Source organism: Puma concolor, chromosome B2, assembly GCF_028749965.1.
Source record: "Puma concolor isolate L17-30 chromosome B2, mPumCon1.1.hap2, whole genome shotgun sequence".
In the NCBI taxonomy this organism is placed as follows: Eukaryota; Metazoa; Chordata; class Mammalia; order Carnivora; family Felidae; genus Puma; species Puma concolor.
In genome coordinates this window covers 53,202,489-53,346,667 of record NC_141671.1, presented here as the reverse complement: position 1 = coordinate 53,346,667, position 144,179 = coordinate 53,202,489, and the positions used below count along the sequence as shown (strand labels likewise).

General features: G+C 37.7%; 1 protein-coding gene, 1 non-coding gene and 1 pseudogene across 2 annotated transcripts; 2 read left to right on the top strand and 1 right to left on the bottom strand.

Moving 5' to 3' along the window:
• Positions 1-46,611: 46,611 nt before the first annotated feature.
• Positions 46,612-46,840, top strand: LOC112862887 (dolichyl-diphosphooligosaccharide--protein glycosyltransferase subunit TMEM258 pseudogene; annotated as a pseudogene).
• A 1,094-nt stretch (positions 46,841-47,934) lies between these two features.
• SACK1B (scaffolding CK1 anchoring protein B) lies at positions 47,935-139,214 on the bottom strand. The gene is made up of 5 exons (XM_086707089.1): positions 139,152-139,214; positions 119,353-119,874; positions 62,455-62,619; positions 61,550-61,674; positions 47,935-54,419 (listed from the first exon to the last, which is right to left on the bottom strand). The coding sequence occupies exons 2-5, from the start codon at positions 119,794-119,796 to the stop codon at positions 52,118-52,120; spliced, it is 3,036 nt and encodes a 1,011-aa protein (XP_086563215.1). The 5' UTR covers positions 119,797-119,874; positions 139,152-139,214; the 3' UTR covers positions 47,935-52,117.
• Positions 65,289-65,403, top strand: LOC112863011 (small nucleolar RNA SNORA51). The gene has a single exon (XR_003223852.1). It is a non-coding gene; the product is annotated as a small nucleolar RNA SNORA51 (small nucleolar RNA).
• Positions 139,215-144,179: the final 4,965 nt, after the last annotated feature.

Sequence of the window (144,179 nt, the reverse complement as noted above, 5' to 3'; positions counted from 1 at the left end):
GGAAGAAATGGACAAATTTCTAGAAACTCAAAAATTACCAAAACTGAAACAGGAAGAAATAGAAAATTTGAACACCCATAGCCAGCAAATAAGTTGAATTTGTAATAAAAAATCTCCCAAAAACAGGAGTCATGGGCCAGATGGCTTGCCAGGGGGAATTTAAAGGTTAATATCTATTCTTCTCAAATTGTTTGGAAAAACAAAACAAAAAACAAAACAAAACACAACAACAACAACAACAAAAGAGAAATAGAAGTAAAACTTACAAACTCAATATCTATAAAGCCAGCATTAGATTCCAAAACCAGACAAAGACCTCACTAAAAAGGAGAATTACAGGCCATTATCCCTGATGAATCTAGATGCAAAAATTCTCAATAAAATACTAATTCAACAGTCCCATAAAATAATTATTCACTGTGATCAAGCGGGATTTTTTTCCTGGCTGCAGGGATGGTTCAATATCTGTAAATCAATCAACATGATATAACACATTAATAAAAGAAAGGATAATAACTATATGATTTTGTCAAGAGATTCAGAAAAAGCATTTGATAAAATACAGCATCCATTCTTGATAAAAAACCCTCAACACAGTAGGGATAGATGGAACATACATCATAAAGGCCATATATTAAAGACCCACAGCTAATATCATCCTCAATGGGGAAAAATTGAGAGTCTTTCCTCTACAGTCAGGAACAAGACAAAGATATCTACTCTCACCATTAGCATTTAACATTGCACTAGAAGCCTTAGCCTCAGCCATCAGACAACAAAAAGAAATTAAAGGCATCTAAATTGTCAATGACGAAGTCAAACTTTTGCTCTTTGCAGATGACACAATACTCTATGTAGAAAACCCAAAAGACTACCAAGAAAAATTGCTAGAATACATGAATTCAACAAAGTTAAAGTATATAAAATCAACGTGTAGCAACTTGTTGCATTTCTATACACCAATAATGAAGCAGCAGAAAACAAAATCAAGGAATCAATCCCATTGGCAAAAACAATAAGATACCAAGGAATAACCCAATTAAAGGGGTAAAAGATCTGTACTCTGAATACTACAGAACTTATGAAAGATACTGAAGAGGACAAAAAGAGATGGAAAAGTATTCCATGTTTATGGATTGGAAGAACACTGTTAAAATGTCTATACTACCCAAAGCAATCTACACATTTAATGCAATCCCCATCAAATTACCACCAGCATTTTTCACAGAACTATAACAAACAATCCTAAAATTTGTATGGAACCACCAAAGACAATACTGAATATCCAAAGCAATACTGGAAAAGAAAAACGAAACTGGAGGAATCTTAATTCTGGATTTCTAGCTATATTAGAAAGCTGTAGTCATCCTGACAGTATGGTACTGGCACAAAGGCAGACACATAGATCAATGAAACAGAATAGAAAACCCAGAAATGAACCCCCAACTATATGGCCAACTAATCACTGACAAAGCAGGAAAGACTATCCAATGGAAGAAAGACAGTCTCTTCAACAGACAGTCTCCCAACAAGTGTTGGGAAAATTGGATGATTACATGCAGAAGAATGAAATTGAACTGCTTTCTTATACCATACACAAAAGTAAATTAAAAATGGATGAAAGACCTAAATGTGAGACAGGAAACCATCAAAATCATACAGAAGAAAACAGGCAGCAACCTCTTTGACCTTGCTGGAACAAATTCTTACTAGACACATCACTGAAGACAACAGAAACAAAAGCAAATGTAAGTTACTGGGATCTCATAAAGATAAAAACCTTTTTCACGGTGAAGGAAACAATCAATAAAACTAAAAGGCAGCCTACAGAATAGAATATATTTGCAAATATCATATCCAATAGAGGATTAGTATCCATAATCTATAAAAACTTCTCAAACTCAACACCCAAAAAAACAAATAACCCAGTTAAGAAATGGACAGAAGACATGAATAGACATTTTTCCAAAGGAAATATCCAGATGAGTAATAGACACATGAAAACATGCTCAACATCACTCATCATTAGGCAGATACAAATCAAAACCATGATGAGATATTACCTCATACCTGTTGGAATGGCTAAAATTAATAACACAAGAAACAACAGTTATTAGAAAGAATGCAGAGAGTGGGGAACCCTCTTAGACCATTGGTGGAAATGCAAACTGGTGCAGCCACCCTGCCAAACAGTATGGAGGTCCTCAAGATACTAAAAATAGAACTATCCTAGAATCCAGTAATTGCACTATTAGGTATTTACTCAAAGGATACAAAAATACAGAGTCAAAGGGGGTACATGCACTCCAATGCTTATAGCAGCATGATCAACAATAGTCAAACTATGGAGAGAGCCCAAATGTCCAATGACTGGTGAATGGATAAAGAAGGTGTGGTATATAGTGGAATATTAGTCATCAAAAAGAATGGAATCTTGTCATTTGCAATGATGTGGATGGAGGTAGAATATATTATTTTTTTAATATTTATTTATTTATCTAGATAGACACAGCAAGAGCATGAGTGGGGGAGGGGCAGAGAGAGGGAGAGAGATAATCCTAAACAGGCTCCACACTGTCAGTGAGAAGCAACACAGAGCTCAATCCCACAAACTGTGAGATCATGACCTGAGCCAAAGTCAAGAGTTGGACACTTAACCGACTAAGCCACCCAGGCGCCCCCTAGAATGTATTAATGTATTTCACTACGTGAAAAAGTCAATCATAGACGAATATCATATGATTTCACTCATATGTGGAATTAAGGAAACAAAACAGATGAACATATGGGAAGGAGGAAAAGGGAGGAGAGAGGGAAAGAAACCAAAAGAGACTCTTAGTGATACAGAGAAAACTGTTAGTTGACAGCGGGAGGTGGGTAGGAGACGGGTTAGATGGGTGATGGCAACTAAGGAGAGTACTTGTTGTGATGAGCACTAGGTGTTGTATGTAAGTGATGAATCACTGAATTCTACTTCTGAAACCAATATCACACTGTATGTTAACTAAAATTTAAATAGAAAAATTAAGATGAAAAAAATTAATACACTAATTATTGGACAGTTTTAAGTTTACAGAAAATTAAGCAGAAGTTATCAGGCATCCCCACTCCTCTCCTTTCCTAATTTTCCCTATTATCAAGGTTTTCCATTAGTGTGGTCTATTTGTTACAAATGGTGAGCCAATACTGACATGTGGTTATTAGCTAAAATTGATAATTTACCTTAAGGTATGCTTTTTCTGCGTAGACTTATGGGTTTTAACAAATGTATAATGACATGTATCCATCATTAGAGTATCACACAGAATAGTTTTACTGCCCTAAAGTACCCCAGTGTTGTAGTTTTTGCTGTTACCTCCTGCCCCCAGCACCCCTATAGAATCCCTACAGGGAGCTACAGATCTTTTCACTGTTTCTGTAGTTTTTGCCTTTCCCATAATGTTGTATTTTGGGAATCATATATTATGTAGCCTTTTCATATTGGCTTCTTTCATGTAGCCATATAAATTTAAAGTTCTCCCATGTCTTTTTCCCCCTCATGTCTTAATAGCCCATTTATTTCTATTGTTAAATAATCTCCATTAAATAGATATACCACAGTTTGATCATCCATTCATCCATTAAAGGACATCTTGATTTCTTCCAAGTTTTGGCAAGTATGAATAAAGTTTCCATAAATATTCCTAATTCCATAAATTATTACTGTATTTTTTTTTTAATTCTACAGTTCAGCAGACACACATATAGGAAGCCCAAGACTTATTTCCATGAATAAATAAGCCCTAGAAGCTGGCTAAAAAGAACTCTTGGTGGTAACCCATTTTAAAATACTTTATTTCTCTCTATTAGAGTGAAGAAAAAGCATTATACAAGCATTCTGTAACTTGAAATTCCAGATAAGTGTATATTTAATATATAATTATAAAATCTTGCTTAAAGATTGAAAATAGTCAAAACAATTCAAATAATAATAAACACAGTCAATTTTACTTAATTTAGAAAACTACTCAAAACACAATTTACTATATAAATTATATTTATAAAATATATTAAAAACTATACATAAAATATATTAAAAATATAAACATATATAAAAAGTATAAAATATATATAAATATATATATTAAAAAATAAAAAAAATAAAACTATGAAACAATGATAGCTTACAGAGGAAGGAAGATGAGGCAAATTATGAGATCACTAACAATTTTTATAAATATCACAGCAACATTTATATGGTGTTTACTATGTATAGGTTCTGTTTTAAATGTTTTTATATACGTTAATAAATTTACTCCTTACAATTATGCAATGTGTTGATACCATTTTAAACTTGATTTCACCAATAAACTCTTCAGTCACCATGAAGAGGCAAGATGCATCTTCCCCAAATTTTGGTTTAGATGTCGAGAGAGCTGACACCACACATACATAGAGATTATGAAAATGTTTGTAACACATGATAACATTTTTTAGGAAGAAGAAGGTAGACTCCCAAGTAGATACAAGAATGGCTTGAGAGAGAAGAGAAAAGAAACTGACTAGACGTTTGCGATGGTTAGACAGTAGGAGTGAGGTGCAGGTTCCTGAACATGGTTTGAGCCTCCCATGGTTTGAGCACAAAAGGAGGAATCCTTCAGGCTTTACTATGAGATTTCCTAGCCACAGGGAAGAAGGGGAATAGGGCATGGTAGGGCCTGGCAACTAACAGCAGTCAACAGAAATGGAGTCTGATTTATTACAAACAGAAAGGTTTTTAAGTGTTCAGTGTAGATAGCTTACCCTGGTCATAGAGCTTATCTATGGGAATAAACTGCAGATCTGGGACTAAAACCTAGGCCGTTCCTTCCAGCACCCATGCTCTTAACCAAGATACTAATTTTCTGATTGTAAAAGCATTGCTTGCTTACTGTATAAAATACGGAGTGTATAAATACATTGAGAATCTAAAATATAAATTATTCATACGACTCATGGAAAACCAGTTATATTTAGTTTATTTTAGTACTACCCTTTAACATTTATCCTATTTTAACACTCTATAAGCTGCTTTGAATCTTTCTAAGTTACATATTGAACATTTTTCAAAGAATTAAATATGCTCCCAAATGGTAGACAGAATTGTAAGATGCCCTCCATCATCTCTAGCCCTTAGTGTTGTGTCCTATGCTGTCTTCCACCATGGAGTATGGACAGAGTTTCATCAATAAAATATGCAAAGGAACTGGGATGCCACTCTCATAATTATGTTACTTTATGTAACAAGGTAGGAGTATTGTACAGATATAATTACAATGTTTTGTGGCACCTGGGTGACTAAGTTGGTTGAGCGTCTGACTCTTGATTTCATCTTACTCAGGATCTCACAGTTACTGAGATTGAGCATGGCTCAGGTTCTGTGCTGACAGCATGGAGGTTACTTGGGATTCTCTCTCTCTCTCTCTCTCTCTCTCTCTCTCTCTCTCTCTCTCTCTCTATCTTTGCCCTTCCCTCCCACCCTTCGCGCATGCACAAGTGTGTACACACACACACACACACACACACATTCTCTCTCTCTCTTAAAATAAATGAATAAACTTAAAAATAAAAAAAAGATCTTTTGAGTTCATCAAAAGGGATATTATCCTAGGTGGCCATGATGTGATCAGGTGAGTCCTTTTTTAATTTTTTTTTTTTTACATTTATTTATGTTTGAGAGAGAGAGAGACAGAGCGTGAACGGGGGAGGGGCAGAGAGAAAGAGACAGAATCCAAAGCAGGCTCCAGGCTCTGAGTGAGCTGTCAGCACACAGCCCAATGCAGGGCTCGAACTCACGAACCGCAAAATCATGACTGAAGCTGAAGTCATATGCCCAACCGACCGAGCCACCCAGGCGCCCCCAGGTGAGTCCTTTTTTTTAAAAAAGGCCTTGGCCTTTCCTGAAGAAAGACATTCTTCTGTATTGTTTGATTTCATAAGTGCAAACTCACATCCTTCCCATATATCTACCTACCCACCTACCCAAACACCCAAAGGGTCAATCCTCACTATTTGTTGATTCTATTTTTGTGAATTTCCTACCCACTAAAATGTGTATGTAACCCCAAAATCAATACTCCCCCAATTTGTGGTCATTTACACACATGTGCAGTGTGCTGAAAACTGTGAGGAGCCCAACAAACACATTCCCAGGTGAGGTCAAACATTCTGCCTCCTTATTTTAGCTCTCACACTGTAAACAAGTATTCTTTTCAAAGACTATGTGTTATGTTTTTGCATTTTTGTGCTTATTGGAGTGATTTTGGTTTAAAATCGCTTCCAGCCATTAGGCTGAAGTGCCGTCTAGAGTTCCTAAGTGCAAAAAGCCTGTGATGTGCCTTATGGAGAAAATGCCTGTGTTAGATAAGTTTTGTTCAGGCATAAGTTATAGTGCAGTTGGCCATGAGTGCATGTTAATGCAGTGAGATAGTACACTGAAAAAAAGGAAGAATGTTCTATACATGAACATTCTTTAGTCCAGAATGTGCTAAAGTAACATCTACAGTGCATGATGAAACTATGGAAAAGATGGGAAAGTGTTTAAATTTGGGGTTCATGAGACGATTATGGATTAAGAAAAATAAAAGAGGCATAGTGGTCAGCATGTGTGAGGCTGAAAGCCAAAGAAATTTGTCGTCAGATTATCTGGAGTCAGGAAAATGTAAAACCTTCCTCAGTACTGGCTGGCTCACACATTTCCAAAGGTGGTAACTACATGGAACATGTTAAACTGGCAAGCTAGGCAATTAAAAAAGTACTTGATAAGTGTTTAATAGGAAAAAGGTTATTATGGAAGAACAGATTCCCATAATAAGTCTTATGGGAATCTTTATTCCCATATTATTATTCCCATAATAAGACTAGTCATAAGACTAGCCTATTTCACAAGAACATTGATAAACTAGCCTACATAATGCAAATGGCACTTTAGCTGACAAAAATGTGACTAATGTCTTGCAAGAACCTTACCCAGTATTTCCCTTGGAGCAATAGCTCAGGAGTTGCTGACGCAGCATTTACATGACTTTATAGGACATCATTACGATGAATAGCCAGAATCAACTATGTATGTATAAAATGTGTGTATATATTATATATATACACATTATAATTATATATGTTGTTATATAACACACTCACTACAAACCAGTTTGTTTACTGCTAGCAAGTAAAAATACACTATAAAGACACTGGATCAAAGGCAGAATGTTAACCACTCTTAATACAACTTGCCAAAGTTGTTCTTCAGAAAGGAAAGATATAAAGACTTTCCCAAACAAACCAAAGCTGAGGAAGTGTGTCACCATTACATCTGCCTTTCAAGAAATGATAAAGAAAGTTCTTTAAATGGAAATGAAAGGAAATTAACAAGGTAAAAACATTGTAATGGTGGTGCCTAAATCATTTCAACTCTAGCATAAAAATTGAATATACATATATAATATATGTATATAATTTATATATAATGTATAAATATACATTATATATAATATATATAAATATATATATAATAACCATAATTGGTTTTTGATTCCTCATGTAAGGAGATCAGAAGTAACCACTCCATCCTGACAACAAATAAAGCAGAGTGAAAAATCAACAGTACCTCTTGGATCCTTAAGAGAAGGGAGGACACAGGGCAAATCAATGCCCCCAAATTAGAGAGACCAGGAAACACAGGGAGTCATGGCTGGCCAGAGCAGGGATTCAGGAGCAGAAAAAAGCCCTGGGAACCAGAGCTGGAGTAGGAAAACCTGAGCTATAATTGAATTGCTGGAGGCTCAGTGTGGATAATTATGAGTTAAAACCTCAAGGGGGTCCCAGGCATCAGAGAACCCCTACAATACTGTGAGATTTACCTCTAATAGCGTAGAGAAATTCCCAGAGCATGTATCAAGAAAAGTCCCTTCAGGTTTCTAGTGTGGAAGGAGAAAAGGAATCACTTTGAAATATTCCAAAGTGGGGCGCCTAGGTGGCGCAGTCCGTTAAGCGTCCGACTTCAGCCAGGTCACGATCTCACGGTCCGTGAGTTCGAGCCCCGCGTCGGGCTCTGGGCTGATGGCTCGGAGCCTGGAGCCTGTTTCTGATTCTGTGTCTCCCTCTCTCTCTGCCCCTCCCCCGTTCATGCTCTGTCTCTCTCTGTCCCAAAAATAAATAAAAAACGTTGAAAGAAAAATTAAAAAAAAAAAAAGAAATATTCCAAAGTAATCAGGAACTTCTTAACAAGACCTACTTTCAGGAGAAACTAGTTAACAAGAGCCTAAGCATCTGGGGTATTATCAAGGCATAACTGACCTGGGTAAGAGAAACACCCAATTCCAACACACCCTAGCCAACCTCTCCCCCAACTCAGATTAATATGCTCAGAACTCTAATGGATAAAGCAGATAGCATGTAACAAAAGATGGGCAATGTAAACAGGGAGATAGAATTCCTAAGAATCAAAAAGAAGTGGTGGAAAAATCACTGTAACAGAAGTGAAGAGTGCCTTAAATGGGCTTATTAGTAGACTGAACAGGGCTAAGAAATAAACCTCTGAGCTAGAAGTTATATGAATAGACTCCAAAAAAACTGAAAAGCAAAGAAAACCAAGACAGAAAATAAAATACAAGAGAATATCCCAGCACTGTGGGTCAACTACAATAGTGTAAAGTAAGAAAAATAGGAACACAAAAGAAGAAAAAGAAACAAAAGAAATATTTGAAACAATAAATACTGAGAATTTGCCAAATTAATGCCAGAAACCAAACCAAAGATCTGGGCAGCAAAGAGAATACTAAGCAGGGTAGATGCCAATAAAACCACACCTAGGCATATCATTTTTAAATTAGAGAAAATCAAAGATTACCAAGAAAAAAAATCCTCAAAGATGCCAGAAGGGAAAAAAATAGCTTATCTACAGAGAAATAAAGATAAGAATTACATCCAATATCTCCTCAGAAACCATGCAAGCAAGAAGAGAGTGGAGTCAAATATTTAAAGTGTTGAGAGATAAAAACAAAATAAAACAACACCCCAACCTAGAATTCTGTAACCTTATAGAATTATCATCCAGAATGAAAGGATACATAAATATTTTCTCAAACAAAATGTGAGGGAATTTGTTGCCAGTAGAATTGCCATGCAGGAAAAATTAAAAGAAGTTTCTAATTCAGAAGGAAAATGATAAATATGAGAAATTAGATGATTTTTTACAAAACTAAACAAAGTCCCACCATATGACCCAACAATCATGATTCTTGGTATTTACTCAAACTTGTTGAAAACCTATGTCCATGCAAAAATCTGTAGGTGAATGTTTACAGCAACTTTATTTAAAATTGCCAAAACTTGGCAGCAACCAAGATATCCTTCAGATAATCTGCAATACACCCAGACAATAGGATATTATTCAATACTAAAAATAAATAAGTTAATGAGCCATGAAAAGACATGAAGAAAATTTAAAGGCACATTTGTAAGTCAAAGAAGCCAATTTGATAAGGAGTCCAAGTGTACAACATCCTGGCAAAGGTAAAACTATGGAAGCAGTTTTTAAAAATCAGTGGTTAGGGGCGCCTGGGTGGCGCAGTCGGTTAAGCGTCCGGCTTCAGCCAGGTCACGATCTCGCGGTCCGTGAGTTCGAGCCCCGCGTCAGGCTCTGGGCTGATGGCTCGGAGCCTGGAGCCTGTTTCCGATTCTGTGTCTCCCTCTCTCTCTACCCCTCCCCCATTCATGCTCTGTCTCTCTCTGTCCCAAAAATAAATAAACGTTGAAAAAAAAAAAATTTAAAAATCAGTGGTTGCTAGTGATATGCTGAAGAGAGAAGGATGAATAGGCAGAGCGCAGAGAGTCTTTAGGTCAAAAACAAAAGTTATGAATGACCTTTTAATGATGAATGTATGTTATTATACATTGGCCTAAACCCTATATCTAAAAGGATATAGAACACCAAGAATGAACCCTACCATTTAAAAAATGAACCCTAAAGTAAACTATGTAATGATGATGTGTAAATGTAGGTGCATTGTTGGTGCCAAATGTACCATTCTAGTGAGTAATGTTGGTAATTGGAGAGGGTATGTATCTGTGGGTCGTGGAGTATATGGGAAAAATCTGCACCATCTCCTCAATTTTGTAATAAACCTAAAGCTAATGTAAATAATTAAGTGTTTTAAAAAATAGAATAACAAAAGCAAAAATGAACTATTGGGACCTCATCAAAAGTCTTCTGCACAGTGAAGTAAACAATCAGCAAAACTAAAAGGCAACCAACGGAATGGGAGAAGGTATTTGCAAATGACATATCAGATAAAGGGTTAGTATCCAAGACCTACAAAGAATTTACCAAACTCAACACCCAAAAAACAAATAATCCAGTGAAGAAATGGGCAAAAGACATGAATAGACACTTCTCCAAGGAAGACATCCAGATGGCCAACCGACACATGAAAAATGCTCAACATCATTCATCATCAGGGAAATATAAATCAAAACCTCAATGAGATACCACCTCACACCTGTCAGAATGGCTAACATGAACAACTCAGGCAACAACAGATGTTGGCAAGGATGCAGAGAAAGACAATCTCCTTTGCACTGCTGGTGGGAATGCAAACTGATGCAGCTGCTCTGGAAAACAGTATGGAGGTTCCTCAAAAAAATTAAAAATAGAACTACCCTATGACCCAGCAATTGCACTACTAGGTATTTAACCAAGGGACACAGGTATGCTGTTTCAAAGGGACACATGCACCCCAATGTTTACAGCAGCACTATCCACAATAGCCAAAGTATGGAAAGAGCCCAAATGTCCATCGATGGATGGATGGATGGATAAAGAAAATGTGGTATATATATACAATGGAGTATTACTCAGCAATCAAAAAGAAGGAAATCTTGATATTTGCAACTATGTAGATGGAACTGGAGGGTATTATGCTAAAGGAAATTAGTCAGAGAAAGACAAATATCATATGACTTCATTCATATGAGGACTTTAAGATACAAAACAGATGAACATAAGGGAAGGGAAGCAAAAATAATATAAAAACAGGGAGGGACAAAACATAAGAAACTCTTAAATATGGAGAACAAACAGAGGGTTGAGGGTTACTGGAGGGGTTGTGGGTGGAGGGATGGGCTAACCTGGTAAGGGGCAGTAAGGAATCCACTCCTGAAATCATTGTTGCACTATATGCTAACTAATTTGGATGTAAATTTAAAAAATAAGTAAAAATCCCTCCCCTCCCAAGAAAACAATTTTAACCAGGGGGGAAAAACATAAATCTGCTCTACATAAAAAAAAAAAAAAAAAAAAATACCTGAATAAAATTAAACAAAGAAATAGAAGGGAGACCTTTGAAATAAAGATGACAAAAAGAATCATACTAATCTATAAGAAAAGGGCTAAGGCTGGGGCGCCTGGGTGGCGCAGTCGGTGAAGCGTCCGACTTCAGCCAGGTCACGATCTCGTGGTCCGTGAGTTCGAGCCCCGCGTCAGGCTCTTGGCTGATGGCTCGGAGCCTGGAGCCTGTCTCCGATTCTGTGTCTCCCTCTCTCTCTGCTCCTCCCCCGTTCATGCTCGGTCTCTCTCTGTCCCAAAAATAAATAAACGTTGAAAAAAAAAAAAAAGAAAAGAAAAGAAAAGGGCTAAGGTATAAATAGAAAAAAAAAAAAAAACCTGAGAACTTAAATGATCAAAATAAACATGAAGAAACATAAAAACACAACTTCAATAGTAAATAAAACATGAATTTAAAAACAAACTATTTTACATTTGCTAAATTCATAGAAAAGTGAATTTAAATGAGAATGGTTAATGCTAGCAAGTATGTTGTGAAATAAACATTATCTTTAATGTTTTTTAATTTTTATTTATTTTTTTGAAGTGTTTTTTTTTTTTTTATTTTTGAGAGAGAGAGAGGAGAGCGCAAGCAAGTGACAGAGTATGAGCAGGGGAAGGGCAGATAGAGAGGGAGATAGAGAACCAACGCAGGCTTCCGGCTCTGAGCTGTCAGCTTAGAGCCCAAAGCAGGGCTCGAACCCACAGACTGCAAGATCATGACCTGAGGTGAAGTCTGACGCTTAACCAACTGAGCCGCCCAGGTGCCCCTAATGTTTTCTTTTATTTTGAGAGAGAGAGAGAGAGAGAGAGAGCGCGCGCGTGAGCGAGCATGGGCAGGGAGTGACAGAGAAAAGGAAAGAGAGGGTCCCGAGTAGGCTCTGCACTGCCAGCACAGAGCCCTATGAGGGCTCAAACCCACGAACTCTGAGATCATGACCTGAGCTGAAACCAAGAGTCAGACACTTAACCGGCCGAGCCCTCCAGGTGCCCCTAAAATAAACACTTTTATATCCTGTACTGATTATTGAAATTGAACTATTTGCCAATACATTTCAAACTTTTACTCATTCGACCTGAATTTGGGACTAGATCTTTAAAATATATATATATACATACATATATATATGTATTTAGGGGTGCCTGGGTGGCTCAGTCGGTTAAGTGTCCGACTTCGGCTCAGGTCATGATCTCGCGGTCCGTGGGTTCGAGCCCCACATCAGGCTCTGTGCTGACAGCTCACAGCCTGGAGCCTGTTTCGGATTCTGTGTCTCCCTCTTTATCTGACCCTCCCCTGTTCATGCTCTCTGTCTCAAAAATAAATAAATGTTAAAAAAAAATTTTTAAGTAAAATATATTTAAATGGGGATGTTTTATACAAAATTTATAACGGAAGGAAAAATAAATGTCTAATACTAGGAGGATATTTAAGTGCATTATAGTTCAAACATATTATAGATTATTACGTAAGCATTAAAATTGATGTTTATGATAACTTATTTTATGGGGACAAGCTTATAAGAAGTTTTAAAAACGCAGCCTAATTATGTATATAGTTTGCTTTTGACTTAAAAGAAATGATAAGCTATGTGAATAAACCAGAAACTAAGGGGAAATTCATGAAAATGTCAAAAAAGCTTTCATATAGTTGATGAATTTATTTTTTGAGTATTTTCACTGTATTTTCTACAGCTTCTGTAGCACAAGATAATAGTCTAATGAATAGGAAGAGAAACTATTTTAAAAAATTAATCACCTAAAAATACCTTCTTTCTCAGCATCCTTCCTTTTAATTTCTTCCTTTTGTATGAGTGTGCTATGGTTGTTGTAACAAGGTGCCCATCACGGATGGCTTAAAATAACAGCAATGTATTGTATCACAGTTCTGGAGGCTAGACGTCCAAATCAAGGTGTCAGCAAGTTCATGCACCCTCCCAAACCCGCAGGGGAGAATTCTCTCCTGCTCTCTTTGTAGCAGTTGATGGGCTCTGGTCAGTCTTTGGTGTTCCTCAGCTGATGATAATACTATGCCAACCTTCTCATCCATCATCACATGCTGTTTCTGCTTGCTCTCATGTCATCTTCCTCCTGTGCATGTCTGCCTCTGTGCTTAAATTTCTCCTTTTTATGAGGACACCGGTCATATTGGATTAGGGCTCACTGTAATTACTTCGTTTTAACTTGATCAGGTCCATAAAGACTCTGCTTCTAAACAAGGTCACATTCTGCGGTATTTCAACGTGTTTTTTGCGGGGAAGGCGAGGGAGACCATTTCAACTCATAAATTTCTGCTTGCAAAGTTATGATGCCCTACCAACTTCTATCTTCAAAGAGATTATCTCTTAATGCTGAACATCTCTCTCAACTCTTGTCAACATGTCCTGAGTCTATGCCATGGCTTAGAGGCTTCTCAGTTGATTATTTCCTTATCGGAAAGGGTGTGGTTAAGGGCAGGGGTAATGCTCATTAATGGCTCTTGGGGTCAGGCACTAGGGATGGACTGGAAGATATTTTTCACCACCTCTCCAATCCTATCACATAAGAAGAGTGACAAAGTGCTTCACCTAATTCAGGAGAAGCAGAATGAAGCAGCTGTCAGGACCCTGGTTCGCTGGAGACAACTAAGGAGGACAAGATTGAGGATCATTGAGAAGGGGCAGAAATGTCATGTTGGATAATATGTTGAGCTACCCTTGAACTGCTTAATAAGGTGCTATTTTGCTTAGAGATATCTCTCTTGGAAACAGGTAACAGTTTCAAAGGAGAAAATAATAGCATGAACCTAGGACCGGTTTCCTTGCTTTCTCTTTAAGTCTGCACTCAAAATATAAGAAGGGGAAATACATAAGAAGTGCGGTAATTTAGGTAGTCTTGGTAATTCACAGTAAAAAACATTCAAAAAAGAATTAAGTATTCAGGAGATACTAGGCATTACTTACTCACTGAATGGGTTACAGATTTAATCCCCAGAGTAAATCTTTAATTTTGAAGACAGTAAATGACAAATGTGGGAACAATGAACTATTAATATTTTTTCATCCTCCCCCTCTGCCAACCCCTATTCCTTTGGCAGACCATATAACGAATAGCTTTCTGGGACAAATTATGAACAAACTATAAATGGGAGGGTTTTGTTTTGTTTTATTTTAAAGGTACTTTGGATTCAGGGTCAGTACATACTATTTAGATCTATATACCAAATTACATGGCAATTTATTCTAGTTCATTCCTACATTTAAAATGTATTTGCTGCGTGGTGTTGCATCTACACACCGACTTGTAGGAATTACTTCCAGAGGCAACTCTCTGGCAGAATCAGTCCTAAACTATTACCTCAGCAGGGCTTTGTGGCATCATACTGGGAGAAATGCCATTTCTGGTCGGGACAGTGATTTCTCTGGCCCTGTCCATGCAGGCTCACTATAGCAGAATGAGTGGCTTTGACCTAGTGATGATTATTTGAGGCCGAGCCTAAATTACAGATTTGTGTCCATCCTGTATCTGTAAAAACAGGATCATCCGAATAGAACACCTGCATTTGAAATCTTCTATGTACACATTTAACTACTATTGTTATATTCAAGCCAGGATTGTATTAGAATGTCATTTTTTGTTGTTGTTATTCTGAGTCAAATGAAGATTTATAACAAAAAAATTTAGGTCCAAGTACAATTCAGGCAAAACTGTCATTTCAAGTAGATGGTCTCTGAAATTCCCAAGCAGGCAATCATTAAAGCTATAAGGCAAACATCAGGGCTGCATGATTCTCAAAAGATTTTTTTTTTACTTTCTTTTCCATATATGCTTTAGTCTTTATGATACTGAATTCAGGGAAATGCTGTAAGCTTCCAAACACAGGATTCTCATGCATGACTTCCTCATTATGCCTAAATTGTTTCTTAGCAAAGCAGCTAGGTCTATAGGCCCAACTTCCTCTCAAACTATTTTTCTGGTGTATATTCCTATCTTGAATTTGTTCAGTACTTGGCCCTTACTGGGATAAATCAGAATGCAGAATTTCAGGGCACCCGGGTGGCTCAGTTGGTTAGGTGTCTGACTCTTGACTTTGGCTCAGGTCACGATCTCACACTTGGGGAGTTCGAGCCCTTTGTTGGGCTCTGTGCTGACAGCGTGGAGCTTACTTGGGATTCTCTCAACCCCCCTCTTTTTCTCCCCCACCCCTGCTTGTTCATTCTTTTTCTCGCTCTTGCTCTCTCTCTCTCAAAATAAATAGACAAACTTAAAAAATTAGAATGCAGAATTTCATTTTATTTTTATATAAGAGAACTACTTTAAAGTCACTGGCAGTTACTTTCTTATACAGATACCAAATCCTAAACTTTAAAAATGTTGCCACAATGCACTCCCCAGTTATCACCTCAAAATAAAGCAAGTAAATCATAATGCATGTCTCGTCTTTGTAAACATCTTTGGCTTAGGAGTGGGTGTGGGGTGATGGTAGATTATTAATGCAGTGTCTTCCATACTGTACATCTTTGCATCCAGACATTTGCTTAGGGATAAAGGAGAAATCAGAGAGGATTAGGAGGAGAACATACACTCCTTCTCCCTGAAGTCTGGATCTCAGAAACAAGTTGGATGGACTGGAGGTTGCTCCCACGAAAGGAGACCTAAAGGAAGTTATTTTAAGATGGGGGATCTGACCCATACCATTAAGGGGGCCTAGCTCTGCACTGCATGCCGGATACTGGGGTCCCTCCTTCCAAACCAGTTACACAGCATGATCGGATGGGTCTTAGCAGAACAGGCTACCGAAAGAAATAAAAGCATTGCTGTATATGAACTGAGCCTAGGCCTGAAGCCAGAAGTGTTTCTTATTCAAATGACAAAAGCTTCAACATGAAAATGAGTATCATTTGTTTTCTACCTGGGTGCATAAATGAAGCACATTAACTGTACTAGAAACAACACTTTTTGCATATTTGTAGATGGCATCCACATAGTAGTATAATTCTTCAAATGGGTTATTATCTCCCTGAGAATAAGCACCATATCTTCTGTATGTTTTTGTGTTTTATGATAGTATCATTAACTGTAATAATTTATGTGTACAGTAACACATGATTCTTTTTATTAAATAATACTTTTGTGTGACTTTATGGTTCATGATGTGCTTTCGTACATACACACACATACAACTGTCTAACTACTGCAGAGAGAGGCAGTTGTGCCAGAATGCTTCTGGACTTGGGAAAATAGCAGATCTTTCCATAAAGTTGCAACTAATAATCCCAAGAACAAAAATTTAAACTCGGGCTTATAGAATCTGGAAGCGTCACTTTTCCAACAACTGCCATCAGCAGCAATTGGTGGCCCTCAAGCCAAATATGAGCCACAGATTGATTTTTTCCTTTTTTGACTCACCACCAGGAGAGATACCCTCTCCTCAGTTGTCCAGGTAGAGCAACAACTGTATCCCTCAATGACAGAGATTCCTTATCTTTCACCTCAAGACTGAAGGCCTTATACTTTACCATCAACTGTGCAACCTGGAAAGCTTCTGTACAAACTTAGGGACACTGCTTAAACCGGAAGTGTCTAAGGGTTAAAAGGAAGCAAAGTAAGCAGAAAGGGAACCTGAGGACTGATGAGAAAATCATTTGTTATGAGAGATCCTCATAAAGATCTCTATGAACTTTGCTGCTTATAGAATACAAAGGAATGCCAAACTGAATTTTGCTTTTAAGCAAATAAAAAGCCACTTAAGATCCCTTTCAGATCACAGGTAGCATATATAACCAGGAAAAGAATTATGTAAGTCTACGGTTTTACTCTCGCAGTATCTGTTTTTAAAAATACACTGTTTGCTTGGCTTATTATATCTTTAGAAAACAGACAGTAACTTGCTCTCCAGTGATACAAATCAAGGGAGTTATGATAGAAAAATCACCAAAGATCCACAAAATCTGCCAGGCGAAGGTAATGGAAGCAGTTAGGATGAATTCACACTTGAGAAAGAAATCCCCTGGCCCCACAGGTCACACCTGGCAACAGCTGCAAGGTCCAAATACTTCTTGGTGTTTCTGTCCCCAATTATTGTACTGCAGGAGTGCCATGAGCCTCTGGTTCAGAAATAACTGAATAGATAACGAGTCCCAAGTCAAGCTAAAGCTGAAAGCAATGCTACGATAGAATCATATTGCTTAGCACCACCTTTAATAGGAACTTAAAAGGGAAGTCTACCCCTTTTGCCCAACCTCTGATTTTCCAGACATTTCTCCTTCATTGAGCTCTTAAAACAATTAGATAAAGCTCAGGCTCAGAGAATGGAATCACCCTTAATTTTGGCAGATCTTAAAAGAGAATTAATATTCTGGTTCATACTGAGGGCCTTTTAAGCACTGAATTGACTTACATTACATCACCTTTATTAGAAGTATGTTTCTCTGTCCTTGCCCATCTTCTCTGATTCCTATGGCATTTTTGAAGACCAGAAAAGAAGGCTCCTTAAAGAGTTCTTTGGATAAAAATGTTCTTCACGTGGAAAATAGATGGAGATTTAAGATTTTTTCCTCTTCTGATGTATTGGTGGTAGTTAAGAAGAGCTCTAAGGCTCTATCAGGCTCCCCAAGAGTTTTCAGATCAATCTGTGGGAGGGCCAGGTATTAGCCATAATCACTGATAATCTTTTGGTCAGTGTGGGCCACGTGTTTAACTCAGGTGGCTCTGGTTCAGGCTTGCTAGAATCAGTACAAAGCAAAGCCCAAGAGCTTTACCAGCTCTAATATAAGGCCGGCAGCTGATTCTGGCTTAGCCGGGGCTTAAGAATACAATTGCAGTATGCATAGGGCAAGGGGGACTGCTCTCCAGGGGCCTGATTGGCAACTACAGCCTAGCAAGTCAAACCCCAATGCAGAAAATTATGTAAGTCTACGCACATGACGTCACTGGGCATCTAGTTGATCTGTGTTGTTGTTGTTGTTGTTTTTATGTAGGAGACAGGCCATGGTGTTTGGGCAGCATTAAGGGTCAGTTAGGCTGAGCCTAACAGGCAAACAGGTTGTGAAGTAGAAATTGAGATTAAAAGGGAGTCACAGAAACTGGGAAAGCCTGGCACGGTAGAGTAGGACACGTCTGCAGTTTCATGAGCTCAGCACACCAAATCAGGTTACACTAAAGACCCCGTCCCCAAGACCAGTTCAGCACAGTTCCCCTTATCTCCCGCTAGTCCCATGCCTCCCGCTAGCCAGGTTCAGGGTTGGGTATCCTACCTTGGGTTCCAGAGGTCAGTCTGAATGCTCTGAGTGCAGCATGTTGGCAACATGGAGAGAATATATGCTTTTCTGAGCTGAACATAGAATGCAACCCTCACAGACCTAACCTTGGCATGACTGTTTTGACAGGATCTTCACTCTTACCTATGGGAGCAGAATACGCTTACCTAGTTCATGTTGCTCAGTACAACATCTCCTACTCGTGCCTGTATATAACTACCCTCACCAAAATCACTTTGATTTCTTATTTGTTCATAAGTATGGTTTCAAAGAGAGCAGCTGACAGTCAACAGATCCAATATGAGAAATTGCCAAGTGTCATGGAACACATTTTATGTGAAAGAGCTTTTAGCATATTTGTTGAAATAACTTTCATGTATCTATTTCTTAGAAGATTGTGTCTACTTTGTAATTCGTTTCCAGCACTGTTGGAACAACGCGAATAAACTAAGTGATGGCAATGTGGATGTTACTCTACATGGGAAAAGTAGATATACTTTATTATCAAATAAAATACGAGAGAAGGGAGTGAACCAGGAAGGTGACAGAGAAGGTTCCTGAGCTCCCCTTCTCCCATGGACACACTGAATGTAGAGCTACACACAGAACAATTCCCTCTGAAAGAAATCTGGAAATCAGCCAAACAATTCCTACACATGAGACAAATGAGAAAATACCCATATTGAAATGGGTAGGAAAGGCTGAGCATTCTCCTACCCTAACTGCTCCCCGCCCCGCCCTCCAACACCGCACAGTTGACAGGGGACCTCCAACTCCCAGATTCTCCCTGAAGAGCAAAGAGTTTGGATTCCATGTCTAATGCCCCGACTTTCAGGACTCACACTGGAGGGGAGGGCTCCCCAAACACTTAGCTTTGAAAGCCAGTGAGTCTTGTGTCCATGAGGCCCATAAGACTACATTAATAAAGAAGCAATTTTTTTTTTTAATTTATTTTTGAGAGAGAGCACAAGCAGGGAAGGGGCAGAGAGAAGGAGACAGAAGATCCGAAGCAGGCTCTGTGCTGACAGTAGCAATCCTGAAACAGGGCTCGATCTCACGAGCCTTGAGATCATGACCTGAGCTGGAGTCATACGCTCAACTTACTGAGCCACCCAGGTGCCCCAGTAAAGAAGTCATTCTTAATCGGTACACAAGCATTTGCAACAGCTCCCTCTTTGGGGGTCAGAACTCAGGGAACAGGCCAATTCATCAACCTGCCAGTTCTCTCTGGAAAGAGTTTTATCTACATATTTTAAATAAACAGCTTCTGAACTCAGGCTTCTTATTTAGCAGGCATATGGGGCTGGCTGTGATCCCCCGCTCAGAGACCTGAGAAGCCAGTAGATACCTCTCCCACTTTCTCTCCTTCCACCAAGCTCCCAAGTCACCAACATCTCCCTGGAAGGAACTTGTACACATAAACTTGACTCCAGCTTTTTTGGCCTGAAGGACAGGTCCCCAGATCACCTGGCTGTCAGCCAGCAGGGCTTTATTCTTAAATCCCACGACTATAGCACACAAAGGAGTACTTGCCAGGTACACAGAAAGCTCTCCACAGCCAACCTCCTGTGGCTCATCGCACAGGGAGCAAGTTAAAACGCCCACCTTCCAGTCTTTCCCTGAAAGGGGTTTATCTGCAGTCTTTAAAATCTGCTGCCTGAGGGCCACGTTTCTAATTTCGCAGCCATCAAGGTGCTGGCCACCAGCCTCCCCAGGAACTAAAGAAAAGACACCTCTCCTGCCTTCTCCCTCCAGCCTGCTCTAATAATAAAACTAAGTCACCAGTATCTCCCTGGAAGAAACTTGTCCACACATCTGGCACCCCATCTTTTGTGGCTGCCACCTGAAAGATGGGACTCCAGACTTCCTGCCCACACATCCACCCTTTCACCCCATACACCAGGGCCCAGAACAGAGGAACAGTCAAAAACACCCAGCTCCTGCTTTGTCCGTGGAAGGGGCTTACCACATGCTTTCTTTCCCAGGTGCTGCCTGACAATCCAATTTCTAATCTGCAATCAATATATAAGTATCAGTTGTGTTTCTATACAGCAACAACAAACTGTCCAAGAAAGGAGGAAAATTCATTTACAGTGGCATCAGAAATAATTAAATACTTTGGAATAATTTTGTTTGTTTGTTTTTTACTTTTTAAAATTTCATTATTTTTTTGGAATAAATTTGACCAAGAAAGTTAAAGATCCGTACACTGAAATCTATAGGGCATTTATGAAAAAAATTAAAGACACAAATCAATGGAAAGATATTTTGTGTTCAAGTACTGAAGGAATTAATATTGCTAAAATGTCCATACCACCCAAGCAATCTACAGATTTAATGCAATTCCTACCAAAATTCTAACGGCATTTTTCACAAAAATAGAAAAAAAAAACCCTAATATTGGTACAAAACAACTGAAGACCCAAAATAGCCAAAGCAATATTGAGAAAGGAAAAAAAAAGGCTAAAGGCATTACACTTCCTGATTTCAGACTGTACTATAAAGCTATACTAATCAATCTAGTATGGTACTGACATAAAAGCAGAAATGTAGATAAAGGAGACAGAATGAAGAGCCCACAGATAAATCCACACAACATAAGGTGAACTTGACAAGGGTGTCAAGAACACACAATGAGAGAAGAAAAGTCTCTTAAGAAATGGTGTTGGCAAGACTGGATATCCACAGACAAAAGGGTCAAACTGGATCCCTCTATTATACCACTAACAAAAATTAACTCAAAACAGATTGAAGACTTCAAGGTGAGACCTGAAGCCTTAAGCTGCTAGAAGAAAACATAGGGATAAGCTCCTTGATATTGGTCTAAGGAATTAGTTTTGGGATTTTATACCAAAAGCAAAGGCAACAAAAAGAAAAGTAAATAGGCGGGGCTACATCAAACTAAAAAGCTTCTGCACAGCAAAGGAAGCAATTGACAAAATGAAAAGTCAGACAGAATGGAAGAAAAATATGTGCAAACCCCCACATCCCAGATGAAGTATTAATATCCAAAATATACAAAGAACTCATATCATTCAATATCAAAAACATAAATAAGTCAATAAAAAGGGGCAAAGGATCCTAAGAGATAGGCTTCCAAAGAAAGCAATCAAATGGCCAATGCATATACGAAAAGGTGCCCAAGATCACTAATCATCAGGAAAATGCAAATCAAAACCACACTGAAATATCAACTCACATCTGTTAGGATAACTATTACAAAGAAGGTAAGAGAAAATGCTAGTGAGGATATGGAGAAAAGGGAACACCTATACACTCTTGGTGGGAATGTAAAGTGGTATAGCTATTATGGAAAACAGTATGAAGGGTTCTCAAAAAATTGTAAGTAGGACTACTATATGATCTAGCAATACCACTTCAAGGTATATCAAAAGAAATTAAATCGATATCTTGAAGAGGTATCTGTATTCCCATGTTCTTAGCAGCCTTATTCATAATAGCCAAAGGTATGGAAACAATCTAATTGTCCTACAGATGAATGGATAAGGAAAATGTGCCCTATGTATATGTATATGTATATGTATATGTGTATACATATACATATATATATTCCTTTTTTAATGCTGAATAACAGTTCATCATACATATACATGTACATGTATATGTACATATATATGTATGAATGATTTATGTACATATACATATATATGTATGAATGATGAACTGTTATACCAGGCACAGATCTAACTATTCAAGGTAAAAGTTGTAGTCTATTGGTTTGTCCTCAGCCCCAAGCCACCATCATGGGATAAATGTGTACCTCTTTGGGAAACCACCATCATGGGATAGAGGGTGGTACCCAAGCTGGGCAGCATACCATTCCCAGCACCTCTGCACATCCCCCATAGATGCTTTATTAGCTTATTGATAAAGCTGTATCTGATTACAATATTTTACATATTTATAGAGACGTAGGAGGTGGCAAATAACACCCCGCGGATTATGCAACAGTGGAAGTTTCCTAACTAGGGAAAGCACTTGTTAGAAAAAGAAATTCCAGGTGAGTCTGAATATTAGCACTGTCTTTAGCCTAGAGGACTTGGGTTCTTCCATTAAGCAAGCTCTGTCCTGCTAGCCAACATTCTTTATCAAAACTTTAAGAGAGAGAGAGAGAGGAGAAAAGGAGCATTTAGGAGAAAAAGTAAACTCTCCTCAAGGCTATAAAAGACAATGGGCTTTGGATCCAGATAGATTATGTCTGGTTCTACCACTTAGTATATCTATTAAATGAAAGCAATACATACTATGGACTGTTGGGTAGAGATTAAATGAGATATTATATATACAAAGGAGAGTGCCCTGCTTGGCTTATATGTGTTCACCGTTAAATCCCAACCATCTCCCCTGAACCCATCAAGACGAATATGCTCCACCAGTGATAGAAGTTTTACTGCTGTAAACTTGGCAGGCATGGAACCTTGCTGCACACTGGAAACTCAAATATGCATCAAGTCACAGTCGATGTCCATCTCTGCACTTTTTGTCTACTACCACATTTGTGAGTTTAACATGCCATGTCCCAACCTTGCCGGAAATCTCTGCTCACTGAACGAATTCTGAATGTATTCTTAATGAGGATCCTTTGCATAAATGGCTTACTGGTTTATGGACTTTCAACACTTCTTGATATGAGTGACCCCCACTACCTTGTTCAACCCGCTAAACTGCATTGCCTTCAGCATCGTTGCTGGCCTGGTTAGAACTTGGAATTATTCAAGCCCTGTGGCACTGAGGAGCTGGCTACAAAGCTTTCATTTTATTTCATCTGGTGCATTCATGCTTCTCTTCCCTGCTGGCTTATGCCTCCAAGTACTCAGCAAGTAGGATGGTCTAATGCAGTCTTTTAAGCCACTTCCCAAAGAGGTACACAAAACCATTCCAAATAACATCGTTGAAAAATATATATTAACTCCTAGGATGACTAGTCTATAAAAACCACACTTACTTGAATAAAAATTGTGAAGGCCAAAATAATCCTAAGAACTTTGCCTTCATTATCCCTCTTACTCTTCATCAGAACTCTTTAAGGGAGCTACTAAAATTATGCCCATTTTATAGATCGGAATTTGGCAAAATATGCACGGCCTTGGGGTCTGGCCCGCTGTTTTTGTGTGACCCAATGAACTAAGGATGATTTTTAAATTTTTAAGTGGTTGAAACATAATCAAAGGAAGAATATTTTGTGACATGTGAAAATTATTTGAACTTCAAATTCTATATCTATAAATAAAGTTCTATGAGAATACAAGACAGTCCCATCCATTTGTTTACCCTTGTCTATGGGTGCTTTTGCTCTACCAGGGAGAGCAGAATAGTTGCAACAAAAACCCTATAGCTGGCAAGGCATAACACATCTACCTGGTCCCTTGTAGACACCTTTGCTGGCCCCATTTACAGACAATGACACTAAAGATCAGAGAATTCAGTATCTTACCAAAGGCCACCCCCCAAAAAATAAAATCTGGGTCTGATCGATCAAAAAGATCATCCCTTAACAACTGGACACTCTTACTGTAGTTCTGGTTGTTATGAAATTCAGTGAATCTCACCCACAAAATGTCAATCACAGTGAATTACTCTGTGGTCATATTTTCTATCCTGACCATAGCAGATAAGTTTGGCACAAGGGGACCGCTACCACTTCTGTAAAATGGTGTGCTGAATTTATTAAGGACAGCATTTTGCTTTGCTGACATCTGCATGGCACAGTGCAGTTTTGGTCCTACTTCAAGTAAAATGATTGCCAAACCCCATATTATAACCCTTCCACTTCTAAGCTAACTTCAAAAGCTCAGCACATATGTTAGGCTTTTGGAATTGGATGAAAGGTATGGGACCATTCCCAAGAAATAATTACAAATGATTATTCAAAATTATACATTCAGCTAATTGCCAGTAAAGAGAAAAAATGTAATCCCTTCCTCATTTCAGGAGCCAGAAATAGCGGCAAAGGATTCAATCCATTAAATAACTGGAAAAAAATTACATCATCATAGTCATTATCTCAGAGTGACATTTTAATATCCAATATTCATTTTAAGATTAACTTTTAAATACATTTATTATATTATTTTATTTGCACCTTAACAGCTGTTAAGTTTTAGAGACAATGATTGAAAATAATTGTACGATGTGTTTTTGTTCTTTTTCACCACAGTGGCACATAATGCTGATTTTCAAGAATTCTATTTGCACACGTTAGAGCATAAAACGAGGGGCATAAAGGATTAAGGGACAACTGTAGACTGCATCCCTGCATAGACCGGAGCACAGTGACAAACTAATAATTAGCATCGTGGTGATACACTGACTTACAATTAACCAATTTGCAATTGGTATCACATGCTATCCTCACTGCCAATGGTATTAAGACCTGTGGACTGAAAAACAATATACTTATTTTGTGTCATGGCTGCCCATTCTGAAAAGCTTCATCCTTCAACCATTGCTATGTTGGATCTCAGGATATTTGCCTTTGTGACTTGGTAGTAAAGGAAAATGGCACATCTCAGATGAGCCCTGCTTTTGTTACACTAGTAAAGAAGTAAAAGAGATAAAGCTTTTGTGTTTTTTAATTAAAAACAAAAAACAAAAAACAACTTCTAGGTAAGAAGAAAGAACATACGTATCAGAACATTGTAAAGGGTAAAGTAACTTGCTAAAAATTAAAGCTGGACTTAGTATTTCCAGGTCCATTTGTAAGGTGCTTAGAAGTTGCCATTGAATCCTAACAACACGTAAAAAGGCATACAGACAGAAAATAGCAACTCTTTTGAATCCATAAGAGAGTGAAAGGCACTGGGAAAATGGCTGCCCCCAAAGACCGAAAAGACACACAGGTCATGACTCACCAGAGCAGAGACTCACGAGCAGAAATCACCATGGGATCCAGGGCCAGAGTGTGGAAGCCTGAACAGAAAGTGAAGAATTGCTGGAGTTTCAGTGTGAACATCTCTGAGAGTTGAAAACTCCAGGGGGGCACAGGAATGGGAGGGCCCCCATAGAATCAGGAGATTTACCTAGAGGAGGTCAGTCAGATCCTTAGGGGGTGAGTGGGAAAGGACCCATTTTGAAATACTCCACAACACTCTGTTCTTAACAGGGCCTGCCCTCATGTGAAACGAGTTAACGCCAGCCTAACCTGCCCTCATGTGAAACTAATTAACTGGAGCCTAACCTGCCCTCATGTAAAACTAATTAACTGGAACTTAAAAAACTTTGGTAAGAGAAACTACCAAATTCAGCTCATTCTAGCCTTCCTGTCCAACCTGAGAGGGGAGGAAAAAACCAACACATACTTGTGTAGTTCACAGTCCAGAGATGTAGGCTCACTAAAAGACTGACACCTCATCATAGGACAACGAATGCTTTGTGCCCCACCCCCAACTTCAGTATCACCTTGCTAAAAAAACTATTGAGAGCAGTTCGTTTTACCCAGCACATCACTCCCTCTATCAAGAAAAATTTGCAAGGTACACCAAATGGCAAAGAACACAGTTTGAAAAGATTGAGCAAACCTCATAACCAGACATGGCAGGGGTGTTGGAATTATCAGTGAGTCTTTAAAACAACTAGGATTAATATGCTAAGGGCTTTAATGGATAAAGTATACAGCAGATGGGTGATATAAACAGGAGATGGAAATCCTAAGAAAGAACCAAAAAGAAATGCTGTGGTACAAACCACTGTAACAGAAATGAAGAATACCTTTGGTGGATGGGCTTATTAGGAGACTAGATACACCTGAGTCAGGAATCGGTGCGCTAGAAGGTATATCAATAGAATCCTAAAAAAAACTGTAAAGAATACACACACACACATACACAGACACACACACACACACACACACACAAGACAGAAAATTACCAGAACAGAATATCCAAAGACTGTGGGACAATTACAAACGTTTAAAATATGCATAACGGGAATACCAGAAGAAGAATGAGAGAAAGAAGAGAAAAAAGATCTGAAACAATAATCAGTGGGAAGCTCAGAAAAACACCAAGGAGGATAAACATCAATAAAACTATACCACAAAATAACAGTTTCAAATTAGAGAAAATCAGGTAAAAAAAAAAATCCTGGGGGGCGGGGGGAAGAGCCAGGAGGAAAAAAAAAAAAGTACAGTAAAGAAAAACAGACCTTATCTACAGAGGAACAGAGATAAGAATTATATCTGACTTCAACTCACAAATCATGCAAATAGGAAGAGAATGGAGGGAAATATTTAGTGTTGAGAGAAAACCCCCCACAAACCCAGAATTCTGTACCCTATGAAATTATCCCTCAAAAATGAAGGAGAAATACTTTATCAGACAAAGAAAACTGGAGGGAAATAGTTGCTAATAGTGAAATTGTTGCCAGTAGACCTATTCTCTGTCTTTAAAGAAATGTTAAAAGAAATTCTTTAGAGAGAAAGAAAATATTATAGTCAAAAACTCAAATTTATATCAATAAAGGAAGATCAGCAAAGAAGCGTAAGGATACAATAAACATTTTTATTTTTCTCAATTGTTCTAACAGATAACAGTTTGTTCAAAATAATAAAAATTATGTATTTAATACATATGTATATATATTTCAATATATAAGTTAAATGAATTATAGCAATGATACAAAGAATGGGAGAGGTATTAGAATTATTTTATTAAAAGGTGTTCGCACTACACATGCAGTGGTATAGTGTTATTTGAAAGTGGATTTGGACTACTTGTAAATGTATTTTACAAACTCTAGGACAACCACAAAAAGTATAACTGATAAGAAATGAGAGGAAAATGGAAGCATATAAAATCATATAAAATGCTAAATTAAAACCACAAACGTGAGAAAAGGAGTGAAAGACCAAACCAGAAACAAAGAATAAAGGGAACAAGCAGAAAATAGTAACATAGTAGACCTTAATCCAATTATATCAATAACCACTAGGAATGTTAATGGTCTAAATGAACCAATTAAAAACATTATCAGAGTGAACCAAAAAACGTGACACCATTATGTGTTACCTACAGGAAATCTCCTTTAAATAAAAAGACACATATAGATTAAACATAAATGTATGGGGAAAAAAATACCATGCTAGCATTCATCCAAAGATAGCAGGAGTAGCCAAATTAATTTCAGACAGAACAGATGTCAATTAAGGAAAGTCATCAGAGAGAAAGAAGGACAGTACAAAATGATAAAGGGATTAATTCTCCAAAAATACATTGTCTTAATGTGCCTGACAAGAGAGCATCATGTTCCGTGAGGCAAAACCTGATGCAATTTCAAGGAAAAATAGATGAATCCACTACCATAGTTTGAGACTTTACAATCCCTCTCTCAGAAATGGATAGATCCAGAAAGCAGAAAATCACTAAGGATATAAATAAACTCAACAACATTATCTATTGACTGGATGTAACGAACATCTATAGATCATTTAATCCAGCAACAATATGCATTTTTTTTTCTGAAGCCCACATGGAACATTCACCAAGAGAAACCACATTCTGGTCCATAATACACACATTTACAAATTTAAGGAATAGAAATTATACAATGTCTACTCTCCCAGACCACAATGGAACTAAACTAGAAGTCATTAACAGAAAGATAACTGGAAAATTCCAATATTTCAACATTAAAAAGGACACTTCTAAGTAACACACGGGTCAGAGAGGAAATCTCAAGAGAAACTTACAAATATTTTGAACTAAATGAAAATGAAATCACAACTTACCCAAATTCCTAAGATTCAATAAAAGCAGTGCTTAGAAGGAAGGTTAGAGCATTGAAATGTATATATTAGAAAAGAAAAAAGATCCAAAATTAATCATCTAATTTTCTACTTTAGAAAACTAGAAAAAGAAGAAAAAATAAACTCTAAGTAAGCAGAAGACAAGAAATAATGAGGATTAGAGCAGAAATTAATGAAAGTGAAAATAGGAAATCAACAGAGAAACTCAATAAAAGCAAGAGCTGTTTTTTTGAAAAGATCAGTAAATTGATAAGCATAGTAAAAGAGCAATGAAATACCACTACACTCTATTAAAATGGCCAAAATCAAAAACAATGGATAAACCAAATACAGGTGAAGATGTGGGGCAACAGGACCTCTCATTCCTCATTGACCAGAATGCAAAAACGGTAGTCACTTGGAAGACAGTTTACACTTCTTACAAAACTAAACACATTATTTCCATACAATCCACCCTTAGCACTTCTTGGTATTTACCAAAAGGAGCTGAAAAGTTATGTTCATACAAAAACTTGCACATGAATGTTTATAGTAGCTTTATTCTTAATTGCCAAAACTTGGAGGCAACCAAGATGTCCTTCAGGAGGTGAGTGTATAAATAAGCTGTGGTACATCTAGACAACGGAATATCATTTAGCACTAAAAACAAATGAGCTATCAAGCCAGTGAAAGACATAGAGGAAACTTAAATGCATATTATTAAGTGAAAGAAGCCAGTCTGAAAAATCCTGCATACTGTACAATTCCAACTATATGGCATTTTGGAAAAGGCAAAACTATGGAGACAATAAAAAGATCATTGGCTATAGAGGGTGAGGGTAGGAGAGTAGAGATGAATAGGCAAGGCACAGAGGATATTTAAGGTGAGGAAATACTCCATCTGCTATTATAAGGATCGATATACATCATTATACTTTTGTCTAAACTCATGGAGTGTAAGACACCGAGAGTCAATCCTAAGGTAAACTGTGGATTTTGGGTGATTGTGATGTGTCAACGTAGATTCACCACACTTCCCTGATCAATGTTGTTGCTAACAGGGGAGGATAAGTATGTGCAGGGGAGGGGGGGCAGGGAGCATATGAGAAATCTCTGTACTATTCTATACTCTGTACTCACCTCCCAACCTTGTTAAACCTACAACTGCTCTTAAAGTTTTTAAATAAGAAATGTTAAAACCAGTAAGATATCCCTAACCTGTCTTCTTATTTTTAGTGTCTTAGGCTCATTTTCTGGACAAAACTTGCTTCAAAATTAATTTACTTTCATATAGTAAGTAAGCGCTAGGAATCTTTGCCTGGTTATGTTTCTTCCTTCTTCCTGGTACTCTTAGGATTTTGTCTGAATGGCTCTTCTTGTGCTTTTGTTTCTTATTATTGCTGTTTATTTACTTGACTCATTCTCCCAAGCTCCATATATTTAGTGTTAACTCTTTGAGGGCAGATACTTAAGCTTAAAAAAGTAATATTTATTTTCTCCTATAGGGGTTTAATGAAAAATCATTGGCTTAAATTGGGTGAAACATTTAATTGTGGAAATGTACATTATGAGAAAAGATCTGTGCTTTTGTTCGACAGACACAGGGAAACTATTGTGTGCCACAGTTCCTTGTGTTAAACTAATAGACACCTGTCCACTTTTAATGTCTGATTTGCTTTGATCTTTTGCAAAGAGAAAAATTAGAAAAAATGTGAAGTAGAGAGCAGAATTTATTTTTTTAGGAGAAAGTAAGAAAAGGGGAGGGGAACTACAGAAAGAGGTTAGATTACCTGAAAAGAACTTGCCATCCCCAAGGCGAGAAATGCACAAGATGTCATATTGGAAGCATCGGAGTGACCAATCTGAACATAGTTTACAGCATGATCTTCCTTCCAGGTACAGTCACAGCATCCAAGCATGCTTCTCTTTTACCCTGTCTCTAATACTTATTAAACATTTAGTATATGCAGAACACTGTGTATTAGGAGCCATCATATTTTGTATTCTAAGCGCCTTAAGTTAATTTTGCTGAGATGGATAGATAAATGATTGTTTATTCTAATTCATGATAATGAATCTGATCTGAACAGACTTTGTGGTTAAGACTAGCGGCCATGCCATGTGTTTTGAACTATAGGCAATCCAATGAAAGATGAGCCAATTGTAAAACATAAAATTTTGTTCTTTTACAGTCTTTGAAAGCTAATTGTCTTAGTTCAAATTCTGATTCTTCCATGTATTAGCTGCTTGTACTTTGAGATCATTAAGGAAGTTCTATAAGCTTCAGTTTCCTTGTTGGGTACACAGGGATACTAGCAGAACTTAGCCAATAACATTTCTGTGAGGATCAATGGAAACAATGCATTTAAAATACCCTGCATATTATTTGTACTCAATAAATACAATTAATACTAGTGTAATTAGTGTTGATCTATTCTACAATTGTTCCTATTATGGATTCCTTGACCTCTGGGGCAGACATTTTTGAGTGGATAGTTAATGCTGATACAATTTGAATTTATTAACTGCACTTTAATAAGCTGTTATTTGTCCATTCAGAATGCTTATCTATAAATAGAACTGTCCCAGGCCTGTGAGTCCTTGGCATTTTCTCTCCATACTTAACAGATCACAGAATCCCTAATCTTGATGATCTTTCCATCTTTATCTTCATTTTTAAGTCAGCTATAAATAATATGATGTGTTCAAGTATATCTTATAGTTCATTAGGTATTTAATCTGAATACAATATATAAACCAAAAGAGTGTTTTTAAAATGTAGTTCTGGAATGTTAAGTCTTCTAAGTATGTCAACAGAGTTACTCACAATCTCTTCACTGTGAACATATGATACTGATTGAAGAAGTGAGGGATAGGCTAGTTTAATCAGCTAAAATGGTTAATCTTACTATTATTTCTAAAAATGAGGTTTCTGTGAGGAGCACCTTATTGGCTTCTACTCAAGCTTATTAAAATTATCATTGATGTTAGGAATAGCTAAAAAGAAGTTCGGAATTCACATTTGATGTCCAGGTTATTTAATAATGTCTTTCCTGCCACACGGGTAGCTAGATGAAAATGATTGCAACCACAGGACTCTGGAGCAAAAGCGAAGGAGCTCCCTTGTCAGTGAATATAGCAAAACATTTAGGAAAAAAAAAGAGAGAGAAATTCCATTCTCAGATGGCAAATTAAATTATAGTTTTATGATCCATAAAGGATATAGAGTATCTAATTTCAAATATCATTTATCTAATTTTTTTAATGTTTACTAATTTTTGAGACAGAGAGAGATAGAGCATGAGTTGGGGAAGGGCAGAGAGACAGAGAGAGAGAGAGACAAAGAATCCAAAGCAGGCTCCCGGATCTGAGCTGTCAGCACAGAGCCTGACTTGGGGCTCGAACCCACAGACCACGAGATCATGACCTGAGCCAAAGTCTGAAGCTTAACCAACTGAGCCACCCAGGCGCCCCTCAGATATCATTTATTAAAAAATAAACTACATTCGCCTAGAGGCAAATAACATTTGTCCCAATATGGCAAACTAGTATACATGCAACCCCTCTCCACTTCTGATATACACAGCGTTCACAGCTGAGTAAGCAAATCCACAAGTTTGGATTGGGTAGGTAAATTCACTACCTTTGCGTAAGTTGAAGAGGGAACCTTCTAGTGCAAAACTATTCTAAGCTTAGAGATGGAAGAAGCATGATTTCTCACTAATAAATATGTCATTTTGAAAATACTGATCCTAGGAAGTATATGATGTGTGTGGGGGGGTGGGTGAAGGTTTTGTAGGAGATAATGAAGGAAGTAAATCATTCCTAAAGAAACAAATTTTAATATTTTATTTTGGTATAATATATGATGGTTATACATTGTGATTTCAACATTAAATTTTGGTAGTGTCATCTTTCCTGAAATTATTAAGGTTTAGGAATTTTCTTAGAAGTACTGAGAAATTTAGCATTCAGTGGTTCTCAAAATGTGATCCCTAGGCCAGCAGCATACGCATTACCTGGGGACTTAGTAGAAATGCATGCTTTTAGGCCCCACCCCAGAACTACTGACTCAGAAACTGTAGGGGTAAAATCCAGAAATTTGTGTTTTCATGAGCTCTCCAAGAGATTTAGATGAACACTAAAGTTTGAGGACCTCTGGTCTCATCCAATTCCTTGGGAGAAGTATAGGACTTGCCAAAACGTATAGGACCAAACACAAATCATTAATTTAAGTGGTGTGTATGTCATTGATGCTTTTTCCAGATCCTTTCAGGTCCTGTCTAGCTATTTTACTACTTTGCCTAATTAGAGAACAATGCCTGCTCCTTTCTCCATACCTGTTCCTTTCTCTGTGTTAACAACCTTAAGCCCAACCTCATTTTGGTCTTTAAGATGGATCTTGATCATAGTCCAGGATATTCAAGTAAACTCTAGATCAGTAATTTGAAGTTCAGTGTCATGACGCTCATTGACAATCTGACTCGCCAAACGGGCTAGTTCTACTTTGTGTAGTTAGCAAATTGAGTTCCTATTTCTAGAAAAGAGTAAAACATAAATGCCCCTCTTTTCATATTCCCACCCCTTCCCACTGAGGATAGAATGTCTAGCCAAGCATGTGCCTCTGACCACTCAACTTATTAGCTACTCTGAGAGACTGGATTGATTAGTAAGATTAATCAGAAAGGAAGTCATTGAATGGCCACTTTTCACTACCATGCAAAAATACTGTGTGTATTGGTAAGAGGATGAATAATGGGGGTGGGCAGGAAAGGTGGGTGGAGAGGAACAGAGGTACTGCAGGAAGCACCCAATAGATACCTACATCTAAGCTTTAGCACTACTTTTCAGCCAAACCCTGAATGTGGTGAGGGAATGGCTGCCATGGTATCAGGTGCTTCCTTATCAGAGAAGGCAGAGGAATAAAGTACAGAATTCAAACACTAAATTGCACTCCCTGAAACCCTAATTTGCAGATCTAGTCCCTGTTTTGTTCTCTGAATCCAGATTTCATCCTGGATAACCAAATATGTCCAGTCTTGAAGGACTGCTTCTGCTCTGATAAACACCCAGATTAACTAGAATATGTACTAGAAACCCTGTCATGAGCAGGTCCCTGTGGCCAACCATAACCTTCTACGCCAACCACTCTCAGATAAATTAGCAGTATAAAAGCTCTACTTACCTGCCTTTGGGACATCTTACTCCTTGTTAGTACTTCCAAATGTTGGATTATGTTTTAGACTATCTACTGTGGTCTCTTGTTATAATTCCAATGTTCTAAGTTTTTCACACCTCTCATCTTTCCAACTAGAGTAGTCAAACTCTCCCCATGTGTCATTAGAAGTGATTATAGTTCTAGCTCTAGGCCTTAGATCTCTCTTTACAATTGTGCCGTAGTTATTTGGTCCATGTCCGATCTTATTTTGAAATACGGTAACTTTACTTGGCAAATGACTTTGTGAGAATGCCTCATCTTTGAGTTTGTGTTTCTATCATGAAAGGCCATCTGGATAAGAAGAGCTCAACAGATAAAACACTTAAAGACTTTATCAAAAGTGTCTTTGGTTGTTGCATTTAGCCTAATGCAGTTTTGCAGTTGCTACCATCTTGAGAAATTTTGGTAGGTATTATACACATTTTTATCCACATCATGAATGTGAAGAAGTATTTAAGAAACACAGCCAGCATCCCTCAGTGGGGCGCCTGATTGGCTCAGTCAATGGAGCACACAAGTCTTCATCTCAGGGTTGTGAGTTTGAGCCCCATGTTGGATGTGGACATAACTTAAAAAATAAAATCTTTATTTTTAATTTTTAAAAAAAGTGTTTAATGTTTATTTATTTTTGAGAGAGGGAGACAGAGTGTGAGTGGGGAAGGGGCAGAGAGAGGGAGATACAGAATCCAAAGCAGACTCCAGGGTCTGAGCTGTCAGCTCAGAGCCCAACACAGGGCTTGAACTCATAAACTGTGAGATCATGACCCAAGCCAGTGGAACACTTAACTGAATGAGCCACCCAGGTGCCCCCAAAAATAAAATATTAAAAAAAGAAAGAAAGAAAGAAAGAAAGAAAGAAAGAAAGAAAGAAGAAAGAAAGAGAAGAAAAGAAGAAAAGAGAAAAGAAAAGAAAAGAAAAGAAAAGAAAAGAAAAGAAAAGAAAAGAAAGAAAAGAAAAGAAAGAAAAGAAAAGACAGCCAGCATCTTGGATTTGAATCAGAGGTATTCAAGGAAAGATCTCGGGAAAAGTCTCATTGGCTATTTAAAATATACAATAAAGGGGTGCCTGTCCAGCTCAGTCATTTAAGCGTCCAACTTCAGCTCAGGTCATGATCTCATGGTCCATGAGTTTGAGCCTGGTGTCGGGCTCTGTGCTGACAGCTCAGAGCCTGGAGCCGGCTTTGGATTCTGTGTCTCCCTCTCTCTCTGCCTCTCCCCCACTCATGCTCTGTCCCTCTATCTCTTTCAAAAAATAAATAATTAAAAAATTAATTTAAAAAATAAAATATACAGCAAATAGAAAAATAAATACATTTTCAGCAGGGGAGACTCATTTATTTTGTGGTCACTAGTGCAAAAAAAATAAGGATAAAAACTGCATTTTCTCTTCTCTCTATTTCTTTTCCCTCTCTCCCTGGGCAATCGTACCCAGTGTAATTATCCAGTTCAATGGAGATTACTTTCTTTTTTTTTTTTTTAATTTTTTTTAATGTTTATTGATCTCTGAGACAGAGAGAGAGAGAGAGAGAGAGAGCGAGCGAGCATGAGTGGGGGAGGGGCAGAGAGAGAGGGAGATGCAGAACCCCAAGCAAGCTCCAGGCTCTGAGCTGTCAGCTCAAACTCACAAACCGTGAGATCACGACCTGAGCCGAAGTCGGATGCACAACCGACTGAACCATCCAGGCACCCACAATGGGGATTACTTTCATATCTGTCTCATTGTCCCCTCCTGACCTCCACATACACACCATTAATGGCTATATACAGCTGAGCATCTCATGGGCATCTGAAACATAAAACAACTGCACATGACTCATCGTTGTCACCCCAAGTGCAACATACACCAAGCCCGCTACGCCTTCTTTATGCCTTATCTCAGGTAAGAAGACCATGAGGTCTTCCAAGCTAAAACCTCAGACATATCCAACACTCACCCCTTTCTTTCAATACGAATCATATATTTGGTTACCATGTTTTTTTTCTGCTTCCAAATTATTTAGCCATTTGGTTCCCTCTTATTCATCCTTGAGTGCCTCTGCATTAATTCTTCCCCTACTAACAGTTCCTTGGATTTACTGCAATAGCCACCTCGTTGAACCCCATGTCTCCACTCTTGCTCCCAACCAATTCTCAACATCACTTCCTGGACTTCTTTTTTGCAAAATCATCATCATCACCAGTCAGTCACAACCATAGTAAAGGCAGGTCCCCCATACTTCGGAGACTTCAAAGATTGCTCACTGCTTCCAAGATGAAGTCTAAGCTTTAGTTTGACACACAGGATATATAATTTGGCTCTAAACTTTCTTTTCTGACATTTACTCTTCCTTCCTTGCACCCCCATAAACACTCAGATCAAACTACACAAACCTCTTCATTGTTTTAGAAAAATGGCATGCCTTTTATACGTTTCTTGGTATATGCTTTTCTTGTGTCTAGAGTATATCCTCTACTTCATTTTACTGACATTCAGTATTTTCTAAATGTGAGAATGGCTTCTCACATGCAATTCTGTTTTTTATGACTCTTTGCTCACTAAAATGTGTTCCCGGAGGGAAGGGAATATAAGTAAACTATGGGCATCTAGCAAACAATAGACATTTAATTTCACTGACTACATAAATGAATCCAAGGCAAATGCATAGTAATTACATCTATAAATAAGGATTTTTGTGATTTTAGAATAAAGTTGATAAATCAGTGAGTAGTAAATTGTTCAAGAGATGCATACATTTAAGAAAGGATGAAAAATCTGGAAAGATACCATTTTTACTCTTTTCCTTGCAGAATGAGGACAATCTTGATTCCACATGGAAAGCAGCCCAGAGAATGCTACTTCACATTCCTATCAAAGAAATTATGTCATAGATTTCCCACATATAACACCTACTCAATCTCCCATGAGTAATGTCAGGCACACTTCTTTTTTTTTTTTTTTAATTTTTTTTAATGTTTATTTATTTTTGACAAAGAGAGAGACAGAGCATGAGTGAATGAGGGGCAGAGAGAGAGGGAGACACAGAATCTGAAGCAGGCTTCAGGTTCTGAGCTGTCAGCACAGAGCCCGATGTGGGGCTCGAACACACAGATCGCGAGATCATAACCTGAGCTGAAGTTGGACGCTCAACTGATGGAGCCACCCAAGCGCCCCATACTTCTCCTAAGTGAGAGATAGATGGTGGCCATGAATAACACACAGAAACACATGTTTAGGTCTTTGATGATATTAAGGAATAACTGATAACGGTATTGTATTTACATTAGAAAAGAATCCTTAAATTTTAGTGATACAGAATGAAAACACAGGTGTGACAACAAAGACTGCTTCCCAAATAATATGAAATGGTGAGGTAGTTAAGAGTGTGCTTATGGTAGCTTTAGCTGGTGTGGATGCATGTTTAGGACAGATGATGGATAATGAGCATTTATTAAAATATCTGTCCACTTTTGTATGTGTTTGAAATTCTCTCAATGTATTTAAAAATGATTTTCCATCATGATCAATGCCTACCCAATTGTGAACGATTAAAGTGACATTAAATACTTGTTATTGCTACTTGTGATGCACTCTGGAACTTTCTATTTTTATTCTCCCTTATTCTATTAAAAAAAATAATGACTTAAAAAAAAACATAATGTGGGGAATCTAGGTGGCTCAGTTGGTGAAATATCCGACTTTGGCTCAGGTCGTGATCTCGCAGTTCGTGGGTTCAAGCCCTGTGTCGGGTTCTGTACTGATACAAAGATTCAGATTCTGTGTCTCCCTCTCTCTGCTCTTCCCCTGCTTGCATCTCTCTCTCTCTCTCTCAAAAATAAATAAACATGAAAAATTAAAAAAATACTAATACTGACCCACTAAATTTATTTGTTTTTGCTAATGGGTAATGGAAAACACTGTTTTGTATAGTGGAATAGTTCTTCATGTGTTCATCTCCCCCCCTCCAGTGCTCACTTTAGTTTTCTCTTATTAAATATCAACCTTCTGCTAAGGCTCCAGACTTTGAAGTACCTCATCTCCCTGATGTCACTCTAATTTTGTCACATGGCAAAATATGGCATCTTAAAAAAAATGTGACATCTTAAAATTATGTCCCTGACTATATCTTTGAACAGAAACATTACTTGGACCAAAACAGTGTTGTTCCAGGCGAAGAAACTCTGTCCTTTATTCAGACTTGACCCTGGTGTAAAAGGAGAGTCCTGAACACCCACCCTTCCCTACATTCCACCCTGTGTGCCAGCATCTGCACTCTCCTTGTTTTCTTGGTTTTTCCAGCCTTATGTTCTGATTATTCCTTAGCTCTACAACCATAAATAAATGTCCAGATTCATAGACTCTCCAGGCATCCAAGTTGTTCCCTGACTTATGTTTAGATGGCCTGTTTTTCAGATTTTTAAAAACTGAATGTCATTCTGTAGTTTTAAATACTTTTCCATTTACCAAGGTCACTTTCAATCTTATTTTCTACGGCACAAGCTAGGCCTCCTGGGATGGTGCCATCTACAAAAATACACATACTTTTTACATGGCAGAATTCCACAGGATGATAAAGTTGAATACTATGTGGTCCCACTGAACCACCTTTTTTACTGTCTCAACATAGTGACACTTTATTTCAAGCCTCAAACCTATTTCAACTGATCAAATAAATGTAATAAATAATGAACAGCTGAGTACAACTAAGTTCTTGAGAGTAAACCATATAGATTATCTAAAAAGTGACAAATGTAACAGTTTGGGGAAGATTTAATAGGCATTCATCTACAGTACCATATTTAAGAACCATAAGCCTTGGTAAAAATTAATAAATAAGCTTACACATTATTTTATCATCTCACCTTCTATAATTGTTCTTACGTGTTCACATAATTTCCACAAATAGATGTTATAATCTTTGAGGCCTGTTATCCCTAATGTGAAAGATGGTATTTGATGTATGATGATGTAATTTAATACTATGCATAATGAATTAAAATCCAACTCATCTTATTTCTTTAGTATTCTGACATAGGAAGATATAAAGACAAATAATTTCCAGGCACAGAAAAAATAATTTGTTAAGTACTTTAAAAAATGCACTTTCAAATGGTTTTTGGTGATTATATATTGACTAATATTTAGAAAAAAAAACCTGAAAAAAGTAAGAAAACTTGAGTTAGAAGTTGCTGCAGACAAGGTGTGCCCAGTGACTCACTTGTTTAAGCATCCAACTCTTGATTTCAGCTCAAGTCATGATCTCACATTTTGTGAGTTTGAGCCCCACACTGGGCTCTATGCTGACAGTGTGGAGCCTACTTGGGATTCTCTTTCTCCCTCTTTCTCTGCTCCTCCTCTGCTCTCTCTCTCTCTCTCAAAAATAAATAAATAAATAAATAAATAAATAAATAAATAAATAAAATATAAAAAATAAAACATTAATTTAAAAAAGTTACTTTTCATGAGAAGATGAAATTACAACTCTGGCTTCAGTGTGATCATTTTTCTCCAGGATTACCTCAACACTGAAGAGGCTTGACCCTTTGGGACAACAAAGCTGTTCGGCTCATCCTGCTTGGTTATCTTCAAATGACTAATACTCTCAACACCAAATCACCATCAAGAAACATTTCAAGATGCTCTTGACCCAGCAACCAAGCCTTCTTACCACCTATGTTCTTTGGAATCCAGTTTCATTGTTGCCTTTGGTCATGTTTGTATCAGGCAATCATGGTAGCATCCCCTTTAAGGGAACCAGTTTGAATCTTCTTTCCACATTTTGAACCACTGCCAGGTTACTAAAATGATTTGAAAAAGAAAGAAAGAAAGAAAGAAGAAAGAAAGGGAGAGAGAAAGAAAAGGAGAGAGAGACAGAAAGAAGAAAGAAGAAAGAAAAAGAAAGAAAGAAGAAAGAAAGAAAGAAAGAAAGAAAGAAGAAAGAAAGAGAGACTGACTTGAATTTGGAGAAGTCAATATGGAGCCAGATGTAGAAAAGTATGCAACTAGTCTAAAATCCACAATTTAGTGTGGATAAGGATCACTCCTGGTTGCCACACTTTAAACACATGTTTTGCCACTAGCCAAACTGAGGTGTATTGCTATGGTAGTAGTCAGTCAGAATCCCAAACGTTTTTAGGATTCCATGATCTGAGATAAAGGTAACTTAAAACCGGCCTCTCACGTTCATTATACATTGAGAAATCTCACAGTCGCTAAAACCATTGCATTTAGGAGTCCAATAAGAGGAAATGGGATGCTGTACTTTTTACAAATGGAAGAGCTATAACTCTCTGCAAGTGACAGAAAGCCCGAGGAGAACCTGGGCAGCGAGAGGAGCTAGAGCAGCACCTGCTGCCCATGGGCCTGCCCCGCACACCCCCCCACCCCGCGCCATCATTCCATTCTAGCCAACTGGTAATCTCTGGTTTTCTTTTTTCTTTTCTTTTTCTAAATGTTTATTATTTTGAGAAAGAGAGAGACAGAGCATCAGAGGAGGAGGGGCAGAGAGAGAGGGAGACACAGAATCCGATGCAGGCTCCAGGCTCTGAGCTGTCAGCACAGAGCTCAACGTGAGGCTTGAACTCAGGAACCATGAGATCATGACCTGAGCTGAAGTTGGACACTTAACTGGCTGAGCCACCCAGGTGCCCCAAACCTCTGGTTTTTGATTTTTTGGAACCCACTCAAAAACATTTTAAGCTAGATGATATTTAAACATATATTTTACCTTCACATGTTTCAAGTTTTAATTTGCAACATCTGGAAATCAACCTCTTTCTCAAACTTTGAGTTTACTGGAGAAAACTACATAACCTCACTTAAAAAATGCTGGTCCTAAAAAAAAAAAAAAAAAAAAAAAAATGCTGGTCCTGCTATGTTAATATTTATCTTATGCCCTTTTTTCGAGGGAACCCAAATTACAAAGTAAACATCTTTAACATTCAAATACTTCTACAAAGTATCAAATAATTATTTTCATGTATTATAAAGGAAATCAAGTACAAAGAAGTTCAGTGTCAAAAAGTGTTTTGCCAGAAGATAGAAGTACATTCAGGTTTTCACCTTCCCTCTGCTCTTCCTTTTATGTTTATCTAATTTTATTTTAAAGCAAGGCCTTTCATCTTTTCATGATTAGAATGCAAAATATTCTCTAGTTTTTCCTCTGGAAATCAAATGAGATTAGCACTTACAGTCAGTCCCTTCCCTGTGCCAAGCACTGTGAAAACACTTGATAGAACAAAGGTTGTTTAACTCTGATTCACATAAAACACATTTTAAGAAATGCTTTGCAAAGCTCAATGCACATTATGTTATACTTAAATTAGCAAAACAAACAACGGAATTTTCTTTTGTCTTTAAAAAAGCAGTATTATATTCTGCTTGGGGGAGAACACAAAACTCGAACCAAGTGTGGACTCCCCATGGACTAAAACTGCAGTAGGTGACTGATGTCAGCCTTCTGTGAATGTCGCAAGTGATCTCAACAAGATATCAAAAACAGGAAGAACCAGAAAACCAGTTAAGTGGAGGCATGCAGGCAATATTTTTGAATAACCAGATATGACAAAAACATAATGTATGAAGAGGACCTAAAGGTCTTTCTCCTGTCTATGTGGAAATCAGAAAACGTTAAGTTTTACAACTGTAACCTGTTTTACCTGTGACACAAGTATTTGGAGAATTGCTTCCAAGCATGAATCCTCTCTCTAGGGATTTGTATATATAACCTCCTGTAGCTAACAAGCTTTGGAAGAGTTCCTCAAAGCAATCTCAAAGACTGTTTCCTGGGCTATGGTCCTCAGTAAGACAATTAAATAAAGCATTTACTAACCTATTTTGAGCTTGGCTTTCTTTCCGTTGACAATTTGGCAACCACAAAGACCCCAGAAGAGACAACCACTTTCTCAGCTGCACTCCACCAGGAAATGGAGCCTTGGTACTGGCATGGCCTCCTGTGCCCAACAGTCTCCTTAGATGGAGTATAATAAATAGACTAAGTTCTTCCTGGGATCTGGACCTCCCAACTTGGTAGATGGTCCAGAGCTTATTCACTGTTGTTTCTTTTCTTTCTTCTGCAAAGTCAAGAAAAGATGCCATTCCGTGTGTGACACGGGTTTCGGGTCTTAACGGTTCTTTTTTTCTCCTACAGTCAGGAAAGAGTGCCATTTTGTTCCTAACACAGGTTCCTGGACCCACACATTGTCTCCTTTCCCCTGCATCATTCAGAAGGGGGCGCTGTTGTGTGTGGAGCACAGGTTGCAGTTCTGTGGGAGAGACAAATCTTCATCCCAGAAATCAAAGATTCTACATAATTTTGGCAATTTGAATACTCGATGCTACAATGACATACATGAGATTCTGAAATCCAGACTCAAGGGCCAGGAGCTCGTCTCATTGGAGAGTGCAGACATTAAGCGTATGCCCTGCAGTGGTCTGGTGGGGATTCCCGCTCACAATACAGATAATTTAGCTGCTCTGCCGAGGGATGCACGAGAGAGTTGCTTGCTCAGCATTCGGAGCACTTCAGATTTCACCAGGCTAACTGGAGAGAAAACTGGGACACAAATACCATCTCTGCTTGAGATTCTCTCTCTCCCTCTCTCTCTCTGTCCCTCTCCTGTTCTCACAGGGGTGGGCGGGTTCTCTCTCTTAAAAAAACAACAAAACAAAACGGGCGCCTGGGTCGCTTGGTTGGTTAAGTAGCTGATTCAGCTCAGGTCATGATTTCCAGGTTTGTGAGTTTCATCCCAACCTCCGCCCCACCCCCACCCCTGCAAGCTTTCTGGAGCCTGCTTGGATTCTGTGTCTCCCTCTCTCTCTGCCCCTTCCCTGCTTTGTGCTGTCTCTCTCTCTCTCAAAAATAAACATTAGAAAAAAAATTAATAAATAAAAAAACTTAAAAAAACGCTAATTGAGGTTTGTTGGTTGAATTAAAATAGGATTTTTTTTAGTTGTCAACATTGAATACAATACTTGTATTCTACCTAGGTTTACTAAAACTCAAATAAGCTCATCTTACCTCTGTTACAGAATTTATCAGCAAGAAAGATAATTTAAAAAATGATAGCTGATAAACCTGATAAACATCTCAATTTTTTTTATTAATAATAAGTAGATAGAAAAGTTTATAAATTTTTCAGCAATATTTGTGTCTGCTTAAAGTATGTCCCCTGATTTTGTTTCTTTGTTTGTTTGTTTTGGTAATTTAAAACTTTCGAGTTTGCTAAGTTAAATTATATGAAGGATAGCCACTAAATACCTACATCATTTTCAAATAAGATAAGATACTAAAACATTAATTACTAACATAGGTTAGTTATCTACCTTTGACTTCCTAATATAGAGAAACTAAAGATACTTGGGTCTATTAGGAAACATATTTTGGGGGCGCCTGGGTGGCGCAGTCGGTTAAGCGTCTGACTTCAGCCAGGTCACGATCTCGCGGTCCGTGAGTTCGAGCCCCGCGTTGGACTCTGGGGTGATGGCTCAGAGCCTGGAGCCTGTTTCCGATTCTGTGTCTCCCTCTCTCTCTGCCCCTCCCCCGTTCATGCTCTGTCTCTCTCTGGCCCAAAAATAAATAAACGTTGAAAAAAAAATTAAAAAAAGAAACATATTTTGTACCATGCTGATAAATTTGCTACAAGAAGGCATCTTTCTAAAACGTATTAAATGTATTCATAAATTCGTTCATCTAAGAAATACTGGTATAACAAACAGTTCACAATTGCTTAGTACTTTAGTTTTCACAATGGCCATTTTTAGATAATCTTCATGCCTGTTGCTGTATGGGCCACACAGAAAGATCACCAGAGACATTCAAACTGAATCAGGAAAATCTATCAGACTGCACTGCCCGCCCTCACTCCATCTGAAGATGCTTCGAGCCAACATAGAAATCATCTCACTGATAGCACTCAGGACTCAGACACTGGATTTATAATTTGCTCCATTAACCTGTGCTTTTCTTTTCTTTCTTTTCTGTTCTTAGTAAATCTAACCGCTTGCACAGTGGGCTAACTTTGAGAACCCATCTGTAGGACCACCTCTTGAAATGAGACAACTGTTTGAACTGACCTGTTCCCAAGACTAAGACTGGTTCATGAGCTATGAAACAGACTTCTTACCGGGTCCAGAACAGTACAGTTAAACTCCAGCTAAGAGGGAACAGAGTTGATCTGTGATGTTATTCTAAGGAAAAAAAAAAAAAATCATCAAAAGGGGGGAGAATGTTAATTTGTAACCACACCACAAGGACTTTTGGTGAAAACTGATTCCAGATATGGGACATATTTGTGTGGCTGACTCCCCATGAGGGTAGATTAAGTCGGGGGGCTCCACCATGCCAGAATAAGCTAATCATACCAAACATCAGGTTTAAGTGACCCAACACCCAGTCTTGGGGAAATGTTAGCTAACTGGTTTAGTTCTGATATTCTTGATTTAAACTTATTTTAATGTTTCTAGCTAAGACATTAGCCTTTTTACTGTTAACATATTTACTATACAAATTTACTTCTTGTTGTGTGCACGGCTCTACTCAGACTTGCACTGAGCTAATGATGGTCAAACGTCTGGATACTATAAATAATATATACCGTTCTGTATAAGGTTTGGCAGTTTATACCTAGACACAATGAAATACCTCAGGCTATAAAATTCCTAAACTTTAGCAAATTTAGAAATTTGCAGATGGTTATCCGTTTTAAGACATGTTTGCCTCATTTATCCAGCTAGGCATGAACCTTCCTAGTGCCCTGGGACAAAGAGATACTTAGTCACCATTGTCTGCCATAAGCTGCAATTTGACTAAGAGGGGAAATGTGCACGAAAACTGCCGTAGGTAACTGATGTCTACTTCTGTGAATGTGTCAAGTGACCTCAATGAGATATCACAAACGGGAAGAACCAGAAAACTAGTTAAGTAGAGGTAAACAGGCAGTACTTTTGGACAGTCAGATACGATTAAAAAAACAAAAACAAAAGCCAATGTATTAAGAAGACCTAAGGGTCTTGCTTTCCTGTCTGTGTGGAAATCAGAAAACCCTAATTTTTGTAAATGTAACCAGTTATACCTTGTGACACACACATACTTGGAGAACTGCTTACAAGCATGTATACCCTTTTCCCCTTTTTGTAAATATCATCCCCTGAAGCTAACAAGCTTGGGAGAAGTTCCTCAAAGCAATTTGAAAAAAACTGCTGGGCTTTGGTTCTCAGTAAGACAACAAATAAAGCATTTACTAACCTATTTTGAGGTTGGCTTTCTTTCAGTTGACATCCCATTTATAAAAACACATCCAGTTCTGAGCTTTATCGTAGACCCTTATTAACTAGAACACTTATTTTAATGTAATGAGTATCTAATTTATTTAGTCTTAGTAGTGAACCAAAATAAAATTTTGGTAGTTTGTAAAGCTACACACACACACACACACACACACACCCCAAAAGAACTTTCTTTAAAAAATGTGGTCTACTAGGGGAGCCTGGCTGATTCAGTCAGTTAAGTGACAGACTCTTGATTTGGGCTCAGGTCATGATCTCACACTTCATGAGGTCAAGCCCTGCACTGGGCTCCATGTTGGGTGTGCAGCCTGCTTAGGATTCTCTTTCTCCCTCTCTCTCTCTCTGCCTCTCTCCCTAGTTGGAGTACATGCTCATGCTCTCTCTCAAAAAATAAATAAATAAAAGTAAAAATTAAAAAAAAAAAAAAAAGGTCTATTAAATCTAGAGTGTCCCTGGTAATCGAGACACATAAAGATTATTAAAAATTTTTATTCCTACAGCTAGAAAAAATGTGTAAAGGTAAAATGTGTTGATATCAGGATGTACCCTGAAAGTTGTTCTCTAAATTAAGTCCCTGATAAAAGGTTCTTTTTATTTTGTTTGGGGGTGGGATTGGCTTCCCCCCCTCCCATTTACCTCTTTCTAATTAAAACAGTGGAGACCATTCTATCAAATTCATTTTGTGAATTTTGTCATAAACACTTTGTTTGTTGTGGATATGTGACAGACATGACTTGTATTGGCCAAGCCATTCTAGTTCAGTAATAAGGGAATGGTAAGTACCCATCTAAATCTGTTCTGGTGGAATTTCCACCCCTCCTAATTCCCCACTGTATATGTTCTAGGAGTCCCTAGAAGGTTTTACTATCTCGGCTTCCTCATGGTACCTATTCTTTTCTGCTCTGCCCCCCTGTGGTAACGTGGCCAATCACTGCTCACACCAAAACTGGTAGATGTACCTCATTGTTGTTCAGCGTAGAGTCTGCAGTTGTAGCTATAACTTAAGGTTAGCAGAGACGCTGCTGTTGAAAATGGGAAGCTGTGTGCTGAGGGTCATGGTGAAGGCACCCATGGCAGCGACCCTGACACTGGACTCTCCATGTACCATCCGTGGAGATTCTAGGGAAGTCACTCTTCTGTTGCAGTCCCACATAGATGACTGACATTGCTGGACAATCTGAATAACTTTACATATGGTCACCACTTCCTTCCCTTGTGCACCAAGTGTCTCTGAGCTGAATTTGAGCAGCTCTACTCCATTTTCCTTCAGAATGAATTCTTCATCAGGGGTTTCCTTTTCTTCCAATATATGTATCCTCAGAAAACGGATCTGTTGGACCTGTAAAGATGTCCAGATTGTAGGGTAAATGTGGCTGAAATTTAAGCTAGGACTCCTGCTGCATTTATCCATCCATATTTTTTAGTACAAATGGCTATTTAGATACCTATAATATGTACATTTTAATGTATGGATTTATCTAACTACAGTTAAGGAAATGATAGAATGCATACACAGACTATTTCTCAGGCAACTCTTCTGTGCACTTTGCTAGACACTAGGAGTACATCAAGGCACAAATTAGGACAGACTTCGGGTAAGATACACATTTTTGCTGTTAGTTTGGGCTATTCTTAAAACACTCATGAAAACTTGCAGCAGCATCTGATTATCCAGACATTCTCTTCTTTTCCCTTACATCAATGTTCTACTACAACCTGCATACTTGGAACACAGTAGGTTCCCAGTATGCGTGTTAAAATGAGCCTGATTGGATTCCAGTGGCAGAGGAGTGGATTCCTGTGCCTAGCAAAATGGATCTTGAGGCTGTGAGTAGATAAACCAGCCCAGTGAAGCTGGCTGTCTTCCCCCATCTGACTGTGGTGCTGTTGGCCATTTGCATTTCTTCGTGCTTAGTTCTTTGTTTATGAGGTACCAAGTACAGTCGGGGTATCAGCAAAGATCTCATCTCCTAGGTTGCCTCGCTCTTCATGGGCTTTGGAGTCCTGCTTCTTGCTGCTCTGGGTTGTCATCTACATATGAGCTCCCAAGGGTTCCAACCAGAAGACTTCACCAAATTCTCACTTTTGTAAATTATTATTATTTTGTTTACTACTGCTGGAAGTGTCCTATTTGCTGTTCAGAATAAAGGCATATATGTGACCATCAAAAAACAAACAAACAAAAAAGGCAGATTGTTGAAATAGATTATTATGGGAGAAATGTCCCATTTGGCATGTTGCATTTTGTTAACTCAGAGGAGTTTTCATCTCTATATCTCTTGCTTCAGTCTCTCACTGCTTTCAGCTCAGGTAATTTCACCTCGTGTAATTCTTTCCCACAGGCAGGGCACACGCTTACTCCTTTCAGTCCCCTTTCAACTTTAGTCCAATTACCTCAACCTAAGGTTGGTCTTAGTATGGTCACAAAAGTAAAACCTTATCTATTTTCCTTATCATTCCATTGAACTAGGTTTTTGTTAAACATCTATATTTATGGTAAATGGAGAAAAATTCAAGATTTTTCCTTAAAATTATACTTACCTACTTAAATTATACTTACTTACATTTGCCTTTAAAACAACACTACTTAATTCCCAATACACAGTATTTGACTGCATCTTAATCTGTGATATAAAGGGCATTTTTTTCTAGAAAAAATGCATTTTGAGTTTTAAATAACTTTCAGACTCTAGATTATTTAATGTCACTAATTGATCTAGTACAAATGCACCTTAAGAATATTTTACACAAGCTAAATGCTGTAACATTATACAAAGGTCAGCTATTTTTTAACAAAATTTTTTAACAAAATTTCCTCTATTTTTCAAAGTGCCAAGTTATTTAAAATAACTATATATTCCAGTAGAAATAGAAATAGAGAATGAATGTATATGATATTGTGCTTAAGGGAGAGTATTGTCACTGGATATCAAATATGGATAAATTATTGTATGAAATATAATTGCTAATCAAAAATAAAACTTAAAGTGTTTAAGATATTATTTCAAAATTCATAAATAAACATTAAAATGTGCACAAATTTAAATTCATGATATAAAGCTAAGTGAAAACATGTTGTTAAATGGAGAAATGCATATATATCTGAAGATAAAAAAACAAACAACATACAGTATATTGATGTTTGTACAAAATTAGTTAATATTTATTTATTAGATCTAAAACCAGGCTAATTTGGAAGAATACTTCTTTGATAACATTTATGTATACAAAAATTGACTCTTTGGTTTATAATTTCATCCTTCTAAGTATTCTAGAACCAAACTGACTATTAAGACAAACTTTTTTTCAAACAATATCACATGTAGTTAATGTGAAACAAAGACTCTTCTTTACACCCCTTGGCCATAGTCATATTGAGTCAACAGATATTCACGAAGACAAGTATCTGTGGAATAAAAGTTCAGTAACTGGATAATCTGGAGTAAAGTTAAAGTTGAATGTAGCCAGAGTTCAACTTCTTTCTTGCTTGTCTGGATCACACTAGATGTCGTCTTGATTAAACAAGGTCATTTGCTTCCATAAAAAGTAGACTGCCAACATATACCCATCACTCAACACACCACATTAGAAATGTGGCTAATCCCAATCATAATAGTAGAGAGATACCAGCATGTTCAGGATGTAGGCACTTCAACTATTCTGAAGACATCTGCCCAAAACTACCTTGAAATTGTACCTATCTTTTTGAGTTTCTGCGTACAAACTAATGTACGATGTAGAGAGTAAAAACTGCCTTACCAAACCGTAATATGAAAATACATCTAAGTGCCATTATCTTTCCACCAATATTGATATGGGGAGAAAAAGTGTTTTGCTCGAAATGATTATATCCATAAAGCTGGATAGTGTCTGTTTAAAACTTAAACTCTTGAGTAAATTATCGTATTACGTGCTTACTCAGTCTTAACCCTGAGGAATTTCTCAGCCACAGAAACTTTGGAAAGTATAGATTCTGAAATACAGATGTTTCTGGAGGAAAAAATAAATAAATAAAAGGGAAAAAAAGGTAGAAGAATATAAATCTGTGCAAAAACCCAAGCTACTTGTCACAGGTGGGTGAAATAAAGCACCCTGCACTTCTCAATTCCACTAGGGAGAGGAGGGATTCAGGGACTATTTAAAAGCTATCTATGCTTCCAGAAATGATGGCAGTGGCTGTACAAAAAAGCAACAAGCTTTTGCTTGTAATTAAACAGGATTAAAACTAGTCTATGTAATTTCAGCTTCAAAGTTATCTTGCTCTACATTTTAGGGCCTCCAATTTCAGAGCTGCCTAAAGACAATTAGCCCATTATCCCCTTAGCCCATTATCCCCTTGCCCCATCTAAGAGACAAAGAATGGGTAATATTAAAGTCAATTTGGTTTGGTTAGCTATGGGTTCTGCCTTTGGTGAGTGGGTAAAGGACCATGGTTCATAATTACAAAAGTGACTTTTTCTAAGAGCAAAATGAAAAATCTCTTTCATTCACTGGTCTCCCATTCTAATGATTTTTAATAATTTTATACTAATATATGAAGATTATACAATTGCCACAGGATTCTGAAAACTAACCCACTAGCAATTAGGTTTTTTTCATTGCAACTGAATTTATCTGATTATAAGGAAATGCACATTCCAAAGGTCATTTAAAAAACGCAAAATTTTTGTAAATACAACTGGCTACTTTTCCTGTTATTATTTTTCAAGAAAGAAAAATAACTTTCCTTCTCAATTTTATTTTTATGATATTATTAGGAACTGTGCCAAATTTCCAATCTATTACACAGCTTTCCAAAACAATGGGACTCTTATAACAATAAGATTATGAGTCTTAAAACCCACTTTTATGAATAATGTTAAACTGAGTTTATATTCTGGATTTGTGTTTTTAAAATGCTATTGCTGTACAGTTACTGGTATATTTCTACAATTTCTAAAGATAGAGCAAAGGAGAGAGACAACTTTCAGGAAAGGTTCCTCAATCATGGTGGAGTGGAAGCCAACAAGGTATGGTAAGGTATAGTACCAAACCTACAGGGGGCACCTAGGTGGCTCAGTTGGTTGAGCGTCCGACTTCGGCTCAGTTCATGATCTCGCGGTTCATGAGTTCGAGCCCCACATCGGGCTTGCTGCTGTCAGCATAGACCCAGCTTCGGTCCTCTGGCCAACCCCCCGTTGTACCCCACCCCTGGTCACACTCTCTCTCAAAAAGAAAAAAAAAAAGGTATTAAAACTACAGGCTTTTGTGTTTAAACCCAGTTATACCAATTCAGAGCCATGCAACTCTTGGAAGATTTTGTAACTTCTCTGAGGACTAGTTTCCTCATTTGCAAAAAAGGATGTACGTACTTCACAGAGCCATTGTCAAGAGTTAAGGGGATCATATATTTAACATTGAGTTCCATTCCCTGACCAGCTTCCTAACCCAATGAACTGCTTTCCCTAGCACAAACACAGGTTAAATTCACTTATAGTTCCTTTTCCTTCTTTTTGTTGTCACAGGTTAACCAGCACAAGATCAAAATGGTGGCCTAGCAATTAAACCTGGCCTGCTAAGTTACAATCGGAAATTAATGTCAATTTCATTCCCTATCTCACCTACTATGATTATTTTAAGCCCCTGCGTATCCTTGTTGTCCAGTGGAATTCAACTAAACCTTTCTTAGCAGATTACTGTTGAATCAGAAAATATAAACATTCTCTCATTTAATTCTCAATAGTTCAGGTGAGGCCAATATTGAACACATTTGGGAGGGATATGACTGCATGTTAGACACTTTAGCACCATTACCTTTTAATTGCGTGAGTTAGGGGCCTTACCTCTCATTTATCACCTCAATCATCACCTACAAATAATGAGGACAAAGGTACCGCAAAATAATTGTTGTGGGAACTATAGGTTCTATAAAAGTGCTCAATAAATGTTAGGTTTTATTTTCCCTACTGTCATGTTTTCTCTTGTTATGTTCTTATCATGGTATTTTAATACTATGGACAATTATTTTAATGACTGACATTTTAAGGCTGTTCTTTTAATGACATAGACATTATTTAACTTAGTCTTGAATTTTTAAACAACATACTGGCCACACTGCAGCTCAGAAGCTGTTAAATAATATATTTAAAGTCTTATAGAAACACTTCACACTTCTCAAATGATGCATTGTTTCTTGAATTCTGTACTTTGTGGATGAAGTAAAGTCAAGTTAAATCTCTTTAATGGATGTGGGCCTTTAATTTCATTACTCTAAGAAAGGCAAAGGGTATCTTCTGATGTAAATATCATCATCAGATTAAGATATCGAAGGATTTAAAACTTTCAACCAGGCTCGACTGTCATGGAAGAAATGGGCCAGATACCAATTCTCAGTTTCATCACAGAACTTTTATGAAAACAGTGCACAGTCATATTGTATTTGGCACAGTGTAAAAAAGATCAAGGATTTTTGTAAGCAAAACACTAAGCATTGCCATACTAATCCAAGATAAAAATTTAGGCAGAAGTTTACAATTCAAGTTTCCCAAATATCTATTGCTTGCTCTAAGTTTCAAAGAAGGAATGGTTATAAAAGTTCAGCAGCTGACTGGTGAGTGGAATATAGGCTCCCTTGGTACAGAGTGGAAAGAAACACAACCTGGATGGTTTTCAAAAAATTAGGAAAAGAAATTCCTACCATGTACTATATGAGGCTGAGAGTCTGCAAACACCTCAGTTAAAATGAAAGATGTGCTGAGCTATATAACTTAAATTGTACTGTTGCTGCCCAACCAGTTGCATATGTTCCACAGGAAAATTAATAAAACACTAATAAAATATAATGAGTTACCCTGTAGAATTTAAAGATAATTAAAACCCAAAAAGGCTTTGTCCTATTTTCTCATAATGTGAAGATATGAGAACCCATAAAGATATATTATAAAGGGCCATTGAGAGTATAATGATCCTTTTTTCAAGGGAAAGGCTTTAGAATGAATGCTTAAAATCCATACACCATCTCTCCACTACAGTTTCTATTTTGAGACGTAAGAAGATCTTCAGTCCGAAGAAAACAATTACATTTTTTTTTTACCACTACCATTTAAAAGTCATGTGTATAGAGACATTCCATCTACACTGCAATTAAGTACAACTAACTTTATCACACAGAACTTTACTGTATACATTAGTACACTGGTAAACATTTACATCATACTCCCAAACTCTGTCCCTATAGAAATCTATTGACATGTTACAAAAACCATCCACAGGGTTCTTTGGACAAATATTTATAGTTACAGTCATTTGTATTTTTAAAACTATTTGAAGTTACAGTATTTCATTTATTTTTGTGTATGAAGTTTCCAAACTTCTGCATAAATCCTCGGAACTTGTTTTCATTTGGCTGGTATGAGTGATATACGCCAGTATTGTAATTAAGCAGTGGGCTGGACCTGCCATAACTATTGCCCACAGTTGTGGATTTTATTTCTGGGCGATGCACACCAGTATTTGGCAGGTTGCTTGCAGGCTGAATAGAGCTTTCAATCTTATAAAATGGCTCAAAACGACTGTAAACGCGCCTGTCAGTTGAGTGAGATCTTAGAAGCTCATTGGGCTTTGGTCTTGGAGAAGAAGCTGGTTTTCTTTCAGGAGCAAGAACTGTATTAATCTCCTTTGAATCTCGGTATTGGATCTGCTCGGTGTTAAATCTAGGGGCAGAAGCATCACCTGCCCTTTCCAAGAACTTGTTCTCAACTGGACCTGAAGAAGGTATTGTTTTACTACCTTCCTCGGATGGAGAACTGATCCCCTGGGATGGGCTAACTGTTACATCTTCCTTACTCTTGTGAATACTGCCTTGAGAGTTTGATGAGGAAGAACGCTTTCTTCTGGGAGATGAATCAATTTTTGGTTCTGACTTCTTTGTTTTTTGATTCTCTTCAGCCTCAGAAACTAACGTGTCAGAACTGCTACACATTCTATAAAAGGCAGGTGCTTTATTTTTGGACAGATTTTCTTTCTTTTCTGGGGTAAGGCTAAGTAATGACCTTAACTTCTGAGACCCCTTTTTCAAAAAACTTGGCGAACCTTTAACTTCCTTTTTTGAAGTCAGTTCTTTGCTAGCTTCATCTTTATTCATTTCAAGCAAAGCAGCAATGGAAATTGACTTGGTGGTAGTGCCACTCGGAGGGTCTCTCTTGATGACCTCCCTGTCCTCTTCCGCGCTCTGAGTCACATTGTGCATGCTCTTAGAACTTTTCAGCAAATCCTCTTTGGGTTTTTCTGGTTGTCTAACTCGACTCCTGGTGAGTGTACTATATACATAATGCTTACTGTGTCCATGATCTAAATTGGCTTTTGAGTGGTCAAAGAATGGAAAACTTCGCCTTTTGAGCAGATTCTCATTTTGTTGATTCTTTGGATTTTCTGTCTGCTTATTTACACACAAGGATGTATATAAATAGTTGTTTGACTCTGGATGGCCATTTGTAGTTTGATGTAAGACAGCTGAGTGGTTTTCGGGAACCTGCAAGGTGTGCATTTTGGGTGCCTCCGACTGCAATGGGAGCTTCGGGGTTGATTCCGGCAAGGGCTTGTCTGTCACATGCTGTACACTCGTAGGGGTGTCCAGGACCTCCTTAGGTGTGTCACTTCCCTGGGAACCGACGACAGTTGAATTTGAGGAGCCGGTTGTACAACTGTTAACTTCCTGCTGCTCAGGTAAAGTGGGTTTAAACACAAAAGAGGAACGAAGCCGAGAATGAGTATAAAGGGCGTTGGCTTTCAAATTTTCAGAACTTTCGTAGCCCTCAAACCGGTCACCTAGAGCCGATCCATTTGAATCAGGTGCAGCTTCTGAATGATCATTTAAGTAGGATTCGATTCTCCAGTTACGCAAGAACGACTTTGTGGTATGTTCAAGGGTTGGCATTCGCTGTTGCAAAAAGCGAATATGATTATCTGTCCCGTTAAAAGACCGCCGCACATTTGAGTTCCTTTCTGCGAGATTTGTTGTTTTTCTCTGGGCAAGCCGATCAGCAAAACTCTGGGCAGGTGTATTACGGTGACCTGCATAGCCGCCTCGTGATGAGGATGCCACACTCAGACTATCCGAAGGCTTTTTCCAATTACCTGGAGGATTGATGTTTCGATTCAGAGCCCTGTTAAGCAGCAGGTATGGTGTTGTTTCTGGCTGTTCCCCAGCATAACTATGCCTCTTCCAATTTTCATTTAATTGACTGGATTGGTACTGACGGACTGTATTTGGACCATTAAAATTTGGAATAAAATGAGGCTTGTAGCCATGATTTCTTATGCTATATTTGTCATGTTCATTTAGAGTGTATATCCCTCTGTTTTTGAAGTAACTAGAGTCTAGTTTGTGAATTTTGTCCTGTCTGCCAAAAAGGTTTCTTTGGCTGGAAACAGAAGCTAGTGAAGAAACTGAACGCTGGTAGGTGCCATTCTCCCAGAGTGATTTGCCATGCTTCACCCTTGCTGATTCTTCCTGGGCGAATGGACTGGGGACACAGGATCTGGCATAGAGAGTTCTAAATTCTTCATCAAAGGACTCAACAAGTTGTCCTGTGATTATCTGAACCATGCTGAGGTGAGCTTTCTCAAACGACCACATGTAGCTGAAAAAGAATCAAAATGGGAAAATTTTAATTTTGCTGTTAAAAGATTAAGGACAATATATAAATCCACTAAGCAAAATTTGTCATTTAATGTCAACAAGAGTATTTTTTGCTTGTTTTCCTCAGCTACGACAATTTAGAACATCTTCAATCGTTACTTGCTTGCAGTCCCTGGAATCCCTACTCCCCCAATTCATAATTAACATTTTTTAAAAATGTTCTTAATGTTTATTTATATCTGAAGGAGAGAGATACAGAGCATGAGTGGGGAGGGGCAGAGAGAGAAGAAGACACAGAAGCCAAAGCAGGCTCTGTCAGCACAGAGCCCAACGCAGGGCCTGAACTCACAAACCATGAGATCATGACCTGAGCCAAAGTTAGACGCCCAACCAACTGAGCCACCCAGGTGCCCCTAAACATTTTTTAATGTATATATTTTTTTTTTAATTTTTTTTTTCAACGTTTATTTATTTTTGGGACAGAGAGAGACAGAGCATGAACGGGGGAGGAGCAGAGAGAGAGGGAGACACAGAATCAGAAACAGGCTCCAGGCTCTGAGCCATCAGCCCAGAGCCCGATGCGGGGCTCGAACTCACGGACCGCGAGATGGTGACCTGGCTGAAGTCGGACGCTTAACCGACTGCGCCACCCAGGCGCCCTTTTAATGTATATTTTTGAGAGAGTGAGACAGAGTGTGAGCAGGGGAAGGGCAAAGAGAGAGGGAGACACAGAATCCGAAGCAGGCTCCAGGCTCTGAGCTGTCAGCACAGAGCCTGATGTGGGGCTCGAACTCATAAACTGCAAGATCATGACCTGAGCCAAAGTCAGGTGCGAAATGAGCCACCCAGGTGCCAGCCCCCATTCATATTTTAAATAACGAAGCAATTCAAGTCCTGGCCTTGAAACTACCCATAATTTTTGACATTACTTTCTAGAAGTCCAAAGAAAAGCCTGCTGTACATTTTGCATCATTGCCTACTAAGATGTTATGGAATAAAAAACATTGTATTTTATATAGAGCATCCTGGCAGAATTCAGGCAAGCCAGTATCAGTAGGAAAGTTGAGAGACCTGTCTTCTGCTGAGCTATCCACCCACATGAGCTTGGGCCTCAGTTTCCTCATGTCCAAATTGCTAGCATAATCCTACCATTCCTTCTAGTTCTAGCATGTTAAAATGCAAGATAGGCCTTTGCTAATACATGCATTTTATCTCTGTGGCCTACTTAGTAAGTATACTTTGGGAAGCCAGGGCTTTGGGATGCCAAGTGAGATCTTTTAATATAAAATACAATTTCTAGGAAGTTAATGTTTGTAACTACTTTATAATACTTTGTGGAATTTCTACAATTTAAAAATGACAGTTGGAATTTCACATAAAAATATAAATCTGACATGTAAAAATTTAGATAATGTAACACAGAGTCACTGAGCTAAAAAAGGAATCTCTAGTATGCTATATATCAAATACTGTATGTGATATAATAGGGGTTAATAAAGGAAAAAGGAGACAGAGACATTCTCTACAATGAACGAGCTTACTGTTTAAAGAGGGGACACAATAGCAAAGGCAGATGAAAATACTAAGAGAATGTGTAGAGTAAGAATTTAAAATATTCAAAATATGATAAAGAGTGTACAACTTAAGAATCTTACTATTCTGATATACTCAGTTTTATCTAGTATGCTTACTGAAAGCATGGTATGAGAAGAATCATTTACCGGGTGCTCTTTTTGTGCAGATGTGTGGGCCACCAGGCTGACTTAAAATAAGTGACACGATGTGAATGATTGAAGGAATTTTCAACCCCACTGCAGATATGAATACAAAATTTGTGGGAAAGAGCAAGTAAAGGAATGAATAGTCAGCTATCACCTATGAGAAAAGCCCCAGAGACAAGCAGGGTTTTGGCTGTATTCTGAAAGAGGCCAGATAACCCCGAAGTTCAAGCACGAAAGGCATGGAACAGTTTGTGTGGAAGAAGAAACATACAGGAAAAGAAAGGAAGCAAGAATGGCCCTATTTTGGTTGAACAGAGAAAACAAATTCTGTTTAGCTGAAGTAAACAAGTTATATCACAGACTGATGAACAAAGGGGGAAAATCTGGAAAGCAAAGCAGAGAGTTTGTGCAGGATTTATTTCCAAATTCAGATCAATTAAAATAAAAAGATGTTTGAGGACTGATTATTTTCCCGGTAGCTCTTTGTAACACAGATGTGAAGGATGAGGGACTGCATTTACTGTGATGAGTAAAAGAATTGACATAAGGTGATAAGAGCCTAAGCCAGTACAGAAATTGGAATAAAGAGTAAAAATGTTGAGCCAGTAACAAGAAGAGAGAACCAGAATATTTGCATGTCCTAAAGGATGTGTATAGTTTGTGAAATAAAAATAACCTCCACGTGTTGAGCTTAGGAAACTGACAAGGTAATGGTACTGGGGAATATGTTACAACTGGAAAAGTTTTCCAGGTTTGGTAAATCAGAAAAAAATATTGTGATATCACTGCATGTAAAAGGAAGACACTCAAGGGTATATATTCAATTTGAAGATTATTCTCTGGAAACACTGAACAGCCCCAAATAAAAGAACTGTTTTACTGACCTTCAGGGAACTTCCTATAAAATGTGAGAACCCCAGCCAATCACCCTCCTGTAAACCCAACAGTTGATAAGGATTTCCCATGCGATTTCCAATAAGCATTTGAGTCCCTTATCAATACGTAGCAAAAGATCAGCAGACATTTAATGAAAGTTTAGAAGATTCCTTATAAAGCTTAAAAACTTAGATGCAAAACAGAGACCAGAACAAACCGGAGAAAGACAAATGGAGAAAACAGAAAATGCACAAATAAGAATATTTATAAAAACATAGACACATAAAAACTATAATCAGTGTCTTCAAAGCAATAGAGAAGATCATGCATCTATAAAAAAAAAACACACAAAGGATACTTTGAAAATGGTGCAATTTGCAGATATTCAAAATATTTGATAGCAAAATTTTTTTTTCAATGTTTATTTATTTTTGAGAGAGAGAGAGAGAGAAAGCGAGCACAAGCAGGGGAGGAGACGAGAGAGGAGACACAGAACCCAAACCAGGCTCCAGGCTCTGAGCTGTCAGCATGGAGCCTGATTCAGGGCTGGAACCCATAAACCATGAGATCATGACCTGAGCCAAAGTCGGACACTTAACCGACTGAGCCACCCAAGTGCCCCTATAGCAAAAAAAAAAAAAAAAAAAAAAAAGGAATTAAGTTATAATAGATGTGTTAGAATTAACAATCGAGAAAATCCCCCAGACATTACAATTCTATCCACTCCCAGATAGAAAATCATAGGGGAAAAAAATAAAAAAACAATGGGAGCAGATATCCAGTTAATAAGAATTCCAGAGAGAGAGACAATAGAGACAACTGAGGAGAAGAAATGAGCAAAGAATATATGAGAAATTGTTTCAGAATTGAAAGACATGAGTACTTGGATTGCTTAGAACAATAAATAAAAAAGACCTAGATCTAGAAACATAACAAATCTGAGAATAGCAGGGAATAGAAGAGAAACCTTAGACGTTTCTAGAAAGGAGAAAAAAAAAGTTACATAAAAAGAATAATAACTGTTTGAGACTTCTCAACAGCATGTTTGATTGCCAGTCAATGTCTTTCAAATTTGAAGGAAAAATGATTCAGCTTAGAGTTCCATCTCTAGTTAAGTCATTAACCACCTAAAATTATAAATTTCTGGACTTAAAAAAAAAATTCCATGCTGATGGAAAGTATTCTTGAGCAAATGAGAGAAAAAACTATGACTTAGAAACAAAAAAGAAGGAAAAATAGGATTAAGATGGGATACAAGAAATTGTGGCTCAAACTGCCCAGGAATACGGGAAATTGCAGAACCCCAGCAGTGTTTCAGGTTAAAGATCTGCCAGTCCAGATTGGACATGACAAACTGTTGGCAGTAACTGAGCATTTGGAAAAGTTGTTCATGTGCTAAGAAATCTTCAGAATCAACTGGAAAAAACCTAGCAATAGATAAACAGAAAGCAAAGACAATGAATAAAACCAAAGCCAAATGGTCATTATTAACTTTCTTATAAAAAAGGGAAGCATATCACAAATGACTCTATGGCTCATCAGCTATCAATTCTGACACAACTTTAGTAATGTAAATTGAGACTTCTTACTTAGCAAACAATTTTGATAAAACTGTATGGGGTGAATGGCAAGCAGGAGGGAAAGTGGATATGGGTGAATAGAAATATAACCCTTCAGTCATCATACTATAAAGTCAAGACATAATACCTAAAAGTGATAGATTGAGCATTCACAGTATAATCACATTATGTAAGAGAATGGAGTAAGTATGGGAAGAACCAGCTCAAAGAATTAAACAATTGCACCTGGAGATCAGGATCCAGCAATGGAGAGACATGGAGAACAAAAACTTTTGTATTACATATCTTTTAGTAATATTTGATTTTTAAAAAAGTGTGCACATATTTACCTGGATAAAAAATAAAATGAACTTACTACTCCCATTCCCCCCAGACCCACTGTCACACTCCTGCAGTTGGGAATGTGATTATGAATTTACTTATTAAAAAGAGGCTCAAAAACTCTGAGTTCCTGGCTGGGGATCACACAGGGAAGTCTACGGAATGAAAGCAGTGACATGCTGCTGGCTGTAGCACAGATCTCTCAACGTGACAATCTTCAAGTCTGACCAGAGATGGCACCTGGAAGCCAACAACTTCGGTGAAACTTGTCTTGTGAAAGTAGCTTTTATAGAGACAGCAAGATTTAAAAAAATGCTTATAAAATTCTCTCCCAGTCAAATTTGTAGACGTTACTTTACTAAATATGTTCCAGATTTCATACGACAATTTCAAACAAGGGCATCCAATTCACAATTCAATTTGCACACATTGATAAAAAGTATATGTGTTTTATCTCATCAATGTTAGTATCATGAGAGACCAAAACACTTGTCCTGTTTTTGCGATAAAACTGTCATCACAATGATTGAACCGTCACACAGTGTGTGACTGTGGTTAGTGCTGACATCAGGCCTCTCTGGAAATAAATGCTTGCAGTTTAGAATAGGAAGATGTTTTATGGCAAAGAATTTTGAACTAAAGACAGTGGCATTTTGATTTGGGCTATAAGGAAAATGATGGTGATATTGGAATATGAGACAAAGACTGGTTTTCACCAAAAATAAATTTTTAACCAATTTCTATGAAGACTGGTTCATAATTATTCCACCAGATCCTGTTAGAATACTGTTAACAGGAAAGGTCCAAGATAATTAGTAGAAAGAAGAAAAGAAAAAAAAAAAAAAGGGCTGACAACCATATTTTTTTCAAGAAGTGTATTTAAAATTAACATGGACTAATAAGGAAATTAGAGTTGTTAGATAAGAGTTTGGATGAATTTTTATCATCTGCAGTACTAGGCATTCGATCCTCACTTCCATAAATAGTAACTTAAATTCTGCCTCTGGCTTATGATGTACATAGAAAGATAAAGGGTTTTTGTTCCTGTGGTTTGTTTGCTTTTCCCAATATCAATTCAAAAGTAGTTTAGCCATTGTCATCTCAATATACAGCACCTATTAATGCCTAGTGGTAGCAAAACAAAGTTAAGGTGAATTTATTGTTCAAGGTAATCTTAAAAGTCAAGTTAAATAATAAAGACAGAAAGCATTCATTATGGTGAGATTAATAAATACCATTCTAGAAGTCAAGCGAACTCCTAATTTTAATTAAAATTTCAATTAAAAACCCTGTAAAACCAAGTGGGTCTGAACAAATACATACACATATAATGAGTCTTTAAAGGGACTCATTAATTTCAAGCACTGGCTGTAATTTCTGCTCTTAACAAGTTTTCCTTTAGAACTACAAACAGCACTTTCAAAAAAAGGTCTCTGAGCTTAAAGGGAAAGTTCCCAGGTAGTCACTACTACCTAAAATATACCTAAAATAATAGCTGACTTTAGGGGTTACGGATGCATTAACTCATTTAATTCTCACAACAAGAAGGTGAGATAGGCTCGAGGATTATCCTTTACAGCGGAGCAAACCTAAGTGGAACCAAGTTAAACAACTTGCCCATGGCCAATCACATCAACATACTGGCTCCTTCTTGTGGACTTTTTAAATTATTAAGGGAAGAAGCGAAAGTTTCCCCTCGCACTGCCCTGTTTACCCCCATAGTTCTCCTGGCTCCTTGGGAGTCTGTGCTGCCCTGGTGACCTAGAAGTTCACATGTGCTTGTTGGTATTTTAATCTGCCTGTTGATACAATCTGATTGTACATCCCATTCAGGACTGATGCCCGGAATTTGTGAGAGTATTAGGGCAGCACTTTTACTCTGGAACAAGCAGAGCCTGGACTGGGCTGCCAGCCCTGGACTGCTGTTGGCCTTTAGCTGTGGGGTTTTGACAAGTCACTTAACCTTCTGGAACTTCAGTTTCATCACTGATAAATGTAGATGCAAACAACTGCTTTGTAGATAAGTGGTAAGGACTGGGGATGACATATGTAGAAGAGACAAGCCGGAACTGAGGAATGGAGGAGGTATTCTCCCAATGGGGACCTTGAATGATGCCAATAATAGTAACCTGTGTAACCTTGTCTAGTGTCTATTATGGCATTTTTAACAGCCAGACTCTGAAATGCGTTTTGGGTAGTACTATACATAGTGACTGCATGACTGACTATCAGATTCTTAATAATACTAAAATAAAAATAATCTGTCTGACAGGTTCTTCAAAGCAATAAAGAGCTTCTATTTTTATGAACAAATGTTATTATTAAGCTCATACTGCAACGATTTTCATAAGGAACAAAAACTTTTGGCATTAGAGAACTATATGGAACCTGAAATGTTTGTTACCCATCTCAATTTGGGGATGAAGAACTTGGAGGACGAGGAAGTTGTATGACTTCCCCAATGTCTTAATGTTCTTTAGAGGTACAGCCAGAACTGAAACCCAAGTCTCCAAGCTTCCATGCAAAGGTTCTTTTTTATTTCTAAGAAATATCTAAACAGATTACATTAATATTTGAAACTAATAAATTCTATAAATGATTAATGATGCTGGAGGTAAACACAATGATCTTACCTGTAAGAACCATACATAACTTTCTGGCAGTCAATTAACAAAAACTTCTGTTCTAATTTTCCATGAAATTTTGCTCCTGTTTTTGAAAGATAATCTTGGCCTTTTACTGTCCGCACTCGAATATTCTAGAATTACAGGTAAATATAAAGTTATAACTAGAAAAGAGATATTTTGAATGTGAAATATATGTCAATATAAAATCTTAGTACCAAAAAAGTATACTTGAAATAATCTTTTTTGTAAAAAACACATAACAACAAAAAATAGTAAAAGCACATTTTAAAACATCACCCCCCCAAAAAACACCTAAGAAAAAGTCACTAAAAAATATAGATGTATCTTAGCATAACATAAACAGGAGGCATTATGTTACATTTATACAGAACGGTTTTATAAACCACCTAGGATCCTATTGTAAGACAGCCTTTCAGGTTATAGTGGCATGATTCCACAATAACTACAATGAAAATCCACACTTTTTTTTTAAGAGGCCAAATGTAACTGAAAACACTATGCCTAATGATTGTGATAAGTAACATCTGAATGAAAGAATCACTTGAGTCAGTGGTTTCAAGGTTATATGCATGGAGAAACTGAAGCACTCATTATGACTGAGCAAAGTTAACTCAGAAACTTAAGTGCTCCATCATCAAGAAAAGCATCTTATAGACCATCATGAGAATGTGTGGTTTCAGTCACATTTCAAAAAGTACAAGCATACCCTTCTGCGATTAATCATTATGCTATCTTAAATATATTTCTGTGTGTGTTACATATATGTAGACATAGATACATATTATATACAGATATATTTGGAATAATATAGCTTAAACTTGCCTTAAATTCAACTGAGATAAAAATGGTACACAAAATAATTGAAGAAAAAACAAACATGGAATTCTTACCCTGAGTCGTTGAACTTGACAGCCCTGTTTTTCAGTCATATTTAGGAAATGACTAAAGTTGGACTCATCAAGAAGAATATATACAGATATCCCTCGAGTTGATGCCTCCACTATTTCTTTGAAAATGTCCACATCTGTGAATATATCCATCACTAAAGCAATGACCTATTAAAGATAAAAAGGTAAAACAATTTTAGATACCCAATAGGGAAAGGTTTATAAATTGCTTGCTTCCAGCAATAAGATAAAACAGAAAATAATGAAACACATATTACTTATAAATGTATACACAAATGTGTATGCAGCTTCCTAAAATAGAAGATACAAAAATATATTGAAAATAAACAAGTGACTACATACAGATCTGTAGCACAAAATAATTTCATACTGGCTTTAAATAAAAGGAAATCTGCAGTTTAGTAAGATGCTGAGCAAAGGGTGAATCCAAATTACAGATTGCAAGGGTGCAAGTAGGGTAGCGGGATGGGACAGGTAGATGGAAGGTGGAAACAAGTGTTACATGTTTTTGTGGGAAGCATTTCTAGGGAAAAGCAAGCTCTCTGAAACTAGCTGTCAATAATAAATGTCTTGGCAGTACTGGGACAGAGAAAGAAAATCTTACAGGGGCTCCTGGGTGGTTCGGTCAGTCAGTTGAGCATCCTACTCTTGATTTTGGCTCAGGTCATGATCTCATGGTTCATGTGATTAAACCCTGCACTGGGCTTTGCACTGACAGCACGGAGCTTACTTAGGATTCTCTTTCTCCCTCTCTCTCTGCCCTTCGTCTGCTTGCTCTCTCTCTCAAAATAAATAAATAAACATAAAAAAAAAAAATCTTACAGAAATGGAAACTAGGTAGGAAGGGGCCAAAGCTGAGAAAAGGTATAGGATTTGAAGACTAGAAAATTAAATACATTTGCCTAAAATAAGCTTAACAGAATAAGTGAAAAAAAAAAAAAAAAGGTCACAAAGGCAGTATGATTAAGAAGATGAACAAAGAGAGAAATTTCTTTAAAAACAGGCCCCTAAAATGGAGACAGTCCAAGTTAACTATTGGCAAGAGAACCATTATTGACTCTGAGAAGCAGTGGGAGTGAAATAATGCCGAAAAAAAGGGGAATCATTCGACTGACCACCTTCTACGCGCTAGAGAACACAAAATCCCTGCCCTTGGTGAAGATTACATTTTAGGTGGGGGAAGAAATCAGGAGCAATAAATATAATAAATAGATAAATTCAGTAATATGCTATCATATGATAAGTTTATTGGGGAAAAAAACAGAATAAGGGAGATCATGAGCCCCTGGAAATTGAGAAGGTTGGGTTTGTGCCTTTCTGGGCAAGTCTCTTTGAGAAAGTGTCCTTTGAGCAGAGACATAAAAAGGAATTGAGTTAGTCATCAACGTGGATATCTTGAGAAACAGTGTTCCAGACAGAGGGTACCAGCAGTGCAAAGGCCCAACATCAGGAGCTTGCCTGGCATATTCAAGAAACAGCAAGTAGACAGCAGAAATGGAATGAAAAATGGAGAGTAATCACAATTCCTTGAAGGTATTATAAAGCCTTCAGCATGCTGTCCTGAATAAGACTGTTAAGCTATTAGAAGCTTTTAAATTGAGGTAGTAATATATCTGATTTATGTTTGAAAGGATTCTTCTGGCTACTGTGTTGATCCTAAGGGTAGGAACTAGGGTAGAAACAGGCAGACCAGCTAGAACTAAAGGAGCAATTTAAGTGAGGGGTGATGTTAGCTAGAAGAAGGATGGTCCTTGTCCTAGTCACCATCAGTGACATCACCATCAAATGGCCTAATGCTGGCCTTTGAGCCACAGGATTTCTGAATGGATTGAGCATAGGATGGGAGAGGAAAGAGGGGAAAGGGGGAGACTCTAAAATGTTTAGCCTCATCCACCTAAAGGGCCAAGTTGTCATCAACTGAGAGAAGGAAGAATCCAGCTACACTAAATTTTAGCTAAGTTTGACGGGCCAAGTGGAATACTAATTGGAGAAGTCTAGGCCAGACATGTCAATGGGGTGTCAGTTGTGTAGAGATGACAATTAAATCCAAGTCACCAAGGGAGACTGGATAAATAGAAAGGGAGACCAAGGACTGAGTCCTAAGACAAGGGAAGGAACCAGCAACGGTCACTTCAGTTTTTGTGGAGTGGTAAGAGCAAAAGCCTCACTGTAAGGGGTTTAAGAGGGAATGGGAAGACAGATGCTGGAAATAGCAGGTACGGGCAACTCTTTTTGAGTAATTTGGCTGTAATAAGAAGCATAGAAATGAAGAGGTAGCCATGGGTAAAGCTGGGTCAAGAGGAGTTGTAATTTTTTGTTTTGTTTTAGGGTGAGAGAAATAATAGCATGTCTGTATGCTAATGAAATGCTCCAGTGAAGAGTGAAAATTCATGATGCAAGAGATGGTGGGAGGTGGGTGGGGAAGGAAAGAATTGCTGGAACAATATCTTTGAGTAGGTAATAAAAGAATCTAATGTAAACATAAAGTAATCAGAGCACAGAGAATAAAGACCAGTAAAAGATCATCCATAACATCAAGACAGAAAACCAACTATGAGGGTGCAGATGCTGGTGGAAAGGCAGGTGTGGTAATGGTGCTATGAAAGATCTCTTGTGAATGCTTCAATTTTTCCCGTGAACTGGGAAGCAAGATGTGGAACTAAGAACACCCTAGATTATGGAAGACATGTTAAAAAATCAAGAAAGAGGTATTAAATAGGATGGTAGGAAAGAGAGTAGACCACAGAAATACAGTTTAATTACAGGGCAGTAATAAGGACTCACCATAAATTTAAAACGAGAACAGTCAGCCTCATGGGGCTTACCCCAGGCTGTATTCTTATACTGACTGCACAGAAAGGAGTAAATCCACCCATCTACACCACAGCCCAGGCCTTTTGCCTGGTCTGTACTACGAATGGGAGGGCATGGAAGAATAAGTAAATAAAATGAGAATAGTCAATGTAGTTGTCAGTTACTCTCCAACTTTAGTCAGCTGCAGGGATACAAACATGGAGCAGGCTAAAAGTTTGAGGTAACCTTGGAGGTAGTTGTGGCCATGAGAGTATAAGGAGATTAGATTATAATGGGACTCTCCCTCTCCCTCTCTCTCTGCCCCTGCTTGTTCTCTCTCAAAATAAAAATAAAAAAATAAACAAATAAACTAAACAGAGGAAAAAGGATGTCATGGATGTGACAGGCAGTAAAATGGCGGTGGGATCAATGAATATGAAGTCTGGCTGGGGTTAAAAACTATTGGGGCGCCTGGGTGGCTCAGTCGGTTGGATGTCCGACTTCAGCTCAGGTCATCTTGCAGTTGGTGGGTTCGAGACCTGCGTCGGGCTCTGTGCTGACAGCTCAGAGCCTGAAGCCTCCTTCAAACTCTGTGTCTCGTCCTCTCTCTGCCCCTCCCATGCTCATGCTGTGTCTTACTCTGTCTCTGAATAATAAATAAATGTAAAAAAAAATTTTTTTTAATTAAAAAAAGACCAGTTAACTATTAAAAAATTATTGTTTTTTTCATGTTGATAGTAATATAATAAAAAAGATAAACATGTATTATCTAAAAAATAGTTATTAATATAAACATGAAATGTTACCTTTATTTACTTCACATTACAGTAGATGAGACAAAATGGCAATGAATTGATAATTGCTGAAAGTGGCTGATAGTACATGAGGGTTCTATATACAACTTTCTATTTTTGGAAGCTTCCACAGCATACAGTTTAGAAAAAGAAATAAATAAAGGAATATTAGATACTAGTAGGTACCAGAGGGAGTAAGGCAGAAATATATGTAGAAGTGATAGTCAGATGGGGATACCTGAATTAGGTTATAAAGGAGCTTCATTAAGGGTATGCTATTATCAAGGATATGGCTGGGAGTCAATGGCTGACGTATAGGTAGGACAAGATCATGGGAGGCAAGGAACTGGTCTTTAGAAGGATCTCTTAATATACAGTTGAGACAGGAATAGTATTGAAAAGAGTGATGGAGACCAAGGAACAAAACATGTCAAGAAATGAGAAGGAATGGAAGACACACATGGCAACAAGAGTCGGAATAATGTCATGGACCATTGTGAATGTGTTAGAAGATGAAGAAAACCACGGATAATATGTAAACTTGTTTTTATTTACTCTAATACAGTGTTATAACAAAATACTGGACCGCACCCAAATAACACAAGTTGGTGATATTCTTCAAACTACCTGTGAAACATACTTCAATCAGATATTTTTCTAGGAAGAACAATTTCAATCATTTAAGTAGCCTCACATGACCCCCTTTCTTATTTATGAATGGTAGGAGGTGCCAGAAGAAGGAAACAGATAGTGATAACAACCTCATTCATGTCTTGTGCATATTCTTTATAAAATTAAATATGTGAAAAACCTTTAAATCACATCAAATTAATGAATGCATTTACTATGCAATAACAAGTGGTATGATGATGTAGAACACTGACATAAGGAAAATAAAATGTCCATATTATAAACTTATTTTACATAATAAATTCTAAAAATGTATGTATAGAACAGTCTTTTTTTAAAGAGAGGAATTTTTCTTAAATAAGGAAATACTATTATGCAACATGGTATTGTTTAAGAAATTAATCAGCACGTCTAAAGAATTTATCTTTTATTTGATAGAGTCTCATGTAACAAATTAATTAAGACTTTGGAAATGAACAAAACACATTACCGCGATAAATAAAGGTTTCTGTTTGCAAAAAGTAATTGAAGTCAGTCAGCCAATGGATGATTCTAGCATACTAAATGTAGAACAAATTATAGTCTCTCTTGTGTGACAGATATTACACTGGATCAGGATCCAAGAAACTAGATTACACATCTTTGACAAGCTTATCTGATGTCAACTGAGTCAGGTAGCTTATCAGGACTTCTGGTTTCCTGCACCCTCACTAGATGGAAAATTATAAAAAGTCTACAGAAAATTTCAGCTGTGCCAAGAAAGGCAAAATAAAATGTAGCTCATTTTTTTTTTTTTTATGGTGGGTATATTCCTGGAAAGGGATAATAATTACAAAAGAAGTATGCCAAACCTGATCTGAAAGTATTAAATTCCCAGTTAGTTACCTAAATCACATCATGCTGCAGAAATGACTATATACAATGAAAGAAATATTATATACCTGATTAGTATAGGGCTTTTCAAAAGGTACATCAATTGACTTTTTAAGTCAATAAAGAAACCAGTCAGTCACATTAATGGTATTTATTAAACCACTGTGATATTATATACTATTTAAATTCTCCTTTTGCTTCTTCACTATTTCCTGTTTTATTCTTACTGAAAAAGTAAACAAATAAATGCATTCATCAGCCACATGAGACTCAGCACATTTTTAGAAAGAAATCCTGGGTCATTGTTAAGATTTGAGTGAAGGGGCACCTGGGTGGCTCAGCTGGTTAAGCGTCTGACTTCATTCAGCTCAGGTCATGATCTCACATTGCAGTTCATGGGTGAGAGCCATGCATTCGGGTCTGTACTGACAGTTTGGAGCCTGGAGCCTGCTTCAGATTCTGTGTCTCCCTCTTTCTCTGCCCCTCCCCCGCATGCACTCTGTCTCTGTCTCTCAAAAATGAATAAAAGTTAAAAAAAAAAAAAATATGAGTGAAACTTCACATCTTTCAGTAGCTTGAGAACCTGACTCAAGAATGTTGGTTTGCACTTAACCTTTCTCACAGTAGCAGATTCTCTCAAAGTGACCCAGACACTGGAGGTCACACTGAATGAACTTAACATAAACACTGACACTAAATTTCTCATCAGTTCATAATCACGACACAATTTAAGGCCACTCAGGAGATTATATAATCAATTAAGTAATACACTGTAAGAGTAATTCAGAGGAAGAAAAACAAATGCTCCACATGTACATGGTTGTTAGGGGTGGGTACAGGGCAGAAGGAAACAGACTAACAGAGCTCATGGATAAGCCTTACATATGAGTAAAGGGGCGCCTAGGTGGCTTAGTCGGTTGAGCGTTTGACCCGATTTCAGCTCAGGTAGTAATCCCACAGTTCCACCGTGAGATCAAGGCTTGCCTTGGGGTCTTTGCTGAGTGTGGAGCCTGCTTAAGATTCTCTCTCCCAGTCCCTCTACCCCTCCCCAAGTCTCAATCAATCAATTAAAAAAAGGTAAAGATTATTTTTAGCCATCCAACCTGGAAGACCAGCATTGCAAAGACAAAGAGGCAAAGATTAGAATGAAAATGATAGTAATATTTTTTGTAAATGTTTATTGAATTAGCCTAAAGTTAAACACAAAGGTCATTATTTATGGATATGGAATAAATTTAGTTAGGATTTATATAGGTTATGAAAGGTCTTGTAAATCTGACACTGTTTAGATTTGATATGGAGTGCAATTTAAATCCTGAAAAATTAAATATCTGGCCAAAATAACGTCTTGAGAAAATGAGTCTGATAGCAATATTCATATTGAAAATATCTAAATTCCACTGAGTGATATTGACTGGAGATTATGAAGTCATTATTCTTAGTGTAATGCTCCTATCTATAAATGCACTAAAATGCCAAAAAATAAAGGTAAGGCAGAACTTAGCGATAGGATGAAAAGAACTGAAAATTCTAGACAGATTTGATAGAGAATGTTTATCACAATGTTAATGTTCAATACTTGCACTTCCCTAGAAACGTGTTTCACAATCTTTAAATGTTAATTTTGAGCTCCATCTTATTTTTTTCATTGTAAACCATTAGGAAAGAAAGCTATTAGCAATATGTTCTAATATGACCTAGATACTTCATGAAATGTAAGTATACCTTGAGTTAATGTTCTGTAGTCACAGAACTGTCATTATCATCCTCAAAATTGAAAAATTGAATATCATGCCTTTTATGCTTCAAAATACTAAGCACCATTTGAAAGGGTTCGGACTTCCTTGGTAATTGCCTGCATAGATACAGGAGGATTTATTTTTTCTAGAAGAAAAGCTAATAAGGAGTTCAAATTTAAAAAAAAATAATAAATTAATGGAGTTCTATAATAGCTATATTTTTAATAAAATTCAACACAATTAGACAACTTTGAATTGAGTAATAGAAATCAAGAGTAATGATCAGTTAGGGAATATATATTTTTTGAGTCTGTAATATCAAAAGCAATGAGCTAAGTGGATTTCAGAGGAAAGAGAGGCTGATATTAAGAATAAGTGCTTTTGGCCCTTATCCTCTGCAGCCTAAGTAAAAATGTTCATTTTGTGTAAAATTTCATATATGGTGCACAGTATACTATTGTTTAGTAAGTTACAGCTTTACATTATGAATGCCTACATTATGAATGCAGGTATTTAAGTATCTATACTAATAACTGTTATTAATATATCATTTGCTTGGTCTATCTTAAATTACCTTAGGGAAGTCACTGAAATGATTCTGAATCTCACTGATGTCTATCATACATTAAATACACCAGAGAAGATCTTGCATTTTACTAAGTTCTAAAATTCTATATTTCAACAACTGTTGATTTACTCCCAATTACTCAACCCCTGGGGGAATGTTTGGGTCATATTATGGCTGCAACATAAATTTATAGAACTAGTGTACATGTGTGACAACTCCAAACAGACATTGCAAAAATTATTTCCTACATTTTTTACGTTGTATTATACGATTGAAAATACTTCTACACTGTTAAAGAATGTGTCTGTGTTCTCCCAAAATTCGTTTGTTGAAATCCTAATTCCCTGTGTGATGGCATTTGGAGATAGAGACATTGGGAGGTAATTGGGTCACGAGGGCAGAGCCCTTGTGAATGGGTAGGGTGACTTTATCACAAAGACCCCAGAGAGCTCCTTGTACCTACAACCATGTCAGGACAGTGGGAAGACAGTTGCTATAAACCAAGAAGGGAGACCCCAGCAGACACTGAATTGGCTAGCATTTCGATCTTGGACTCCAGAACTGTGAGAAATACACATCTGCTACTTAACCTACGCGGTCTGGGGTATTTTTATGTAGTCAGGATGCATTGAGACAGCTACAGAAATGAATAATTTTAGCAAAGCCTTCTATCAGCTCTGTGCAAGTAGGCATCTTTGCTTTTTTTTTTTAATGTTTATTTATTTTTGAGAGAGAGAGAGAGAGAGAGAGACAGAGCATGAGTGGGGGAGGGGCAGAGAGAGGGGGCACAGAATCCAGAGTAGGCTCCAGGCTCTGAGCTGTCAGCACAGTGCCCAATGTGGGGCTCGAACCCACAAACCGTGAGATCATGACCTGAGCCAAAGTCGGATGTTTAACTGACTGAGCCACCCAGGCGCCCCATAGGCATCTTTGCTTTTTAAAATAGCTTTTACCCTAATACTTCAAGAAATCAGAAAGAAAAAAAAAGAATTAGAAGCAGGCCTGACCAGCCTGAAAGCAAGTACGAAGAAGAGCCATATTCCTTTCTCTGATTTCAGTTAAGTCCTCTTACATGTTCTCATTTCCCTAGTTACTTTCCCTAAAGTGATTCTTCCTGAAATCTGGCCTGGCAAGGGTCTCCTCGCATGAGCTTCTAGAGCTGAGGTGTTGGAGAGTTGGTGATGGTGGGGAAAAAAGAGCCCAGGGCTTCCAAGCCTATATGACCACAATAACAGTCTGCTTGACAAAGCCTAAGCAGAAGCTCCCCCCAGTAATGACACTAGGAGCTGAGACAAGGGGGAGACAGCCCCAAAGCTGGTTCCATTCAACCAGCAAGTTATAATCCCCCCGACTTGGTGCAAAACCCAACTCCATCTGTCAAAAGGATTTTTTTTTTTTAAATGTTTATTTTTGAGAGAGAGAAAGAAAGAGAGAATGAGTCAGGTATGGACAGAGAGAGAGAGAGACAGACAGACAGACAGAGGGAAACAGAGAGAGAGGAAGACAGAATCCCAAGCAGGTTCCACCCTGTCAGCGCAGAGCCCAATGCAGGGCTCAAACCCACGAAGCCATGAGATCATGACCTGAGCCGAAACCAAGAGTCAAACGCCGACCCGACTGAGCCACCCAGGTGCCCCAGGAGTGGAAAATTCTTAAAAAATTAACTTATAGTCTTATAAAAACTGTAATTTTAAGTAAAACCTCTATTTAGACTAAAATATATTTAATTATTCTAAGTATTCTATAATTATTGGGTTAGGTCTTTCTGTAATTAACTCCAAAAACTTGAGTGTATTTACTTTGTTAACTAGCTCCCAAGGTAGGTATAACTGAAACAGATCAGGTGTTTAATTAATTTTTGTGGGGATGAAGTAGCTACATGGTGTCTGCTCTCAAGAAGGGCACCATTTTATAAGAGATTCATTTGTAGAACTATCAATGTGTTATCTGCCATAATAAAATTATGACCAAACTACTATAAGGGAAAAATTCCTTCTAACTAAGAATTGTATGTCATCGGTACCTGGAGCCTAGTGAAGGAGGTGCCTCCTTAGATCTTGTTAAATAAGGGAATGAGACTACCTTCTAAGAATTAAATGTCATTAAAGAGTGGATCAAAGCACCATTCCAGCATCTGTTAGCAGAGAGACTGAGGTCTGAACAATATGACTACAGCCAAATGAATCTAGATAAATGACAGTAACATAAACAAGAGTAGATGCTTCAACAGAAGAAAATGGCAGTTGGTTGGTAAATTGTGGAATCGGAGTCACAGAGATAAATACTGCCCACGTTCATTTAAGTATTGTCCAGAAGGACAGGGGAATGACCGAAGGCATGAACTTGACCTTTCTGTACTATTGGCCAGGTAGAGTTAGTTTAATAATGGCATCTGAGCCAGATGCATTTCAAATGTCATGTGACAAGTTCCTCTTATTCCAATTTTGTGACCTTCAAGTATATGAGGGCTTACTATGCAAAATGCCACAGGGGGAGAATGAGACAATTAGATAACTAAAATGTGTTAGGACAGTGAGCCCTTAGAACTGGTATTGTTAAAATGGCAATCTGATGACAGACATCATTATTCAAAACTTAGGTTAAAATAAATTTATTTACTTCATTTTATTATAGGGAGAGAGTGCATGAGCAGGGGAGAGGGGCAGAAGGACAGAGAATCTTAAGCAGGCTCCACGCTCAGTGTGGAGCCTGGTGAGGGACTTGATTCCATGAACCCGAGATCATGACCTGAGCAGAACTCAAGAGTCAGATGCTCAACCGATTGAGCCAGCCAGGCCCCCTCCCCCACCCAAAAGAATGTCACTTTAAAGAAATGGATGAGGCTCTTAAGTCTAAGGTCCAGAATTTAGGTCTTGTTAAGTTGACTAAAGTTAACTTCTTTCCTGAGACTCCTGGGAGGTCTTTTTTATTCTGAAACAGAATCATCCATGTGCTTGAAATGGTGTGTATGTGAATTTCTGCAATATAAAGGGGTGTCTGTTATGAAGAAAGGAGTGAAGGGCACTGCAGTCAGAAAGAGAAAGAGGGAAGAAACAGTAAAAATCAAGGTGTGTTAGGACCTTTAAAGAACTGTGCCTCAAGAGGAGGAAGGGTTTCGGTAATGGGAGCTGAATCATAAGGGAGGCTCCGAGGCAAGGCAGCACTAGAGTGGGAACAGCTAGTGATCCAATTCTGCTGAGACATGGAAATCTGCTGAGGAGTTAGCCATAAGGCTAGCGAGACTAGAATGGCCAATTTGGCCCAGAATGCAGGGGAAGTCCTTGAAAGCCCATCCAATCACAGATTCCATAAGGCACAAAGGGTTAACAGTTAAAGCTTTATAGCCAAAGAATGATGTGATCAAAACAATACTTGAGAAGATTAATATGTTGGTATATATGGGACGAGTTAGAAACTGGAACACCCACCTGCAGGTAGAGGAGTTAGGGGGGTTTCAATCCTAATGCAGCATAAACGTATAGGATCCCAATGTGGATGGTGAAGCAGGAATAAAAATTAGGGGTGGAGGTAAATTTGCAAAGGATGTTTTGACAAGACTCAGTGGCTGAGGGCTTCAGGAACACAACACAGAGCAGCTAGCCAGGGATCACTAGGGATAAGAGACCTAAATTAAATGCATAATTATTGCACCATTATAAGAAAACTTAAAATTCAAAAGTAGTGTTTCATTTTTGTATGTAAGGAAAGCCCATATGATGTGACAATGTGCCAAAAAGTTGTATTCTTTGACTTTTCTACCTACCTATCGATCCATTCACCAATCTGTCCATCTATCCATCCATCCACCCACCCACTCATCCATGCTTTGTTCTTTTTTTATTTATTTATTTTTTTTTAACCATTGAAACTTCAGCATTAGGCAAACTTGAAAAGCTGGGTGGACACCAAAAGAATAAAATAGGAAAGAGGTGACTTCGCTGATGGTTTAAGATCTCAGTGGTGTTAGAATGGCATGAGGTCAGCACAGGAGGAAAAGTCTGCCTTTGAATTAGGTTATACGAAAGTGCTAAGACCACAGGGAACAGAAAACGGGTGGTATCTGAAAGAAACAACAAATACTTCTCGGTTGCAGGTAAAGTGTTCCTTTAGGTGTGGCCAGGAAGAGCTTAGACCATGGGCTTGCACAGGAATGAAAAAGAGCTGGTGTCAGGAATCCCATAAGAAGTTAAAGGGACATGAAAAGAGTCCGCAGTGTAAAGTGAGAGACCAACTGTGATTAAAAAAAAAAAATAATAAAATAAAATACACTTCTCATTGACGTTTTACCAAGTTTTTGAGAAATTTCCCAGCAATTTTCAACAACTATCAAAGACATTTATGTAATGAACAGGGAAATTTTAATATTGACTGGATATTTAAAAAAAACTTTTTAATGTCTGTTTACTTTTTGAGAGAGAGAGAGAGGGAGAGAAAGTGGGGGAGGGGCAGAGACAGAGAGGGAGACACAGAATCCGAAGCAGGCTCCAGGCTCTGCACAATCAGCATAGAGCCTGATGTGGGGCTCAAACCCACAGACCGTGAGATCATGACATGAGCTGAAGTCGGATGCTTAACCAACTGAGCCACCCAGGCGTCCCAATACACAATGGAAATTTAATAAAATTAATGATTTTTTTAGGTTTGATAATGTAGTTTTTTAAAAAGCCCTATGTTTTAGAGAATGAAACTGAAACAATTATAGACATTGTATGTGAATTTATTTTTAACTTAATTCAGCAGCAGTGGCAAATATGGAAGGGGCAAAATTGACAGCAAGTTGATAATTACTGAAACAGAGTGGTGGGCACAAGAAGTTACATTATATTGTTTTCTCTTTCATGTATGTTTGAAAACTTCCCTAACAAGATAAGCAATCCTGAAACTATCTAGACTTTGACTGGATCCATCTTATCACCTCTCTCTCTTCTTTTTTTCTAGGTTTATCTTCTTAGCTCATGTCATCCATGCTAAATTTTCCATTTACTTTTGTACTCATTCTTCCTAAGTCACTTTTAGAGTTTTCCTTTTCTTCTACAAATGTCTGTCCCTACACATCTATTTCAATCTGGGATCAGCCACTTTCTAGCGGGGTAAACTCCAGAGAGAAAAGTTAATGTAAGCCTCAAATTTCTCATCTATCAAATCAAATAAATAACTCCTATCCTGTAGGGATTGTTGGGGAAATTAAGATGATGTGTATCAAGTTGTTGGTCAGTGGCCCATGATAAAGGATGGTAAGCATCATACGCACATGGCAAAGGATCATTAAATAGTTCTATTATTAAGAAAAAATGTTGGTGATAACACAGCTTGAAGAATTAGACATTTTTATTGTATTTGAGCAGAACTTCATAGTTCCTAATTTAACAAGAAGATGAGTAGAGTGTTTCACATTTCTCAATTCATTGTTCTCTTAATTAATAATATTGGCCTTAACCAAATTATTCCTGAATAGTTAAAACAACTACCACAAAACTTTCTATTCCTGCTTTAAAAGGCTACATTCTTTATTTGGGCAATAACTATTTCCCTTTAATGTCAACTACAAACAACTAATTAACAGGACACAAAAAATCAAACCTACTTCATGGCAAAAATACCACAAATCCTATTTATTCTACTAATTTCTATTTGAATAAGAACTTAAATATCAAGGAGTTCCATTAAAGGCATGAAATAATTGTGATGGCTTTTGTATTTAATACAATGCATCATTCCAGTGTCTCTACCCTACAGTCAAATTATACTTCATCCCCTGATAATTTAATTCGACTACTCCTCTTTTCTCTATTGGGTAATTTTCACAATACTGACTTCTGTGAATTGTGTAATATTTTTCACTGAGCTTGAAAGTTACAAGATGGCATACCTATGGTATAGGTAACAGGGTTTCTAAAAGCTAGCAGATATGGACAATAATTTTCAGGAGACCATCAAGCTAATTTGAAAACTTCAGCCACATTACTTGGACCATTTCTTGTGTGATCCCTCTCCCACAAACTTCACGTTTCTTAAGCATTTTGAACACCTAATGGCAGTCATTCTATACAAACAAATGATACAGAGACACAAAACAGCAAATGTTTTTTAGTTGCGCTCTAGTAAGAAGACACAGATTTTGTATTTTATTAGCAGCTATTTTATTTTTAAGTTTTCAACAATATTATTAAAATCCCATTGTGAATATCTTCACTTTCTCTAAGAAAATTATAAATTATAATCTGTTTGTTTTCCTAAAGTAGTTCATTAGAAGAGACTGGTCAGATATTTACATAAAATCCATTTCTGTTTTATTATTTTGCATCTGAAAGTTGAGGTTTTATCAAAATGAGATTGCCATCAGAAGCAGAAATAATCACACTTATTCCAACCATTTTCATTGCATTAAGCCCAAATGTTTTTCATCTGTAAAATTAAAAAAGTTCCATGCCTTTATATATCACCTTTGATTGGTATTCTATATAAATGTCATTTAAAAAATAAAATGTGTTCCATATAATACATCCTCAAGCAGTCAGTCAAGCTGTAAATAGAGGAAAAAGGAAAGTCAATGATTAAAGAGGAACAAAATCAGATAAGGACAAAAAACAGAGAAACTATACAAAATATCTCTTGGAATAATACATCAAATTTGTACTTCCATTCTAACAAAAATCAGACTGGAGTTTCAATTTGGGCAAATAATTTTTTTTTAATTTAAATATACCTGTAATTTAGGTTTCTTGAGAGGCTTCACTGTTGGAAATAGATCAAACGGCAAAAGAAACTTACACCAGATAGGCATTAAAACATTCAGATAATCAGAGCAGAAGAAAAAAATTATCCAAATCATTAAAATGTAGAGCAATTCAATAAGAAATCCAACCTGAAGCTTTTATTGTTAAGCTAATGAAATGCAGCAGCAAGACTGCCAACTGATAAGGGACCCAAAGTACTCTGTCCTCTGAGAAGAGTGTAGAAAAGGGTTATGCAAAATACTCTTGGGGATTTAAATATCCGAAAGAATGAATTGTTTAATTAATTTATTAATTCATTCATTTATTCATTTAATTTCAAATCTTTAATTAAATTCTATTTAGTAAATATATAGTGTAATATTGTTTCCAGAAGTAGAATTTAGTGAATTATCACATACACCCAGTGCTCATCACAACAATTGCCCTCCTTAATACCCATCATCCATTTAGCCTATCTCCCCGCCCACCTTCCTGCAACCCTCAGTTTGTTCTCCATTATTAAAAGTATCTTATGGTTTGCTTCCCAATCTCAAGATCTCTCCCTTTGGTTTTCCCTTCATTTTAAGTAACATATTTAGTTTTGAGTTAAAGTACAATTCATGAGGATCTAGAAAAGACTCCCAACTTTACTTCATATATCCAATTAAAAGATCATCTCACAGTTTTTTTTAGACTTAATGTTAGATTTGCCCTTTTTTAATTGAACTCAAGCCTTCTAAGTAAAATTTAGGGGCATCTCTTTCAATTCTAGCACCTGGATCAGAAAGTAAACATACCACCAGCAGTTAGCGACATTTTTATAATATCAAAAAAGTTATACAATATTTGTCTATTATACAAATACAGTTTGTCTAATTCTATCCACAGAGTAAAAATTACAAAACAAAACAAAATGAACCAAAAACAGAATAAAGAAAAATAGCAATATTTTCGCAATTATTCCAGGGACAATGGCATTTCCCTTTCATACTGGAGTATGCACGTTTTTTACAAAATTGAGATCGTGTTATTCACATAATGCCATATGCTGTATATTGGTCATTATAGAATATTCTCCTATTATACAAACTGTCATAACATCACATGTTCAGAAAAGATAGTTCTCCAAAGCAGTGTGAAGAATGCAGTCTGGACACAGAAGGACCAGTTAGAATTTCACTGCAGAAGTCCAGAAAAGTAATTGGCAAAGAGGATTGTATCTTCAGAGTTCTGGCAGAAAAATAGATTTCCTTCAGAGTTTTAATGTTGAAAAATTTATAAAAAGACTATTTACAGAAATGTGGGCATAATTAAGGGTACCAAGAAGGGAGACGGAAGCCTGGCACTCAAGCAGGGAGTGTGCCAGGCAAAAAACAAAACAAAAGAAAACAAAACAGAAAATGAACTTTTCTCTGTCCTGTGTTTCCTCTCCTGCTGGCATCTCCCAGTGGGCACCCAACCCCCAAGAGGAAGGCAGGCAGCAAGGACCCAGGTGATGTGGCCTACTCCAACAGCCTTTGAAAACCAAAGGGCAGAGAAAGGTGGAAAAGAGATCTGACAAGCATGGAGCAAGAGGCGAACAGGCTCACAGATGTAGAACAGAAGCCAGATTTCAGAGATATTAAGGAAGTAGGTGACAAAAACAACATATGACAGTCAACTGGATGGCAGGGTACATGAGGAGACAATACTTGTGGAAAACTTCCAGATTTCTGGATTGGGTGACTGAGTAGTTGTTATTGTCAATGACAGACACAGGCAGATGGGAGGTTGGAAAAGAACGAGCTTGGTTTCAGGTCCATCGAGTTTCAGCAATCTATGACACAGTAGGTGCAAACCCTTATAGGCTACTGGTTTTTGGGGTCTGGGATTCAGGAGAAAGCTTCCAATTTCATAGATTCCATTCTGCATTTCAGACTATTTGAAAATAACTTACAGAATCAAATGTGAATTCTTTACAATGGCATTCACCATCTAACTTTTCTTAGTTTCATACGTCACTGCGTATTCCATGCATCCCCCTCTGATGACCATGTTCTTTTTTTTTTTTTAATGTTTATTCATTTTTGAGAGACAGAGAGAGACAGAGCACAAGTGGGGGGGGGGGCGGAAGAGAGAGGGAGACACAGAAACCGACGCAGATTCCAAGCTCTGAGCTGTCAGCACAGAGCCCAACGTGGGGCTTGAACTTACAAACCAGGAGATCTTGACCTGAGCCGAAGTCAGATGCTTAACCAACTGAGCCACCCAGGTGCCCCTCTGTGACCATTTTCTCACCCCACCTTTCATATTACACTTGTACAGTTTCTCTTGTCTAAAATCCCCATCTCCCCTTTTCTCTATGAAAATCCTATCTTTCAAACTTTAGTCTACTTGCAGGCCCCTTTCACAAAGCCTTGGCCAATTCCCTGAGCCTAAATTAACCACATCCTAATTCCATATATTCCATCTACAAGCTATTTATACTTTTAGCATAGCATTTATTTCATTCAGCCCTGTCGATTACTTATTACTTTCAAGGGAGTAATAAGCTACCAGAGGGTGGGAGGTAAACTTCAATAATTTTTGTGTCCCCATCAATTTACCAATAGAACTCAATAAAATTTATTAAATTTCGACCATTTCTCCAAAGCATCTAGTTATTTTGAAATAGTAAAGAAGCAAATATTTTAAATGAATATTTACGTTTCTTCTTTTGAACTCCTCAAAATTCTTGTGATTTTCCAAATAAAGCACTGTCTCATAAACAACTCATGGTGCTTTTCATTTAAAACTGAGGGAGTTCTGGGAAGGATATGGGTGGAGCCTGTTGACTGCTGTTGTTACTATGTTTACTGCTCTTTGGTTTGTAGGCAATATTTTATGTATGTGCACCTGTATGAAAAAGCTAGAAGCTTTCTAAAGGTTATTTGCCTGCTTTGCAAATACAGTATGTCCTGCAGGTAAGCATGTAAAAAAAATGTGGGTCTTAGTAAATTGGGAATAATAACATTTGCACTGTGGAAGGTGTTAATAAGAATCATATTTCTCAAAACAACCCTATGAGTTGGGCTGGACAAGTAGTATCACACACCAATGACACCCATGACATAAAGGTAAAGACCACAGAAACTAAGATATTTACTTAATATCACACAGTGATGAAGTTATGACAAGAACTAATTTTCTTCTAGTTCAGCACTCTAATATTATGCTGTATGACCCCAGTCCTGACTGAATCAGGGGCAAGTGTGCATCCTTGAGGGGGCCCCAGGACATCATCACCATCTCTTTTGGTAGAATCCAACCTGATCCCAATTGTGTGATTAAATGCTTCATTGATAATAAGAGGGAAAGTATAATTTGATGCAGAGTTGCATTCTTGAAATAAAACTGTACTGTATGTTCTGAATTTTGTTTAAAAACTTCTGACAATCTCCATGTTATTATCACAGAATTAACTATTATTTAATTCTATTTTATCTCTACAATTTATGTAGAGCCATATCTAAAGCCACCATGGGGCAGAAGCCTCGTCTGAGAGGCTCCATTCCAGATGTATATAAACCCATTATGAATGATTTCCCATATATGCTTAAGTTACATGAGATATGAAAATTATGGCTAGATTTTTTTTTCTTAAAAAGTATAGCTTGAAAAGTGGTTATTTGAAAAATCTATCTCATTAATTTAAAAATTAAAAGTCAAGGAATCAGGGGGTGCCTGGGTGGCTCAGTCAGTTGAGCGTCTGACTTCGGCTCAGGTCATGATCTCACGGTTCATGGGTTCGAGCCCCGCATCAGGCTCTGTACTGACCGCTTGCTCAGAGCCTGGAGCCTGCTTCAGATTCTGTGTCTCCTTCTCTCTTTGCCCCTCCCCCGCTCACGCTTTGTCTCACTCTGTTTCTCAAAAATAAATAAATGTAAAAAAAAAAAAAATTAAGAAAAAAAAGTCAAGGAATCAGAACGAATGATATGCTGGTCCATGCTAAAATTCACAGGATATTTTAATAAGACAGGTTTCGGAATGCTTAAAGGACCTCTTCTCTTTGTGGTAGGACCATATGTTATAAATATTTCTAAAAATGGAAGAACCTCACCTATTTAAAGAGTCTACTGCAAAAGTATAAATAGAATGGCACATGAAAGAAACTGCTTCATTTCTAGTAAAGAAATGGAGGGGGAAAAACGGAACAAGGGAATAAGGAATATGAAAGTGAATGAAATCACTGACTACAACTTCTATTAGTAGAATATCTTTTCCCAACATCTTTGCCAGCATTTGCTAGGCATTTTTTTTTTTTTTCCATGAAATCCCAAGAAGGCAAAGATCTCTATTTGGTCAACAAACGAGGTAGCAAGTGTCAAGTCCACTTATTTTTTTCTTCCTCTAAATTTTGGTAAAGGAGAACCTTAAATAAGTAATGGTAATTTTTTTAACCCCTGTAGTGGATTTTCTTTCATAATAGGTTCAGTATCACATCTGTTTAATGCCATTCTTTTGACAAACAAACAAACACGTGACTCTGGGGAGCCTGAGCGGCTCAGTCAGTTAAGTGCCCAATTCTTGACATTGGCTCAGGTTGAGATCTTGTGGTTTCATGAGTTTGGGCCCCCAAGGTGGGCTCTGCACCAGTAGTGTGGAACCTGCTTGGGATTCTGTGTGTGTGTGTGTCTCACTCTCTCTGTCCCTCCCCCACTCGTGCTATCTCTGTCTCTCTCAAAGTAAATAAATAAACCTAAAAAATCATATGGTGACTCAAATAAAATATATTATCATAACATTTATGATATTTGGTCTCTTTCCAAGTCATTATACAGAAGTGTTAGCTTTAGAAATTGAGATGCCTTTAAAATTTTTATTTCAAGTGTTTATTTATATTCTAGCTAGTGAATATATGTAGTAAAACTTGGTTTCAGGTGAGAGTCCTTCAAATTTTAATACATTCTCTGAAATTTGGTCACCCTACAATGTTTAACTGGAGCCCTCCATAGAATAGAAGAAATTCATTCATTGATCAAAGGCTTAAATTAGGTCAATTCTGACCTCTGAAATTCTTTCAAACTCTGAGACTCCATGCTTCTATTAAAACACACACACACACACACACACACACACACACACACACACACACACACCCAAACAAAACAAAACAAAAAACAACTTTATAAAACACATTCCCCATGAAAGTATTACCAAGACTTCTACTTCCTTGGTCTCATGCTATCAGTAGGCTCCTTATGTTACAAGCTAATGAGATGTTAGGTACAGAAGCTGAACATAAAGATCAAATGAGGGCAAAGAGAATAAGGAACTGAAGAGATACAGCATTTCCTTTATGAGAATGGCTAACATTACTCAAAACTGTTAGCCACAGTGAATGAAACTTTTTACTTCTATATTTTAGCAACATTTTAACAATGCTTTGGAGTTTGATTGTTCTCCATGGTAACATTTCCAAACAATTGAGATCAGTAAATACAATTACACTAAGAAAAATAACACATTCGTAAATATTATTTCACTGAATAAAACAATGATAGGAATAATCTTCTTTAGTCTAATTAAAAGTATAATGACATCTTTAGATAATGACTATACAGCACTAAAGAAACAAAAACAAGAGGCCGGAATATGTTTCCAACATTTGTGTTTTTTATGTTTAACCAGCATTCAAGAAAAGGCACAGGCTAAAAATGGATGCAAGGCACATATTAAAAAGTAGGCTTTTTCCATATAACTGTAATGAGGCTAATATTTGATGGTATTGTTTACTCTAAATACACAGCAATAATAAAATAAAATGGAAATGGGTACTTCATAAAACAGAATGAATTTTAATATAACCAGAAAAGGACATCTAACCAAAAGCATTCATGAATATATATAGGATGAAAGAGATTGCGTAATCACTGCTGTACCCGTGGATGGATATTTTACCACGTTGTTATTTAGTCATAATAGTTTACCAAAAATTAAAGATAATTCTTAACAACGTTATATCAAATTTCCATTTAAAAAAATCTATAGCAACTGTGGGAATAGTTAATAACTGGTTTCGACCATACAGTCTATAGTACAGAGTTAGATTGAGTTCTAAGTGTAGGAAACACTGATTTTTTAACTTTAAATTTAGATGATATAATCAGATAAACAGATAAAGTGGCAGCTCAGTTAGGCCCATGTATTACCTATATAGGATCATTGTCACAGGCTCTGGTGCTTTTATCTGTTAATAGTATAAATGACCTAGTTTATTTCTAAACTTAACTAGACATTCTGTAAGTTGTGGTCCTTTTAAAGTTCCACTTAAGTGGAATTTAGATTCTCTGTAGTGATGGAAGAGGATGGTTAGTTGAAGCAAGATTCAGATTCTTCCTTGAGTTCTGTCAGCACAATCGCACATACATGGATGGCTTCATATTGGAACAACGGGGGCACCTGTTTCCCGAGGAGTAGATTGATCCCTGGCACGTGGTCATGATGAGAGCAGCTCTGAGAGGCATAGCTGAAGCCCACAGTGACCTCTAACTGCTCCAAAGCCTTCGATCTTCTCTGCTTACCCTGAGTCCTTTCCTACCCTCTGCCTCTTACCCTCAGGGGAAACAGAAGAGACTTCACAGTGAGGAAGCAGCAAGACGTGGGCAGGTGCAGCTCCTCCCGATTTCCACCTACTCTATCCCTGCCTTCCACATTGGCTCCTACCTCTGGGGACCGTCCCCAGGCCTTGCCAGAACATCCTTCCTTTTCCTTACAGGTGTCAGTCTTCCCTCCTGTCCCCTCCCTTCTCCTCTTGTCTCTTCCTCCTCTCTCATTTTGTTTCTCTTTTCCCCTTTTTCTCTGTCCCTCGGGATACATTTTTTTCTTTGCTTCTCTTGACCCCATTGGCTTCTCCACAAAGTTAGTTTTTGCCTCCCACTTGGCAACTCTGGCTTGTGTCAGGTTCATGTAGCCCAAGCTAGACTTGGAGTCTTAGTATTCATGGCTTCACAGCTCTAGTGCAAATGTCGTCTATAGGTTCAGTCTCTGAATCTCTTAATGTCTTAGCAGTCAGAATCTCTTAAGCCCATCCATGAAACAAACACTAATACAACTGAAATGGGCAGAGGTGGGGTTATGTCCATCTGTTTATTTTTTATTTAAAAAAACATTTGGGGGTGTCTGGGTAGCCAGTCAGTTGAGCATCTGGGTCTTGATTTTGGCTGGGGTCATGATCCCAGGGTCCTACAATCTAGCCCCATGTCGGGCTCTGTACTAGGTATGGAGTCTGGTTGGGATTCTCTCTCTCTCTCTCTCTCTCTCTCTCTCTCTCTCTCTCTCCCCTCCTTCCCTTTTTTTCTCTCCCTCTCCCTCCCTCTGCCCCCTCTCCCATTCACACACACACTCTTTTTCTTTCTCTCTTGCTCTCTAAAAGAAAAAACTGTGTACTGAGCTTTCATTCTCTGTCAGACACTGTGAGAGGTATTATTGGTACAGGAAGGTGGGCAGGGTTCTGTGGATGACTGTTTATCTTAAATTACTTAAGAGTGGGGAGGCAATAATCTAGATAACAACAATACTTAATTTTGGGGCAATACTACTTCTAGATGGAAAGGTAGTATCTGTAAATTCACTTGACAGGGTGCCTTAGGACTTTTGGAAGATAATGCTACTCACCACTTTTGAACAAATTTTGTTTGTTCCGGTGAAGTTGTTGTTATGTGCCTTCCTATCAACATATTTACTGATCATTACTCCTTAACATGATTAAATACCTGAGAAGAACAACTACTTTTTAGAGCCTTTTATAAGAAAAAGAGTCTTTCAATTATAATTTTTAAAAACATTGACTCATTTGGGGCACCTGGGTGGCTCAGTCAGTTAAGCATCTGACTCTTGAATTGCACTAGGGTCATGATCTCACTGTGTGTGAGACAGAGTGTTATGTCAGGTTCTGCGCTGACAGAGCAGAGCCTGCTTGAGAGTGTCTTTCCCTCTCTCCCTCCCCCTCCCCTGCTTGTGTTCAGTCCCTCTCTCTCAAAATAATTGAACTTAAAAGAAATTGACTCATTACTTAATAACTGAACATTGAACAAACAATATGTAAACAAAGACTTTAAGCTATTTGTGATTAGTCACAGGAGGCTTAAAATAAAAAGCAAATATCTTGGCTAAATGGGGTGGGACAATAACAATCTAGGGTGCATGAGGTAATTTTCAGTATAACAAAGAAGTCTTCCCCTAGTCATAGTGAATAAGAGTTGACACTAATTCCTTAGGGAGGAAGAAGTGGGTAGTGCTGTTAGAACCTACTTTATATGTATATGATCTATAAATATGTGGATCACGATTCTAATATTTGCCTGGAAAATAAGATTTGAATATATAGAAAAATTCACAGAAATCTGAGTAACTGTGATATATAATATTTCACTAAAATTAAACAGTATGATACTAACAATATAAAAATAGTAGAAAGGAATGGAGAAAAAATACAGGAAAGAAGAATGAGTAAAAAACCCATTCGAGGTGCTTTTTGATGAAGACGATTATAGAACAGTTGAAAAAGAATGATGTATTACATTAATAGAGCTAGGAAATAAGAAAACAAAGACTAATACTTCTAATAATCAAAGCCAATATACATGGCCAATAAACATAGGAGAAGATGTACAAGACCTCAATAACAGACAGGAGTGCAAATTAAACTAGTTGTCGTGTTTTACCTATCACCATGTCAAAAAACTGAAATGATTGACAACACTCAATGTTGGCAGGTAATGAGAAAAAAAATTTGGTACTCACATGGAAATCTCAGCAGGAGTACAAACTGGAACAATTTTCCTAGATGACAATCTGACAATATTCTTTACAGTTAGTAGGTGAACAAACTATACCCTTTTACCACACCTGACCAACTCTCTGGGCTTAGCCTAAGGGGACACATAACTCAGATGGAGAGATTTATGTACTTGAATGTTTGAAAAAACACTCTTGAAAATTGTTTTTTTTTTAATTTTTTTAAGTTTATCTTTATTTATTTTGAGAGAGAGGGGCACACATGCATGAGCAGGGGAGGGGCAGGGGGGGGGGAGAGAGAGAGAGAAAGAGTGCAAGCAAAAATCCCAAGCAGGCACAGAGCCTGATGCAGGGCTCAACCAGATCCCATGGACTGTGAGATCCTGACCTGAGCGAAATTAAGAGTCAGATGCTCAACTGACTCAGGCACCCAGGGACCCTAGAAAAAATCTGTCTTAATGAGACTTATTTCTGCCTGAGTGAACCATGGGTGACATGTATAAAAGATTTTGGACATCACTAGTGGAGTAGTAGAAATAAAATGAAGAGAACAATCTTACTCTTACACAAAGCAAGGGAGTTCTGCCTGGAATTCTGCAGTTCTTTTATCTTAGGACAAACCTGAAAGTATTAAAAATTGTCAAAAACAAGAGAACTATAATTAAGAAGGGCATGTATAGTCTCTCCAATAACCAAGACACACTAGTTAGAATTCTCAGAAAGATATTATCACAACATGGTTATAAAGAATCTCATGAGAGACCTGGACAATTACTACTAATGTGTCCTTAGATAATATGAAATTCCATATGGGGATTAGACTTATAAAATTTCTACTTCTGGAAGTCAGTACAGTCAAAAACAATGGAAATATGGTCCAAAATTACTGAAAGTGAATTCAGGATTTTTAGATTCGCATATGCCTCTGAAATAGATATCTAGGGGCATTTGGGGACACTGTCTTCCAATTTTGGAGTCAACATCATGAAACACAATTACTCTGCTATCTCACAACATGCAGTTTGATTTCAGTGTCAGAAACAAAACAGAGAGATACAGGAAACAATGTTTGACCCAAAAAGGCAATCCCTTTGCCATGAAATTAGATGAAATAAACAACTATCCTGAAAGTGGTTCAAGCAAATGGTGGCAACATTCACATATTCTGAATGCAAATAAAGTCAGTCTTATCCTCCCTAAACAAGAAAGACCCAAGGATGGGAAGACAGCTGACTTCTACATATTTGGAAAGGAAGGAGAGGGACTCCTGAAAGAAAATGCAGTCTGTCATATTAGCGACTTGCCATACAAATGGCACACCCGTCACTAAACACCATCGACCTGTCAAAGTGCTTAATTACCTCAAATTATTTCTTTATAAAACTGGTTAATAAAAATGATGTGAATGTAAAATACTGACTTCTCTTCAAAGTCATTCCAAGGTAGAACTTGGTACTACCTCAACAGCATGACTTCAGCCAGCAAATGTTGCCTTTTCTCGGTTTCAATCTGAAGGAACCGATAAAGGAAGCAATGTTATATTTTTAATAAGAACCTACAGGTTATTTTATTAACTACCTTTATCATGGCAATGCTGTGTCACCAAAATATTTTTAAAAGCTTCTTTCAGTGGGTATGTGATGTGTTACATATTCCTTCATAGGACAGGAAATTCTTTAACATAATGGTTTCAAGAAATAAGACCATCACCTCTTTGCCTTATCATAACAGGCTTTTACCACATTTGCTTCAAGAGGAGAAGAATACAAAATCTCTCATAAAGGTGAGCAACCCTGTAAACCTGATACATTTTGCTTACTGACATACTATATTCAGCTAGGTGTTTACCAAATCCCCTAGTCCCGGTTGGTGTTTCCAATCTAGGAAAATGGGGTAAATGTACTAAGAGGAGGGCAACAGATTTCAAGGATAATAGCCTCAAAATAAAAGCAGGAGCAATATAAATCATATTCTGAGGCATTTATCATCTTTAACCTTCAGGCTTTTTGTTTTCAGACCATTCAAGAATCCTGGTTTGGCTAGATATATAGACAGATTCCCAGTTTTTTCTACACATGTGTCAATGATAGCTTTTGTTGCCAGCAACTCGGCAAAATTGACTAGTGTCACAGAACAATCATCTTCTATTGAAAAAATTTAAATTCTGACCTATGACTGCATAGGTCTGCATACACAATTAATGTATGCATACACAATGCATGTCTGCATACACAATTAATGTCTGCATACACAATTAATGTTGTTTTGAATGTTGAGTATACCAGTATGTGACATTACTTAGCAGTTACACATGTAGACAGAGTTCTTATGGTCTTGCACCCACATTTCCCAGCCATTCCTACTCAGTAGAATGGGTAGTCTATCATGCCCTTCAGTTTTGGTATTTCTCACTTCTTTACTAATATTTATTTTTATTTATTATGTATTTATTTATTTATTTACTTTTTGAGAAAGAGAGAGCATGTGTGAGTGAGGGAGGGGAAGAGGGGAGGGGGACAGAGTATCTGAAGTGGGCTCTGTGCTGACAGCAGCCAGCCCGATGTGAGGCTTGAACTCATGAACTATGAGATCATGACCTGAGCCTAAGTTGGAAGCTTAACTGACTGAGCCACCCAGGTGCCCCTTCACTTCCTTATTAAAGGAACATACTTGAGGCATGCCACCATTTAGCTACAAGCACAGAGAAAGCCTTTTTTGTCAAGCAATTTGTTTGCTATGTATATGTTAGAGTGATATGTTACATATCACTGATATGTCCCTTTTGCTCCCCTCAGTCACCAACATTTACTTGAGTAAGAGAAAAGAATCTGTGGCACTGAAATTATTTTATGAATACTACACTTCTGTCAAGTAAAAGCTGTCATCACCCATGGCGATTCCTACTGGGTACAGGAAGAATGAGCAGTCTGAAGAGGCCCCCACAGATTCTGATATGCTGTCACGGTGGGATGAGGCTGGAAATGCCTCATTGACTTCCAATCCCTCCACCCCACTGAAAGGCAATGATCTAAAGACAGAGAAAATCGGGGCACCTGGGTGGTTCAGTAGGTTGACCTTCCAGCTCTTGGTTTTGGCTCAGGTCGTGATCTCACAGTTGTGTGAGTTTGAGCCTCTCATGGGCTCTGTGCTGACAATGCAGAGTCTGCCTGGGATTGGGATTTTCTCTCTCCCTCTCTACGCCCCTCTGTGCCCCCCACCCCCACTTGTGCTTTCTCAGTCTCTCTCACATAAACTGAAAAAAAAAAGATAAATTCTATGCTCTTGCTTTCAAGTCATGCCTTGTAATAATTTGCATGAGGATACTAAAAGCTGCAAAGCCCATTAAGCTGAAGTATGCTGTAATAATTATTGCATTAATAACTTTATGTACATAATTACATTTTGCACATAAATGTAACTGTTCACAAAATTTTAAATGTGAAACTGCATTGTATAATCATCTGTAAACTATTTATCATGGAATAAATGACATCACGGTATAAAATAAAAAAACCTGTTTCATATACAGGTTTTATTTTTACTTATTTTTTACCTGAATGATTTCATTTTATTAGGATTAAAAAGTGTGGTCTGGGTCACTTGGTCCCTGGAGCTCAACTTATCTTCAGTCACCAATATCCGAGAATGAACACTTGAAAAGCATTCAGTTGAACAATTTCCCTTAGCTGTGAAACTAAGTGGACACTGACAGAACTAAGTAGAGTGCTGAAGTATTAGGTATGACAAAAGACAAAATGTGTATTTTGATTCAGGCACAGAGTTGCTGCATTTACTACTATATCCTAAAATCACAGTGTAAAATAATCTTTGCTTGTGATTTTTTTTAATGTTTACTTTTGAGAGAGAGAGACAGAGCATGAGTAGGGGAGGGGCAGAGAGAGAGGGGGATGCAGAATCTGAAGTAGGCTGCAGGCTCTGAGCTGTCAGGACAGAGCCTGACACAGGGTTTGAACCCACAAACCGTGAGATCATGACCTGAGCTGAAGTCGGACACTCATCCTACTGTGCCACCCAGGTGTTGTGATTTTTAAAATACCTAAAAGAGAGATGTCAGGGAAAACCTGCCACTTCTTCTTCCACTAACATAAATGCTGTACATAATAATGTCTGCTTAAAATCTAATAAGGCCTTCCTAACGCTGCTTTCTCAACTTATACCACTAATTTTGGATTTCATAACAAATCACAACTTTTTCTATCAATTTTATTTAAGAAACATGCTAGGTATTTACCATGGGCTAGGAATTTTAAAGTATACAAGACAAAGGTCCTTTCTCAAGGACTTCAAAGTCTAGTTGGAGAAACAGAGGCATAAACAAAGATGTGAATCACAGCATGAGTAAGAACTACAAAGATGTGCATGGGAGCATGGAAGATAATACTGGACTAAGGTGGGAAGTTCAGGAAATGCTTAGTAGAGAAGACATATTAATTAAAACTTGAAGGTTAAGGAGAAATCAGCAGGAAGGAACACTGCAGGAGAACAGATAAGAGGTTCCCAAAACGATGTAGGCAAGAGACCACGCAAGCCCAAAGTAGAGCAGACGGCACTGGGGACAGAGCAGATAAAACCAATTTGGCATGTGTTGGTGAGAGAATCCACAGGTCTTGATAAAGATTTTAAATGGGAGGAAAGGAAGGTATATGGGAGACGGAGGAGTTAAAAACTGATTGCAAGTTTACTATTTTGAATGCACAGTAAGATCGTGATACCATTACCCTACTCAGAACATATAAATACAGTATCTGATTTGAAAGAAGGGTAAAGATAAAGAGTTGAGGAAGTAATAAGTCTGGGGTACATGAGGCACTCAGGAGGAGATGTCCACAAGACAGTGATTGTGAACTAGTGATCGGCAGCAATTTGTTCTTGCTGCTTTGGTCCCAATTCTCAACAAGTAACAAATGACCTACAAGGCCAGCCATCTCCATGTCTGAGTTTCCACAAAGTATAATGAGAACCCAAACCTGCTTCACACCTGAACACAGCTAGTGATGAGTCTCCAGAGGATTCCTATTATTCCCACACAGTCTTGGGAGTTGGCAGAGAATTCTTTTCTGAGCTAGAGGCGTCGTGGGAGGAGAAGAGCAACTGAGGGCACCAAGAGGCCAGTTTGAATGTTCCAGAAGCTTCTTGATCATCTCAGGCATTAACTCCCAGGGGATATACAGAGAAAGTTATGTTGGTTCCTTGGAAACGCTACTTAAGAAAAAAACAAACGTAGCTGAACATCCAAAGGGGTAGGAAGATGGTAACTTTAGCCACTCTAAGAAAGGCCAACCTGGGGCACCTGGGTGGCGCAGTCCGTTAAGCGTCCGACTTCAGCCAGGTCACGATCTTGCCGTCCGCGAGTTCGAGCCCCGCGTCAGGCTCTGGGCTGATGGCTCAGAGCCTGGCGCCTGTTTCCGATTCTGTGTCTCCCTCTCTCTCTGCCCCTCCCCCGTTCATGCTCTGTCTCTCTCTGTCGCAAAAATAAATAAACGTTGAAAAAAAAAATTTTTTTTAAAAAAAAGAAAGGCCAACCTGAGTAGAATAAGAAGTATGTAGGTGATATCCTGATTTTGGAAATGTCTCTTAATACTCGGTAAAAATATATAGTAATTCGGATATTTTTTCTTATTCAGGTCTTCTCTTTGGTACAAATAATTGATTGTTTAACTTGACTGTGCTGTAACACTGAAATCCCTGAAACTTTAAGGTTGGCTGATTTGGAAAATAATACAGGCATTGTTTCTATTTTATACATGCCTAACCCCTATCTGCTGGCCAAAAGCATTGCTGACTGTGAAGGGAGCTGTTCAATTCTTCTGTTAGATAGCTTCATGTTACTTCCATGTCTTTATTCTCACATTATCTTCCTAGTCCAGAAAAAAAGAGTTGCTAAGAAGTTCCAGAATATAAATCTACCACACAGAAGCTTAAACACTCTGACCTGAATTTGACACCTAACTTAGCAGTTAGGTTTTGTGTTCTTTTGCATTTTTCCAGACATCTGCAGAACATTTCAGATGGAAATTATTAGGATTTCTGCCAAAAGTTCTAAGAAAATTTCCTTAACCCTCTGCCCCTATATTCTATTCAGGGAGAATACAATATTATGTAAGTAAATGTCAAAAATTTTAACTTTATTTAAGCAGCTATTTATAATATCTAAACTACTGAGAATACACAGTGATGTAATCAAGACTTTCACTATTAGCAAGATTATAAATATTATTTTAGATTAACCATGGTACCCAGAGCTGTATCCCATCTGTGGTTTCCCTACTTTCCAGATGTCCTTGTTGTTTTCCGCTGGGCCTCATGGTGGGTTATTGCCACACCAGTGGAGCAGGAGAATTAGCAGGTAAGGCTGTTCCAGGTCTGTTGGAAGGAAGTAAGTAGTCTAAAGGGTCTCAGGGAGAGGACATGGGAAGGAATGGATGCAGTGTTAAGTAGAAAAATAAATGAAGTATTAACAACAACACAGAAGACTCACGTGAAAAAAATCCACAGACAACTTTTACTTAAATACTAGGACGGTGTCAAATGTATTTTTATATTATTTTGCATTCCTATTTTTTCCATCTGACCTCTAAGAATCTAGGCTTGACCATAATATTCCATTATGTTTAATTTTTAACAAATATGATTGATTTTTATCAAAGGAGTTCCTTCTAAGGATTTTGACTAACATATATACACTCAAACCAGGTACGTTTTCCTGATAGTTGTAGAAATGTGACTCTAAGCACCAAAAGAATTTTGTTGTTTTTAAGTGAAAAACATTCTTATATATAGAATAATCTTCCCTGACTTGTCAAGCGTAGTAGACTGAAATTAGTTCAAATCTGGAATTATTTAAAGGTACCCTAAGACAATGACAATTTAAAAACTTGTTGATGGTGCCAATCACTGTATTCTAGAGCCTTAACTGCTATGCCCATGGTCATCTTTTGTATGCTTTGAACAGTTTTTCTCTTGCTATCAAGGTGTCAAACTAACCTTTCCTTTTCTTATTAGTATGGCTCCTTGTATTCTAATTTAATAGTTGTAATCTGATCGAGGCTGGGAAAGATTAGGGAGTTTGTGTGGAAAATAAAGGTAAATAGGTCTGGAGGAGGACCCAGAGTCATGCTGCACCAAAACGTTGTTTTTTGTCCTATATTGGCTGTTTCAGGACTGACACTGATTTCTTGCTTCCTTGCATCATTCTAGCATAAACAGGCAGTCTGTTTCCAAGTCTGGAAAGGTAGCAATTAGGTGTATACTTTCAGTTTCGGCAATCAATAAAGTGTTTTAACCAATGATTTTTAAAAATCTGTGCTATATTATTGGTTATATGGGTTTTAAAACCCATTTTTCCTGGGGCATCTGGGTGCCTCAGTCAGTTAGGTCTCAAACTCTTGATTTCAGCTCAGGTCACGATCTCACAGTTCATGAGACTCCGCCCTTGTGTTAGGCTCTGTGCTGACAACATGGAGTCTGCTTGGGATTCTCTCTCTCCCTCTCTCTCTGCCCTCCCCTGCTCATGCAGGGGGTCTCTCTCTCAAAATAAAGAAACATTAAAAAAAAAACAAAACACGTTTTCCTAATTTAGTTAAAGTGTCTCTCAATAGAAACAACCATTATACACAATCCATACAACCCACACAAAGTAAAAACTGTGAACATGAACCTTACATGCTTACTTTCAGAATATGTGTTGCCTTGGTATGTGTGTATTAAAACTCTCAGGTGAAACAACTATGTTCGAACACATACTGCTTGTGAAAGTAAAAGCCAGAACCGCAAACTGGCAGATGTATCTGAGGATAGAAAAGATACACAAATATAAAAAGAAACATGCAAGTCTAAAAGAAGTACAAAGACGTATAATAGAATTTTATGCAAGGCTAAAATGAGAAGGACTGAAGGGGCCTTGACATCTCTTTACCATCCCAATAATACGCTTGTTCCAGTCAAACCAAAACTTGTTCTCTCCAGCTCAAGAGTGGTCCTTTCTTCAACAGCTCCTTGTAATGCTCATTCTCATTGCTCCAGTACTTGGATATTATTGTCGTTACTGTTTTTCCCACATCCCTTCTGAGTTACAAAGTCTACGACCATACAGTATTTGTAAACCCTCTGGCAATACGTCAGAGACAGGTTCCAGTCTTCGATCTCCTAGGTGTATCAGCTATTAATCCTGGTCAAATGACTTAACTTCCTGAAATCTCAGTTTCTTTTTCTGAAAAATGGGAACATAAAACACCCCTCCAGTGTTTTCAAGGATTAAATGAAATACTCTTTTAGGCACGTGGCACCATACCTAGCACATAGTAAAAGCTAATTTGGTAGATTCAAAGTCAGGCAGCCTGGATCCAGAGCCCATGCTCAAAACCATTGCCTTGAGCTGCCACATATACATGTATATTTGGAGGCTTTTCTCTGAAAGGTATAATACCAGATTTGTGCCTGCTGATTTCTAAGCCTTTTCTGGCCAAACAAAGCCACTCTCCACTAGAATCCTAAATTCCAAGGGCTGTATCCTTGCCAATATGTCATCTACTAAAACTTCAGGAAGAAGCTTTGTGTTATATTCCAGTCAAAAACAAAAATGTTAATTCTAATAACAGATGGTTGAGGACAAACCCCTGTAGAGTTCTGTGTGTTAGGTTCACTAAGATGACACATATTCTTAATTAAAATCACTTCAAGTATGTTCTCTCAAATATAGGACACCTGCATAAACCAGACTATATCTGTCCATTTCCTTGAGATATGTGTTTTTTATTGGCAGACATCACACACATATGTTAAGTTGCACAAAGTAGCTTGTATTTCCCCAATTTACCTAGGAGACTGTCATCCTAAACAAAATCAAGAGAATCATCAGAAACCAATAGACTATGTGTACCATCTGACCACTATTCTATGAGGAAAAAAAAAAAAATGGTGCTAGGACTTGGGAGTTTGCAAGCTGTTGGTAGATCCATTGCTTCCTGAGTTTAGATATGGAATGTTCGGGACAGCCATTTAAAGCAACGGACACCACAGTCATGGAAAGCCACTGGCTGCATGTACTACAGAATTAATGTGATTAGGGAGCAAAAGACACACTGTTAAATATGAGCCTAGAAAGAACTCTTCTCCCTCACCCTTAAACTAACCCTCTACAAATATAAATGTCCAAATTGAAAAGAAGAGTTTTCTTCATGAAATAATTAAAGAGTACTGTTCTCTGACCACCATAAAACATACTGATTCAGGTTAAAATAAGATGACAAAAAACCAATTATACTTTAGCACTTGTAACACTTCAAGTGATTAGATTGTCAAATCACTTCTAAAATGGAGAAGTAGGAAGACTATAGTCATAAAATATTGAGGCGTCACACATAAAAATGTCCATTATAAAGTACTCTTTGAGATTCCTTTTTATATTTCTCTGCCTATAAATGTTATCAAAGGAGAATTTTTGGTGCTAAACTTTTGAAGGTTTTTTATAAAAAAGAATCACTTCCCATCTATATCACTTTGTTCAAGTATTCAATCTTAGATTTAATTTAGAAATTGGCTCTTTATGTAACTTGTAACTTGATTTACTAGAATCACAACATTTTAATTGGTTCATGGCTGCTGACATACAACATAACTGGAAATATAAAAAACTTAAGATGCTGAGACCATCTTTTAAGAACTTCCAGGTGATGGTAAACATTCACATCTAGAATCTCCCAGGACGTAAAGTGTTAAGTTACTGAAGTGATAAAGAAATTTGGCTCCTATATTCACATAGTTATTAGACAGCTCACACTTGTAAAGCAATTTGCCCTAACACACCAAAGTATAAAGTGTATTCACAAATAATTACAATACAAATAGACAGTGGCAAGGAACATGTCAGTGGTATAAATGAAGAGAATTCTAAGGAAGAATCTCATCTCACCAGTAGAGATCAGGCTTCCTGTATTAGTTACCTATCCCTGCATAGCAAATTGCCCCCCAAATTCAGTGGCTTAAAATAACAAACATTTATTATCGCACTGTTTTATGTGAGAGAAAAATTTGAGAGAAGCGTAACTAGATAGTTCTGACTCAGAGTCGAGGTTGTGGTCATCTGGAATTGGCTGGGAAGTAGTATCTTGCTCCCAAGAGGCTTTATTTATAAACAGGCCTGTTGGTATGAGGTCTTATTTCCTCACCCATGGGCTTCCCCATGGTGTCCTCAAGTCACAGAAGCTGGCTTCCCCAGAGAAAGTAATTAAAAGAGAGTAAGGAATAAGCATTATGTCTCTTATAATCTGGTCAAACCATCACTTCTGCTATGCTCTTTTCATCACAAGGGAGTCACTAAGTCCATTCTACACAGAACTGGAGGTGTAAGATGAGAGAGAGATGAATGAAATGTGATGCCGAAGTATTTGGGCCTCGGTGTCAGAACGCGATGACACCTTTCCCAGAGAGAAGATAGCAGGGAGAGTACAGTGACGCTCAGAAGCTTCTAGCTGCTACTGTGGACACATTGAGTGTGAAAGTTCCGTGGGCCAAGGAGGTAAAGATGCTGAACTGTCAGCTAGAATGAAAGGCCAGCGTTCAGAAGACAGGCCACATCAGACTTGTAAACAGCACTGGTGGCTGAAGGTGTGGAAGTTGAAAGCAGCACTAAGGAATAAAATGCAGAGAGAGGACAGACATGAGCACAAAAACCTCTTCAACATTCACTTCCAGGAAACATTAAGAAACAATGGTTAGAAGTACCAGAAAAGAATGAAGAGAGAATTATCTCAGAAACTGGTGGCAAGAGAATTAAGAGTGGACACTACTGACAGTAAAACAGAAGAAACTGAGGGTTATTAAAAGGTTGCCAGGGGCGCCTGGGTGGCTCAGTCGGTTAAGTGTCCGACTTCGGCTCAGGTTATAATCTCACAGTCCATGAGTTTGAGCCCTGTGTCGGGCTCTGTGCTGACAGCTCAGAGCCTGGAGCCTGTTTCAGATTCTGTGTCTCCCTCTCTCTGACCCTCCCCCGTTCATGCTCTGTCTCTCTCTGTCTCAAAAATAAATAAACATTAAAAAAAAAAAATTAAAAAAAAAAAAAAAAAGGTTGCCAGTGTGTCTCAGGGGACAACAGTGACATATAAGGCACCAGGTTTGGAGAAGAATGAAACAGAAATCCAGACTGCAGAAATGGGAGGAAAGAAAAATAAGGAAATACACTTGATGGAAACTATTTCTTAAGGAAGTATAATGCTTAAAAAGTAAGAGATAAAAAATGGTAGAAGATAGCAGGATGGAGGCAAGTTTTGTTTTGTTTTTGTTTTTTTTTTTTCCAAAAAAAAAAAAACCACCCAAAAAATGGGCGCCTAGGTGGCTCAGTCGGTTGAGCATCCGACTTCAGCTCAAGTGATGATCTGACGGCTTGAGAGTTCGAGCCCCGCGTTGGGCTCTGTGCTGACAGCTCAGAGCCTGGAGCCTGCTTAGGATTCTGTGTCTCCTTCTCTCTCTACCCCTCTCCCACTCATGCTCTGTCTCTCTCTTCTCAAAAATAAATAAAAATATTTTAAAAAATTAAAAAAAAAAGACAGCCAAGTGACACATGAAAAGATGTTCAATATCACTCATCATCAAGGAAATGCAAACCAAAACCACAATGAGATATCACCTCACATCTGTTAGAATGGCTAGAATCAAAAAGACAAGAAATAACAAGTGTTGGCAAGGATGTGGAGAAAAAGGAACCTTCGTGTACTCTTGGTGGAAATGTAAATTGGTATTATCACTGTGGAAAACAGTATGGAGGTTCCTCAAAAAAATAAAAATAGAAATACCATATGATCCAATCATTCCAATACTGGGTGTTTATCCAAAGAAAATGGCAACACTAATTTGAAAAGATATATGCACCCCTATATTTTTGGCAGCATTATTTACAATAGCCGCGTATAAGGTGAATGGATAAAGAAAATGTGAGATATGATATATATATATGTTATATAATTATTATATATGTATAATTATTATATATTATATGTATAATTATATATATAAAATATATATTATATATACTCTATGTTATTCTATATATATATTAGATATATATTCAATATATATATTATATTATAGAATATATAGAATATATAAATTATATGTTATATAATAATTGTATATAATATCTATAATTAAAGATATTATATATATAATATCTCTATCTATCTATATATATATATAGAGAGAGAGAGAGAGAGAAGGGGGGTATTTACTGACCCACAGAAAAAATTGAGATGTTGCCATTTGTGACAACATGGATGCACCTAGAGGATATTATGTCCAGTGAAATAAATTAGAGAAAGACAAATACCATATGAAGTTACCTTTATGTGGAATCTAAGCAACAAAACAAATAGACACAAAGCAGAATCAGACTTATATCAGACCTACAGAGAACAAACTGATGGTTGGGGTGGGGGAATTGGCAAAATGGGTATAACGGGTGTGAGATACAGTTTCCGGTTATGGAATGAACAAGTCACGGGAATAAAAGGCACAGCATAGGGAATGTAGTCAATGATACCACAACAGTGTTGTATGGTGTCAGATGGGAACTCACTTGGGGCAAGCATAGCAAAACATATAAAGTCATTGAATCACCATGTTGTACACCTGAAACTAATCTAACATCAACTAGAGTAACAAACAAACAAAAAATCAAAGTAATAGAATTGCAGGGGTGGGGGGGTCAAGATCACAGATTTTTCTTTTTCCTCTGAAGAAAACAGATCAGAAGAGAGGGTAGCATTTGAGGCGAAAAAGCTGAAAATGCAAAGGAATTCACCTGGAAAACGCCCAATTGGGAAGGAAGCTGTGGGGATTTTATCAAAGCAGCCCTTGGCATTCGAGGAGAACAAAGTTGTTCAGGCCAGTTTTAAATGTTAAGCCCCAGGATAAACGTGTAGCTTTTAAAAGTTGTTCTATCACAGTTTCTTCTCAGTAATAGGACTACATGAGTTGAATATATTGTTACATAGATTACAACAACCTGTAGCAATTTCTTCAGTAGTAACCAGGAGAAAAATGGACCTTTTTTTTACTTCTGATGTTGGGAGAATTTCACGTGAGTAACACATGAGTGCATTCTTTGGGGCACATTTCCTGAAATATTATTTTTAAATAATTGTTTGGCCTCTCAATTTCTTTGATCTTACCTTTAAAAATAAAACAGTGTGTATGTACACATTTATGTGAAACTAAGTTCTGGGAAATCTGTGACTTTGAGCTCTAGGGATTTTGCTACTGTGAAACTATGTAAATAAATCCTTAAAGCTACACTGATTCAATCAGAATGGGTCTACTTGTACAAAAACATGAAATGGCAGCTGACAGGGCAATCTTTTATTTTAGTAATGGGCCGCATGGTTTTTTAAATTGGATTGTTAACTGAAATAAACTATTTGGAATATAACTTCCAAAGAGAAAAGGTTAGTATACTTGGCTCAATGAATACATTTACTGTTTGAATGTGGTAAATGTTTTTGAAAAAAAAAAAGAGGAAATAAACATACACTTGAAAAAAAATTAGTATTGCACTTTCCCAAACTCATGTTTCCTAGAATACAACTGTGAAGAACATAATGCTATAAAATTCTTGTTTTTGGTTTCATTCAAGGTTCTTTGTTTACATCTACATGTTTTTGTTTAAAACATAAGCTTAACTGCAACAGTTAAAATAAAGAAGTTATATATATATATATAAAATAAAGAAGTTATATATATATAACACATATATATGTGTGTGTGTATATATATACACATATATATACACACACTTATATAAACTTATATGATATATATATAAAGTTATATATAAACTTATATAAAGTTACACATATATAAACTTTATTACTAAATTATATATATATATATGACATTTATGACACATGGAGTTCTTTTTTTTAAGACTTTAAACCTAGGAGAACTTAAACCCTATGAAACTTCCCCAATAGTTAAACATTTGTAAGTGTGTTTCAAGGACTTGCAGGTCTCTAATATTTGAAACATGGGAAACTGGAAGTCTGTACATATACCTTCATAAGTACACATGAATGTCTATTCTTACATAGATAGCATATATGTGCACACATTCTCACATGTATATTATTTTTCAATAGTATTTTATTTTACTTTATTTTATTTTTTATTTTTTCTAACGTTTATTCATTTTTTGAGAGACAGAGTGAGAGTGGGAGTGGGGCAGGGGCAGAGAGAGAGGGAGACAGAATCCAAAGCAGGCTCCAGGCTCTGAGCTGTCAGCACAGAGCCGGACGTGGGGCTCAAACTCACAAACCACAAGATCATGACCTGAGCCAAAGTCGAACGCTTAACTGACAGAGCCACTCAGGCACCCTGTTTTTGAGTAATATTTTAAACAAAATAATTTATCATTTGTAGGTTATACAGACAGAATTTCATTGGGAAAATGGTCAAAATAATGAGTTTCATGACTTGTACTGCACAGAAAAATGTTGAAAAAGTAAGGCATGAGAAGGAAAAATAAGATACAGGATGGTTTCCTTTTATAAAAATGTTGGAAATGCTCAAAATAAGAGTAAAATAAAACTAGCCTTTAACTGAATGAGTAATACCTGTAGTTTAGTACTAGATATAAATTTTAAATATTTTTTCTAAACATTCAAATAGTGATAGCCTATCATTTGTTTTTATTTTAAGCTCCTTTAATATCTTTTATGTGTATTTTTTTCTTATATTCACATACAGATTTTGTGATACTTAATTACCAATGCATTCAAAATATAATAAAAGGGACTTCTCTAATATAAGAAAATGGTAGCTTTATGGGACCAACTCTCCTACTGGATATAATAAGCTCTGGGAAAAAATAATAAGGGAGCCAGGATTTGTGGGGCCAAGATCATAGATGGAAGAGAAATAACAAGGTAAGACAAATTTCTTCTTCCAGTTTTTCATCTAACACTTTTTCACATTTGCCAATTCAGAGCAAGCCACTGATGCCAAACAGTGATTTATGGTGAAGACCTTCCAGCAATCTCATGGGGACAGAGAAAACACACAAACAAACAAAACTAGAGTCCAGTACCACAAAGGTAAAAAGCACTTGACAAACCTCTAATCACGGAGCAAAGGGAATCACAATAAACTGAACTCAAAATTCCTTATGTTACTGCCCTTAAGACATTTGCCACATCTTAAATTTTTCACTGAACAAAAGGATGAGAAACCAAAGGGAAACTGATAAGAGGGGGAGAAGTCTTAAAAAACTTTATGAACATCACATTGGAGTTTGGATTCTTCTAGGAAAGAGGCTCCCAGAAGTATTATCCTAGCGGTAAGTGAAAACTGAAAATAGATCACTATTCTACACGACTAGATCTCAGCCTCATTATATTTCAAGCCCTAGCTGGAAGAAGGGAATCTAACCTTGCTCTAGCTATCAATCCAAAGAAAACTAAATCCTCTCTAAAGGAGATGATCTCTACAATTTTTATACTAAATATCCAGCATTCAATCAAAAACTCCCAAGCATGTGAGAGGACAGAACCAAATGACCAAACACCAAGAGAAAAATAAATGTAGAGGTAGACCTGCAGGTGATCCAGATATTAGTATTATCATAAACACACTTTAAAATAACTTATTTAGGCATTCAAGAATCATATGACTGAAAAATACCAATTCCAAAATTAAGAACTCAACAGACAAGTTTAAGAGTAAATTATACTTAAATGTAGGATTAGTGACTTAAAGCTAGCTATACAGAAATTAACCAGAATGAAGCAGAGAAAATTATAGAAATTACAAAAATGAATATGAAATTTATATGGGATGTTTTAAATACAGAAACAAAGATGTATATTATACTTCTAATTAGAATTCCTAAGAGAAGAGGAGAAATAGAGTAAGACAGAAGCAATATTTGAAGAGATGCTAGCTGAGATATTTCCAAAAGAGCAGGAATATTTTAAGATAAAGACTTAAGAAGCTTTAATATGTCCAGGGGCACCTGGGTGGCTCAGTCAGTTAAGTGTCTGACTTTGGCTCAGGTCATGATCTCATGGTTTGTGAGTTCAAGCCCTGCATCGGGCTCTCTGCTGTAGGGTCTCTGCATAGACCCTGCTTCAGATCCTCTGTCCCTTCTCTCTCGGTGCCTCCCCTGCTTGTACTCTCTCTCTCTCTCTCTCTCAAAAATAAATAAAAGCATTAAAAAAAAAAAAAAAAAAAAAAAAAAAAAAAAAAAAGAAGCTTTACTATGTCCAAGAGGGAAAAAATTTGAAAAATAAGTACTTTGAAAAATTTGAAAAACATAGTTACATCATATGAAAGCTACTGAAAATGAGAGGAAAAGAAAATCTTAAAATCAGACACAGAAAAAAATACATTATCTTTAAATAAATAACATTAAAGGTCAGTTGACTTTATAATTGAAATGAGTCTGTTAAGGGGCACCTAGGGTGCCTCAGTTGGTTAATCATCCAGACTCTTGATTTCAGCTCAGGTCATGATCTCATGGTTCATGAGCTCGAGCCCCTCAACGGGCTCTGCACTGACAGTACAGAGCATGCTTGAGATTCTCTCTCTCCCTCTCTCTCTCTTTCTGCCCCTCCTCTCTCTCTCTCTCTCTCCCTCCCTCAAATAAAACTTAAAAAAAAATCCACAGTAAGTACTATTCATATTTCATGTTATATTTAACATTGTAATGGAAGACATAGCAATAAAATAAGGTAATCAAAAACTATGAAAATTATATGAGAAAATAAAACTAACATTATTTACAGATATGATGGCATATCTACAAAATTTCCAATCTACTAGATGACTATGTGAATTTATCAAATAAATGGACTCGTCAAAATACAAAAAAAAAATGTATTTCTATATATTAGCAAAGAAGATTAAAAATTAAAACAAAAGCAATTATTTTTAGAGAGAGAAACAGAGCATGAGTGCATGAATGGGGGAAGGTGCAGAGGGAGGGAGGGAGAGAGAGAGAGAGAGAGAGAATCCATGTTGAGTGTGGAGCCTGATGCGGGGCTCGATCCCACAACCCTGGAATCATGACCTAAGCTAAAAACAAGAGTCAGACACTCAACCAACAGAGTCACCCATGTGTTCCAGAACAAAAAAATTTAAGGTATCATTTCCAATAGGATGAAAAATACTAAATAACCCACAAAAAAAACAAACAAATGATGCATGGGAGTTATATACAGAAAACTACAGAATCTCACTGAGAGAAACTAATAACTAAAAAAATGGAAGAACATACCTTATTCATGGATAGGAAGATTCAATATTGTAAAGCCCAAATCTGTTCAAACTGTTCTATGTAATGTCAATGCAAATCTTAGATTTTTTTTAATTGACAAGATGGTTTTTAAATTCCTACAGAAGAACAGAGGATTTAGAATAGCAAGGGCAATAATAAAGAAAAACAAAACCAGAGGACTTACACTACTACACAGAGGTGTTTGCTATAAAGGTATGGTAATAACTAAAATACTGTGGTCTTGGCACAAGGAGAGAAAGTAGATCAACAGAGCAGAGCCCAGAAATATACCAGTGTATAAGTGGTTACTTGATTTATAGCAATAATGACATTGCAGTAAAACATGGAAGGGATGATTTGTCAATTAAAGTTGTAGGGTCAACTAGATCTTCATACAAACATTAACTTGGACTCCAACCTCATATCATACACATAAATCAACGCTAGAAGGATCTGTACACCCAAATATAAAAGATAAAACTTCTAACAGCCAACAAATCTTAGGGTAGGCAAATATTTCCCCCAAGAAACACCAAAATAGCTAATCTTAAAAGATTAACAAATTAGGCTACATTAAAATTAAGAACTTCCGTTTATCAAAAAAATACCATTACCAGGGTAAAAAAGTAAACCAAAGAAGATATTTGCAATACATGTATATAACAAGAATTCATATCCAAAAAAGAAAAAAAATTACAAATCAATGAAAAAAAAGTAATGCTGTATTGTGACAGATGGTGACTACACTTACGCTATTGTGCAACATAGACCTACTGAATCAATATGCTATACTCTTGAAACTAATAACACTGTATGCTAATTAAATTTCAATTAAAAAATGAATCTAATCTTAAAAAGAAAACTAGTTTAAAAAAAGGAGAAAGAAAAGAATGAGAATCCCAAGCCCTATGACAGAATGGAGACTATATCTCATCTAAAATCAAAGGACAATTACAAAGGTGACAATATCACAGGAGGTGACTAATCAAAGTCTGGCAAGAGAAATGATCAGGGCTCAAATAAGTAAAATTTAACATGGATTTTTAAAAATTGAATAGGAGGCAAAAAGAAAAAAAAAAAAAAAACTACAGAAAAGGGGGCTCCAAATAGGGGAATAATCATTACAAAATTAAGAAGGAATAAGCTACCATGGAAAGACCAGAAAATGGCAATTCAATAACACCAGAGTTTGTGGCACCTGGGTGGTTCAGTCAGTTAAGTGCCCAACTCTTGATTTCAGCCCAGGTCATGATCTCACAGTTCATGAGTTCGAGCCCCTCATCGGGCTTGATGGTGCAGAGACTGCTTGGGATAATGTCTCCCTCTTTCTCTGCCCCTTCCCTGCTCACTCTCTCTCTCTCTCTCTCTCTCAAAATAAATAAACATTAAAAAAAAATTTTTTTAGGGGTGACCGAGTGGCTCAGTCGGTTGAGCATCCGACTTCGGCTCAGGTCATGATCTCGCGGTTTGTGAGTTCGAGCCCCATGTGGGGCTCTGTGCTGACAGCTTGGAGCCTGGAGCCTGCTTCAGATTCTGTGTCTCTGTTGTCTCTCTCTGCCCTTCCCCCACTAGTGCTCTCTCTGTCAAAAATAAATAAAATGTAAAAAAATAAATAAAAATAAATATTTTTTTTAATAACACCAGAGTTTAACGTGACTAATGGAAGGAGGAAGGAGATAAAGCACAAAGGATTCATGAAGAGCCTCTTTCATATATAAAAAGTCTCATATACGCCATGCGTATTGAGTTGGACTCTATCTGGTAGATCATCAGGGATCAACTGTAACAGTACCTGCACAAGTGTGGTTGCATATTCAGTTGGTTTGCATGATAGCAACATGAAATAGTCTTCTAGAGGTAATACTGATGAGTCTATTAGAGGTAATTTGAGCCCTGCCTGGGCCCCCTGCCTGGCCTCAAATATCAGCATTGCCATTTCCTACTTCTAAATCCTAGTGTAAATTATTTAACCTTTTTGTTCCTCACCCCTGAAAGGAGCTGTTGGAAATATGTTAATACATACAAAGAGCCTAGAACACTGACTGGCATATACCACTCAATAAACATTAGATGTCATTAATGTGGCAAAGAAATTTAGTTCTCCTCCCCAGCAGAGAAGCAACAAAATAAAAGTCTGGTAATGGAAATCTAGAAGCTGAATACCATCTGCCCAAATAGTTACCAATCAGTTGAGTGACTGTGGACTTTAAGACTTTCTTAATTTCCAACTGCCCACTTGTCAAAAAGAGTACACAGCCACAAACCCCAGTTCTCTTTTTATTTTTTTTTTCACCAACTGTTCCAGAATTTCAGCAGGCTTCAATATGACTACTACGACACAGACAATGCTTTTTTTTTTTTTCCCCATGATTATAGATTTTCTGGTAGCCCCTACTGGATTGATATTTAACCAAATGGCTAAATATCACATTTGCTTTTCACATTTATTCACTTGTTTAAAATAGTTGTTTGAATTCTTAAGGGGTAAATTGAAAGGTGATTATTAGTAAGAAATTAATACAGACCAAAGGAAAGTTCTGGTTTGTGAAAGAAAATGTATACTTACTGATGTTTTCTGCTTTTAAAGCTTCACGAATCAACTAATTATTGAGTGCCTAATGATTAGATAGAAACAGTTATGAAGCTTTGTTCTTTCCTAAAGGAATATTACCATGAGACTCTCATCATGTCAGGACTGGTGTATCAAGGAATGGTAAAAGGGGTGAGGGTGGGTGGGGGTAGTGGGGATCTGGTCTCCCTGCAGCAAGGTCTGCTCTGATGAGGAGCAGTATGTTACCACTGGCATTGTTTACAATTGCCAGCATGTAATAAAAAGCAGACTGTCTTTCAGTGAATCCTGTTTTTAAATTCCCTGGAGATAATGAACTTCCTTATTACCTGCATCCAGGGCAGGCAACTCCCACTGTTGCTGTTTTCTTAAGCCATTGCTTATCAGTACAGGACATCAATTATTTTATTATGGGAAAAATCCTAAGTGAAAAAAAAATAGGAGGCAAATTTTTATACATAATTTCAAGCATGATTTCAAGTATGTTACCTATAAACATTCTATTTCAGAGATCTATATAAGCATTAAAATGCACACACACGTGCACGCACACACACACACACACACACATACACACACACCTGTGTGCCCATGGATTTCTCTATCCATCTATTAACCTTACAGAGAAGAACATTTCTAAATGTTATTTCCTTAACTATTTCCTGTATTCTTCTATGTTTTCTATAAGGAATACCTGTACTCTGATAATAAGAAAAAATATACCATTTTTAAATACATTTATTGATCTAGTAAGCTGTGTTTGCCAATAAATATTTTGAAGGTATTTTATTTATATCAAAATTTTTCTGCTTTGAAACTTTAGGAAATGTCTCCATAATCTGCTAATACCTAAAAGTAAAAAGGTAGGGGAAAAAATTCAGATCCTTTATAATACATAGGTCACTCACATAATGTTCATACACCTACAGCATTTTATCAATATATCTCTATGAATCTGTTAGCACAGCTTCCAAATATTAATACTATAAACCACTTGAAGTGTTTCCTTTTCCATTTATATGACATAATAGTGTCTTACATATAGCAGGGATTCAATAGGTATGTACAGATTTAAATTATGCATATACAGTAAACTTTTTGAATTAAAAAAAAATTTAACATTTTATTTATTTTTGAGAGAGAGAGATAGAGTGTGAGTGGGGGAGGGGCAGAGAGGGAGGGAGACACACAGAATCCAAAACAGGCTCCAGGCTTCAAGCTGGCAGCATAGAACTTGGGGCTCAAACCACAAACCACAAGATCATGACCTGAGCTGAAGTCTGACACTTAACTGTCTGAGCCCCCAGGCACCCCCAGGTAAAGTTTTTGTCAAAAATACATTTTGACTTAAAATCTGTAATTAAGACATTTAAATAGTAGCTTTAAGACACTTTGGGGCACCTGGGTGGCTCAGTCGGCTAAGCGTCCGACTTCGGCTCAGGTCATGATCTCACGATTCATGAGTTCGAGCCCCGCGTCAGGCTCTGTGCTGACAGCTCAGAGCCTGAAGCCTGCTTCAGATTTTGTGCCTCCCTCTTTCTCTGCCCCTCCCCTGTTCATGCTCTGTCTCTCTCGGTCTCAAAAATAAATAAAACATTAAAAAAATGTTTTTTAAAAAGACACTTGAAAATCACCTTCCTATAGATACAGAATTAAGTAGTTCTATTTTTCTATTCTAGAAGAGAACAGTACATATATTTTCACTTCAGAAAGACATCTTGTTTTATGTTGAATTTTAGTCTGCCTCAAGTTATTGTTAGCCTGTTGGTGAGCATTATCCCAGCATATATTACAAGCTGTTTTATATTTTCCCCTTTGTTTTAACTAACCAACTAAATGTTATGATGTCCGAGGCCAGGTTTCCTGGCATCACTGACTTACTCAAAAACATTTCATGACTTCCTACCAGCAAATCCACTGAACTGCTTTGAAAGATCTCCACAATTTGAGGTCAACAGACCTCTCCCACCAACCCCTGACTTCCTTTTTTCAAACCTACTCTACTGGCCCCACACTCCCTACTGTCTGAAAATGCCAAATTTATTCACCTAAACAACCAATGAAAAAAGTGACTTCCCAAGGGACATCTTCCCAGCAACTCTCCCTTTCGCTCACCTGACCCAGTATATGAGAGTGGCTAAACCATTGCCTTTGGGAGGTTCCACTTCTCAGCAGGTTATATAAGCTCCTGCTTTCCCAGGTCAGGGTCAGGAGCCAGCCAGTCTTATCTCTTGCTCCTTATTTATCTACTTCTTTGTATCCTAATCTTATCTAAGTTACTTTCCATCCCTCAACTGTGCCCTCTGGATCAGGACTGATCTCCAAGTCCAGTCTCTCTGTGTTTAGATTCAAATGTGAACGTGAATCTCCACTCAGAGATGTCTGTAGGTCTTGGTGGTGAGGTTACTTGTCAACCATCCTGGGACAGTGGTGAAAACAGTAACTTTGAGGCCTCTGTAACTTGGTCTCTGTGCTTCCTGATTCCAACTCTCTGATGAGTTACACTGACTTCAAATGACGATGCCATCATTCTAATTGCTCAGGCCAAAAACTTTGGAGTAATTTTGTATTCTTTAACTTATTTCACACCCCTGTCTTTAAAATATATCCAAAAATCTAACCATCACGGCTGCCATCTGACCAACTAAGATATCATCTCACAGTTGAATTATTTTAAAAGCCTCTGATAAACTTATTCTTAAGCCCTATAGTCAACTTTCACTAATGCAGCCAGATGTATTCTTTAAAATAGAGCATTTTTGAAAACGACTGTGTCTCTTTTGCTCAAAATTCTCCAGTGGTTCCCCATTTTACATAAAGCATAAACCAAGATCCTCATAATGTCTCATGAGTACCTCCATGTTACTTCTCTAAACTCACCTACTCACCTACTCATCTCCCCTTTGTTTTCTTGGGTCCAGCAGTTGGCACCTTTACTGGCATCCTCTAACAAATAGGAAGCCATGTTCCTGGCCTATAGCTTACCCTGTATCTAGCCTGCTCTGCCCTAAATAGATGGATGGCTCATTTCCTCTTTCCTCAAAAGTCACTTTTTGATGAGGCCTCCTCTGAACACCCTATTTAAAATGCAGAAAAACAGCCACCACCACTCTAAATCCTTCTTACCCAACCATATTTGTGTTTTGTTTTCTTTTTCTTCATAGCACTCCTCATTTCTTATGCTTATTATCTACCTCATTTGTATGTAAGCTCCATTCAAAGGCAGGATTTTTTATGTACTTTACACTCGTATGTATGTACCCATAGAATTTAGAACAGTACCTGACATGCAGTAGGCATTAAATGTTTGCTTGAATGAATGAACATCCTGCTATATTTTTTACCTATAAGGTTGGCCAAAGACTGACCCCTTATAGTTGAAGCCTGAAGGGGCCAAAGGACAACTTCATTATCATACTGCCCTTTTCTCACTTCTTCAGATTTCCCCTGCATTTGAACTCAAGAGAACCCATTTCTTTTTCGTGCCTCCTGATGGAGTCTGCATTCTAGGTGCTACATCTCTTCAAGCTATCATAACCTTCTGTCAATGGCAGGTACGTTATTCTGACTTCTAATAGCAATCCCAGAAAGGCTTTTGTATGTGGTTCATTTAGAAACCAGTGCTTCCACATCTCCACCAATTGGTCTTAATCCTAGACCCTCTCAATCATATCTTCTGATACCTCCATTTAGAAATGGCCTGTCACCACTACTTTCCAATTATGATCACTTTGGATCATTACCACTCTCTAGAGTGATACCTCTCACAAAAAAGCAGATTATCCATCAGTAAAATATAGATGATAAAAAGTACATAATTCACAGGGTGGTTGTGAAGATCAATTTAAGGTAATGCATGTAAAGTGCTTAACACAGTGCCTGACACGTAAGTGCTCAATAAATAATAGCTATTACTGTTACTAGATTACATAACATAAATCCATTACTCAAAATCAGATCCTTGTTTCAGTCCTGATGATAAAAGCCAACAATTTCTTTTGAGATAATTTGAAGATAACTAATTTAAAAAAAGAATAATTAATATAAAGGTATACACTATATGATGAATCTGTGGCAACTATAAAAAAGCAGGCAGAATCCTTTACGTACAAAATGTTAATATGGTGTTACAGCCCTTACCATCTCAAAGGCTCCTGCAGGAAACCCCCATTACATTTTACATTTCATTAGAAGGACAGATAAGTAAAGGACAGTTATATCCTCTTATTCTTATGAAAGTTAACTTTTGATAAGATGCCTCAATGTGCACTTCAGGTCCCAGGTTTATCTCATTTAGCCATGAGCAACACTTCACTCATTACATTTCTAGCTTGGTTCTAAAGGGATCTGAGTTTGTAAGATTCTACAATTCTATCCTTTTGGAATTTAGGTGTTATTTAAACATTAGGAAAACAGGTATCTTAGGGACATAATGTGTTATGGTGACCATTAGCTTAGCCACTCCAACAAACTACTAAAAGTGTGTTGTCAGGAAAATATTACATGTTTCAGTAACTACATAAGTATTTGGTTTTTATTTTAATCCTGTGATAGGAAGGAAAATGACTAAACAGAAATGATCATAAAAAATAAGCATCTACTTCAGAGATCCCAGAATACACAGAACCAAATGTTAATAATTGTACTTCAAAGTTCAATACAGATTGTACATACCACATGCAATCCGTACAGGAACTTTCTCATGGATTACTTTGAAGGGGAAAACAACCAGCAAACAAACAAAAAAAGTCCCAAACAAACAAACAAAAACAGAGCACCAAAGGGCAATAATTGAGTAGAGAAAACAGTCTTAAAAATATTTCCCCATGGGGCACCTGGGTGGCTCAGTTGGTTAAGCGTCGGACTCTTGGTTTCAGCTCAGGTCACGATCTCAGGGTTCCTGAGTTCAAGCCCTTCATTGGGCTCTATGGTGACAGTGCAGAGCCTGCTTGGGATTCTCTATCTCCCTCTCTCTCTCTGCTCCCCCCCTGCTCATGCTCACCCTCACTCTCACTCTCTCTCTAAAATATAAACTTATTTTTTCCCCTAATCAGAGAAGTCAAATGCACTTTGAAATAAGTCAAATTTTATATTGTTCCCTTCCAAATATTAATGGAGATAATACGTTAATATATCAAGACAGAGTTTCTGATAAATTTATTACCCCCTGTTAAGTTTTTCTAATTTTTCTTATTAAAAGCTAAGTTCTTTCTTAAGTTGCCAATTTTCAAATGAAAATCTGTTAAAAAATCATGGTGATCTTTAGATTTCACCTGATAACACAGTGTCTGATAAAACATCTAAAAAGACTAATTATGGTAAGCCTTAAATAATATTCCTTATCAATTTTGAATTATATCAGAAATATTCAGCAAGTGATACTATCTCATGAACTCAGTTACTTAAACCAACTTTGACATCAAATGACAGTTCTATAATAAATATAAACTTTAAAAGTTACAAAATCTTGTTCTTGTTCATAAATATGAAACCCCTGTATAATGCCTTTCTTTAAAAATCTAATAAAATTGGGGGGCGCCTGGGTGGCGCAGTCGGTTAAGCGTCCGGCTTCAGCCAGGTCACGATCTCGCGGTCCGTGAGTTCGAGCCCCGTGTCAGGCTCTGGGCTGATGGCTCGGAGCCTGGAGCCTGTTTCCGATTCTGTGTCTCCCTCTCTCTGCCCCTCCCCCGTTCATGCTCTGTCTCTCTCTGTCCCAAAAATAAATAAAAACGTTGAAAAAAAAATTTTAAAAATAAAAAAAAATAAGGGGCGCCTGGGTGGCGCAGTCGGTTAAGCGTCCGACTTCAGCCAGGTCACGATCTCGCAGTCCGTGAGTTCGAGCCCCGCGTCAGGCTCTGGGCTGATGGCTCAGAGCCTGGAGCCTGTTTCTGATTCTGTGTCTCCCTCTCTCTCTGCCTCTCCCCCGTTCATGCTCTGTCTCTCTCTGTCCCAAAAATAAATAAACGTTGAAAAAAAATTTAAAAAAAAAAATAAAATAAAATAAAAAAAATAAAAAAAAATAAAAAAAAATAAAAAAAATCTAATAAAATTGGGGTACCTGAATGGCTCAGTCAGCTAAGCATCTGACTTAATTTCAGCCAGGTCATAATCTAATGGCCGTGAGATTGAGCCTTGCGTGGAGCCCTGCACCCAGCTAGGTGTTGGGAGTAGAGCCTACTGAAGACTCTCTCTCTTCCCCTCCCCCCTCGCTCCCACTCTCTCTCTTAAAAAAAAAAAAAAAACCTAATAAAATTATCACTTTAAAATTCTAGATAAAAATGGAATGATTTCTTTCCCCTTGATCTATAGTAATATGTCCCCCTCTCACCCCCCCTCCTTAGGTTTTCACCAAAGCACTATCTCTTTTCAAGGTTTCAGATTTTAGGTGAGAAAGGATAATTTAGAATTTTTTCTTCAACAACTTTCTATAAAAAAAGGATACCTTCTTTGCACATTCTGAAGCTGGCTTCGTATATGTCTTATTTTCAAATATATTTACATTGAGTCAATATTACCTCTTAATCAATATTAAGCAAACACTGGGAAAATGTTTTATTGCTCTACAGCTGATGTGGTATGCATAATCATTATAATCATTATAATCATTTTAATACCTCAGAGATGGGTTTAAGTCTTTTTAGGAATAACCTTTTCATGAAGAGTTAATAATCCTAGCTGGCATTCTTAGTAACACACTATCTCATTGGATATCAAACTTGGTCAAATGTTGCTCTGACTTTTAAAAAACAAATGCCAAATCACAATGATACAAAAATACAGACTGATTATATATATTATATGTATAATATATATATATAATACACTATATACATATATGTAAAATATATATGTATAATATATAAACATATAAAATATATTATATATGTATATTATTTAAAAATTATAAAAATATTATACACATATTATATGCATAATATATAATATATAAATAAAATAAATAAATATAAATAAAATATATGTAAATATATTATATAATATATAATATATATTACATATATAAAATATATTATAATATATATTATATATAAAATATATATTACATATATATCACATATATAATATATATTATAATATATAATATATAGTATATAAAATATATATATTATATATTATACATTATACATTATACATTATATATTATATATACGTATATAAAAATATTTTTTTTAAATAAAGGCCTGGAATAATGTAGTAAGAGGAGGAGGAGGTGATGGAAAAACGAGGAGGAATCAACAGTACACATACTGTATTACATGCGTGGTATGTGTCATGTTAGACATGTCAACTACTTCATTCCATCCTCACAAGGATCCTAGGGAGTATAAGCATCTCCCTTTCACAGATGGGAAAAATAAAATTTAGAGAAGTTATAGTATAATACCTAATACCAACAGCTGTTTGAGTTGAGATTCAAACCAGCCCTAACTGACTCCAAAATTCAGAATCTTCATACCATTCCATGAACCTCTTAAAGAAGAGCATTATTTAAAGGAAACAATCAATAAAACTAAAAGGCAACTCATGGAATGGGAGAAGATATTTGCAAATGACATGAGATAAAGGGTTAGTACCCAAAATCTATAAAGAACTGACCAAACCCAACACCCAAAATCAAATAATCCAGTGAAGAAATGGGCAGAAGACATGAATAGACACTTTTCCAAAGGAGACATCAAGATGGCCAACTGACACAAGAAAAATTGCTCAACATCACTCATCATCAGGGAAATACAAATCAAAACCATACTGAGACACCACCTCACCCCTGTCAGAAGGGCTAAAATTAACAACTCAGGAAACAACAGATGCTGGCGAGGATGTGGAGAAACGGGGACCCTCTTGCACTGTTGGTGGGAATGCAAACTAGTGCAGCCACTCTGGAAAACAGTGTGGAGACTTCTCAAAAAATTAAAAATAGAACTACCCTATGACCCAGAAATAGCACTACTATGAATTTATCCGAAGGATACAGGAGTGCTGATATATAGGGGCACATGTACCCCCACTGTTTACAGCAGCACTTTCAACAACAGCCAAATTATGGAAAGAGTCTAAATGTCCATCTGATGAGTGGATAAAGAAGATGTGGTTTATATATACAATGGAATGCTACTTGGCAATGTGAATGAATGAAATCCTGCCATTTTTAGCAACATGGATGGAACTGGAGAGTATTATGCTAAGTGAAATAAGTCAATCAGAGAAAGACATCATAGGTTTTCATTCATATGTGGAACTTGAGAAACTTAACAGAAGACCATGGGGGAAAGGAAGGGGAAAAAAAAAATTATAGAGAGGGAAGGAGGCAAACCATAAGAGACTCTTAAAATACACAGAACAAACTGAGGGTTGATGGGGTGGGGCGGGGGGAAAATGGGTGATGGGCATTGAGGAGGGCACCTGTTGGGATGAGCACTGCATGTTGTATGTAAGCAATGAGACATGGGAATCTACCCTCAAAACCAAGAGCACACTGTATACACTGTATGTTAGCCAACTTGACAATAAATTTTATTAAAATCAACTTAGTTTAATTTAATTAAAAAAAATTATTTGAATTTGGGTAATTTAAAGAGAGTAAGAGGGGGAATGAAACAGAGAGAGAGAGAGAGAATGAGAGAGAGAAGCTGCAGCTTTATGTCTATAAAAGTTTCCAAGTCAACTGAGGAAGCCCGAAACTTGATCTTACAATAAGGTCAGAGTCCCTATATAGTGTCTTCTTTCCTCTCTCCTCTCCCTTAAGTAACTGTGTTAAGGAGCGCCTGGGTCACTCAGTAGATTAAGCGTCTGACTTGGGCCCAGGCCATGACCTCATGGCTCATGAGTTCCAGCCCTGCATCAGGCTCTGTGCTAACAGTGTGGAGCTTGGAGCCTGCTTCAGATTCTGTGTCTCCCTCTCTCTGCCCCACCCCTGCTTGTGCTCTCTCTCTCTCAAAAAAAAAAAAAAAAAAAAAAAAAAAAAACTTAAAAAAAAATAAGTAACCGTCTTAAAAATTGTATACTTAATATCATCAGAGCTATTACTAATAGTAAGAGAAGGGAGTGAGTGAATGAAATGAGAAGAATGGGGAGTTTGTTTTCTTCCTGTATAGCTCCAGGAGCTTAAAGAGTATTACCATTCAGAGATAGCAATGGTTAGTATAGCAGGGTCTGTGCAATTTTAACAAGATATCTCTCTCTCCCACACATACATACACATATACATACACATACAATGTTATATTGTTATATTATATTATATATTATATATCATTCATATATAAACATGTAATGCATTTTATTTAGAGAAGAGGTATTCAAATTAATGTCACAAGATCGAAACATGTCATTAAATCTAAGCAAAACACATTTCCTGGAAATAATTTTGACTCAAATTCAAAGCATGAAAGTATTCACAGTAAGAGTTGTAATAAGAAAGGCAAAGAGGAAAGTCTTAAAAAAAAAATTGGGAACATTAGGAGAGTGATGACCCTAGCCTAATAAAGGCATTGATAAATAGATCCATATCACTCAGCTGGGCAGGATATGATCACAAAGTCATACAGATGGAAGTGACACACTATGACACAATTAAAATTATTCATATAATGAACTAATTCAGCAAGGAGTATAACATATTGAAATACTCTTGAATTGTTAAGCGCTATCAGAGATGTGGACACGAATATTAGAATGAAATCTTGCCATTTGCAAAATTGTGGATGGAACTAGTGTTTTATGCTAAGTGAAATAAGTCAGAAAAAGACAAATATGTGATTTCACTCATATGTGGAATTTAAGAAACAAAACATATGAATATAGGGGAGTTAAAGAAAAGTAAAATAAGATAAAAACAGGAGTGGCAAACCATAAGAGACTGTTGAATACAGAGAACAGAGGGAGGGTTGCAGGAGGGGAGGTACGGGGATGGGCTAAATGGGTGATGGACATTAACAAGGGCACTTGTTGGGATGAGCACTGGATGTTACATGTAAGTGATGAATCACGCATTTCGATTCCTGAAACCAGTACTACACTGTATGCTAACTAACTTGAATTTAAATAAACAACGACAAAACACTAAAAGGCTTTGCTTCATGTCTTTCACTAAATAAATGAAGTTACAATGACTTGTTCAATCTCTAACTAGTTAGTGGTAGACCCCTGATAAAAGAGCCTCTAGTCTAGTACTGCTTTTATAATGCCAGGCAAATCCCAGGAAAAGCCCCATCCTCTGTTCACCTTTCCATTTGTGGCCATGGGCCAATTGGTGGTTAAAGTTTCTAGGCATTACTAATAGCTCCCCAGGCCATAACAGCCACACCCAACAACAGTGAGTCAGGAAGGAACCAAGACTTAAGACAGGCAGTACAGAACACCTCAGGTACTACTCTGCCCTAATTCTCACTAGACTCTTGCTTACGTGTCTTCCTGAGTCCCTATTTCACAAGAGTAAGATTCACACGTCACAGAAGAAGCTAGCCTAGAATAAGAAAACAGATGCAAACAGCATTCTGGTTAAGCATTCACATATCAGGAATTATAACTTTATGAATATCCACCACTGGGTTGGCTAGAAGAAAAATGACTTTAATGAAAGATAGCTTTTTAAAGTAATTAGAGAGGATGCTTTCATAAGAGGTGTTCACAGTAATTAGGAATACACACATATATCATCTTGGGAACACCTCTTGAGAGACAAGTAATTACCTGGGAAAAGTCTTGCTAGACGCTATCAGACTTTATAAAGTCGACCCAAATGTAATTATGGCAAGCGCACAGGGAAAACTAAGAAGGAGTTAGAGAAAAGAGCCAGTAAATGAAAATATGGCCCCCTTAGGGCACAAGTAAGAAGTTACCTATAACTAGATTTTCCCAGAGGAAGATTCTCTAATAAGAAAATAAGCAAAGAAAAAAACAAACAAAAGGAAAAAAAACAAGAAAACAAAACAAAAAAACCTCTTTACAACTTCTAAGTGACAACTGGCAAAAATAAAATGAATAAAAACAAATCTATGGATTTTTAAAATAGTATAAAGAGTATATTCTGCTTATCAAAGTAGAATGATTCAGAGTCTGTGTTACTTTAGATAGAAACAAGAACACATAAATTAGTGAAGTTTAAAAACAAGATACTTCCAGTAAAGATGGATATGATATGGTATCATTTTTATTTCCATTCTCAGGGGACTAGAAAGTTAATTTGGTGGTCACACTTCTAATACTTGGACCTCTAAGAAAAATGCTTTTGGATTCTTTCCATTATTTTAAGATTGTCCCATAATATGACCTTTATTTTCATAATACCTTATGTCAACTGCAAACAGAACACTGAAAATGAACTGAAATTCTTCTCTGAGATCACTTCGTCGGTTCTGCTTTGCTGGTTCCTAACCCTACTTGTTTGGCCTCATATCTCAACAGTTGTATAATGTTGACTACCTAAAGAATCTGCCTGAGAAATGTGAAGGCAAGAAAATTTGTTCTATTCATCAAAATATACATTACTCAAACATTTAATGAAAAAAAAAAATCCTCTTCATAATGCCATGACAATTCATTGAGAGTTACCGAATAAAGAGAATATATCTTCTGAAAACAGTTTGAAAACACGAAGTTGATCCTGAAATCTAAAGAGCTCCCATTCATTCTGAAATTATAAGAAACTAACTTATATCTGCTGAGTAAATGATAGCCATAAAAGCCATAAAAACCACGATTAATCTACAAAGCAATGTGTTCTGATAAGCTTTCACTTTAAAATAATATTTGTTCTTATTTAACAATTTTTTCACAAGACCTTGTCTGGTATGGGCTAAACAGGGTAACATTTTGTAAAAATGGGGTCAATAACTCTTTTCTGGAGTACTTCAAAAATCCTTAAATAGACATTGTGGCACATGAAGATATTTCCAAAAGACTGGAGAAATATACATTACATACATACATAGACCACTTGACCTCGATATTTAATGCATCTGAGTTGAAATTAAAATGTTCTCCAATGCTTGTGGAAAACAAAATAACACAAAACAAAACTCTAAGTTATCTGGTATGATTTATATTCAATTGCTATATACTCAATTTACAAGGTTTAAATAATTCTCTTTGAATTTAGCTTGGATATGTATACACAAAATCAAATACAGGCACAATTCTTTCTTATATCATGACATTTTGACTTTGTGGAAGAGAAGCAGAACATTAGATCACTGTTTTACAGTATGGACTTCAAGATCCTCATCTTGCCATTGCAAGTGGGAATTCCCAGCAGACAATGAGCAAGCAGAGGATATTACTTTTAGAGGCTCACTAAATAAATAGCTGTCACATTAGAAAGAAAAATACAACAGTCATGACTACGTTCAGTTTCCAATGAATGCTAAGCAAAAAACTCATGGTATCTCCTGACTCATTTTGCATCAGAGAAATGCAATGCTCCAAAGGAAACCAGCTGTGGTGTAGGCTGATGAATTCATAACTACTAAGTTTACCGTAATAATATTAATCTTCACTGATGTATCAATTTTCAATTATTATTATAGTTCAAAAATACACTGTCTCCCTAAACAGAAATTAGCAAATGCTATAGTACAAGATATTTGTTATTTTACCTTTATAAGGATTCATCTATATTCTTGACTTTCCTTCTGCTGTTTTACAAAACACAATTGTATAATGTGTCCACAGAGCATAGGATAGTACAGTTTTAAAAATACTCACCCATAGTAAATTGAACTCACAGTCCAATTCATTCAATAAATTTGGACCCCTACCACATACCTGATTTTGTAGCTAATTTTTAGCAAATGGGATAGATTAGTACTTTCTTTAATGTAATACTGCTAAGTTCATGGCTAAAAGTCAGATTGTTTGAATTCAAAAGGTTTGGGGGTGAAAAAAAATCTCCTTACTTTGCAAAGCCTACATTTGACATTAGCCTCAGAACATCATGTCTCCCTGACATGATTGCGAGGCTTTTAGTTGCCTGTCTTGCAAACTACAATGTCATTGTGGATTTCAAGGGTCTTCTATTTCTGTACTTCATAAAAGCAAGCTTTTGAAGCATTTCTGGGTCTTGTTGACATGAAATAAAGCCATGCCATGTATGTGTGGATCCTCGGGTTCCTTTTAGGTCACATTTCTATGTTACGTGGTATCAGTAAATAAGAAATAGACACATTATAGCAAAAAATATTAATTCTTTATCCATTCATTTCAAAACTCTAGGCTGAGTTAAACGAACAGCTTAGGAAATTTTGTTATAATCTCAAAATTTTCTCTGATTGTACTGAGTACCTAGAAAATACTCAGTAACTTTTATTTGATTGATTAAAAGAGAATGTCTACAGTTTAATTCAAGCTCTGAAATAGAATTTCTGAGATTTATAAGCCAATATAAATATTTAATAAAGAGCACAGAGGCCCTAAAATGCGAAGCACCTCAGGATCTAACTTCAGAATTTTACATTATCATGCCTGACTTCATACTGTTTCCACAAAAGTGAGGTAATAAATAAGTACATCTATGGTTTATTTAAGAGTATAAACTATATCTACAGCAAGAATTGGGCTCAGTCCTTTTGAGTACAAAACAAATTTCAACTGATTTACGAAAAACACATTAAGGAAAATCGAAGTGCCTTGAACTCAACGTGTCCCATCCCATTCCCAGTCCACGCGGGCAGAAGAAGGTGGATGTACAATACGAAGAGAAGGAAATCTGCACCTAGAACAGGATCCTAACACCACTCTGTTAAATATACACAAGATATGGGAAGTACAATCCTCCCATGTATTTGTATTCACAAGTATATTTCCTGAGACTAACAGGCATGGTCCAGACGTATAGAGATTCCTTTAACATACATATTTGTTATACTACTTTGATGCTTTTCCACGTTTCATATTTTTCATTTAGAGTGGAATGAGTAAGTCACAGGGATGAAAGGTACAACATAGGAAAGCAGTCAATGGTATTTTAATAGTGTTGTATGGTGACAGATGGTAACTGCACTAGTGGTGATCACCACATAATGTATAGACTTGGTGAATCACTATGTTGCACACCTGAAACAATGTAACATTGTAAGTCAACTATACTTCAATTTAAAAAAGTTTCACTAAAAAACAATTTCATTTAGAAACGGAAAAGATTACCTTTCTTGCTTCTTTTATCATCTTCCGAATAGTTTCCTTAATTGTAAGTAAGTGTGCTCTTGGTGGATGAAAGAGGAGGTCTATATGGGTACCACCTAAGAGTCCGGGCATCACATACGGCCAGCCTAAGTCAAGATTTGGAGCTTCCACGTCAGACTCAATGGGCCAGTAAGTCCCTGAAGATGAGGTATCATCATAGGAGTTATCAGTACCATATGCTGTACTTTGTGCAACTTTCTGGACATTTTTCAAAATGTAATTAATTTCTTCTTCAGCTAGAAAGTCTGATACTCGTTCCTTGGCAAGAAATTCTTGGTACGCTTCTAACCCATGTTCGATCAGCGCATCAATGGCTACTCGATACCATTCCTTGTAGTGAGGCTCAATGTAATTGTCTGATTTACACTCATCATTCAGTGAGGACAACATTGACGAGGTTTCCATGCTCGCGAGCGTTTGACAACCAGCACTTTCAAACACTTTCAAATGTCCATTTGTGCAGTGACAAGAGGTATGTGGGTGCTTAAAAAGAAAGAAATGAAGATCAGTTAGAATTCTGTAACGAAATGTTTTATGACCCACATCAATCATTATTTTTACATTTACTCATTTCCACTACCAGTCGCTCAATAGGACATACATGTCACGACCAAAGTGGCATTAATTGCACCATAATTCACAGATGTATTACAAATGAGCTAAACAGATTTCCATTTATTTATTTATTTATTTATTTATTTATTTATTTATTAGCATTTATTCATTTTTGAGAGTGAGAGAGACAGAGTGTGAGTGGGGGAGAAGCAGAGAAGAGTGGAAGGCACAGAATCAGAAGCAGGCTCCAGGCTCTGAGCTGTCAGCATAGAGCCCCACGCAGGGCTCGAACCCATGAACAGCAAGATCATGAACTGATCTGAAGTTGGACGCTTAACCAACTGGGCCACCCAGGCACCCCCAGATTTCCTTTTATAGGCCACTAGTTGATTACTCTTTTCCAAGGTACCTTTACTTTCAATTTCTCACCTAAGGAAATACACCTTCTTTTCAATGACATCCAGAAAGATCACCCTTCTTAACTTTAATCTGGGACTACATATGGTCGTTTGTTTCTCTAAGTTTTCTTGATTTTGGTTTTACAATTTTTTTTTAATAGAATACAATCAGTACCTGTCCATCCATTAATAGAAGCTTTTACTAAGTACCTGTTATGCATATAATCCCATACTAAAAATATAAAAAGCATGAAACACTTGCCTTCCAGAAATGTATGAGTTAGCTGAAGAGGCAAAATGAAACATGCACACAAATCTATTATCACTTTGAACAAAGCCATATATTGTTAAGGACCAAAATGAGTACTGCTTGTAGTCAATGCTTTCACATAAAAACAAGTAGATATTAATGTGGAATAAACAAGCCATGGATAGCCCTGTGCAGGACGCAGGCTTCAGGTGAACCTGGGGTGATGAGTAAGAATATGATCAGGCAGCAAGAAGGAGCCTTTTAATCCCACACAAGAGTGAAAAACGTAATAAAAGCACAGAACAGGCATGAGCTTGGTGTATTCATGAGCTAGTTAAAAAAAAAAAAAAAAAAAAAAAGTTGGTCTGCTGGAAAAGTATGCTCCTTTCACTAGGAGATAAATTTGAATAGACACGATGCAGCCAGGTGGAGGGACACAGATTTCTGCGATTCAATAAAACCAGTGTTTAAAACAGTTAGTCTGGCAGTATTAGGGACTTGAGGACAGACAACTAGCTAGGTCTTTCAGTGTTCAAACACCCAGTGAAGAAGTGACACTATTTCTGAGCTGATTCAAAGTAAGAACTCCTGAGATTAGATGCTTTGACAGCATTTAGGTGATAAAGAAATTTAAGATATCAAAGATAATTCAGGGATTTCTCTTAGGAATCCAAATCTGCCTAACCAAGCTCATACCCCAGCCCTCTCAATGCTCACAAACTGTCATTCATTCACTGCATAAGATACCTAACTAGACTTTATCTCAAATAAGGGCCTTTCCAATCTTTTGAAGCCATGCTCTCCATTGTGCAGATTCAAACAAAATAAAGTTCTATGATGTGCTACAAGCACTAAAGGGCTAATTTGACCAAAAACATCTTTGTTAAGGGCCCTGTCTTAATTTAAAATTCTCCACTTAACCCAGCCTTTTCAGACTCAGGACTACCGAAACTCAAATCTGATTTGGGAGGATAACCCATAAAGCCATAACCATTTATTAACTCCTTAGCTCAAAAGATATAACAAGTCACTAATCAGAGAGACAGTTGTGAAGGAATGGAAAATAGTGCCACAAGTTTTGCTTAAAGGGTGGAGGGATCAGAAAATAATCAACACAAAGGCAGAACTAAAGAAGAAAGAAGATTATAGGGTCCACTTGGCTCTTTTAGTGGAGACAATCCTGTCCCCTAGGCTCAAAATTTTTACCAACAAAGCCTAAAAGAATAGAAAACCTAAAGGTTAAATCTGATACAAGAAAAAAAAAAAAAAAAAAAAAAAAGAACATGTTTACGCTACTGGCATGTGGTACATAGAGGCCAGGGATAATGTTAAACATACTTCTTGGATACACAGGACGGCCACCTGCATTAAAAGATTATGTGGCCCAAAATGTCAATGGTGCCAAGGTTGAGAAATCTTCATCAAGCTGCTCGCTTAATGTGCCTGGTATCACACTACGAATTTATGACCTTTCTGATGTTCATTAAGGTTCTTTCCTGTACATACTAGACTCATTTTTAACAAAAAAATAGGCTTTTATTTTCTTCATAGAATCAATCCATTTGATTAAAGTGTATTTCCCTAAGGTTTAGTGAGTTGTGGTTTTCATTTGACAATTCCAGTCCATGAAGGGACAGGCATCCAGTGATCACATGAAAATTACATCTATTATTTGTAATTGTTTAAGATAGTAGTTAACTACTGGTTTGTAACAATTTTAAATTTCCTTAGCACTTATTTCCTAAAGTTTTTAATTTAACTTTTGAATTCCTGTAATGTGATGGTAAACACTATAATTATCTACTTGGAAGTTAAAATGAATAACAATGCTTGAAAACACTGTATTGATTTCTGAGCTTTACCTACGTAAATATATACTCTGCAACTACAAAAAATTCATTCTTCAGCTATGGGTAAACTGAGAAATCATAGAGATCAAAAGGACCATGAAAGCAAAATAAAACCATAAAGACACAGATGAAAAGTTAATTATGAGGGGAAAAAAAAAAACAAATGAAGATTTAAAAAAAAAAGGAAAACATTGTGGGACTAATTACATAGGAATGCCAGATACAATGCAGAAAAAGACATCATAGAAAAAATGCAACAGCTAAGAGCAGTGAAATTGAGTTATTATGTAAAAGAATTAAGATAAAAAAAATATATATATGCTTGGGGCACCTGGGTGGCTCAGTCAGTTAAGCGTCTGACTCTTAAATTTCAGCTCAGAGCATAACCTCACAGTTTGTGAGATCGAGCCTCATGTCTGGCTCTATGCTGACAACGTGGAGCCTGCTTAGGATTCTCTCTCCCTCTCTCTCTTTCTGCCCCTTTCCCGCTTGCACATGGGCACACTTTCTCTTCTCTCTCAAAATAAATAAACATGAAAAAATTTTTTAAATAAAATAAAAATATGCTTGACGTTGTCCTGCTAGAGAAGCTATGCTTTCTAACCACTGTCTAGAGATACACAATTATCACAAAAGCTGTATACAAGGGATAATTGTGAGGAACCATTTATAAACAAATTTTAAGGGAAGATAGTAAGGTAATGGCACTTGCATAAATGGGTACTGCAATAAAATAGCACTTGTATTTAGTTATAGACTTAATACGGCACTCTCAGGAGTTTAATCACTGAACATTTTAAGAGTTTAATTTGAGGACAAAATTAATTGGGTATGTCTTTAAACATGCAAAGGTGTATTATTTTATTAATAACCATTAAAACTCCTAGAAACTATATAAACATATGTAATAGAGTTAATGAGTAGAGAAAAATAAAATTTCACCATGATATAAAAGCTAAACGGATCAGTAGGCTCACGTGCTAGTTAAGTGACTCATTCCAAAAAAAACAAGCTTATAAAATATGGGATTCAAAACCATGCCTCAAAAGCATTACAAATTCATTTGATACTGAATCTTTGGTATCATTCATGGAAAGTATAAATTCCAAATGTTAAATCTGTAAATACAAAGGACATAAAACAAGATAGTGAACACTAGACTTCAATTCATGGTCTACTCTGGAAAACATTTCAGTAGTTTCACTATAAAATTAAATATGTAAATGGCATACTTGTTTATGGTTTCTGATCTGAGAAGATTCATTGGGAAAGACTTGTGAAATAACAGGTCAATGGAAAAATGCTCCAAGGAGAAATTATAACTTCCTTAGATCACAAATAGTCCAAGGTTATGATTAGCAATGTGCAAGCAGGTGACCCAAAGTCAAGACTTTGAAACCCATACAAAAAGGGGAGTGCCTGAGGGGCTCAGTTGGTTAAGTGTCCCAACTCTTGATTTCGGCTCAGGTTTTGATCTCATGGTTTGTGGATGCATGCCTCCTGTTGGGCTACGCACTGAGAGTGCATAGCCTGCTTGAGATTCTCTCCCTTTCTCTCCCTCTCCCTCTTCCTCTCCCTCTCTCTCTGCCCCTCTCTTGCTCCTGTGCTCTCTCTCCCTCTCTCAAAATAAACAAACTTAAAAAACTACAAAAGGATCACAGCTGCTGTCGTCTCTGAGGTCCATTTTCCAACTTCTGTCTTAGGCTGTTTCTATTCAACTACTGAATGCTTTTATGGGTTAAATATATCCCCCAACAAAGTATGTTGAAGTCGAAGGCCTTGGTCTCAGTGGAATGTGATCTAATTTGGAAATAGGGTCTTCTTTGCAAATGTAATCAAGTTAAGATGAGATCATATTTAATTAGGGTGGGGCCTAACCCAATATGACTGGTGCCCTTATAAGGAGAGTGACACAAACAAATAATCAGGGAGAATTCCAAGTGACTACAGAAGCAGAGACTGAAACGCTGAGGATTACTGGCAACACTAGAGCTGAGAGTAAGGCATGGAACAGATTCTTCCCTAGAACCTTAAGAGAGAACACTGTCCTAGTAACACCTTGATTTGGAACTGTTAGCCTCCAGAACGATGAGAAAATAAATCCCATTGTTTTAAGCCAAAATTTGTGATATTTTGTTATAGTGGCACCAAGAAGCTAATACAAATGCATATAAAAATCATCTTTATTTTTAAACCTTAAAAATTTTAAATAGAGATACTTAAGAAATTTTAAAAAAATAATTTACCATCCAGAAATGATTTCAAGCACTTTTTTTTCTAGCTTATGTGATGATATAAAACTAGGTCTCTGACACACTTTAAGGTTAAACAAATTTATTAAAGAACATTTGATAGTCTTTCAAATATTGACAAAAAAGCTCGATCAACCTTTTTTTGGGGAGGGGATAACTGACTTTATATGTCAAAATACCTACCTAGAGAATATGAGAAAATGCTTCATTAAAGAGTATTTCAGAACACCTCTGCTTTATAAAATCATAATCCATGGTCCACAATAGTTAAAAATTATAGATCTCTTTTTCCTTTGAATTTTTACCTGTCAAGATTGTCTTTGATTTTGAATTTGATTACCAGAAATTTAAGATGACAATTAAAACATTAAAGAAGGTACTATTAAATTAAAAATTTACTATAATATTCAAGCTGCCAAGTGCAATTTGATATCAAATTGTGGCATCCTAACTTATTAAAAATTTCTCAGCTGGCTTTATAATCATACAACAAAATGGTCCATTAGCACAGATTACAGTCTTCCACAGGGTATGCTTTTCAGGAGGCCAAGGACTACACAAACATATAGCACACTCAGTCACAGGGGTCTGGATGCAAATATCTCCAGGTGTAGATCACAAACAGAATCACCTATGTTATCAGACTTATGAAAAGGAAACTAAATATCTCTAATCCATTTTATAAATCCCAAATAAAAATTCAATTTGCTCAATATCTAAACATTTATTCATTTCTTTTCATTGGGTGATGGTCTGACAATATTGCTTTATCAGATTAACTCAAAAAACACCCTTATTCAAGGGGTGCCTGAGTGGCTCAGTCGGTTAAGCGTCCAATTTCAGCTCAGGTCATGATCTTGAAGTTCATGAGTTGGAGCCCCCCGTGGGGTTCTGTGCTGACAGCTTGGAGCCTGGAGCCTGGAGCCTGGAGCCTGGAGCCTGGAGCCTGCTTTCGATTCTGTGTTTCCCTCTCTCTCTGATTGATACATACAATCATTCAGATGAATAAATAGAAAAGCATTGCTACACTTTGCAGAAATAAATAGCATAAACATCAGATGCCACAATTAATATTCAAAATGACCTTAAAGTGGTAAAATAATAAGTCAACATGAACAAGATTAAATCCAATACAACAAATGTAAAAGTAAAAGTTTACATTAAAAATTAATCATACAGGGGCGCCTGGGTGGCGCAGTCGGTTAAGCGTCCGACTTCAGCCAGGTCACGATCTCGCGGTCTGTGAGTTCGAGCCCCGCGTCCGGCTCTGGGCTGATGGCTCAGAGCCTGGAGCCTGTTTCCGATTCTGTGTCCCCCTCTCTCTCTGCCCCTCCCCCGTTCATGCTCTGTCTCTCTCTGTCCCAAAAATAAATAAACGTTGAAAAAAAAAATTAAAAAAAAAAAAATTTTTTTTAAAATTAATCATACAGGGGGCACCTGGGTGGCTCAGTTGGTCAAGCATCTACCTCGTGATTTCAGCTCAGGCCATAATCTCATGGTTCATGGGTTCAAGGCCCCAGTCCTGCATCAGGTCCTGCACTGGCAGTGCAGAACCTACTTGGAATTTTCCATCTCTCTGTCTTTCCCCCACTCACTCTCTCTCACTCTCTCAAAATAAACATTAAAAAATTTTTAAAAATTGAACAAAATAAAAATTAATCAGATGGGGTGCCTGGGTAGCTCAGTTAAGTGTCCAACTCTTGATTTCAACTCAGGTCATGATCTCATGGTCTAGAGATCGAGCCCCACATCAGGTTCAACACCGGGCATGGAGCCTGCTTAGGGTTCTCTCTTTAAAAACAAGAAAAATGTACCATACAACTACAGGATTGAGCAGACTTTAAGACAGATTACATCTTGAAGAACAGCTGAAAAATTAGTGTTTAATCTACAGAGAACACTGAAAGAGACACAGAAAAGTAGTCTTTAATTGTGTCAAGTGGGAAAGTAGGACTGAGTGACAAATCACTGGTTGGCTCAGTGACTCAGAGTGGGTGAGATGGCCCAAGTTTTGTCTCTGGCTCTGCCACAAATAGGTTTAAGAGTCTGGTCATGTGACTTCAGGGCTCTAAGCCTCATGTCCCGTATCAGAAAAATGGTTAAAATAACAGTACTGACGGCAAAGGGTTCCTGTCGGGTTTAATGAGATAGAGGCCCTCAATTCTGTATCAGCCTTAAAATCCGCTAAAATAAATTGTTACATAGTAAGGAAACACAACTTCAAATACTTCCATTTTGACCTCAGTGTGCATTTTCTAATTGACTAAATTCTTCTTTCCAGCTTATCTGTTAACTCAGGCAAAAGACCCCGCAGGCAAAGCATCCTGTGATGGGGAAATGAAACTATGCTTTCAAACAGTAAGGCCTACTCCGAGCCAGCAAGACCCGCGTGACTGACCCCAAGACAAGGAGGGGCCTGAACTTTCATGCCTCCCAGCAAGTATCCACTAACCTTTGTCCCACATTTGCTTTATATAAACCAGGAAGCAATTTTAGCCCTTTGGAGATAGTCTTCAAGATCCCAGTCCACTGTCTTCGGGCTAATCCTCTATCTTCCCAGTGTTGGCCTCTGCTCTGGACATCGTCAGTGGCGAGTGGCCGAATTTGGTCTGTTTGCGAACCCTGAGACAGGTGTTCTTGCACTCCCACACCCTGGTCACAGCAATATAGGAGAGAATTGTACTTAATAATAAGGATCTATATTTCTCTTACTTTCTTAGTGAGTATCCTCTTTCTGTATGTAATCAAGCAGAGGACATTTTTTTTTTTTTTTAAAGAGTCCTATCATGTTTAACAAGTTGTGCTCCAGGCACCTTTGGCTTCAAAATTCTAAGATGATAACTTATTTTGCCTGCTGAAAAGATCTGATATACCCACAAACTTGCTAATGTTGTTTGGAAGAGGGAGGTGGTTAAGAAAGTGTTTCCTGAGGTGCCTGGGTGGCTCAGTTTGTTGGGCATCGGCTGATTATTGAGTTGGAGTCCTGCATCTGTCTCTATGCTGATAGCACAGACCTGCTTGGGAGTCTCTCTCTCCCTGCCCCTCCCCCACTCATGCTCTCCCTCTCTCTCTCCACTCTCTCTCTAAATGAGAAAGAAAGAAAGAAAGAAAGAAAGAAAGAAAGAAAGAAAGAAAGAAAGAAAGAAAGAAAGAGTGAGGGGGGGGAGAGAGAGAGAGAAAGAAAGAAAAGAAAGAAAGAGAGAGAGGGAGAGAGAGAGAGAAAGAAAGAAAGAAAGAAAGAAAGAAAGAAAGAAAGAAAGAAAAAAAGTTTCTTACTCTAGTGTGACAAGGAACTGCCTGCTGTCCTCAGTTTCTCCTAAGTCAGCCTTCACAGTTCAGCTTCATTTTTTCGAAGTTAAATGAAGAATATTCTACATATCCATTTTCAAATGTCAAACAAACAAAAAGCCAAGAAAGTCAAAAGCTGCCATAGCAGTTTTGATAGCAAGCAAAAATGCTTATATTATGATGCTATATGGATGATAAGCAGGCTATCAAACCATATAAGAACAGAATTATAGGGGCGCCTGGGTGGCGCAGTCGGTTAAGCGTCCGACTTCAGCCAGGTCACGATCTCGCGGTCCGGGAGTTCGAGCCCCACGTCAGGCTCTGGGCTGATGGCTCGGAGCCTGGAGCCTGTTTCCGATTCTGTGTCTCCCTCTCTCTCTGCCCCTCCCCCGTTCATGCTCTGTCTCTCTCTGTCCCAAAAATAAATAAACGTTGAAAAAAAAAAAATTAAAAAAAAAAAAAAGAACAGAATTATAATTAAAGAAAATTCATCCAAAAGCAAAAATAAAAACACATACATACAAATGATAATGGCTGCCTTGGTGGTTTTATGGGTGATTTTTTAAACCTTCTTTATACTCTTCTGTTCCTATCAAATGTTTATCTATCTTCGATCTATAGTTTTGCTACAGGAAAAAAAAGGAATTTTTTAAGGGAATTACTCCAATAGTTATTTTTTACTTTAGAATACCCTCCTCTGTTTCCATTCACTTTCTAAGTTGACTGTTATATGTAATTCAAAACCCTGCATATAAAACAGTTTAGTAAGTCTTACAGCACAACACATGAACAAGTACAGAATATGAGAAACTAAAGCCATATGGGTTCAGGGATCAAAAAGGAAAAAACTTAAATAAAAATAACTCATGCACTTAATGAGGTCTGAGTAAGTAGCTCACTGATGTGCCCTGTCGTCCCCAGCTCCCGGCAGCTAGGAACAGAGCTACGGCAAGGAGCTCCCATAGTAATTTCTGCACATATTATCACTTTCCATGCATTATTTAAATGCATTATTCTGTCTTCTTCACTAGACTGTAAGCTCTGTGATGGTTGAGATTATGTGTGGTGAGCACAATTATCAATGCTCACTACATAAGTGTCACATAGCAAGCTAATGATATACTGCTTTAATAACTCAGCATTACAGAATGAGTTGATTGAACAGGATACGTCAAAAAAAATCCTGAAATATAAATTCTTTTCAATGATCATACCCACATCCTCGCCAACATCTGTTGTTTCCTGAGTTGTTAATTTTAGCCATTCTGACAGGTGTGAGGTGGTATCTCACTATAGTTTTGATTTGTATTTCCCTGATAATGAGCGATGTTGAGCATCTTTTCCTATGTCTGTTTGCCATGTGGATGTCTTCTTTGGAAAAGTGTCTATTCATGTCTTCTGCCCACCTCTTCATTGGATTATTTGTTTTATGAGAAAGGGGAACCTTATTGCACTGTTGGTGGGAATGCAAACTGGCTCGGCCACTGTGAGAAAACAGTGTGGAGGTTCCTCAAAAAATTAAAAATAGAACTACCCTATGACCCAGCAATTGCACTACTAGGAATTTATCCAAAGGATACAAAAATGCTGATTTGAATGGGACACAGGCACCCCAATGTTTATAGCAGCACTATCAACAATAGCCGAAGTATGGAAAAAGCCTAAATGTCCATCAGCTGATGAATGGATAAAGATGATGTGGTGTGTGTGTATGGACGTATACACATGTATGTATGTATACGTACATACACACAATGGAATACTACTAGGTGATGAAGAAGAATGAAATCTTGCCATTTGCAACAATATGGACAGAAATGGAGAGTATTATGCTAAGTGAAATAAGTCAGTCAGAGAAAGACAGATATGAGTTCACTCACATGTGGAATCCGAGAAACTAACAAACATAGGGGAAGGGAAGAAAAAATGAGATAAAAACACAGAGGGAGGCAAACCATAAAAGACTCTTAAATACAGACAGCAAACTGAAGGTTGATGGCAGTAAGTGGCAGGGAGTGGGTTAAATGGGTGACAGGCATTAAGGAGGGCACTGGTTGGGTTGAACACTGGGCATCATATGGAAGAAATGTATCACTGGGTTCTACTGAAGCCAAAACTACATTTATATGTTAACTAACTTGAGAGTAAAAAAGAAAAAAAAAAAAAAATGATAATGTCCATGCAGAACTTTTTAACACTGAAGCACATGTTTCAATTAAATGGAGGTTAATTTTTTGATAATACAAAATATTACCTGTTGAAATGGGCTTTTAAAAGAATAATTACAAACCTAATGAGCACTGTAAAAGTAAAGAGGTAAATCCATAGATCTCTATTAAGAATAAACATGGGGCGCCTGGATGGCTCAGTCGGTTAAGCGTCCGACTTCGGCTCAGGTCACGATCTCACAGTCCGCGAGTTCGAGCCCTGCGTCGGGCTCTGGGCTGATGGCTCAGAGCCTGGAGCCTGCTTCCAACTCTGTGTCTCCCTCTCTCTCTCTGCCCCTACCCCGTTCATGCTCTGTCTCTCTCTCTGTCTCAAAAATAAATAAACGTTAAAAAAAATTTTTTTAAATAAAAAAAAATAAACATAAATACTAATTTCAAATGAGCACTTTGTCAGAAGGATAGAAATGTTATCAAGTGTCAATTGGGAATTCTGCCTAAGAACTGTATTTTGAGATGTTTAATTATGTTAAAGTCATTATGAAAATAGTTTCTATGTATTTAAATTAATCTTCATGAAATAAAGTTCTAAGTCTTGTTTTTCAACATGATACAAATTAGCTATAAAGTGGGACTCATTTCTCCTTTGTTTTTTGTATCAGTTCTGTTATTATATGAACTTATTTCAGCAGAAAGAAAGGATTCACTGGGTGTTTAAACAGGTTATGATTATAGATGTTTGGTATATCATTAAGATGCAATTAAACTATACATTCCAGAGCAGTGCTGAGAAGTTTAAAAGACCGTATTTTCCAACATGGTAAAACAGAACACTGTGATGCTTAAGTTTATCCAACACATCATCCAGATGAAAACCCAGATTCTCGTTTCAAGAAGCCTATCCATCTCTCTACTCTAAAGGTAGGCAAAACTTGCAACAGGTAAGTGTCTGTTGTTTTTGTTTTCTTTTGTTTTGTTTGTTTCATCCTTGACAATGCTATAGTACCAGGGGAAATGGTTTTTAATGCCGACTACTGTCACTGCCAAAGGTATCAGAAAATCATTGCTGAGATAGCCTCAATGTTAGGTTCTAGGACAGGAGGCGAAGAGTATCTTTCAAATGTGTTCCTACTATCCGGGCTTAGACTTCAGAACTTTACTTATCTGTACCTTCACTGTTCTCTGTCAATATTCTCCCCAGGATAATGTCATCCAGTCTTACAGCAGGAAATATTCTATATCAATTTTCAATGACTCTCGAAAATCTCCAGATGGGACTGCTCTCCTAGACTCCAGACTCATATATTCCACTGGTTTCTGGACACCTTCCCTGCTATTTAATAGGCTCACTTTTTTACATTAAACATGCCAAGTTAATTCCCATTTCAGGATCTTTGCACTAGTCATTCCAACAGCCTAGAATTCTCTTTCTTTTCATTCCTGTCTTACTCATGTGGTACCTCTTTAGAGTGTCATTCCAGACTACCCATTTTAAAAAGGACCTACCCGGGGTGGGCAAGGGAGGGGTGCTAGGTGGCTCAGTCAGTTAAGTGTCTGACTTCAGCTCAGGTCATAATCTCACAGTTCCTGAGAGCCCAGCGATGGGCTCTGTGCTCACAGCTCGAACCTAGAGCCTGCTTCAGGTTCTGTGTCTCCCTCCCTCTCTGCCCCTACCCCTCTCATGCTCCATCTCTCTCCCTCTCCCTCAAAAATGAACATTAAAAAATTTAATTAAGAAAAAAAAAGGATCTAACCAGGGCTCCTGGGTGGCTCAGTTGGTTGAGCATTCAACTCTTGATTTCAGCTCTTGTGAGGATCTCATACTTCCTGAGTTCAAGCCCCACGCTGGGCTCCACACTGATGGTGTACATGGAGCCTGCTTGGAATTCTCTCTCTCTCTCTCTCTCTCTCTCTCTCTCTCTCTGTCTCTCTGCCCTGCGCATGTATGAGTACCTGTGTGCTCTCTCTCAAAATAAATAAACTTAAAAAAAATTTTTTTCAAGACCTACCTTTCAGCTATGCTTAATTCTATTACCTGGTTTTATTTAACTTTTAGCACTTACCATCATGTAAAATAATCAAGGTGTTTGTTTACTTGCCATTGCCCATATCCCCCTCACCAAAATGGAAGTTCCTGGAAGGCCACCAAGCTGTTTATTCTAATTTATCTGTGTCTGAGTCATATTGGGTATTCCTCATTTGGAGTATCACTGCTGTCATAGATAAGGCCTACTGTCTTACATTCTAAGTATGCTGGGATCTATGATCCATTCTTCCCTCACTTGTAATCAATCACAAAGGTGAAATTACTAGGGATCTATCTATTCCCTCCATCGTTTGCCTCAATAACCCTCCCCACTTTACACCTATCCACAAATCCTATTACCATAGGAAATGGGTTCGGATCTTTTGACCTCAGTTCTGAACCTCTATAGAATATGTAACAAAGACGTGATACATTTAGGTGAGCATGCACACAATGCAGGTTACAAGGGCCCCAAGGAGTGAAGTACTCAATGTGTGTCATACACACTCTTGTCCCACCTTTTGAGTCTACTTGAGACAACAAGAAAGCCAATCTTGGTGCACGCTGACATTACAGAGGGGCAGGTGCTGTAGGAAATCATCAGAAACATGTGCTCCAATATGAACTATGAAAGTGGCTTTCCAACTACGTGTAACAAAAACAGTGTGCTTCATCTATGCTAAAGTGAAAGTTCGCAAACAAAATGTCTTAAGAAAATGTATTTTCCTTATGTATGTTGGGAATGGCTATCAAAAGTCAGGGTTCTAAGTATTTAGCAGCAACAACAAAAATCTTGGACCGTTAAAAAGTAGAGGTTTAAAACAGAAATAATATTGTGGAAACTGCTCAAGTAGACACAAGTTTATTTAGTTAAAATGCCCCCCCCCCAATAAATGTCATAATATATCTAGCTTGGAAAGATTTTAGTTTAATTTGTATAAAGAGCCCTATAGATATATAAAACATGCAAAGCAATCCCAACGTCTAACAATCCTTTATTAGTCTTTTCCTTCAGGATTCCCTTTTAATTAAGCCTGCTTAGATAGCTATATCACAGTTGAAATGAAGTACTTCTTTTTTATTTTCCCTCAGAAATTCCCCCCAAAAATCAGATTGGAAAACTAGCCCACTCTAGTTCAGACCTTTTACTGTCTTTTTCATTGGCTTCTCTCACTCACACACATGGAAGTTAAGCAAAAAAAGTATAAATAAATACTTTTTTTTTTTTTAAAGTGTGTGAAATGCTGCTCGATTTGTATAGATGGATTTCTAGGTCCTGTGGATTACTTGTGAACAGCGTTCCCTGCAATCTCTCCTCACAACTGTGCTTGATTCCTCTGACAGTGTTTCTACCCTGGATGACTGTAATGACTGAGTGAAGGTGGGTGTTTATAAAGCTCTAGACCTGGACCAGAGACTGCACCTGGGAGCTCTTCTGTTTTATTCCCACTTGTCCTTCAGGCCCAGGTCAGTGCAACTGTGAGGGAGAAGGGAGAAGAGACTCCAAATAATGGTACCACTATGTTAGGATCTTAAAACCAAAAATAATAGTTTCTTTCACTCCAATAATTAATGTTTTTATCAATCACTTCTATTTGTGATACATGCACACATCTACTTAGGATGTTCATGGGCTCCTGTCCAAACTTTTGTGGACTCATATTTTAGATCCAAACCTTAGAGGGATTTTATGGTCTTTTCTTTTAATATTTCATGTTTTAACTCCTCTGCATGTAAGATTTAACCTGATAAATGGAAGTAAATCTAGTCTACAAACAGAACACAGAACTTAACATATTGGGAAGACCCTATCTTAATAACAGGGTATTGAATCAAGGCTTTGAGTATACACAAGACATGAATGACTTATCAGAGAATACCTTCAGGTATGACTATACAAGAATTGGCTTAGTATTGCACAAATAAACTTTTGCATTAAAGCACATTTTATGTTACTTTCATTGTATATGGACTGATGTTTTTTGCCGGACGTTAGTAGACACAAATTGTAGACATATGCTGTAATTTTAATTTTCATTAGTATTATTTTCCTACTGAGATTTTTTTTAAGTTCATTTATATGTATTGCAGCCCTCTACTTAGTACTTTTGATCTTTGAACCATTCTACACTAGACAATAACTCTCAAAGTAACTTTCCTGTGATAAATCCACTTTTCAATTAACAAATATTTCAACTTACTGCACAATGAGGGTATGGGCATATCAATATCCAGTTTCAATAACATCATTATCCTTCTTTTTTAATGTCTTATTTGTACTCTTACTTGAATACTTTATTGCAACTTTAGTTTTTTTTTTTTTAGTTTTTGGAAAACAGAAAAATGAAAGTCTCGATTTTCGTAAAATGCTTATCTAATAAATTGAGTATAACAAAGGCAAAGATGGAAATTATTGAACATAGCAAATAAGGCCAATATTTAGTTTTAATCAGATGATCATTGTACACATGTTCCATTGTGAAGGAAAATAATATTTTTTAATGTATAAAATGCCAGAAATGACTGTTGAAAAGGGTATCAAACATTTAAAATAGAACTGGCAATTTTATTTAGAATGTACTTTAACTATTAGAGAACAGAATTACCTCCATAATATGTTATTTGACTTAAATACTATTTGCATTTTACAGACTTTTAGAAATAAACAATGTACCAAAATTGGGGCGCATGGGTGGTTCAGTCAGCTGAGTATGTGACTTCAGCTCAGGTCATGATCTCGTGGTTTGTGAGTTCCAGCCCTGCGTTGGACTCTGTGCTTACAGCTCGGAGGCTGGAGCCTGCTTCGGATTCTGTGTCTCCCTCTCTCTCTGCCCCTCCCCTGCTCATGCTCTGTTTTCTGTCTCTCAAAAATAAATATTAAAAGAAAGAAAGAAAGAAAGAAAGAAAGAAAGAAAGAAAGAAAGAAAGAAAGAAACAATGTACCTAAATAAAAAACTGTGCTGCTATTGAAAGGTGACAGCAAGAAATAAAGACAAATAAATGGATGAACAGATGGAGAATTAGACAAATAAACAGAAGTAAGAAATGGGGGAGATGGAAAAAGAAAAGATGAAATGTGGCACAGAGAAAGAAGAGGAGCCAAAGGATGAGAAGGGACGAGGAGAGAAGGGAAGAGAAGACAGAGGAAAAGAAAGTAAAGGAAGAGAAGCACAAAGCAGGAAGAAAGAGGCCAGAAACCATAAGAGCAGACAGAAGATTGGAGGGACAAGAGATGAGAAAGGAAGGGAAGAAATGCACCTGAAGCCAGGAATTGGTGGGGAACACGGTCAACAGCTCCTTAATCTAAGAACAGCTTAGCTTTATTTCACCCTTCTCTAACAATTCAGAAGTTACATTTATCGAAAAAGATGATCCTTTTAAAACATCTGTAAACAGCTGCTGAAGGAGCCAAAGGAGGCTAAGTAGTCAGAGCCAAGTCCTGTGAAGAACGGAAGCCTTCGCTTGCTTGTGCAGGAAATAAAGGACAGCGGAACATGCCGCTGAGCGACTCTACTACCGCCATTGAGGTGGAAGAGGCCACTTTTTAGGGCTTTGAAAACTGCCTCTTCTTCCCCAAATGAGTAATGCTTATACAATCAGAGAAGCAACTTGATGATAGAGAACTAAAACCCTTTGAAATGATAATCTGACAGAAGAAGTGAAAACAATGAGCTTCCCAGTGATACAATGGGGAGATGTTAGGTAACATTATTTTATGGTACCCTCAATAAGAAGCACAGAGAATTTCAGAGCAGGATGGGACAGGCTAGTGGAAAACCTGAGACACCAAGAGAATTTAGGCACTTTGTCCAAAATCATGACGAAGTGGTCTGCTAGTGTTCAGTTTCACAGAGGATTAATGAACATACACAGTGCCTGCTGGAACTTTCAGAGAATAGGAATGAAACACTAAGTGAATGGACTATAATTGTTATTAAGTCCCTTAAATGTCAGCTTCCTGAGATCCAGGAACAGTATCCTGTTACCTTCCTACCCAGAGTGGAACTCACTGCTAGGCACAAAATAGTCAATACATGCATGTTTAATGAACGGATAGAGTATAAGAGCACAGAGTCGTAACCTTTAGGTATCAGGACTGCATAACTTTTGTGTAAACTCTTTAGAATAGGCCACTGCCAGTAACATGGAGATTACACCTGACCCTATGCCAGTTCTCAACAGGCTGACTGTCCCTAACTTACCTTTCCCAGAGATGGGTGCTGTCTACAAATTACTTCATACACAGCTCAAAAGATAAAAGTCATGTGCCTTTAGGGGACATCTAGCCTCACTCCTAAGGACAGTATGAAAAGAAAATGAAATTACAAACTGGGTAGTAATTAGATGGCCCCAGAGGAAAAGGTTCCTCATATCAGACATGATCACACGATTCAAACACTTCCCAACATAGATGTGCCCAATGGGTAAATAACCCTTATATTTGGATCATCTCTCCAATCCAGTCTCATCTTCCTCATAGCATCATAGCTGCTGAAAACTTCTTTTGCCTCCCTGATCACCCTACCCCTACCTCCTATATACGTTAGCCTCCTGGCTCCTTGATAAACCCTTCTTCCCAAACCTGGAGCCAACTTTCTCCCACTCCACCTCCACCCATGCCCCTTGTGAGCTGAGACAGACACCACAAAACAATGCTAATGCCCACTGGCCTACCTCAGTAACAAGGAAGCTCCATCTGAAGGCTCCAGCATGTTTTCTCAGAGAAATGTCAGTGGATTTAATTTGTGATGGAGCTTAGGTGCTACTTGCATAAAATTTAACCCACAATATCTTGAAATCCATAGTTAGAACGCTATTTGGGGGGTGGTGGGGAGAATGTATGCTGACTCTCAAATGATAAACTCACCAACAAAATTCTAAAATACATGCCACTTCCAGATTAGAAATAATTAAATAAACAAAAGTGCACTGCAAAATTAGCAGTAACATTGTGTGGAACAGACTCTGAATTGTGAAACATCCTTGTAGCACTCATATTTTACAAGTTACAGAGGGACAGATATGCAAACTTACCTAACTAGCTAAACAAGGACAACTTGTAATTTGACAAATAATTAGTTAAATTAAGATTAAGTGGGGCCTTTTCAAAAGCTCTTCTCCAACCTGATATGGAGAAGAGGACTGCTTTGCTGGGATCATACTTTTGCCACCAGATTCTCAAGACTTAAGCTACAATGTTACATCTTGGAAACTTATTATTGTATAATGGAATGGAATAAGAAACAAGGTGCAGGGGAAGTCCCGGTCAAGAAAACACTCAATGTATAAACAGGGGATATGGTAGCAGGAGGAGATACAACAGAAGGAATAATAAAATTAATTAACCCATCCCAAAAGAGTTTAGTCAGTTATAGTTACAGTAATAATCTCGGAAGAGTAATCACAAAACACATCACTGAGTCAGCACCTGAGGTGTGGTTTGTCTCCTATGCAATCCCTTTCAGCAACTATTCAATAGGTACAGCTTCCCACAATAAATTCTGAGCATCTGTGGTCTAGAATGTGCCAGCTTTTAAAGGTAGGATCCACCCAGCCCCTCAGGCAAGCTGTGCAGGGCGCAGCCAGCAGCCTTAATAGGCGTGTCCACCACGTGTGCCCTAAACCCAAAAGCCAGGGGGTGGAATTTGAAACTGGAAGGTGTGGGGACTGTCACCATTCTGGGAATTGCAGGAAGACAGGGAAAAAAACAAACATAACAAAGACCGACCCCCCAACCCTGACTCCATCCTGTTTCACAGCATTCTTATTTAATTATTTTGAAAAATGAAATAAAAAAAATTTTTTTTAAGTAACTTTCTCTTCTAAGGCCCTCCCTTTCATCGCTGTAGCCTTGTCCTATCTCTTGTCGGGACTGATTCAGCCTCAGTCATGGATTTCCCTGGGGCTCTTGCATTGGTTGGGGATGAGAAAGGGAAAGAGGGGAGGTGTCTGCCAGTGACCTGGCAAAATGTGTGGGAATCTGGAATGAGTTGCTGGCCATCTTGGTCTACAGCCTTGACTTCCTGTCGCCAGCATGGCTTTTTCTCAGTGTTCTGGCCTCCTGAGCTCTCATCTCCACCTCTGGGTCGAGACCCTAGAACCAAGAACCTCATCACTCCATGCATGATCAGCATGGTATCCTGTGTCCCCACACCCTCCTCCCTACAAAGCACCACTGTCTCTTTACACACGAACGCAGAAGGTTGAACACACAGGCACTTTGCCTCCTCACACACCTTATTATATAGGTGGTAATTCCCCCAACGTGTCACAGAGAAGAGTACCTTTCCAAGTACCTTTCCAGAAACAAACTCCTCTCCCTCTAGAGCAGTGGTTCTCAAAATCCGGTATGTACCAGAATCACCTAGCCAGCGAACCAAGGACCCAGACCCACACTCAGGCCGGCCGACTCGAGGTTGGGAAGCACAGGTCTGGACTAATTCGGGGGAAGAGGCGGATTGGATACAAACAAGAAACGAGATTCGGTCAAGAGTAACCTTCCCTTCCAGTTGCAAACCGCAGGGGAGATCGAAAGAACACTCTGGCCCTTCTCCAGCCTACGCCCCCCACCGCACCCCTGCCCCCGGCCCGACCACGTTCCCCCCTGTACTTCCTCCCACGAGGCGCTTCCCAGACCCTCGCCACCGCTTCCTCCCCGGGGTCCGCCGCCAGCACGGACAGCAGCGGGGGAAACAGACCCCGCGTCCACGGTGGGCGGCGCCTGTCCCCGGGGAAACCCGAGCCCACACCCCGCCGGAGACAACTTTTCAAACTTCCCGACGCACTCTCACCTACACGCGAATGAGAGAAAGTACACCCAACAGAGGAGACCGAAATGCCGGTCCGCGCGGGCTCCCCAGGGGAGCTCCCCTCCCCTCCCCTCCCCCTGCCGGGCGGGCCCGCGGTGGGTGCAGCTTCGGGACCCCGCCGCCCCTGCCCGCCCGGGCCGCGGAGGGCAGCCCGGAGCCCCACTTACGGCCAGGAGCGCCCCCGAGCCGCGCGCAGCCGTGCCCGCCGCCGAACGTTTGCCTCCCAGGAAGCGGCGAGGCGGAGGGAGGGAGGGGAGGGGAGTTACCTGCCGCGCGTCAGGTCGGCGGAGGGAAGCGGGATCCGGCCCCGACCGCGCCTCCCCGGCCTGGGTGCACAGCTAAGTGAGCGCGGGCGGGCGGACCAGTTGCAACAAGTCCCGAGTCGTGTCACGCCAAACCCCGCGCTGCCAGAAAGCGCCTCGGAACCTGTCTGAACTCAGAAACCCAACCCTCCACCCGCCAAGTACAAAGTCTTCCTTCCCCTCCGCCCTCCGGGCTCTCGGGAGTTGGCGAGTCCCGACACCTGGAGACCCCAGAGGACCCCCCGCGCTTACCTGGGAAGGGTGGGCCTCGGGAGAGCGGGTTGAGCTCTCACCCCCCCCCCCCCCCGCGTCCTAGGCTCTGGAATGCGGTGGGTGGGGGGAAGGTTGAGGGGGCCGCAGGGTTGGGGGGGGAGGGGAGGGTTGCACCGCCCTCGGGAGAGCGGGGCGGACGGGACCTGCAGTAGATAATTCCAATCGGCCCAGCAATGCGGGCCCCTACCCAACCGCCTGAGTGTTTCCAGGCTTGGAAAAGACCAGGAGGTGGAAAGGCGGTAGAAACCGTACTTGTGCAGGTACCTTTTTGTGTGAAAGAGCAGTTTTAAACATCATCAAAGATTGGGCATCCACTCTGGACTGTTGTGGTTGCTGACTTGAGATGAAAAGATATTCTTTAAAATAGGAATACCTGCGTGAAAAGCAGGTCACTCTAGGAGCAAGGTTAGGAGAATAGAGGCATTACAATTTGGTTTCAACACAAAATAATTACAGCAATTATTAATAATTTAAATAAAATTTATTTTAAAAATTTGTCTATAGCTCCATAAATCTGTTAGGAATGTTTCTGATGATTGTATAACCATATAGTCTTCGAAGTATAGCCACTTGCAGCAAACGTTAAAAATGCAGCCTAGTACGGGAAAAATGAAACTTAGGGTCATAATAAGCACATTTTAAGCTTTTGGCATGGTATGTAAATTATCATAAAATGGAATTGACCTTAAAAATGACTTTTATGGATATTTTGCCCTGAATAAAACACTTGGGGAAAATGTGAAACTATTGGGATTTGAGTTAGGTCTTGATTGATGAGTAAGTAGACTTAGACTGGAGGATGAGATTTACATATTCTAGATGCTGAAGCAGCAGCGAGCAAAGGACTAAGTCAGAAAGTAAAAGCAAGTTCCAAGAGGAACAAAAGTAGGCTTCCAGATTGTGATATCTGTGATTCATAGTTTGCTTTTTTCCACAGTATCTAGAGAATTATCTTGGTTTTTATATATGTGACTTTTGTCTTCTGTTCCTGTTATTTACATGTCTAACCTTTTAACATATATTTTTTAATTTTTATAATGTTTATTAATTTTTGAGAGACAGAGTGCAAGCAGGGCAGGACAAGAGAGAGGGAGACACAGAATCTGAAGCAGGCTCCAGGCTCTGAGCTGTCAGTACAGAGCCCGACTCTGGGCCCCAACTCACAAACTGCAAGATCATGACCTGAGCCGAAGTCAGATGCTTAACTGACTCAGCCACCCAAGCACCCTAATGTTTTTGCAATCCTGGTCTTCATTTCTGATACACAATCATCCGACTCACTCAATTCATGTTATCTGTGTGGTATTTCACTTACTGGTTTGCTTTCTCAATGTGCAAAAATAATTCTGAATGTTTCTTATGAGCATTTGGGACTGCATTCATAAATATACACTTACTTAAAAATAGCAAGAATATTTAGACCACATAAGTTACAATGGGCCCATAGGAAATCTAATTTTGTTAAGATATTCATTCATACATAAATCAAGTGAAATCTCAAAGAAGGATATCTACTAAAGTGTTAATTATTAAATAGCTAATGAAAGAGAGGAAAGTGTAAGTGGAGAGGGAGAATCTATTAAAGGTACTATGCTAAAGGCTTTCTGCCCTTAGAGGGATGGAAGATGTAAAATTGACCTGACCCTTAAGGAGCCTAAGCCAGGTGAAGAGGGGACACAAGCTCAGGGAGAGGGAGCTAATAGCACAAGCCAGTGTGAGGAACTAGAAGTGGAAAGCACGTTGGTCTTTATTTAACAGGTAAGAGGAAGAAATGATAAACTGCTTACATCATTAAGGATTGCTGATGGCTTCACAGAACTGTTGGAATTTGAACTGAATAATGACAAAAGCGAGTATCAATAGACTAAGCTTGTGTCCCTTCAAGACTTTTATTCTTTTTAATTTTTTTTTAATGTTTATTTCTTTTTGGGAGAGAGAGAGAGAGAGAGAGAGAGAGAGAGAAAGCGAGCGTGAGTGGGGAGGGGGCAGAAAGAGAGAGGGAGACACAGAATCCGAAGCAGGCTTCAAGCTCTGAGCTGTCAGCACAGACCCCAATGTGGGGCTCGAACTCACAAACTGTGAGATCAAGACCTGAGCCGAAGTCGGACGCTTAACCGACTGAGACACCCAGGTGCTCCCCTTCAAGACTTTTAAAATATACATATTTTAATGCAGTTTAAGACAAGGCTTCAAGGCAGATAAAGCCACCCCTAACAGAAAGAATGTCACCTATAACAATAACTAGGGGAACCTGGGTGGCTCAGTAGGTTAGTCATCAGACTCTCAATTTTGGCCCAGATCGTGATCTCACGGTTTGTGAGTTTGAAGCCCTTGCAAGCCCCGTGTGAGCCCCATGACCGTGTGTGAGTTTGAGCCCCGCACTGACAGTGCAGGCCTGCTTGGGATTCTCTCCCTCTATCTGTCTCTCTCTTTCTCTCTGCCTCTCTCTCTCTTCCAAAAAAACACACACAGAGTAATAAACTAGATGTGTTTATCAAAAACATTTTTCCTGGGCGCCTGGATGGCTCAGTCGGCTGAGTGTCAGACTCAGGCTCAGGTCATGATCTCATGGTTAGTGAGTTCAAGCTCCTCCTCCGTCAGGCTCTGCGCTGGCAGCCCCAAGCCTGTTTGAGATCGTCTTTCTCCCTGTCTCTATGCCCCTCCCCTGCTCATGCTCTCTCTCTCTCTCAAAAACAAATAGACATTTAAGAAGAAACACAACATGTCCCCCATGTACTTGGAGGGAAGTTAGGAAGTGAAATTACTAATAGTGTTGGCAAAACCTACTACTGGCTGAATCATCACATTAGTTTCATAGTCTTGAGACATTTCATGTTAAGACTGCTGTGAAAACTATTGACTTTATAATCATTTCATATATCTGCCACATGTAAATTGTTATATAAGGTATTATGTAAGTTTTACTAGTTCAACACATAGAGCGTTTTCTGTAGGAAAGTCATTGTGCCAGGCACTAGGCAGAGGATAAAAAGATTAATAAAGCATAGTAGATGTAACTAGGATTCATTCATGTTTATCTGAATTCTTGTGTGTGCTTATGGTGTGTGTCAAGATAGAACAACTTAAACTCAATTTAAAGTCTACAAAGATGTATTTTTAAAAAAAAAAAAGTTCAAAAAGATGTTACAGTAGTTGTGAAAAAGAGGTGTGGAAAAATATAATTAAATAAAATTAGATATATAAGTTAATAATTATTTTCCATCACTGAATTCCTTTAGAATGAATGAAAAATACATTTATTTTTATTTTTGAGAGAGAGAGTGTGAGCTGGGGAGCCACAGAGAGGGGTGAGGATAGAAGATCCAAAGCAGGTTCTATGTTGACAGCAGTGAGCCTGATGTGGGGCTTGAACTGATAAACTGGGAGATCACAACCTGAGCTGAAGTCAGATGCTGAACCAACTGAACCACCCAGGTGCCTGGAAAAATACATTTTTATACTTTGTACTTTCTCCACTCTTCAAAATTATTATGTAGTACTATGTAGTTGGGTTTTTTTTTTTTTTTTTAATCTGTAAGTATCTAAAATGTTAGATCATTGTAACACATTATTTCAGGGAATGGGGTAGAGAAATAAAATGACAAAACAGGAGAAAACCATGGTCCTCTCTAATAGGTAAACTCATTAGATCCTATCCTCGCATGAAGACATTCCTTCTTTTCTTTCTCTTTTCAGCAGATCAAATATATGAAAAGACGTATAAGGTTGTTTGCATTTTCCATAACACACACACAGGGGTTTTTAAAATATTGCCAGTATTACTGGTAAAATGCATAGTCATGCAATTAAGTGGAGGGACAGAATATGAAGTAATGCTAATAGAAGACATTTGATATAAAGAACTGATTATTGTAATTATTCAACGTTTTAAATATTCATTATTAGTCTTTTTTTTTTTTTTTTGGTCAGTATTTGCTAAAACATAGGAATATTGTCCAATTTAAATATGTTTTAAATTACTTCTCCTAAAAAGTCATGAGCTATTTGTCATTGTTATGGATGAATAGGAATGCCATATTCAGAGGTATTTATTTGATCATGGCAATGTGTAACAGTTATTATGACCAAAATTACTAACACAATCACAGGCATCCATTGTTATCCTATGTTGTATAAATTATGTAGGAATACATCAGCAGTGATCATTCTAGGTGTCCTTAGAGGCAATATTTACCCGCACTAGATTTCACAGAGGTCAACTGAGGTCTGCAATATAAATTGTACTTTTGTAATTAAAAGAAAAAGAGAATGAGAGAGAGAGAGAGGAGAGGGAGAATCAGTGAACTGCCAATTCCATCTGCCTTTTCCGGAAGGTCTAATTTGCAGATGTCTGCAACTCTGTATCACTGATGTCTCCCAGATATAGCAGGTTTATTTGCATTTCATGCCTTTGTCTACCCCTGCTCAGTGGGTCTCCAGCCTGTGATGCCCCCTTGCTCCTTTCTGCCTCTTTGTAGGATAGCCATCACTCAAGACTCACCTCTATTCCATCGTTTCTAACCTTAGCTTTGCTGGTGTGGGCTCCTTAAAATGCTTAAGCTTTAATCCCTTTTCTACTTTGCTACCAAAAATATGTGACCTTTTAACATCCCTATTATT

What these genes read in the sequence shown, in the direction of transcription:
- SACK1B (XM_086707089.1), bottom strand. Translation starts at nt 119,796, where the DNA reads ATGGAAACCTCGTCAATGTTGTCCTCACTGAATGATGAGTGTAAATCA. An exon ending in TGATAAAAGAAGCAAGAAAG is followed by an intron (nt 62,620 to 119,352) that starts GTAATCTTTTCC and finishes TATCTTTAATAG; the next exon opens with GTCATTGCTTTAGTGATGGA. An exon ending in GTTATGTATGGTTCTTACAG is followed by an intron (nt 54,420 to 61,549) that starts GTAAGATCATTG and finishes ATTCTTTTTCAG; the next exon opens with CTACATGTGGTCGTTTGAGA.